At 42.4% G+C, this 144179-nt stretch overlaps 5 protein-coding genes across 5 annotated transcripts; 4 read left to right on the top strand and 1 right to left on the bottom strand.

Annotated features, from left to right (window-relative positions):
* Positions 1-15661: 15661 nt before the first annotated feature.
* On the bottom strand, positions 15662-19106 carry ela2l (elastase 2 like). The gene is made up of 8 exons (XM_071371656.1): positions 19029-19106; positions 18615-18703; positions 18167-18264; positions 17582-17701; positions 16781-16917; positions 16450-16595; positions 16064-16216; positions 15662-15757 (listed from the first exon to the last, which is right to left on the bottom strand). Exons 1-8 carry the CDS (start codon positions 19066-19068, stop codon positions 15740-15742), a joined length of 801 nt encoding a protein of 266 aa, XP_071227757.1. The 5' UTR covers positions 19069-19106; the 3' UTR covers positions 15662-15739.
* A 5965-nt stretch (positions 19107-25071) lies between these two features.
* ela2 (elastase 2) lies at positions 25072-28475 on the top strand. The gene is made up of 8 exons (XM_071371655.1): positions 25072-25139; positions 25471-25559; positions 25822-25919; positions 26099-26224; positions 26582-26718; positions 27053-27198; positions 27893-28045; positions 28395-28475. Exons 1-8 carry the CDS (start codon positions 25103-25105, stop codon positions 28410-28412), a joined length of 804 nt encoding a protein of 267 aa, XP_071227756.1. The 5' UTR covers positions 25072-25102; the 3' UTR covers positions 28413-28475.
* A 3624-nt stretch (positions 28476-32099) lies between these two features.
* LOC139557988 (forkhead-associated domain-containing protein 1-like) lies at positions 32100-80637 on the top strand. Its single transcript, XM_071373359.1, has 26 exons — positions 32100-32195; positions 32563-32769; positions 33733-33991; positions 34203-34300; positions 38489-38716; positions 45019-45142; positions 45235-45365; positions 45771-45842; positions 45969-46073; positions 46485-46574; positions 46740-46826; positions 47142-47294; positions 47615-47798; positions 48116-48186; positions 48682-48780; positions 48947-49033; positions 49330-49600; positions 54832-54946; positions 56186-56292; positions 56950-57109; positions 57469-57595; positions 68880-68975; positions 69345-69571; positions 70038-70206; positions 73769-73849; positions 74956-80637. The coding sequence occupies exons 1-26, from the start codon at positions 32100-32102 to the stop codon at positions 75127-75129; spliced, it is 3618 nt and encodes a 1205-aa protein (XP_071229460.1). The 3' UTR covers positions 75130-80637.
* A 2479-nt stretch (positions 80638-83116) lies between these two features.
* On the top strand, positions 83117-111234 carry efhd2 (EF-hand domain family, member D2). Its single transcript, XM_071371654.1, has 4 exons — positions 83117-83702; positions 107347-107494; positions 107745-107879; positions 108163-111234. Exons 1-4 carry the CDS (start codon positions 83407-83409, stop codon positions 108292-108294), a joined length of 711 nt encoding a protein of 236 aa, XP_071227755.1. The 5' UTR covers positions 83117-83406; the 3' UTR covers positions 108295-111234.
* Positions 111235-116688: 5454 nt separating this feature from the next.
* LOC139558033 (protein FAM107B) lies at positions 116689-122807 on the top strand. The gene is made up of 3 exons (XM_071373448.1): positions 116689-116849; positions 120623-120764; positions 121777-122807. The coding sequence occupies exons 1-3, from the start codon at positions 116689-116691 to the stop codon at positions 121888-121890; spliced, it is 417 nt and encodes a 138-aa protein (XP_071229549.1). The 3' UTR covers positions 121891-122807.
* The last annotated feature ends 21372 nt before the right edge of the window (positions 122808-144179 follow it).

Genomic DNA, 144179 nt, shown 5'->3' with positions numbered 1-144179 from the left:
TTTCAAAGTGCTGGCTTTTAAAAAGTTCCATAAAACTCTGTGTTAGTCATTATTGTACTTAAACGCTGTTAACATAATTACTTTTGTGTTTGGGAGCCTTTTAACTCAATATAAGGATTTCTGTTTGGCTTTTACGTGTACAGATTTGACCTTGCTTCCCTCTAGTGGTAGAGTGCTGTAACCTTTTCAATACACATTTGATAATTAGGGACCATAGTATTTCTTGATCAGGCAGTGGCTTCCCTTTTAATATGTCGTCACATTCATTGAGAAAATGTCAAACAAAAGACCGTAAGTGACACAGTACTTCCCTATAGCTTTTGAATAACATTGTAAATGATTACTACTATGTACATTCGAAATGTGGTATCAATATAGTAAAATGCCTTGCGAGCTGACACGGCTGACACTGAGTATCTGCAGTTACAATAGATTATAGTTTTGTTCAGAATTCTTGTACAATGATAATGAATCTGCATGTTGTGAATTTGTTAGTTGTTAGTTTTGTTGATTGTTAAATGTGTATATAGAGTGGCAAGAAAAAGTATGTGAACCCTTTGGAAGTACCTGGATTTCTGCAAAAATTGGTCATAACATTTGATCTGATCTTCATCTAGGTCACAACAATAGACAAACACAGTCTGCCTAAATTAATAACACACAGACAATTCTAAGTTTTCATGTCTTTATTGAACACACCGTGTACACATTCACAGTGCAGGGTGGGAAAAGTATGTGAACCCTTGGATTTAATAACTGGTTGACCCTTCTTTGGCAGCAATAACCTCACCCAAACTTTTTCTGTAGTTGCGGATCAGACCTGCGCAACGGTCAGGAGGAATTTTGGACCATTCCTCTTTACAAAACTGTTTCAGTTCAGCAATATTCTTGGGATGTCTGGTGTGCACTTCTCTCTTGAGGTCTTGCCTCTTTATCTCAATCGGGTTGATTGACAATCGGGCCACTCCAGAAGGCGTATTTTCTTCTGTTGAAGCCATTCTGTTGTTGATTTACTTCTGTGTTTTGGGTCATTGTCCTGTTGCATCACCCAACTTCTGTTGAGCTTCAATTGGCGAACAGATAGCCTTACATTCTACTGCAAAATGTTTTGATAAACTTTGGAATAAATTTTTCTGTCGATGATAGCAAGCTGTCCAGGCCCTGAGACAGCAAAGCAGCCCCAAACCACGATGCTCCCTCCACCATACTTTACATTTGGGATGAGGTTTTGATGTTGGTGTGCTATGCCTTTTTTTCTCCACACATAGTGTTGTGTGTTCCTTCCAAACAACTCAACTGTAGTTTCATCTGTCCACAGAATATTTTGCCAGTAGCGCTGTGGAACATCCATGTGCACTTTTGCAAACTTCAGATGTGCAGCAATGTTTTTTCCGTGGTGTCCTCCCATGAACACCATTCTTGTTTAGTGTTTTACGTATCATAGACTCGTCAACAGAGATGTTAGCATGTTCCAGAATTTCTGTAAGTCTTTAGCTGACACTCAAGGATTCTTCTTAACCTCATTGAGTATTCTGCACTGTGCTCTTGCAGTCATCTTTACACGACAGCCACTCCTAGGGAGAGTAGCAACAGTGCTGAACTTTCTCCATTTCTAGACAATTGGTCTTACCGTGGACTGATGAACATCAAGGTTTTTAAAGATACTTTTATAACCCTTTCAGCTTTATGCAAGTCAACAATTCTTAATCCTAGATCTTCTGAGATCTCTTTTGTTCGAGGCATGGTTCACATCAGGCAATGCCTCTTGTGAATAGCAAACGTACATTTTGTGAGTGTTTTGTATAGGGCAAGGCAGCTCTAACCAACATCTCCAATCTTGTCTCATTGGGTTAGGGTTAGCTGACTCCTGACTCCAATTAGCTTTTGGCGAAGCCATTAGCCTAGGGGTTCACATACTTTTTCCAACCTATACTGTGAATGTTTAAATGATGTATTCAATGTAGACAAGAAAATACAATAATTTGTGTGCTATTAGTTTAAGCACACTATGTTTGTCTATTGTTGTGACTTAGATGAAGATCAGATCAAATTCGATGACCAATTTATGCAGAAATCTAGGTCATTCTAAAGGGTTCACATACATTTTCTTGCCACTGTATAATTATTCTCAAACTTTTTTAACATAAACATTTTTCAAGGTGAATACGGGTTTGTTATGACTCATGTTGCACCCGGCCACGACGCCATCTCCTCCAGTGCAGACCAGCATGTCAGTGGTCAGGACGCTGCACCATTTAGGCTGTGTACAGCTTGCATGGTCAACGACAGGCACGAGGGCCTGCTGCAGGATGTCAGTGATGGGGCCTCCAGCTGAGGATTACAACAGAATCACAGAAGCCCAGGTAAGAGCCAGGACTCGGGTTGGTTCCATTTCAATTCAGGAAGTAAACTGAAATGCACATTTTCTTCAATGCGTTTCAATGAGGAAAATGTGGAATTGAAATTTCAGTTTACTTCCTGAATTGACTGAATTGAAATGGAATTGACCCTTACCCTGGTAAGAGTTTTTGGACCATAGTGCCCACAGGGTTGGACCGGGAAACATATAACTAGGTTTCCACACAGACAAAATGAGGAGGAGGTGCAGACACTGTAGAGACGTCCCCAGCCGTTGACGTAGCAGGGCTCGTTGTGGGGAAGGATGAAGCCAACCTCAGGAAGACAGGCAGCCATGATGGAGTCAGTGACATGGTCTCCAACTTGATCAGGGCAATGTCATTACTGCAGAAGACACACGGTTATAACCCCCAATGAGCTCCCAATACAGATACTATATACGTATAGTCTGAAGGCGATCTTCCAAAATGAACGGTAGGTTTAGTAAGTCTGGTAATTTAGTGTGCTAGCAGTGATTGTATTGTTACTGTTGGTGTTTACTGGCGCAGTGAGCTAACTACTGCTGCTGGTATTTGGTTGGAATTACTGTTGTTGCTTCATAGCGAAATAGTCATATGGTCATAGATAGACCTGATGTGTACTGTAGCTCGATGGTTGTGTGCATTGAGTCACACACCGAATTCCCAAGGGGAAGCAGTTACTTTACCGGCTGAGGATGGGGGTCCAGCTCTGGTGGATGATGATCTTGGAGGTGCCCATCGGCACAGAGGCCTCCTCAGTCTCTTTCAGGTTGTGCTTGCCCAACTCTACTCTCTAGATCCTGCTACTGCTGCATGTGTAACCAACCACAGCTAAGCTACTGAATAGTCAAACATCTACTGACACCAAATGTTATTGAGGGCTATTACACGTGCAAACAATGTTGTGTTTTTTTAAGGTAAGGTCACCAAAGTGTTGTATGGCTTGTGTTGATGTGTTTAGTACATAATGCAGTGGGCAGCCGTGACAACCCAGTCAGTGTTGATCAGAGTGCCACTAAACACCTGTTTCCACGCACCAATGTCATTGTACTGGAGAGAGATCTGGAATCCAGAGGACGGGACGGATAGTTAGCATCTCTGCTGTCAGGTTGAAGTTAGTCTCTTGTGACAGTTAGTTCTGGGTACCACGGTTAAGTTGAAGTGTAAAGTGCAGGGGCTTGAAAAAAAAAAAAAATGCTCCCTTACATTTCTTGATAACATAAGGTTACTTGCGTAACCCCGATATTATGAGTGCGTGAGCTATCTCACTGCAGGGCTGCATCCCCTTTAAGGACTGAGCGCCCTTGGGCATACGCAGTGATGCGCCACGTTATTCTTGTATTGCTAACTAGCTACTTCAATAAATACAAAGCTCATGTTCACATCCTTGTATTCGGAGTCTTCCTTATTATATCCATAAAGTAATAAGAGATAAAACACTACAGGAATAGAGATTAAACACCTACCAAGCAAGGAGAATATTTTTCCCCCCCAAGGGTGTTAATACATATGCAGCAGAGTTGAAGAAACTGTATGAGCATTGCCAGTTTGGAGACATTAAGGGACAGATTTGTTTGTGGACTGAAACATGAACACATTCAGAAACGATTGCTCACAGAGACAGATCTCACTAGCTTTGGAAATCCTTACCAAAGATGCAATTGAGTTGCAAAATAAATACTGACCTCCTTTCAAAACGTTCCTGCACAAGTTTTCACGCAGCCGACAGCGTCCCCTGTGGCTGAAAAATGCAACAGGGGTGCCAGAGATGGCCACAAGGCAGAGGACTTCCTTTTCAGAAATGAAATCTGTCCAAAATGCAATAGAAGAGGCACATTAAAAGAGCATGTAGAGCAAAATATAGTCACAACAGGGAAACTGAGAAATGGTCTGTGCACTAGCAGAGCAGAGTGGCAGGGATTCAGATGAACAATTCATGGTACAATGGAGTTAAACACAGTGACTTCTCCCAGCAGTAGCATAATATGGGTGACACCAGACATTGAAGGCATACCATTCAAAATGCAGTGTCTATAATTTCCATGACTGTCTACAATGAGCACATCAAGGCTATCAAGCTGAAGAAAACAAATGTGTTGCTGAAGACATACTCAGGAGAAAGATTGAGACCAAGGGGGCGTTGCAGGTCAGAGTGAGTTATGGGGAGCGAACACAGCAGTTGCAGCTGTATGTGGTGCCTGAAACTGGTCCCACTTTATTTGGCAGTGAATGGCTGTTAGAAATAAAGCTGAACTGGTGTGACTTGAAAATGCTTTAAACGTCCCAGCTTGAAGAGAAAGGCACAGACCAAACACTGGAACATTTGCTGAAGAATTACAACACCGCTTTTGGTGATCAGATGGGAATACTAAAAGGCTTAACTTCTTATGGCTGCAGGGCCAGTATTGAGTAGCTTGGATGAAAGGTGCCCAGAGTAAATTGCCTGCTCCTCAGTCCCAGTTGCTAATATATGCATATTATTATTAGTATTGGATAGAAAACACTCTGACGTTTCTAAAACTGAATGATGTCTGTGAGTATAATAGAACTCATATGGCAGGCAAAAACCTGAGAAGAAATCCAAACAGGAAGTAGGAAATCTGAGGTTGGTCGCTTCCACTAGATGTCAACCATCTTTAGAAACTTGTTTGAGGATTCTACTGTGAAGTGGGACCGAATGAGAGAGGAATGAGTCAGTGGTCTGCCAGCAGTCACACGCTGGTCATGCGCATTTCACATGAGAGGTAGCTCGCGCTCCTTTGCTTTTCTGAAGACAAAGGAAATCTCCGGTTGGAATATTATTTAAGTTTTATGTTAAAAACATCCTAAAGATTGATTCCATACATCGTTTGACATGTTTCTACGGACAGTAACGGAACTTTTTGACATTTCGTCTGCAGCTAGGGAACACGCTTCATGACTTTGGATTTGTTTACCAAACGTGCTAACAAAAGTAGCTCTTTGGACAAAAATGATGGACATTATCGAACAAATCAAACATCTAATGTGGAACTGGGATTCCTGGGAGTGCATTCTGATGAAGATCATCAAAGGTAAGTGAATATTTATAATGCTATTTATGACTAATGTTGACTACCCAATATGGTGGATATCTTTTTGGCTGCTTTGTTGTCTGAAAGCTGTACTCAGATTATTGCATGGTTTGCTTTTTCCGTAAAGCTTTTTTGAAATCTGACACAGCGGTTGCATTAAGGAGAAGTGTATCTATATTTCCATGTCTAACAATTCTATTTTCATCGACAGTTATAATGAGTATTTCTGTAAAATGATGTGGCTCTGCAATATCACTGGATGTTTTTGGAACTAGTGAACATAACGCGCCAATGTATACTATGTATACAATGTAACATAACGCGCCAATGAGTTTTTTTAATATAAATATGCACTTTATCGAACAGAACATACATGTATTGTGTAACATGAAGTTCTATGAGTGTCATCTGATGAAGATCATCAAAGGTTAGTGATTCATTTGATCTCTATTTGTGCTTTTTGTGACTCCTCTCTTTGGCTGGAAAAATGGCTGTGTATTTCTGTGGCTTGGCTCTGACCTAACATAATCGTTTGTGGTGCTTTCGCTGTAAAGCCTATTTGAAATTGGACACTTTGGTGGGATTAACAACAAGATTACCTTTGAAATGGTATAAGATACATGTATGTTTGATGAATTTTAATTATGAGATTTCTGTTGTTTGAATTTGGCGCTCTGCACTTTCACTGGCTGTTGTCATATCAATCCCGTCAACGGGATTGCAGCCCTAAGAAGTTTTAACAGCCAAACTCGTACTGAGAGATGATGCAACCCCAAAATTCTGCAAAGCCACATCTGTTCCATAGTCCTTGAGACCAAAGGTGGAAGCAGAAATCTATTGCTTGCAGGATACAGGGATCCTGACGAAAGTGGACAGAAGTGAATGTGCCACACCCTTTGCTCCCATTGTAAAGAAAGACGGTCTGTTTGAAAGTGTGGGGACTTCAAGGTCCCTGTGAATTCAATGTTGGATGTGGACCAATACCCCCTGCCCCATCTGGATGACATCTTTGCTGCACTAGCTGGTGGGAAACACGTCAGTAAAATCGACTGAAACAGGCTTACCTGCAGCTACTGGTTGAAGCTCCCGAGTGGCGTAGCGGTCTAAGGCACTGCATCTCAGTGCTAGAGGTGTCACTACAGACACCCTGGTTAGAATCCAGGCTGTATCACAACCGGCCGTGATTGGGAGTCCCATAGGGCGGCGCACAATTGGCCCAGCGTCGTCCTGGTTTGGCCGGTGTAGGCCATGATTGTAAATAAGAATTTGTTCTTAACTGACTTGCCTAGTTAAATAAACGTTACATTTTTTTATCATTTAAAAAGAGAGCTCCAAACCGTACCTGACATTAAACACACACAAAGGTTTATACAGGTATAACCCCCAGCCTTTTGGCAACAAACCATTGACCAAATCTGGCAAGGAGTCCCAGGAACCCAGTGTATCCTGGATGACATGATCATAACAGGGCACACAGACAAAGAGCACCTGGCTAACGTGAAAGAGGTCCTGAGAAGACTGAAAGAGTACGGACTACACGCAAACTTACAGAAGTGTGAGTTCTTCAAAGACAAGATGATCTTCTATGGACACGAAATCGATGCAGTTGTTCAGGCACCACGACCGTAAACGATGTGACAAGTGAGATCTTTCACTGGACTGATCAATTACTACAAAAGATTCCTCCCAAACCTTTCAGCAGTACAACCTCTCAACTAGCTCCCGGAAAATAAAAGGAAATGGCAGTGGACAGCATAGTGTGAAAATGTGTTTCTTGAGGCAAAGCAGCTCCTCACATCAGAACAGGTCCTGGTGCATTACGACCCCGTACTGCCATTGAAGTGTTCTTTCACACACACTGAAAGATGTGTCAGAGAGGCCAGTGGCCTTTGCGTCACAAACTTTGAATGATGCAGAGAAGAACTACTCACAAATCGACAAAGAAGCACTGGTGCTTGTGTGGTGCATCAAGAAATTCTTCACATACCTGTATGTTGAGCGTTTCTTGCTGGTTATGAATCACCAGCTGTTGCTTTCCATTTTCAGTTCAAAGAAATGTGTTTCCGGCCATAACAGCAGCCGGGTTACAGCTTTTTACGCCTTGATCCTTGCCATGTATGTATGACATAGAGTTTAAGCCGACGTCCCTCCACACAAATGCAGATGGATTGTCCAGACTGCCCTGTACAAGATAAAAACAAAGGGGAATAGATGCCGTGGACATTTTCCATACCTTTTCAGCTCAAGGCACTACCTGTCAAGAACAGTTATCAAATGGGAGGCAAGGATAGATGTGACATTGCCAAAAGCATACACCTACACCATGTCAGGATGGTCAGCTAAGGGCAGCAAGGAGCTGCACCGTATTTCCAGCGGAGAAACTAAATTACAACACACCAAGGATGTTTGATGTGGGGAATGAGAGTCATGATACCCCAGAAATGCCAACATCAGGTTTTGCAGCAACTACATGAAGGGCATGTTAGAATTGTAAAATAGAAGCTGCTCGTGAGGAGCCACTTCTGGTGGCCCGGTCTGGATCAACAGAAAATATTGGCAAAGAACTGTAGCGGATGTTTGGGAACCCTTCACATGCCTGCTCCTGCCCCAGTCCACCCATGGAAATGGCCCACAGAGCCATGGCAGAGAATTCATGTGGACTCCGCCGCCCCCTTTGAAAAGCACATGTTCATAGTTAATGCCCATTCCAAGTTGCCAGAGGTGTTTTGCATTGATTCCTCCACCTCAGCTCAGACTATAGAGTGCCTCAGAACAAAGTTTGCACACTTCGGATTGCCTCTGCAGCTGTAAGCTACAACGAGCAAGCTTTTGTAAGTGACGAGTTTACATGATTCATGTCAGTAAACGTAATCAAACGTTCAACCTCTACTCTGTTTCACCCTTCCACCAATGGGCTGGCAGAATGGTTTATGCAAACCCTAAAGCAAGGACTACGCACAGCAAAACGAGACAAAGGGACTTTGTAAACAAAACTGACCAAGTTCCTGGCCTTGTACTGAAATACCCCACATGCCACAACAAATGAAAGCCCAGCAGAACTGATGTTCGGACGGCCTCTCCACACAGGGCTGGACATCGTGAAGCCAAACAGGTGCAATGAAGTGCTGAACAAAGATGCTCTCTGGCGGCTGGGAGCCCAATCTCCAAACAGGATAGGGAGTGATGGTGCGAGACTACAGAATAATATGGGGGGTGCATATATTTGTCCTTTTACACACAAGTGTGTAATGGAAATGTGTTTATTGCATATCCCAACTCCCCCTGAGACACACACAGAGAGTTGGGTCACAGCCAGGGTCACCATTGTACAGCAACTCTGGAGTAATTCAAGGGCACAGCAACAGATTTTTTACCTTGTCGGCTCCGGTATTCAAACCAGCGACCTTTTGGTTACTGGCCCAACGCTCTAACCTCGAGGCTATCTGTCGCTCCTGAATAGGAGGGAAATGAACAAGCGGGACCGTACACACACAAATGGAATAAAGAACTTACCAGGTTCAAGTGAGCCCAAACATGATGTTGCGGCATCACATTAACCAACTGCATTCCAAAGGAAACAGGACAACAACTGAGAGAGAACAGGCACAGAGAACTCCTGGAAGTGGCACAGCTGGAGAGGGCAGTGGGGTGGTACAGGGACCCCAGTGATGTACTGGGCCGTTCGCACTACCATCTATAGTGCCTTGTGGCCAAGCAGTTGCCATACCAGGCAGTGATGCAACAGGCAGGATGGCAGGCAGGATGCTCTTGATGGTGCAGCTGTAGAACCTTTTGAGGATCTGAGGACCAATGCCAAATCTTTTCAGTCTCCTGAGGGGGAATAGGTTTTATGGTGCCCTCTTCACGACTGTCTTGGTGTGCTTGGACCATGTTAGTTTGTTGGTGATATGGACACCAAGGAACTTGAAGATCTCAACCAGCTCCACTGCAGCCCCGTCGATGAGAATGGGGGCGTGCTTGGTCCTCCTTTTCCTGTAGTCCACAATCATCTCCTTTGTCTTGATCACGTTGAAGGAGAGGTTGTTGTCCTGGCAGCACATGGCCAGGTCTCTGACCTCCTCCCTATAGGCTGTCTCGTCGTTGTCGGTGATCAGGCCTACCATTGTTGTGTCATTGGTAAACTTAATGATGGTGTTGGAGTCGTGCCTGGCCGTGCAGTCATGAGTGAACAGGGAGTACAGGAGGGGACTGAGCACGAACCCCTGAGGGACCCCTGTGTTGAGGATCAGTATGGCGGATGTGTTGTTACCTACCCTTACCACCTGGGGGGCAGCTCGTCAGGAAGTCCAGGACCCAGTTGCAGATGGAGGTGCTTAGTCCCAGGGTCCATAGCTTATCGATGCGCTTCGAGGGCACTATGGTGTTGAACGCTGAGCTGTAGTCAATGAATAGAATTCTCACGTAGGTGTTCCTTTTGTCCAGGTGGGAAAGGGCAGTGTGGAGTGCAATAGAGATTGTATCATCTGTGGATATGTTGGGGCAGTATGCAAATCGGAGTGGGTCTAGGGTTTCTGGGATAATGGTGTTGATGTGAGCCATGACCAGCCTTTCGAAGCACTTCATGGCTACAGATGTGAGTGCTACAGGCCGGTAGTCATTTAGGCAGGTTACCTTAGTGTTCTTGGGCACAGGCACTATGGTGGTCTGCTTAAAACATATTGGTATTACAGACTCAGACAAGGAGAGGTTGAAAATGTCAGTGAAGACACTTGCCAGTTGGTCAGCGCATGCTCACAGTACACGTCCTGGTAATCCGTCTGACACTGCGGCCTTGTGAATGTTGACCTGTTTAAAGGTCTTACTCACATCGGCTGCGGAGAGCGTGATCACAGTCTTCCAGTACAGCTGGTGTTCTCATGCATGTTTCAGTGTTATATGCCTCGAAGTGAGCATAGAAGGAGTTTAGCTCGTCTGGTAGGCTCGTGTCACTGGGCATTTCTCGGTTGTGCTTCCCTTTGAAGTCTGTAATGGTTTGCAAGCCCTTCCACATCCGTTCAAGTTCAAATCAAAGAAGAATACAAGTTTTGTGAAATGTGTTGGGTTATGGTTTGGTAAAAGTGAACTGTGATTGTACAAGGGAGAAAATGTTTTGTTAATTACTGATGTCCCTTTTAAGTAGCGAGCGCCCTTGGTCATGCGTAGTGTTGCACCACGTTATTATTGTATTGCTTACTAGCTACTTCAGTAAATGTATAACTCAAGTTCACATCCTTGTATTTGGAGTCTTCCTTATTATATCCATAAAGTAATAAGAGATTAAACACTACAGGAATAGAGATTAAACACCTACCAAGCAAGGGGAAGAGTTTTTTGTATGAGGAAAGGATGTTAGCTTTCTGAATCAAATCTAGCCTTGGTTTCACCTGCTAGGGCCAGCTGTTGTGTCTGGTGTACTTTCCCGCCACAACTCGTGTTACCACCAGAGGAAAGGTGGTAAGGCCGTACCTGTAGGCTGTGGAACAGTAAATACAAAGAGAGTGGAGATAATGTTCTTATAAACAGAAGGTACAGTTATTTTGAATGCATGGGGTGGTCTGATAAGGCAGCCAAATAAACTTACTAGCAGCCAAATTACAAAATACAGATACTTTCACATTATAAGAAAGTAAAGCATTAATGGCTATAATACAGCAGTGGATTCAGTGTGGTGTTTCAGTCCACCTCAAGGACAGGGTGTAGTAAACCACTGTTGTCTAAAGTTCGAGAATTACAACTACTATTGTGGATTTAAGGATACATGATGTATTATCCAGTAAAATGTATTTGCTAAATGCCACACATGAAATTGGGAATTGGTCTCACTATTACTTCTGACATATTCTGACATTTTAGTTCACTTTAAGGCATGCATCTGTATTGGGTAGGATTTGTTCAAAACTACTGTAACATTTGGTAAATTTGTCGGAAGTTTACATATACTTAGGTTGGAGTCATTAAAACTCGTTTTTCAACCACTCCACAAATTTCTTGTTAACAAACTATAGTTTTGGCAAGTCGGTTAGGACATCTACTTTGTGCATGACACAATTCATTTTTCCAACAATTGTTTACAGACAGATTGTTTCACTTATAATTCACTGTATCACAATTCCAGTGGGTCAGAAGTTTACATACACTAAGTTGACTGTGCCTTTAAACAGCTTGGAAAATTCCAGAAAATGATGTCATGGCTTTAGAAGCTTCTGATAGGCTAATTGACATAATTTGACCCAATTGGAGGTGTACCTGTGGATGTATTTCAAGGCCTACCTTCAAACTCAGTGCCTCTTTGCTTGACATCATGGGAAAATCAAAAGAAATCAGCCAAGACCTCAGAAATAAAATTGTAGACCTCCACAAGTCTGATTCATCCTTGGGAGCAATTTCCAAACGCCTGAAGGTACCACGTTCATCTGTACAAACAATAGTATGCAAGTAAAAACACCATGGGACCATGGAGCCATCATACCGCTCAGGAAGGAGAAGCGGTCGGTCTCCTAGAGATGAACGTACTTTGGTGGGAAAAGGGCAAATCAATCCCAGAACAACAGCAAAGGACCTTGTGAAGATGTTGGAGGAAACAGGTACAAAAGTATCTACAGTGGGGAGAACAAGTATTTGATACACTGACGATTTTGCAGGTTTTCCTACTTACAAAGCATGTAGAGGTCTGTAATTGTTATCATAGGTACACTTCAACTGTGAGAGACGGAATCTAAAACAAAAATCCAGAAAATCACATTGTATGATTTTTAAGTAATTAATTTGCATTTTATTGCATGACATAAGTATTTGATCACCTACCAACCAGTAAGAATTCCGGCTCTCACAGACCTGTTAGTTTTTCTTTAAGAAGCCCTCCTGTTCTCCACTCATTACCTGTATTAACTGCACCTGTTTGAACTCATTACCTGTATAAAAGACACCTGTCCACACACTCAATCAAACAGACTCCAACCTCTCCATAATGGCCAAGCCCAGAAAGCTGTGTAAGGACATCAGGGATAAAATTGTAGACCTGCACAAGGCTGGGATGGGCTACAGGACAATAGGCAAGCAGCTTGGTGAGAAGGCAACAACTGTTGGCGCAATTATTAGAAAATGGAAGAAGTTCAAGATGACGGTCAATCACCCTCGGTCTGGGGCTCCATGCAAGATCACACCTCGTGGGGCATCAATGATCATGAGGAAGGTGAGGGATCAGCCCAGAACTACACGGCAGGACCTGGTCAATGACCTGAAGAGAGCTGGGACCACAGTCTCAAAGAAAACCATTAGTAACACACTACGTCGTCATGGATTAAAATCCTGCAGCGCACACAAGGTCCCCCTGCTCAAGCCAGCGCATGTCCAGGCCCGTCTGAAGTTTGCCAATGACCATCTGGATGATCCAGAGGAGGAATGGGAGAAGGTCATGTGGTCTGATGAGACAAAAATAGAGCTTTTTTGGTCTAAACTCCACTCGCCGTGTTTGGAGGAAGAAGAAGGATGAGTACAACCCCAAGAATACCATCCCAACCGTGAAGCATGGAGGTGGAAACATCATTCTTTGGGGATGCTTTTCTGCAAAGGGGACAGGACGACTGCACCGTATTGAGGGGAGGATGGATGGGGCCATGTATCGCGAGATCTTGGCCAGCAATCTCCTTCCCTCAGTAAGAGCATTGAAGATGGGTTGTGGCTGGGTCTTCCAGCATGACAACGACCCGAAACACACAGCCAGGGCAACTAAGGAGTGGCTCCGTAAGAAGCATCTCAAGGTCCTGGAGTGGCCTAGCCAGTCTCCAGACCTGAACCCAATAGAGAATCTTTGGAGGGAGCTGAAAGTCTGTATTACCCAGCGACAGCCCCGAAACCTGAAGGATCTGGAGAAGGTCTGTATGGAGGAGTGGGCCAAAATCCCTGCTGCAGTGTGTGCAAACCTCGTCAAGAACTACAGGAAACATATGATCTCTGTAATTGCAAACAAAGGTTTCTGTACCAAAAATTAAGTTCTGCTTTTCTGATGTATCAAATACTTATGTCATACAATGTGATTTTCTGGATTTATGTTTTAGATTCCGTCTCTCACAGTTGAAGTGTACCTATGATAACAATTACAGACCTCTATATGCTTTGTAAGTAGGAAAACCTGCAAAATCGGTAGTGTATCAAATACTTGTTCTCCCCACTGTATATCCACAGTAAAACAAGTCCTATATCGACATAACCTGAAAGGCCACTCAGTAAGGAAGGAGCCACTGCTCCAAAACCGCCATAAAAAAGGCAGACTACGGTTTGCAACTGCATATGGGGACAAAGATCGTACTTTTTGGAGAAATGTCCTCTGGTCTGATGAAACAAAATAGAACTGTTTGGCCATAATGACAATCGTTATGTTTGGAGGAAAAAGGGGGAGGCTTGCAAGCTGAAAAACACCATCCAAACCGTGAAGCACGGAGGTGGCAGCATCATATTGTGGGGGTGCTTTGCTCCAGGAGGAACTGGTGCACTTCACAAAATAGATGGAATCATGAGGGAGGAAATGTATGAGGATATATTGAAGCAACATCTGATGAACAATGACCCCAAGCATACTTCCAAAGTTGTTGCAAAATGGCTTAAGGACAACAAAGTCAAGGTATTGGAGTGGCCATCACAAACATCCCTCACGACGCCAGGTCAGCGGAGTCAATCACCACCTTCCGGAGACACCTGAAACCCCACCTCTTTAAGGAATACCTAGGATAGGATAAAGTAATCCTTCTAGCCCCCCCCCCCCCTTAAAAGAGTTAGATGCACTATTGTAAAGTGGTTGTTCCACTGGATATCATAAGGTGAATGCACCAATTTGTAAGTCGCTCTGGATAAGAGCGTCTGCTAAATGACTTAAATGTAAATGTAAATGTAAAGCCCTGACCTACATCCCATAGAAAATTTGTGGGCAGAACTGAAAAAGCATGTGCGTGCAAGGAGGCCTACAAACCTGACTCAGTTACACCAGCTCTGTCAGGAGGAATGGGCCAAAATTCACCCAACTTATTGTGGGAAGCTTGTGGAAGGCTACCCGAAACAATTTAAAGGCAATGCTACCAAATAGTAGTTGAGTGTATGTAAACTTCTGACCCACTGGGAATGTGATGAAAAATAAAAGCGGAAATAAATAATTCTCTCACTATTATTCTGACATTTCACATCCTTTAAATAAAGTGGTGATCCAGCTGACCTAAGACAGGGATTTTTACTTAGATTAAATGTCAGGAATTGTGAAAATCTGAGGTAAAATGTATTTGGCTATGGTGTCTGTAAACTTCTGACTTCAACTGTATTATTGCTTCTGTTGAATGTAGTTGATCCATATTCCACTTGTTTTGTATTGCATGTAAAACAATCATTAGCACTAGCAACTAGGTCTGCAAGAATGACAAACTTCATCATGCCTGTGTCTTCCCCCCTTGTATTCACATCAAGGTTGTACAGTATTTAAACTGTACTGTATGTTCGGTGCATCACCCAGAGTTAACAAGTTGGGAAACTCAACCAGCCAATTTGGGAAACCACATTCAACCTTAATTTAACTAGGCAAGTCAGTTAAGAACTAATTCTTATTTACAATGACGGCCTACCAGGGAATAGTCTACGGGTATGGCCTTGCCACCTTTCCTATGGTGGGGACACAAGTTGTGGCGGGAAAGGACACCAGACACAACAGCTGGCCACATATGTAAGGGGCAAGGAACACAACATATTTTCAGTGACGGAACTTTCCCATTGCTACTCAAAGCAGAATCTTTCACAATTCTTTACATGTATTTAAAAAACAGCACACAATGCAACCTAAAGATGACTATGAATAAAAACTATAGCTCCTTATAAACTACGGATAACAGGATTTGATGACTTTTCTTCTTGAATACACAGTCTTATACTAACTTGTTGCTCAGTTATTCATATAGGCAGATATGGCTCCTCCCCCTGTTATGGTCTTTTGTTATAGGCTACAGGGCGATAACAGTCATTCCTTTCAAAGAAAATAGTTTAGCTTCTATTGTATCAAGATGTTTCTTAGCCATTATTGCTCATTGGTAAAAATCTGCATCAGCTAATCAAAAATGTATTTGTTTGAGTGTGTGATTCAGGTTACTTCTTTAAAAGTTGTGGCTCAGTATCAAGTGTGGTAGTACTTATTATTTTGTAACTTCCCAATGTATGACATTTGAGCATTGTTCACTAAATCAAGCAACAGCACAGTTCTTATTTTCAATGTTTTATTTACGAGCAGACCCTCCACATGGTGACAGTGGATTCCCAAAAAGTAGCTCTGTTGCCTTAGTTGCTCATCATGGCCTGTGGAAAATATGAGAAGGAAAAACATTAGATGTGCCCTCATCATGATTCATGTGTACTGTACAACATCTGTAGTTATACTGTAAAACAAAGATTAAAAGTCTCTTAATTGTTATATCATGCAGCTTGACTTGAAATATCAACAAAACTGTGAAACTCTCTCCAAATATTTTACAGCAACATTTTTACCATGGCAACTTTTACATCTAAATCATTGTGGACACAAATGTGGTTGTCGACTGAAAGTTTGGTTATGTAATAACAGTTCTAGTCAAAGTGTTCCAATGTGTAGCTGAATGCACTTACAGTGTTGATCCAGTCCATGTAGGAGCTGACTTGGGTGAAGACAGTAGGCTTCTTGCGGAAGTTGCAGCTCAGCCCAGAGCCAAAGCTCACAATACCGTGGACCTCCCAGGCTCCATCAGCATTTTGGCAGTTCAGGGGGCCACCGGAGTCACCCTGTGTCAAAGGACAAAACCAGAAATTCAAAAAGTTCAGTACAGCTCTATCTTCCGCTATACTAAGGGTCTGAAAAATGTGGCCCTAGGGCCATTTGTGGCCCTCTCTTCATGTTGGATGGCCCAGTGTCACTTTTAAACACTCATTATTGTGATTTCTGCAATTATGTGCTAGTGCCTTGCATAATCACATAGTTATGGGGTACTGTTGCAAAGGTCCGCTATGGAACTTACGTTGCATCCGGACACAATGCCATCTCCTCCAGCACACACCATGGTGTCCTTCACCTGGAAGCCCCACCAGTCATTCTGGGAGCAGGTGGCATGGTCAACGACAGGCAAGAGGGCCTGCTGCAGAATGTCAGGGAGGGCACCTCCGGCTGTTAAGGAGAGGGAAACACGACACAACATGTTACCTCAGGTAAAGATATTCCCTTTAAAGTCCGACTCTTTAAATAGAGAGAATTAGAGCACTCGTCCCCCAGATTTAGGAAATTATGTTTCCTTGAAGTTTGCATATTAATTAGCATGATGAGAGGATGGTGCAAGAGGTGCAGTCACTCACTGACGGTGCGTCCCCAGCCTGTGACATAGCAGGACTCGTTGTGGGGCAGGATGAAGCCAGCCTCAGGAAGACAGGCAGCCATGATGGAGTCAGTGAAGGTGACGGGAGTCTCCAGTTTGATAAGGGCAATGTCATTACTGCAGAAGACACACAGACACCAGTCAACATGACGTACAGTGCATTCGGAAAGTATTCAGACCCCTTGACTTTTTACACATTTTGTTACGTTACATCCTTATTCTAATCCTTATTCTTATTTACATATGTATTCAGACCCTTTGCTATGCGACTTGAAATTGAGCCATACCCAAGAAGACTCAAGGCTGTAATCGCTGCCAAAGGTGCTTCAACAAAGTACGGAGTAAAGGGTCTGAATACATATGTAAATGTGATATTTCAGTTTTTGCTTTGTCATTATGGGGTTTTGTGTGTCTATTGATGAGGGATAATTTTAAAAAAATCAATTTTAGAATAAGGCTGTAATGTAACAAAATCTGGAGCAAGTCAAGGGGTCTGAATACTTTCTGAATGCACTGCATGTAGACTTCTAATTAGCAGTTAGCATAAGTATGCTAACTGAAAAGTTCAATCAGTTATTAAGGTTGTAGTGTACGTTTTTGCACTGTATTACAAATCAAAATTGTGAAATGTAATCCCGACCGTCCTACATAAGAGAGTTCATTCTTTTGGACTGCTATATATTCAGTCATAGACTACCATTTTTGCTGTGTTACTCTTGTTCACCATCCTTGTGTCTAATTAAGCTGTACCACTGTAAAGCAAAGTTAGCATTGGTTCTACCGGATGAAGAGGGAGTTCCATTTCTCGTGGACGATGATCTTGGCAACACCAACAGCCAGAGAACCCTCCTCAGTCTCAGCCAGGTTGTGCTTTCCCAGGTTCACTCTGTAGGTCCTGCTACTGCTCAAGAATAACAGAGGAGAACAGATACAGAACACAGTATGAGGGAGTGACACTGAATATCCAATTCACCAAATTCAAATAATCTGTCAAACTTTGATTCTCTAGCATGCTCTTGTTATCTGTTGAAAAGACAAAAAATATATATTTTCAATTGAAGCACTACTGCCCCTGAGCAAGGCAGTTAACCCACTGTTCGTCGGGCACCGATGACGTGGATGTCGATTAAGGCAGCCCCCCGCACCTTACTGAATCAGAGGGGTTGTGTTCAATGCGGAAGACACATTTCAGTTGATTGCATGCAGTTGTACAACTGACTAGGTATCCCCCTTTCCCTTTTTCTTCCTTTTACATTATCATTGTAGGTTGAATTTCAGAACTGTGGCCCATTTTATGTTTCCTGCTCATCATGACTGCCCGTAAGTCCCCCCTCTCTTAAACATTATTATTCTACTGTCCTCTCACCTGATGCAGTGAGCAGCGGTGAGGACCCACTCGCTTGAAATCAGAGTTCCACCACAGGTGTGTCTCCACTCGCCATCCCTGTCGTACTGGAGAGAGATCTGAAAGACACAAGAAATTAGAGAATAATTAGTATTTCTCAATTTTGAAGCCCCCTACACTTTAAGGTTTAATTGTGGTAAAATCTCGATCTCACTGATATAAGAATAACAATTCAGAATAAATGATTGCAGAAGATATAACATGGTTGTGATACATGTTTGATAACAACTGTTGATGACTGACAAGCAATGATTAGTATTGATGCATTGCTGTTAAGATTGTTTAAATCTGCCCAATAACAAATCAATGCCTAGCCTCTTCCCCCTATGTACTTTATGCAGATCTGAGAGGACTGGATAGCTTTGTCACAGTCACTATGTATGTTCTGCATTGACTTAACGTAAAGTACCTGCCAGGGCCAGCTGTTGGGCCTGACGTCCTCCCCTCCCACCACTCGTGTCACCACAGGAGGGAAGGTGGGCATGCCACACCCGTAGACTGTTGGACACAAACACACTCAAAACTCTCATATATTATCTCCGTCTACTGGTGTTAGCTAGCATACATTACTATAGTATCAATACACTGTTGAGTCACATTTTGAGCTTAAATCATTTTGATTATGTTAGAAATTATTTTTTAATGAATACATGAATACACTATCCACATTTATGTATTTCATTTACAATGCCACTTTATAAAAGCCTTTCAATAGGTTTAGCAATGTAGCATTCTATCAATATTCTAACTGAAGATGGAAGAGAAATAGGCTACTGTATAGTGTTCTGTTCTTATTGGTAAAACAAATAAGTAGAATCCTTACCAGCAGCAACCAGACAAGCAAGGACTACAAACTTCATCATGTTTGTATCTTCAAAATGTGTCTTCACACCAGGGATGCCTTTATACTGTAGGCTACTGTATATGACGTTTGACAGGTAAGACAACATTTCAACAGATTCTGGGAAATGTTTCATCAGTCAGCCCACTCTGAAAACCAAGCTGGGGGTGAAGCTAAGGACAGCTAGCCCAGCCACACTGATAAAATTGCCCACCCCCCTTTTTTCCACTCCCCTTGAAGTATAATATTAACACAAAAAGATTTGGATTGAACATATGTGTAGTGGCAAGCTTTTCTCACAGCTTCTCAAAGCAGCATGTTTCATGCATTGTAGATTACCAATGCATGATTACCTAGATAAAATAATGTAAGTACGGTACCGCACAATCTAAAAAAATATATGGACTCAGGTGTGATGGTAATATGCCATTGAATCATATTGTATGCTAATGTGAAGATGTTGCTTGAAAATAAGAATTTGTTCTTAACTGACTTGCCTAGTTAAATAAAGGTAAAATAAAAAAGAATCCCGGACTACGCCTTTAAAGAGTTGATACTTGATTGAAAGGCTACGTTACGGTCCAAAACGTCTGAAAGCCCTTTTCAATGACCAATAGCCTTTTATAAACATTTCACTTGACATTTTAGTTTCGGATGCAGATTCCGAGGTACTGGTTCTGACTTAGTTCATATGTTTTACCTCTCTTTGTCCACTCTTTTAATGGTCAAGACACAAATACAGGGGAGCAAAAAAGTATTTAGTCAGCCACCAATTGTGCAAGTTCTCCCACTTAAAAAGATGAGAGAGGCCTGTAATTTTCATCATAGGTACACTTCACCTATGACAGACAAAATGAGGGGAAAAAATCCAGAAAATCACATTGTAGGATTTTTAATGAATTTATTTGCAAATTATGGTGGAAAATAAGTATTTGGTCAATAACAAAAGTTTATCTCAATACTTTGTTATATACCCTTTGTTGGCAATGACAGAGGTCAAACGTTTTCTGTAAGTCTTCACAAGGTTTTCACACACTGTTGCTGGTATTTTGGCCCATTCCTCCATGCAGATCTCCTCTAGAGCAGTGATGTTTTGGGGCTGTTGCTGGGCAACACGGACTTTCAACTCCCTCCAAAGATTTTCTATGGGGTTGAGATCTGGAGACTGGCTAGGCCACTCCAGGACCTTGAAATGCTTCTTACGAAGCCACTCCTTCGTTGCCCGGGCGGTGTGTTTGGGATCATTGTCATGCTGAAAGACCCAGCCACGTTTCATCTTCAATGCCCTTGCTGATGGAAGGAGGTTTTCACTCAAAATCTCATGATACATGGCCCCATTCATTCTTTTCTTTACACGGATCAGTCGTCCTGGTCCCTTTGCAGAAAAACAGCCCCAAAGCATGATGTTTCCACCCCCATGCTTCACAGTAGGTATGGTGTTCTTTGGATGCAACTCAGCATTCTTTGTCCTCCAAACACGATGAGTTGAGTTTTTACCAAAAAGTTATATTTTGGTTTCATCTGCCATATGACATTCTCCCAATCTTCTTCTGGATCATCCAAATGCTGTCTAGCAAACTTCAGACGGGCCTGGACATGTACTGGCTTAAGCAGGGGGACACGTCTGGCACTGCAGGATTTGAGTCCCTGGCGGCGTAGTGTGTTACTGATGGTAGGCTTTGTTACTTTGGTCCCAGCTCTCTGCAGGTCATTCACTAGGTCCCCCCGTGTGGTTCTGGGATTTTTGCTCACCGTTCTTGTGATCATTTTGACCCCACGGGGTGAGATCTTGCGTGGAGCCCCAGATCGAGGGAGATTATCAATGGTCTTGTATGTCTTCCATTTCCTAATAATTGCTCCCACAGTTGATTTCTTCAAACCAAGCTGCTTACCTATTGCAGATTCAGTCTTCCCAGCCTGGTGCAGGTCTACAATTTTGTTTCTGGGGTCCTTTGACAGCTCTTTGGTCTTGGCCATAGTGGAGTTTGGAGTGTGACTGTTTGAGGTTGTGGACAGGTGTCTTTTATACTGATAACAAGTTCAAACAGGTGCCATTAATACAGGTAACGAGTGGAGGACAGAGGAGCCTCTTAAAGAAGAAGTTACAGGTCTGTGAGAGCCAGAAATCTTGCTTGTTTGTAGGTGACCAAATACTTATTTTCCACCATAATTTGCAAATCAATTCATAAAAAATCCTACAATGTGATTTTCTGGATTTTGTTTCTCATTTTGTCTGTCATAGTTGAAGTGTACCTATGATGAAAATTACAGGCCTCTCTCGTCTTTTTAAGTGGGAGAACTTGCACAATTGGTGGCTGACTAAACACTTTTTTGCCCCACTGTATATAGTTCATGATAGTAATTAATAATGTTGGTTAATATTTGTTTCAACAAATCTGTTTTAGTAGACAACTGTTCCTTAGGAGTCAACTTAGGCAACCGGAGTTATTCCATGACACCTGTGGATTTCACAGAACCTGGGAAACACAGTTGAGAAGAAGGTTATCTGCAAGGTTGATTTAAAAAAAAAAAAGTTTTCCTAACTGCTTCCAGGCTGGTTGTTATGCAACATGTCCAAAGGGGTTTTCTATGTCACTCTCCAGCTATACACTGAGTGAGTCCAGGTTAAATCTATGATCCCTTATTGATATCACTTTAAAATCCACAAAGGCCAAATAGTTCTCTGTGGAGTAATAGAATGTGTGTTGAACCAATTTTTAGCAAAGCCTTTTGCTTTAAAACTACATTCATGGGCATGGAAGAATTGGAAGGTTGTTGGATACTTGACTAAAATAGTGTCCTTTGTCTTACAGTAAAGACTAGTAGAAAAGGGTTCAAACGAGAATGTCATGTGAAATGGTTCAACACATTCTAATGAAAAATACTTGAAGACTAGATTTTGCCCATCACTACTTAATTCACCAAAACATGTCCACATGTCCACATATCTAATAATAATAAAATGTCTGTACATTATATGTTGAGTATACAAAATATTAGGAACACCTGCTCTTTCCATGACATAGACTGACCAGGTGAATCCAGGTGAAAGCTATGATCCCTTATTGATGTCACTTGTTATATCCATTTCAATTAGTCTCGATGAAGAGGAGGAGACAGGTTAAAGAAGGATTTTTACGCCTTGAGACAATTGAGACATGGGTTGTGCATGTATGCCATTCAGAGGGTGAATGGGCGAGACAAAATATTTAAGTGCCTTTGAACAGGGTATGGCACAGTAGTATATTTTCCACACTCAACAGTTTCCCGTGTGTATCAAGAGCAGTCCATCACCCAAAGGACATCCAGACAACTTAACTGTGGAAAGGTTCTTCTCATTAATCAGAGACATGCTTATGGTATGAGTGTAGGCCTATGCTATGGGTATGCTGGTTCATTTAAAAATGTTTCAAGACATAAAGGAAAGAGCGGCAGCATTCTTATCTTAGAATTGTATTTATGAGCAAACGTCCATATAGAAACCTTGGTGTCCCAATAGGTAGCTGTGTTTCATTAGTTGTTGGCCAAGATCTGTGGGAAATGAATGACTCTTCCCTTCAGCGTGGTAGATGTGATTTTCATCTCTAAATCATGGTGAACTTGAGGTAGCGTTCGGCCATAGTTCTAGTAACAGACTCCATCACCTCCCTGATTACCTTCCCTATGTATGTCACTCCCTTTGGTTCCTTCCCCAGGCGTTATTGTTCCTGTTCCAGTGTTCTGTGTGTTTGTGGTTTGTTGCGTTTATTTATTAAATCACTCCCTGAACTTGCTTCCCGACTCTCAGCACATCGTTACTGAAAAACTCCTCACCTAAGGGAAACATCAGGTAGTGTTTTTTTTTGTGTCAGGTAGAATGACTTCGGGTCCTGGAGCCGCTACAGGCTTTCATGCCTCAGCCAGATCGCCAGGCTTCCCTTCCTCCGCCGGCTCGTCGGGCTTTCATGCCTTGGCCGGATTGGCAGGCTCCCCTGCTTCCCCCGGCTCGCCAGGCTCCCCTGCCTCAGCCGGTCTGTCAGGTTCCCGGGTCTCAGCCAGCGACAGGTTCCCGCGCATCAGCAGGGGTGACCGGTCCACTCCTGATCCCCGGGATCATCCCTTGGGTTGGCGTCCTGCGGCTGGAGCCGAATTTTAGGTCGCCATGCTCCTGCGTCTCAGCAAGATTGACAGGTTTCCCGCACCTCAGCAGAGGTGACCGGTCGGCTCCTGATCCTCGGGATCATCTTTTTGGTCGGCGTCCTGCGGCTGGAGCCACGCATCAGGGAGGAGCTACTGTCACGTGTGCTCCCTCTCCGGCCTCTAGGTCATCAGGCTGCTCGTTATGGCGCACACCTGTCACCATCATTACGCGCACCTGCGCGTCATCAGACTCACCTGGACTCCATCACCTCCCTGATTACCTTCCCTATATATGTCACTCCCTTTGGTTCCTTCCCCAGGCGTTATTGTTTCTGTTCCAGTGTTCTGTGTGTTCGTGTTTTGTTTTATGTTGCGCTTATTTATTAAAACCCTCACTCCCTGAACTTGCTTCCCGACTCTCAGCGCACATCATTACACACTGACAGTGTTGATCCAGTCAATGTAGGCACTGACTTGGGTTAAGACTGAGGGCCTCTTGCGGTTGTAGGTGCAGTGACCACCTAAATCGAAAAAGCTCAGCACAGTGTGGATCTCCCAGTTCCATCAGCAGTCTGATGGTTCAGGGGGGCACCATGGTCACCCTAGGTCATAACAAAACCAGATCAACAAACAAGTTCAATACCACTTTATCTCATGGTGCAAGCAATGCCAAGGTCATGGGTTTGATTCCTGCTGGGGCCACCAATACGGATATGTATGCACTCACTGTTGCTTTGGATAAATGTGTCTGCTAAATGGCATATTATTGCATTAAATCTCTAGACCAGTATCACTTTTTTTGGCGTTGCCTTAGTTTTTTCGAACAAAGGCATATGATAATGAGTTTATAATGCTAGACACTCTGATAAATAGTTGAATGGGGCCCACCGTAATGAAATGTTCATGCTATTAATAATTAAAACAATGTTGGTTAATAGCCAATGCAATTTGTGCCATTTTCCATGATCATATACAGTAAGAGGACCTCAGAGGTACTAACATGTCAGGAATGGAGGTCGTTCGGAATACTGAAATGCCCGTAACTTTGAAATTCATTGAAAAATCACAAACCATTATAGAAAATATTGATTGCATATGTACATGTGTTTTCTAATAATTTAAGAACATACTGTAAATATCTGTTTCTTCAAATTGCACCTTTAAAGTACAAGTATGTTTCATACATTTTAGTATGCCATTGCATAGTGACCTGACTAAATGAATAAGGTCTATAGTCTATATTAGTTCGTTTTTTTTTGCATTGTTCATTGTTATAGTGTTATATTAGTACTATGTTTTATTTCATGGTCGATGACTGAACTACACACTACTTTCTTTGCAAAAAGAAAATAGAATATGGGTGAAGTACGCAAGAATTTCCTTTCTTTTTCATCAGACCTGCCTAAATCTCACTTCAAACACAAAGACTTTTTGTCTACCTAATTCTCACTTTTTATGTTTAATAGGCGTTAACAGACAGTCACACTGTCTGTTAACGTCTGACTCCAGAGTGATCTGTTCTTGCTGTTAACGTCTGACCCCAGAATGATCTGTAGTCTATGACATTTCAGATTTAGATATATGTTTTCATGAAGTAGTTTGGAAGTAGAGAACTTTTTTTTCTCTAAGTAGCTTTATTTTTCTTAAGGGTAGATTTAGTGTATAGCTTAACTTCTTCCAGTATGAAGTAATTGGTAGCTTGGTAAACTATATTTTCAGAGTAGCTTTTCCAACACTGTGAATTTCACAGAACCTGGGTAACCCAGTTGAGAAGATAAACATCCAAAATCACATTATCTGCAAGGTAGATTTTTTTCCAGGTTTTACTGGCTGGTTTTAGACACCATGTTGTGCAACATGTCCCTGACAGTTTTTTTCCACTACTCCTCAGCTATATAAGGGAGCAGGTTCAGCTGACATTCACTGAAACTGTCATCATGAAGTTTGTGATCTTGGCTTTGTTTGTTGCTGGTGGTAAGCTATCCTGACCAGATTTGAGATTTTGCTGAACATTTGACAATATGTTGGTCCCTCGCCTTATCTTACTGTCAGGGAACACATAATTCCACTTTGTATGCAATTTTAAATTACCACCTATTTGTTTTCATTTAGAAATTCTCTCAGATTTAAGTTGAAATATATTGGGTATAGGTATCATGTACATGAAATACAGAAGTTACACATTTTGGTAGAAATGTGCAATTTCAAAATTAACCTTAGACATACAATATGATGTTCTGGGAAGAGTAAGTCAGTGATGCAAAAGTGTAATTGTATAGTGTGTGTGTTTCTCGTTATTTTTCAGCCTACGGATGTGGGCTGCCCACCTTCCCCCCTATCGTCACCAGGGTGGTTGGAGGAGAGGATGTCCGTGAGAACAGCTGGCCCTGGCAGGTAGGTTCCACTTTACATGTTTACATGTATTATCACCCCTTCTCTAATAACAAGCCCTTCTCTATTAACAAGCCCTTCTCTATTAACAAGCCCTTTTCTAATAACAAGCCATTCTCTATTAACAAGCCCTTCTCTATTAACAAGCCCTGGGTGTCCTAAAGTTGTAGTAAAGTAGTATTTTTCTTCAAATTGACTTTACCAAATCTTATTTGAATTGTGTTGAATTTAAATACATTGAAGTTTGTTTCTTTGTTCTCTCCAGGTGTCTCTTCAGTACCAGTCTGGTAGCAGTTTCCACCACACCTGTGGCGCCACTCTGATCTCCAGCCAGTGGGTCATGACCGCTGCTCACTGCATCAGGTATAACAAATGGGTCCAAGATTGTCATCCCATTAACTTTTTATTTTATTTAATTTCCTTCATTATCTAAAAGGCACCAGCCGCCACTGCTTCACTTACTGTATCATCTATGGACTTTTAACATTTTGTTAGTGTTATGACCTGACCCTTTGTGTGTGGGTTCTCTTGTGGCCTTACAGCAGCCGCAACACCTACAGGGTGTACCTGGGCAAGCACAACCTGAAGAACAACAACGAGGAGGGTTCCATGGCTCTTACTCCCGCCAAGATCATCGTCCATGAGCTCTGGGATTCCTACAGAATCCGGTGGGGTTTTCACTTTTTTCTACCTCAAATTATATCTATCCCTGTAGGCCACATGTCTGTTTACATTCACATGCTTATATGTTTGAACTATTTTCCGTTAGATAATTTATGGATGAATGATCAATTCTCATAGCTATGCGTTGGCCAAAGTTTTTCGTACAGACGGGATGCATGATGTGATCTAACTGGGAATTGGAGATAGAAAAGTAGTGCTGCCTTTTCCTCAGTGAATGAGATTAGTAATATTTCCTAAACTTTGTGACATCTGCTGATGTTAAAAGGGCTTTATTAATGCATTTGGTTGATTCATGACTGTGTACTAATCTCTAATACAGTCGCTCATCATGTCTTCTGCAGTAACGACATTGCCCTGATCAAGCTTCAGAGCCCTGTCACCTTCTCTGACTCTATCATGGCTGCCTGTCTGCCTGACTCCGGCATCGTCCTGCCCCACAATGCTCCCTGCTACGTCACTGGCTGGGGACGCCTCTGGAGTAGGTCATGTTGACCATGAATCAGTTTCCCTTGCACTTTTCTCTCATATCAATGTGTATTATTTCATCTTTTCATCCTCATTTGCTGGTGATATGAATGTCCACAAACTCTGACGTACTACTAATAACTTTACATAAACAAATGTAATGATGATGAACCAATTGCTAATTAGTATGGTAGTTATTTTGAGTATAGTTAAAATATAGTTATTTTGAATATATAGTGTTTGTAAATGAGCGTTGAGCATTCAACATATCCTTCAAGATACTATTGACATTTCATGAGATTCAATAGAGGCACTAATCGGATTGTTGAATTTGTTAATCTCTTCAGCCGGAGGCCCCATCGCTGACGCACTGCAGCAGGCCCTCCTGCCTGTGGTCAGCCATACCAACTGCACCAAGCCCGACTGGTGGGGCAGCCTTGTTACCAGCAGCATGGTCTGTGCTGGTGGTAATGGAGACCTTGCTAGCTGCAACGTGAGTCATGCTACTACAGCTTGTTGATGTTTTGTCATTCCACTATCATGGAGTGATGAACAGACCTAGAGCTAAGAAATGCCACTTGAGGAAAAATAATGATACTTTATTTTGTGAAAGGAATTGTTTCAGAATATCTGATGTACAGTACCAGTCAAAAGTTTGGACACACCTACTCATTCAAGGGTTTTTCTTTATTTTTACTATTTTCTACATTGTAGAATAATAGTGAAGACATCAAAACTATGAAATAACACATATGGAATCATGTAGTAACCAAAAAAGTGTTCAAAAAATTCTTCAACAAATTCAAAGTAGCCACCCTTTGCCTTGATTACAGCTTTGCGCACTCTTGGCATTCCTTAAACCAGCTTCATGAGGTAGTCACCTGGAATGCATTTCAATTAACAGGTGTACCTTCTTAAAAGTGAATTTGTGGAATTTATTTCGTTCTTAATGCTGTGTGACAAGGTAGAAGTATACAGAATATAGCCCTATTTTTAAAAAACCAAGTCCATATTATGGCAAGAACAGCTCAAATAAGCAAAGAGAAATGACAGTCCATCATTACTAAGAAATTAAGAAATTCCACAAATTAAAGTTTAACAAGGTTATAGTCAACTATATATTTGACACAGTCATACACTGTGGTCCTGAGCTTACCACTGCTATGTGTTCCTCTGTTTCCCTGCAGGGAGACTCCGGTGGCCCCCTGAACTGCCAGAACTCTGATGGCTCCTGGGACGTTCACGGTGTGGTGAGCTTCGGCTCCAGCATGGGCTGCAATTACCCCAAGAAGCCCTCCGTCTTCACCCGCGTCAGTGCCTACATTTCCTGGATCAACAACGTGAGTACACACCCAACACTTCAACACTATATCCCTTCCCACCATACTTCCACACTTATTCCCTTCCCGCCACACAAGGGCTAAAATATCTATACTGCATACTGCTCAGATTGAAGCAATGTATTGTGCGTTTTAAGTGGTATCCAAACCAAGCTAGATATACATTTATAATGAAGTAATATTTTGGGTATGCATTTTAAGTGGTATGCTGGTGTGAATATTGGAACAGCCTATCCATGGAAAAAAAACACTTGTAATGTTTAATTATCACCTTGGAGTATATGCAAGTATACTCCCTATTGGCATATGAAGTCATTTTTTGTCTCTTTTTTATTTTTCTCTTTTGCAGGTGATGACCAGCAACTAAATGATGGATCTGGTTGTATCGTGGTGGGCAGCTGTCAGTAAATAAATACATGTATTGCAAATATCTCATTCTTTGGTTTCCTTTTTTCAAAACCCAATGGTTTTACAAATTAATCTAAGTTTATGTGAAACGTTAGTAGAATAGTTTCTGGTACCATAAAGAAATGCATGTATGGACTTTCAGATTTTATAAACACAAATATTTTCAAAAACATTGAAAAGTGTTCATAATGTTTTCCATCAAATTGCATTCATTTTCATCAAAATGATGATCAGTTGGAAATTTGCAGGGAATTTACTCACTTGCATTAATGGCTCCATATACAGTGCCTTCAGAAAATATTTATATACCTTGACTTATTACACATTTTGTTGTGTTACAGCCTGAATTCAAAATTTATGCAATTAATATGTTATCTCACCCATCTACACGCAATAGCCCATAATGACAAAGTGAAAACATGTTTTCAGATATTTTTGCAAGTTTTATTGAAAATGAAATACAGAAATATCTCATTTACATAAGTATTCACATCCCTAAGTCAATACTTTTTTTGCAGCGATATTTTGCAGTGATTACAGCTGTGGGTCTTTCTGGGTAAGCCTCAAAGAGCTTTCCACACCTGGATTGTGCAACATTTGCACATTATTCTTTTCAATATTCTTCAAGCTCTGTCACGTTGGTTGTTGATCATTGCTAGACAACCATTTTCAGGTCTTGCCATAGATTTGCAAGTAGTATTGAGTCAAAACTATAACTCGGCCAGTCAGGAGCATTCACCGTCTTCTTGGTAAGCAACTCCAATGTAGATTTGACCTTGTGTTTTAGGTTGTTGTCCTGCTGAATTAATCTCCCAGTATCTGGTGGAAAGCAGACTGAACCAGGTTTTCCTCTAGGATTGTGCCTGTGCTTAGATCCATTCCATTTATTTTTTATCCTGAAAACCTCTCCAGTCCTTAACGATTACAAGCATAGCCCATAACATGATGCAGCCACCACACTCAGCGGTGTAAAAAGTAACCAATTGTCATACTTGAGTACAAGTAAAAATACGTTAATAGAAAATGACTCAAGTAAAAGTGAAAAGTCACCCAGTAAAATACTACTTGAGTAAAAGTCTAAAATTATTTGGTTTTAAACATACATAAGTATCAAAAGTAAATGTAATTGCTCAAATATACTTAAGTATCAAAAGTAAAAGTATAAATAATTTCAAATTCCTTTTATTAAAGTATTTTTACACCACTGACCACACTGCTTGAAAATAATGGAGTATCCAGTAATGTGTTGTAATGGATTTGCCCCAAACGTAACACTTTGTATTCAGGACAAAAAGTTAATTGCTTTGCCACATTTTTTACATTATTACTTTAGTGCCTTGTTGCAAACAGGATGCTTGTTTTGGAATATTTGTATTCTGTACAGGCTTCCTTCTTTTCACTCTGTCAATTAGGTTAGTATTGTGGAGTAACTACAATGTTGTTGATCCATCCTCAGGTTTCTCCTATCACAGCCATTAAACCCACCATTGGCCTCATAGTGAAATGCCGGGAACTGAGTTTACGAAGGAAGCCTGCAACTTTGTAGTGACTGGGTGTATTGATACACCATCCAAAGTGTAATTAATAACTTCACCATGCTCAAAGGAGCATTCATTTTTACCCATCTACCAATAGGTGCCCTTCTTTGTGAGGCATTGGAAAACCTCCCTTGTCTTTGTGGTTGAATCTGTGTTTGAAATTCACTGCTCAGTGAAGGATCTTACGATTATCTGTACGTATGAGGTAGTCATTCAAAATCATGTTAAACACTATTATTGCACACAGAGTGAGTCCATGCATCTTATTATGTGACTTGTTAAGCACATTTTTACTCCTGAACTTATTTAGGCTTTCCATAACAAAGGGTTTGAATACCTATTGACTCAAGACATTTCAGATTTAAATTGTTTATTCATTTGTATACATTTTGAAAAACATAATTCCACGTTGACATTATGGGGTATTGTGTGTAGGCCAGTGACCAAACAATCTAAATTCAACCCATTTTAAATTCAGGCTTTAAACAACAAAATGTGGAAAAGTCAAGAGGTGGGAATACTTTTTGAAGGCACTGTACATGACTGTGATTTTTCTTTGCTATATATTTTGCCCAGCTCTTTTTGAATTCATTTGAACGTATCAAATTATTTCACTTTATTTTTTGGCTTTTGAGAGGTTTTGGATTACCTAGGCAGTCATGAGATAAGTGCTTATGCACAGACAGGTGATGATAAAATACACAACAGGGTAACTCTATATCATATTATTTGAAGAAAATAATTGGGCAATTATGTATACTTTTGTTACACTATTACAGGGATCATCAATGAAATTCAGCCCGGGCAGATTTTTTTATTGGGCGGATGGTAAATGGGCCGGAACATAATTACAAATCATTTGTGGACAGCAAATTCACCACAAGAAGCCCAAACAAATATAATATTTTATTTTAACATAATAATTTCAAATCTGGCTTACATTTTTATAAGATCACATATATCTCTCTATTTTGCGTGGGATTACTTTGGAACAGATTTCGAAATCAAAATCACTTGGAGCGGATTTGCTGGTCTCCTTAGTCTTTTATGTCCAACAACTGTTTTTTTGTTGTTGCTCAAATTATATATAATAAAATAAAATTGTATTAGTCACATGCGCCGAATACAACCTTACAGTGAAATGCTTTCTTACGAGCCCCTAAACAACAATGCAGTTTAAAAAAAATACGGATAAGAATAAGAAATTAAAGTAACAAGTAATTAAAGAGCAGCAGTAAAATAGCAATAGCGAGACTATATACATGGGGTATCCGTACGGAGTCAATGTGCGGGGACACAGGTTAGTTGAGGTAATATGTACATGTAGGCAGCATTATTAAAGTGACTATGCATAGATGATAACAACAGAGTATTCACTTTTATATATGTATTATAAATCATAATGAGAAAATATTTATATTCTTGATTCATGTTACAGTATTTGGATAAAATATGTATTACTTTATTTATCAAATATTGATTTTGTCAACCATTTTACTATACATTTCTCCAGAAATTATAGACGTATGAACCACATGTTTTCCAGCAAATCGTTTTTTCCCATGGACTAAGATTCCCCGAAGTCACCCATGAGATGCAACAAATGGTTAAATACACCAAGGGCGGAGTCTAGTATAGTTTCCATGGCGCTGATATACAATCCGAAGTCAAGCTGATTTCCATATACAAACCTGTAGGCTACAATGTTTTTTCTCTCTGCTGTTGAATGAATTGGATACATTTCGGACTGTCTGCCTCGTTTTAAGGAAAGTAAAAATGTTGTCCCAAAAATCATATATTTTCTGAAGTTGAATAGAACTGTTTTGGGTGGACTCCATTTAAACCTTTACACTTTATTGTAAAAACGCCTCAAAAACGTGTTTGTCTCTTTAATGTATGAGAGAATAATGTATATTGTAACATGTTAATGTAGCATTAATTCGAATGATATCTTAAAACGAAGTCAACTTAAGCAGTCGTCGTACTTATCAAGCATAGTGTGCCACTGCCAAGTTGAAGTTGCTGACACGTCTCATGTCAATCTTTTAGGGAGCAATTACGTGCATATGTGGTAAGATTATTCATTTGGTAATGCTTTACAGGTGGATATGAGGGGTTACCTGAAAACTACGGGGTGGGTATTTAAACTCCAGGCCGAAACCACTACAGTAGGAACACATAGGGATTGCGATTTATGTTTACAGGTAAGGTCATGATGCTGCATCCACAAACTGCAAATGTATGTCTGTACAAAAAGATAAAATGCAAACAATGCTATTATTTTCTTTTAATATAACGATAATATAATTTAATATAACGATAGGCTACCGGTACACACACCTATCAGCCAAAACTAGATTGATTGTGGTAAAGTCGTCTGTATTGATGATGGTAATAATAATAATAATAATAATAATAGTAATCTGTATTGAAGAATATAGAACTGAGCAATACAGTAAATATGTCCTTATCTTGGTATTGGAATATGTGTGCTGGCTTTATCAATATTTAAATGTGATCTTCTATACGGAGTTACTATTATATTGACTGCTTTATGCTCATAATTGACAGAACGGAGGAGTTGAGGAGCATCACGCCCTGATCGAATGGAGCAAATCAGAGGCATGCTTTGTGCTGAGTGACCTGAACTCTGCCCATGGTACATATGTCAACGACTGTCGTATCCACAATGCAGCCGTGCATCTAACCCCAGGCGATGAACTGCACTTTGGCTATGGAGGCTCCACCTACCAGCTAGCTGTGGAAAGCCCATCTATGGTATGATTTATGTAGTCTGTAGTGCATATTTTAGATTTTTTTATTTCACCTTTATTTAACCAAGTAGGCCAGTTGAGAACAAGTTCAAATGTACAACTGCGACCTGGGATATAGGCCATACTGTCTTATCTACCAGATATCTCCCAATGCAGCAGTAAGAAGTTATCCACTCTTTGCTTGCTTTAATCCTCCTGCTGTGTTCTGGTCGAATTGGACCAATTTACAAGTTTTCTCTCTGAAAAATGTAGTTAATTTAATCTGATTGTCATAAGGTTCCATGACTTTGTCCACACAAAATACATTTGGATGATTTTCATTAAATTTTGCGTGTTTCATTTAACTTTGGTACACCTGTGGTGTTCCCGGTCAAACATGACCGGTCATTAGAAATGAATGAGACTACAATTAGTGTATACAATGGAGTTCAGGCACATGCCCGTTCATCAGATGGACACACTTCCTCTCCCAGACCCCCACATGCATCTGTGTTTGAACACACACACACACACACACACACACACACACACACACACACACACACACACACACACACACACACACACACACACACACCTCACTCCCCTTCTTGGCTTCCATCGCAACCCCCACGGGAACCTTTCCCCAATAGAATCTTTCCCCCACGGGAACCACACAGGTCAATGAAGCCTACAGCCCATAAATAGCAAATAATAATGTTCACAAGAACTTAAGTTGATAAAAAGATCTAACACAACATTAGGTGATAATATATGTATTATTATTGAGTTATAATCAGCAATAATGGGGCGGTCATTTTGGACCGGGAACACATAATTAATTTACATGAAACGAACACAACAGGAGGGAACCTATCACTATTCCCTATATATTTGGTCAGTGGTGTTAATCTGTATTTAAGCTGCATGGCCTCATTGGTGTTGAGGTGTTGTATGTGCCTCTATGTATCTCTCTATTTCTCTCCAGCTCCCCTGCCCTCCCAAAAGCATCTGGACAGCCAGTCAGAACTCCCTGCAGCTGATAGAGGAGCCCCCCATTGCCCAGTCTCCCTCCTCCCCCTCCTCCCAGCTCCCTCTCCTACCTGGCAATACTTCTGCCCCTGTTGCGTGGGTATGCGGGCGATCATCTGTCACCCCTCATCCCCCTAGCCGGGCTCGACCAGCCAGTGCTGGGACCAAACGGACTGGGCAGAGCATCCCCTCTGAACAACAAGGGACAACCTCACGCAGACCAGGTGGCTGAATTATACTGTGTCTCACTGTGCACACAACGTACATGGTCTAATCATTTGGTGCCATGTTAGCTACTGTGTACTAGCTAATGTTTGCGAACAGTATGCCTTATTGAACGAGCCTCAGTTTACATTCGAGTTGGTTTCAATAGGTGAAGGTGTGTGTAAATGCATCACTTGTACACGAGACTCTTGGTTTTTGCAGGAAGTTGGACTGGACACACAGGAAGCGGGCCCCCTCAGAGAACCGGAGCAGTGGCATCTGAAAGTTCTCAGACCATGCAGCACCTCTTACAGGAGAAGGTGGGCATCTGTCTTGTTAGTGGTCTTGTTGGTGGTATTGTGGTGGTCTTGTGATTGTGTAGCCGCTATATAAAATACCAATGTGGAAGTGCACCCAAGCCTTTGTTCCCCCAGTGAAAATAGAAATGTGTCTCTGCTTTACATTTATCCAGTCCTTTCCCTGTTTGCCTTGTACAGCCAAAAATGTTGAATAACTCTCCAAACAGAATACTAACAAAATAACATGTTATTTGTCACATGCTTTGTAAACAACAGGTGTAGACTATCAGTAAAATGCAGAGAGGAAAATGGAAATAGGATAGAAAGATAACAAGGAATAAATACACAATGAGTATCGACAACTTGGCCATATACACAGGTCGATGTGCTGGGGTCGAGTCGATGTGTTGTGGTACGAGGTAATTGAAGTAGATATGTACATATAGATAGGGGTAAAGTGACTAGGCAACAGGATAGATAATAAGCAGTTGCAGCAGCGTATGTGATGAGTAAAAATAGTTAGTGCAAGGGGGGGGGGGGGGGGGTCAATGCAGATAATCCAGGTAGCGATTTGGTTAACTATTTAGCAGATTTGGGGGTAGAAGCTGTTCAGGGTCCTGTTGGTTCCAGACTTGGTGCATCTTTATCACTTGCCGTACTGTAGCAGAGAGAACAGTCTATGACTTTGGTGGCTGGAGTCTTTGAACATTTTTAGGGCCTTCCTCTGACACCGCCTGGTATAGAGGTCCAGGATGGCAGGGAGCTCAGCCCCAGTGATGTACTGGGGTGGATGCACTACCATCTGTAACGCAGTTGCTATGCCAAGCGGTGATGTAGCCAGTCAAGATGCTCGCAAGGGTGCAGCTGTAGAACTTTTTGAGGATCTGAGGGCCCATGACAAATCTTTGCAGCCTCCTGAGGGGGAGGCGTTGTCATGCCTTCTTCACGACTGTGTTGGTGTGTGTGGACCATGTTAATTCCTTAGCGATGTGGACACTGAGGAACTTGAAGCGCTTGACCTACTCTACTACAGCCATGTCGATGTGGATGGGGGCATGCTCAGCCCTCCATTTCCTGTAGTCCACAATCAGCTACTTTGTCTTGCTGACGTTGAGGGAAAGGTTGTTGTCCTAACACCACACAGCCAGGTCACTGGCCTCATCCCTATAGGCTGATGTGCTGTTACCTACCCTCACCACCAGTGCAGGATCTAGTTGCAGAGGGAGGTGTTCAATCCCAGGGTCCTGAGCTTAGTGATAAGCTTTGAAGGCACTATGGTGTAGTCATTCTCACATAGGTGTTCCTCTTATCCAGGTGGGAGAGGGCAGTGTGGAGTGCAGTAGAGATTGCGTCATCTGTGGATCTGTTGGGGCGGTATGCAAATTGGAGTGGGCCCAGGGTGTCTGGGATGATGGTGTTGATGTGAGCCATGACCAGCCTTTCAAAACATTTCGTGGCTACAGATGTGTCCTACGAGACGATAGTCATTTAGACAGGTTGCCTTGGCGTTTTTGGGAACAGGGACTATGGTGGTCAGTTTGAAACATGTAGCTATAACAGACAAGGTCAGGGAGAGGTTAAAAATGTCAGTGAAGACACTTGCCAGCTGATCAGCGCATGCCCTGAGTACACGTCCTGGTAATCCATCTGACCCGCTAACCTGTTTTATAAATATGTATATACTTTTTTTTAGGGGGTAGATCAGCTTTAATATTGCCGATAGATTGTGGCTTCTATCAATGTAATTATCTGTATCATTTCCAAAACCCAATATATATTCTTTATAAATATATATTTTATTTTAAATATATATATTTGTAACATATTTTCCTTTTTTATTATTATCCCGTAACCATACCACCCCTGCCCTAATTGGAGTAAACGAATGAACAACAATACTTAGGCTTCTACTTCCAGCTAACATGTTTAAATGTCTTACTCACATTGGCTACGGAGAGCGAGATCACACAGTCTTCCTGAACAGCTGGTGCCCTCATGCATGGTTCAGTGTTGCTTGCTTTCGAACTGAGCATAGAAGGCATTTAGCTCGTCTGGTAGGCTAGCGTTACTGGGCAGCTCACGGCTGGGTCTCCCTTTGTAATCTGTGATAGTTTGCACGCCCTGCCACATCTGACCGGCGTAGTAGGATTCAATCTTAGTCCTGTATTGGCGCTTTGCCTGTTTGATGGCTCGTCGGAGGTTGTAGAGTGATTTCTTGTAAATATCCAGATTAGTGTTCCACTCCTTGAAAGCGGTAACTCTAGCCTTTAGCTTATTAGATTTTTTGTTTTGTTTATGGATCCCCATTAGCTTTTGCAGAAGCAGCAGCTACTCTTCCTGGGGTCCACAAAAAATGACAAGTACCAAAACACTGATACACTGATAGACAAGGAACGTCACACATATTTAAAAATACAACGATATACAAACAATGCAACTAAAAAAGAATACAAACAATTCATCTAAAAGATTATGTGTGTATGCATTCACAGACCCCACCGTTCCATGAGTTGTTTTTTAATCCGTTTTTTAAAAGGTAATTTTGCTGTTGGCTTGAGTAATTGGAGATGGAAGGGAGTTCCATAAGATTATGGCTCTGTATAAAACTGTGTTGCCGTGAATTCATTTTGGACTTGGGGACTGTGAAGAGACCCCTGATGGCATTTCTTGTGGGGTGTCTGAGCTAAATGTTATTTGATTGATGAGAGAGATCGACTGAGAATGGCAAGAATCGTGCAATAAGCAGGCCACAAACAGACAAATAACGGCACAGTACAGCAGTGGTGTGCCGAACGGCCTCTCGGAACGCACAACTCATCGATTCTTATCACGGATGGGCTAATGCAGCAGACGACCACATTGGGTTCCACTCATATCAGCTAAAAACAAATGGCTCCAGTGGGCATGCAATCACCAACATTGGACAATTGAGGAATGGAAAAGCATTGCCTGGTCTGAAGAATCCCGGTCGCTGTTGCAACATGCTGATGGCAGAGTCAGAATTTGGCATAAGCAGCATGAGTCCATGGACCCATCCTGCCTGGTTGCGGTCAGTGGTGGAAAAAGTAGCCAATGGTCATACTTGAGTAAAAGTAAAGATAACTTAAAAGAAAATGACTCAAGTAAAAGTGAAAGTCACCCAGCAAAATACTACATGAGTAAAAGTCTAAAAGTATTTTGTTTTAAATATACTTAAGTATCAAAAGTAAATGTAATCACTAAAATATACTTAAGTATCAAAAGTAAAAGTAAAATATTTCAAATTCCTTATATTAAGCAACCCAGACTGCATGATTTTTTTTATTTTTTATTTTTTATTTATGGATAGCCAGGGGCACAGTTCAACAGTCAGACATAATTTACAAACTAAGCATTTGTGTTTAGTGAGTCTGCCAGATCCGAGGCAGTAGGGATGACCAGGGATGTTCTCTTGATAAGTGTGTGAATTAGACAATTTTCCTGTCCTGCTAAGCATTCAAAATGTAACGAGTACTTTTGGTGTCAGGAGTAAAAAGTACATTATTTTATTTTGGAATGTAGTGGAGTAAAAGTAAAAGTTGTCAAAAATATAAATAGTAAAGTAAAGTAAAGATACTTAAGTAGTACTTTAAAGTATTTTTACTTAAGTACTTTACACCACTGGTGGCAGTTGTGTACCATTGCCCAATCTGCAGCAACTGCATGAGGCCATTGCATCAGCATAGACCAAAATCCCTATGGAATGTTTCCGACGTCCATGCCGTGAAGAATTCAAGTTGTTCTGGAGGCAAAGGGGGGTCCAACCCAGTACTAGATGGGTGTACCTAATATTATCAATGTCCTTGTTCAGCCAAGACTCAGAGAAACATAGAATATTACAGTTCTTCATGTCCCGTTGATAGGATAGTCTCGAATGGAGTTCATCCAGTTGGTTCTCGCCAAAAGAACAGGGGAAATTGTGGTATATTTGTTGGTCGACGTAATCACGTTAGGAGGCTACCATACCTGCCTCTTTTTCGCCGCTGCTTCCTCTTTCGAGTCACGGGGATTAGGGCCTGATCTGGAGTAAGCAGAATGTCCAGAGCTACTGACTTGTTAAAGTAGAAGTCTTCATCCAAATCGGTCATAGGAAATTATGGTGGAGACATTATGTAAAATAAAAAGTTAAGAACATACACCCAGAGCAGGTTACCCACTGGCAAATCTTTTTCTTCCCTGTGCTCTGGCTAGGAGGAGAGGCTGCTGCGGCTAGGAGACGAGATCAGCAGGCTGGCTGTGTTTGAGAGTGAGTCCCAGAGGAAGGACAGGGTGATTGCAGGGCTGAGGGACGAGATGTCACCTCTGAGACACCAGCTGACCCAGAGCCAGCAGACCGACCAGGAGATCAAACACAGGCTGCTCAGTCTGGAGAGGGACATCAATGACAAGAGGGAGCAGATCGAAAGGATGAAGGAGCAGGTACAGTGCCTTCAGAAAGTATTCATACCCCTTGGCTTATTCCACATTTTGCTGTGTTACAGCTTGAATTCAAAATGGATTAAAAAAATAATTTCTCACCCATCTACACACAATACCCCATAATGAAAAAGTGAAAGCATGTTTTTAGACATATTTGCAAATGCATTAAAAATGAAATACAGAAATATCTTATTTACATTCAGTATTCACACCCCTGAGTCAATGCTTTGTAGAAGCACCGATGGCAGCAATTACAGCTTTCTGGCTAAGTCTCGAAGAGCATTCCACACCTGTTTTGTGCAATGTTTTATCATTATTCTTTTCAATATTCTTCAAGCTCTGTGAAATTGGTTGTTGATTATTGCTAGACAACCATTTTCAGGTCTTGACATATTTTCAAGTAGATTTAAGTAAAAACTGTAACTCGGCCAGTGAGGAACATTCACTGTCTTCTTGGTAAGCAACTCCAATGTAGATTTGGCCTTGTGTTTTAGGCTATTGTCCTGCTGAAGTGTGAATTAATCTCTGGTGTCTGGTGGAAAGCAGACTGAACCAGGTTTTCCTTTAGGATTTTGCCTGTGTTTAGCTCCATTCCGGTTTTTTTTAATCCTGAAAAAATCCCCAGTCCTTAACGATTAGCATACCCATAACTGTCACGCCCTGGCCATAGAGAGGCTTTTATTCTCTATTTTGGTTAGGCCAGGATGTGACTAGGGTGGGCATTCTAGTTTCTTTATTCCTATGTTTTCTGTTTCTATGTTTTGGCCAGGTATGGTTCTCAATCAGGAACAGCTGTTTATTGTTGTCGCTGATTGGGAATCACACTTAGGCAGCCTGTTATTCCACCTTAGTTGTCGGTAGTTGTCTGTGTTAGTGGCCTGTACAGCTCTAGTCAGCTTCACGTTCGTTTTTTGTTGTTTCTTGTTTTTGTTGGCGACATTCATAATAAAAAGAAATGTACGCTGACCACGCTGCACCTTGGTCCGGTCATTTCCACACTGACGACGATCGTGACAGCACTACCCACCACAAACGGACCAAGCAGCGTGGTAAGGAGGAATGGACATGGGAGGACCTCCTGAATGGGAAAGGATCCTGGACGTGGGAGGAGATCCTGGCGGGAAAGGATCGCCTGCCCTGGGAGCAGGTGGAAGCAGCGAGGAAAGCGGAGGCAGCGAGAAAAAGGGCCCAGGATTACACAGGGTCACGGCTGGCACGAAAGACCGGGAGGCCACCCCCCCCCCCCCCCCCAAAATGTGGATTCAGACCTGAGCCAACTCCTCATGCTTATCGTAAGGAGCGTGGTACTGGTCAGGCACCGTGTTATGCGGTGGAGTGCACGGTGTCTCCAGTGCGCGTTCACAGCCCGGTGCGCTACATTCCAGCTCCCCGCATCGGCCGGGCTAGAGTGGGCATCCAGCCAGGACGGATGGTGCCGGCTCAGCGCATCTGGCCGCCAGTGCGTCTCTACGGCCCAGGATATCCTGCGCCGGCTCTGCGCACTGTGTCTCTGGTGCGTCTGCACAGCCCAGTGCGTCCTGTGCCAGCGCCCCGCCTTTGCCGGGGCGAAGGTAACCATCCAGCCAGGACGGGTTGTGCAGGCTCTACACTCGAGACCTCCAGTGCGCCTCCACGGCCCAGTGTATCCGGTGCCTGCTCCCAGAACCAGGCCTCCTGTATGTCTCCCCAGCCTGGTGAGTCCTGTGCCTGCTCCCAGAACCAGGCCTCCTGTATGTCTCCCCAGCCTGGTAAGCCCTGTGGCAGCTCCACGCACCAGGCTGTCCATACGTCTCCTCACTCCAGTGATGATCCATGGCACAAAGCCTCCAGTGATGATCCATGGCACGAAGCCGCCAGTGATGATCCATGGCACGAAGCCTCCAGTGATGATCCATGGCACGAAGCCTCCAGTGATGATCCATGGCACGAAGCCTCCAGTGATGATCCATGGCACGAAGCCTCCAGTGATGATCCATGGCAGCGAAGCCTCCAGTGATGATTCATGGCACGAAGCCTGCAATAAGGATCCATGGTACGAAGCCTCCAGTATTGATCCGCGGTCCGGAGCCTGCAGCGACAGTCTCCAGTCCAGAGCCTCCAGCGACGGTTTCCAGTCCGGAGCCTCCAACGAAGGCCTCCAGTCCGGTGCCTCCATCGACGGCCTCCAGTCCGGTGCCTCCAACGACGGCCTCCAGTCCGGAGCCGCCAGTGAGGGTCCCCAGTCCGGGGCCGCCAGCGAGGGTCCCCAGTCCGGGGCCTGCAGCGAGGGTCCCCAGTCCGGGGCCTGCAGCGAGGGTCCCCAGTCCGGGGCTTGCAGCGAGGGTCCCCAGTCCGGGGGCTGCAGCGAGGGTCCCCAGTCCGGGGCCTGCAGCGAGGGTCCCCAGTCCAGAGGCGCCACCAAAGTGGGGGGGAGCCAGAGGTGGAGCGGGGTCTGCGTCCCGCACCGGAGCCGCCACCGAAGTAGATGCCCACCCGGACCCTCCGCTAAAGAGTCAGGTTTTGCGGCCGGAGTCCGCACCTTTGGGAGGGGTACTGTCACGCCCTGGCCATAGAGAGGCTTTTATTCTCTATTTTGGTTAGGCCAGGGTGTGACTAGGGTGGGCATTCTAGTTTCTTTATTTCTATGTTTTCTTTTTCTATATTTTGGCCGGGTATGGTTCTCAATCAGGGACAGCTGTCTATCGTTGTCTCTGATTGGGAATCATACTTAGGCAGCCTGTTTTTCCACCTTAGTTGTGGGTAGTTGTCTGTGTTAGTGGCCTGTATAGCCCTAGTCAGCTTCACGTTCGTTTTTGTTGGCGACATTCATAATAAAAAGAAATGTACACCCACCACGCTGCACCTTGGTCCAGTCATTTCCACCCTGACGACGATCGTGACAATAACATTATGCAGCCACCACTATGCTTGAAAATTAGTTATATGTTGTATTGGATTTGCCCCAAACATAACACTTTGTATTCAGGACAAAAGTCAATTGCTTTGCCAAATATTTTGCAGTATTACTTTAGTGCCTCGTTGCAAACAGGATGCATATTTTTTAAATATTTTTATTGTGAACAGGCTTCCTTCTTTTCACTTTGTCAATTAGGCTAGTATTGTGGAGTAACTACAATGTTGTGGATCCATCCTCAGTTTTCTCCTATCACATTAAACTCTTTCTTTCCTCTCTGGCAACTGAGTTAGGAAGGACACCTGTATCTTTGTAATTTCAACCAAACAATTCAATGTAATGATGTTGAATCAATGTGGAAAACTGATTGGATTTGAAAAAAGTAATCAACGTAAAATAGTTTCATATTGATTTACCCAACTTTTAACATAAATCCAATGACATGGTGAAACGTTTTGTTGATTTGACATTGAATTCACGTTAATTGACAACTCAACCAAATGTAAATCAAAACTAGACTAAAAATAAATGTTGTCTGTGCCCAGTGGGTCAAAGCAATGAGACTTTCACGTTTCATGTCTCAGTTGAATTTCTTTGAATTGAGATGTCTCTGAGTTGGGATGAATTTAATTAAATTAGGAAATTCCTAACTGACCCCAACCCTGCTGTTGACCTGCATTCTCTCTCTTCAGCTCTTCCACTCCCCTCTCACTGGCACTCAGTCTGGCCTCAAAGGCTAAAACAGAATGAAAAGACACACTGATACATTTTTAAGTTTTACCGTTTAAAACAGGCAAACTATTCTATGCCCAAAAAAGTTGCGTTATTCCAGATCAATGTCCTATTTCCCACTCTCACTGGCTGCCACTTTAGACTTGAAAGTTGAAAATGTAAATACACAAAGAAAAGAAACAATGTAGTGTCTGTGTTGCCTACTTTTTGTCTAATGTAACAAAGTTAGAGGGCACACCTCCTGTCTTTGCCATTGGTGGCTGGGTCGTTACACGAATAGAGTACATTTTGCGTCCCTTTGATATTTTAAGTAGAAATTGTGCACCAATATTGAATATCAAAAGCCTGTTATATTAAATGTAGTGCCCTTTAATATAAACCGTATACAAAATTCAATAAATCCGATTTTTAATATGAATGAATACTTATTAAAGTTCCCCATATCTGGATAAATATGAGTTTTTCCTAATTCTAGGGAGATTTTAACCCACTTAAACCCAAGATTTCTTTGTAAAGCCCTAGTTATGTTCTTGCTTTGACAAAGTCATTTCTGAAGATTATTATTTATTGATGATTAGTTATTCATTTCTGTCTGTCCCTCATTTTAAAGTCAACCCTGTTACGTGAACCGAACTATCATTTTAATTTGGTGAAACTATTCCTTTGAAAATATTTTTTCAAACGAAACATTGAACATCAATGTTTTCATAGTGTAAACGCAGTTGAGCTGGTTCTACTCTTTTTGGCAATTTTCTGGTGTTTTGTGGTGGAAAACTGAACGTGTCGAGCATCACACGTCAACCATGTTACCATAGATAGTAAGGCTAGAAATGTTTTAACAATAAATGTAAAGAAGTGACAAGCTTGCATTCAATTGCCCCTGTTCAACACATCAAGTGTCACGCCCTGACCGTAGAGATCTTTTTATGTCTCTATTTTGGTTTGGTCAGGGTGTCATTTGGGTGGGCATTCTATGTTCATTTTCTATGTTTTGTATTTCTTTGGTTTTGGCCGGGTGTGGTTCTCAATCAAAGGCAGCTGTCTATCGTTGTCTCTGATTGAGGACCATACTTAGGTAGCCTTTTCCCACCTGTGTTTTGTGGGTAGTTGTTTTCTGTTTTGTGTTTCTGCACCTGACAGAACTGTTTCGATTTCGTTCGTTCTCTTTGTTATTTAGTGTTCAGTTTTATTAATAAATCATGAACACTTATCACACTGCGCTTTGGTCCACTCCTTCTTCAGACGGCCGTTACAACAAGCTTCCATTCCCCCTGTCACAAGGGGATTCATGGCTGATTTAGGATGAATACCTCAACCCTGTTACTTTCTACCCTGTTACTTTAATGGCATTACTATAGCCATTTTTATACACCTTGAGATGGGAGAACATGTTCTTTATGAAGTTGAACATGTGCTCTTTGTGACAGAATGTTTAAAGGAGGTGAAATGAATAGTTTATTTTGACCAAGTTACACTACCCAAAATGTACTCTATTCGTGGAACGATCCAGTAACAGGAAGGACAATGCCGTGGAAGGCTATCTCCATTTTAACGAGAGCACCACCCAACAGTATATTCATGTCTGGATATTGTATCAGCATCACTCATTCATCAAGTGGCTAATTTGAACTAAAAATAAAAGGGAATTCAATATTAGTTCAACAAAATTGTGCATTGTACTGAATATCAACCTATTGAGTAGGCCTAAACTAACATTGTGCTTTTGGCTGCTGCGTGTCATTTTTTCATTACCTACATTCTCTCTCTTCAGCTCTTCCACCTCCTTCTCACTGACACTCAGTCTGGCTTCCAAAGCTGTGGTAACAGAAACTTTAATTGAGTTAAATCGCTCATGTTGTGATGACTTTGACTGGGACCTGAAGGCTTGTGTCAGCTCAAAAATAAATAGGATTATTGTATCAATGTCCTCTTTTTATTACCTGTGTTCTCAATATCACTTCATTCAACAGTCTAAACTATCAATATACATATTACTATTGGTATCTCTTAATAAACTTAGAAGTGCAATTTACATAAATATTTTCTTTCACATTGATCAAAATGGGATGTTTTCTGACATTACCTCCATTTTCTCTCTCTAGGTTGTCTACTTTGTGTTTTTTGGCATTGCAATTCAGTCTTCTGTTCCACCACGAGGGCTCCCATGTTGTGCACCATGTCTCTCAGATCCTTCAGCTCAGTCTAGATATCAGGGGTGGTGGTGGTGGTGGTCTGGCCACTCGTCTGTTTGTAGGTGGTATCTGTAGCTTCAGTCTTTCGGGCTCGCAATCTCGATCTCAATGGCCCTGCTCTCGCGCCCATCGCTGTGACCATGTTGAGTGATGTCCCTCTCTCTGACCCTTCCACTCTCTCCCTGAGCCCATGTCCCAGACAGACGGACAGTATCCTGGTATCTGAATTAGAGAGATTTGTGGCATTTTCTGTCGAAGTCTCACTTTAAAAATCTCTCTCTGTCTCATGGAAATAACATTCCTTTTGCAGTTTATTTTCAAACTCTGTACCCGCCGCAACACCAGACAATGTCACATGATTTTTTTTGTTTCTGGGAGTGTCTTAAAGTCCCATTCTAAAATATCTTTCCCACAATGTTATCATTGAGGTATGAAGAGTTTGTAATAGTGACTGTCTGTTTGATTATAACCTATACTTTGTTAAGATGGTAGAGCTGCAGAGGGGCTCCAGTGAGGTGTTTAGGCATTCTGTCACAGAGCGAGACCTAAAGATCTACAACCTAAGAGGTCAGATGGAGAGACTGAAGAGGGAAAGCAGCACTGCCTCAGGTTTGTGTGTGTGTGTGTTTGTGCTTGTGGCATGTGCATGCCTGTGTGCCCATGGATTTCAGTGTCAGTCTGACTAAGTGGTGTCCATTTAGGTCTGGTAAGGAGCTTACAGAGAGACCTCAATGCGAGGGAGAAGCAGGCTCTGAAACTGGCATCTGAGGTGGACAGACTCCGGCAGGACATCCGACACAAGGACATCCAACTGGGGGCTACTGCCACCAAGGTCTCCATTGTTTTTGAGTATATTTCGCAGAATCTAGTCATATAATCAGTTCTTTCTGTCCAGATTCTTAATTTTCCTTTGACTTTAAAGTAATTAAATGTAATAACTTTTATAGACTAAAATTATTTTAAGACTTTACTATGGCTGAATGATATCCATGTCCTTTGAGAATGATTGCAGAGATGATTTAGTGTCGAAACCAGAATCTTTTGTGAGGCTCAATAACTTGAACTGAGAAATACTGTGCTGTAGCTATGCAGGTGTTGCTGTTCTATCTGCCATATTTAAGCCACAGACATTCATCTGCCTCAAGGTTTCCTGTCAACCACTTTTCCAATCAACCACTTGCCCTTTGTAGCTCATTTCAGCTTTTCTCTCTCCTCTCTCTGTCTTTCTGTCCGCCAGTTCTCCAAAATGAGCAAGAAGCACCAGGAGGAGTTACTCAACCATGAAAATGAGGTGATGACACTGAAGAAGGTAGATATCCATTTCTCTGACCATGTTTGACTCTTCAAAGTCAATAGCTAAAGAATGCATACCTCCCCGTTTCACTCCGTCTCCTCCCTACTGAACATGATCCAGATTCTCTCTTGTTATCTGCAGAGCGTTGAGAGGCTGGAGGTTACTTTGAGGGATAAGCAGAGGCTCCTGGAGCACCAAACAACAGAGAGCGACTTGCTAAAAAACAGACTGGAGAAGAAGATTGGGGTTAGAACTTCATGTCATGGTTTTATGTTTAGGGAAATTACGGCATCGTGGGGTGGAATAGGATTTTTGAGGGTTCTATCTTCTAGAAGAAGCCTCTATTGTTCTATTTAGAACTCTTTTTATTAGAGTGTATAGAAATGTGATGCTTTTACAGAGGCAAATCCTAACGTGAGATTAGCGTTTCAGAGTTTCACATTCAGTATATCATGTTGATGCGTCAGTGTGAAATTTGAGTTATACATACATATCTCACGTGAGGATTTGTCCCTTTTCGAGTAACCTTGATTGTACACATACAACATATTATTGGGAGGATATGATGTCGTTAGATCTAGTGGGATAGTTTTTGTGGAATTTGAATACAGTGTAGTTCCAAAGCTCTAGGTTGACTCCTATGATGGTGTGCTCCAGGAGCAAGCTTCTGTGTTCGCGGAGTCTGAGGCAGAGAGGCACACACAACAAAAGAAGCGCAAAGCTGAGCTGGATCTGGTGCAGGCACAGGTAAGTTCAAAGAATTCTAGTGCCTCTCTAATTATAGTCCCTGATAATTACGCAAATCAATTTAAGTATCTTTCCTCATAGAAATTAAAGTGTGACTTCATGAGTATGATTGACTTAAACTGAAATGGCGCAAAGTGAGGGAGTGAAATACTGTTTTTGTCTCAGATTGAGCACCTTCGTAACCAGCTGCTGATGATGTTACCCACTGAACCCTCTGACTCCACTTCCCATGATGCCTTGTCAGACCAGCAGGTTACTGGGACCTCTTCGTTGACAGTATAGAAAAGAGATAAATAACATAAAAGTATATCAATGTCCCAGAGAGCTCCGTATTGTGAAGGTTTGCAGGGTTAGAGTACATTTCAATTCAGTCAAGGAAGTAAACTGGAATTCCAATTCTATTTTTTTCTCATTGAAAAGCATTGGGTTGGGCCATGATGGTTTGTGATGACCAAAAACATGGGGAAACAGATCCGCAATTTACTTGGTGTGTTAAACAGCTATGCTAGCCAAAGGAATGTGGTCATCCATAATTTAACCACTGCCTGTGATCTTTGCTCCTTGTAGGTATTAGAGCAGGTGGCAGAGCTGCTAGGAGAGAGAGAGAGCCTGATGAGTAAAATAGAGGAGCTGGAAGGACAACTGAAGGAGCTCATGACTGAACAGGAGGGGGCAGCAGAGGACACAGAGAGGCTGAAGAGTAGGCTGGAGACCTGTCAGGTATTCACTCCCTCACATTTGAATAGTCCTACACTTGGATATACTGTCATACAGTGTGTATCTGTCAATTATAAGATGCTCAAATCCAAAGTGGCTTACAAATTAGGGTAAATGCAATACATAACCTACAATGTGACACAAATCAACTCTCAACCAGACAATCAAGAAACTTGTCTGTCTCAAGTGTTCCCCGAGCAAATTGAAATGCTGCTTTGATACTGTCACCCAAACATCCTAAATAGCACACACACACACACACACTTGACCAAACAAGATACAGCTGGTATGTCTATTGTCCACTCACTCAGAGTAAATTACAGGAGGCATGCTCGGCAAATGCACTGGAGAAGGCCATGACCTCACTACAGGAGGAGAGTGTGTCTCCAGCTCTGGCCTGGGTCAAGGCTTCAGTCCTCTCCATAATGGCTACCCAGCTCCCACTGCTTCAGAGTGGCACCCAGGCACTACTGGAAGCTGGGATAGATGCTTCACATCCCACTGAAGGTGATTTAAATCTGGCTGTTTACATTTTGTTTAGCTGTTGTATTTGTACTTCTTTACATAGTCAATTATGTATTTATGTGGTAAAGCAGTGTTCCAGTGTTCCTGGAAAGTCGCAGGACAAGGCATGAAAAACACTGTAGTAATGGAATAATGCAAAGTCGTTTCCCTATCTTCAATTAAGAGATATTTAATAAAGGGTGCACTAACTAACACACACACACATGGGTACTAGGGGATTGGAGTACTACTATGGTCCATATATGGGTTAAAATCACAAAGGGGTCCATATGATCTAATATCCTTTTGTATCCCCATAGGAGTCCTGAGTGGCATCAGAACCCTGGTCAATGAGCATCAGGGATACAAAGTGGAGCTTCAGCGTTTGAAGGTAGGTAGAATTGGTGCCCTATCACTTTGCTCTGCACTGACTCAAAAATGTTGGTGAATGGCCTGCTCTGTAAGCCACATACACAGAACTGGAGTAGATGTTCAAATAAGAAAATGTAGTAAGAATATACATCAGGCCCTGTATACACAAAGCATCTCAGAGCTCTGGGATCAGGATATCCCTGTATGTATAATCTTACATGTCTTCTTAAAAGGCACAACTGATCTTATATCAGCACTCCTACTCTGAGACTGTTTGAAAATAGGCCCAGAACCCTTATACAAATGGGATAATCATTGATGTATTTGTAACCCAATGGAAGATCACTGTCATTATCAATAAACTTCCAGTGAGTTTGAGTGGTAGGTTTTCCTATCTAAGGCCTCATTTTCTCATCAGTGGTTTTAATGTGATGTATAGCGAGATTGCACATATGATGTGGCTGATAGGGTTGTTTAGTTGTCATAGGGTCACTGTGTCTTTTCTGGGGTGCAGATAGACCTGGAGGAGCTCCAGGAGAGAGAAGCAAAGTCCAGAGAGCTGCAGGAGCTTCTGAGCATTACCAGAGAGGAGCTGGTGCAGCAGAGACAGCAGGTTGGCTCCCACACACACATGCATGCTTGCGGGCACTCACGCACACTTGCACACATATACACACACACTGTGCATGTGCATGACTGGGAAAATGGATTCAATAGCAATGCTTTGTTGACATCCACGAAAAGACGCACATCTTTATGTTCCCTTACTTCCATTGTAGATGACTGTGGCACAGCATGAAGAAGAGGCCAGGAAGAAGGAGTTGGAGGAGCTAAAGGGGGAGTTGGAGGCACTCAGACAAGCCCAGGTGAGGGGGCTAGGTGCTGGGATGGTTTTGACCAATTTCTCCTAGTCCAGGTCCTTCGAGAACACTGTGGATGCTGGTTCCATCAGTCTGTTTGTTTTGTAATTCAGTGTGTTATTAAACTGTCAAAGGATTCACCCTTAAAGCAGTCAAGTAACACAACAACTAGCCGGTGATAAAGCTACATAAAGATGCATCTACAAGGAGAACACCTGAAACTGATAACTAGCATACACAGTGGTCCACCAGGAAACAGACGTTACAATCCATCGACTCTACGTGTTTCTCTCGCTTCCCAGACTAAACTGCAGCAGGAGGCACAGACCCAGGAGGCCGAGTGGTGCACCAGGCTGGAGGAGGCAGGCAGGAGGGAGGAGGAGTGGCAGGATAAGATGAAGGAGATCTTGGAGGAGGAGAAGGAGCGCTACAGGGTCTGGGAGGCCGAGTACAGGGAGCAGGTGCGGCAGCACGCACACACCATCGTGGCCCTGGAGCAGCGCTGGGTCCAGAGCAGACAGAGAGCCCAGGAGGTGGAGGAGGAGAGGGAAGCGCTGATTGGACAGCTGAGAGGTGAGGGGGGTGGGGGGGGGGGTCAAAGGAGTGGACTGTCTGGCTGTCTGGCCGTCTGGTTGGTCTTGTTCTTCTAGGAGAACCCTAGAAGGGTTTGGCATCTGGATACAGGGCATCTCTGTGCTTTAACAACAAATAATTGGGCAACTTTTGCACCAAAAAATGTCTGAGTGAGGGAAATGCTGTAAATTAAGAGGACTGTATTTTGAAAGATGAGACGTTGAGGATTATAATAAATACCTTTTTATGTCCTACAAGCAAGCCAAACACCCGTGTCCAAATGTGCACTTCACATTTCCATATCATAAAACTCATGTCAGATACAGTGTCAACGTTTATGATTACTATGTTTTGATGTACAGTTACAAGATGACATGGAGTCATACCCTGGGTTGTTCTGAACAGAATGAGCCTATTGTTGTGTATTGTAAAGAAAATGTGCCACTGAACACACACGAATGCACGCATGAATCCTTTCTATGCGCACCAAAATTAAGATCTGTTTCTCTGAATTGCCCTGTGAAAGTCTAGCACTGTAAGATCGTATTGTATAACTTAGCTAGGGATGTTGACAATAAAACAAGCTTGATGCCCACCTGACGCAGACTGAGATTTATAATGGTCTGTTTTAGGATTGTGTAAACAACAACAGTAATTGTGTGATGGCAGGGTTGTGTTCCAAATGAAACAACTACCAGTGTACTGATATTTCAGGCTCTTCTATGAGTCATAAAAGTGCATTGAAATTGCTTAGGAACTGTGCACACTTTGGAGAGGTGTGTGGCCACTTGGAGACGCCAGTTAGTCCTCTCACTCAAACCCATAGTAGTTTTTTTGTCTTACGTTGCACCGACCCCACATTTTCCAGAAATACTCGTATCATGTTACTGAATGTATCCAGAGTATTTTCAGATTTCGTTATCAACAAATGCGGCGTAAAGTGCAGTAAGTGTAAAATGCACATAAAATCACCAGTGTAATGTTTGTATTCAGTCATGTGTTAGGTGAATTGTTGTGTCCTCACCTTTTGGTCTAATAATTTCCCCATAATCTCCTAACTGTTCCCTTTCAATTGCTACCATGGTTATGCATATGCTTTTCATATTTCTTCTGAAAGAAACATTTCAATTTAACCCAATCCATATATAGTGCCTTCAGAAAGTATTCACACCCCTTGACATTTCCCAATTTTTTTGTGTTACAGCTAAGATTTTGTGTCACTGACCTACACAATACCCCATAGTGTCAAAGTGGAATTATGTTTTTAGAAATGTTTACAAATGAATAAAAATGTTAAGCTAATAAGTATTCAACAACTTTTTTTTGGCAAGCCTAAATAAGTTCAGGAGTAAAGGCGTGCTTAACAAGTCACGTTATAAGTTACATGGACTCACTCTGTGCAATAATAGTGTTTAACATGATTTTTTTTATTATACAAAAATGATGCAGATATTGAATGTTCCTTTGAGCATGGTGAAGTTATTAATTACACTTTGGATGGTGTATCCATACACCCAGTCACTACAAAGATGCAGGCGTCCTTCCTAACTAAGTTGCCATAGAGGAAGGAAACCACTCAGCGATTTCACCATGAGGCCAATGGTGACTTTAAAACAGTTACAGTTTAATGGCTGTGATAGGAGAAAACTGTTACTCCACAATTGTTAGCTAAATCACAGAGTGTACAGAATTTTTTTAAATCCAAAACATGCATCCTGTTTGCACGAAAGCACTGAAGTAAAACTGCAAAAAATGTGGCAAAGAAATTAACTTCATGTCCTGAATACAAAGTGTTATGTTTGGGGCAAATCCAACACAACACATCACTGAGTACCACTCTTCATATTTTCAAGCATTTTGGTGGCTGCATAAAGCTAAGCAACAGGCAAAATCCTATAGGAAACCTGGTTCAGTCTGCTTTCCCTCAGACACTGGGATAGAAATTCATCTTTCAATAGGACAATAACCTTAAACACAAGACCAAATATACACTGAATATACAAAGAATAAGGTGCAAATATTTTACAATCCAGGTGTGCAAAGCTCTTAGAGACTTACCCAGAAAGACTCACAGCTGTAATCGCTATCAAACATGCTTCTACAAAGTATTGTAGGGAGGTGAATACTTATGTACATTTCTGTATTTAATTTTCAATAAATTTGCTACAATTTCTAAAAACATTTGTTCACTCTGTCGTTATGGTTTATTGTGAGTAGATGGGTGAGAAAATAATACATTGAATCAAATTTGAATTCAGGCTGTAACATAACAAAATGTGGAATAAGTCAAGTGGTATGAATACTTTCTGAAGGTACTGTTGGTCAGTTCCCACAAGTCTAAATTAAACAGCACTGGACACAGTAGTGTGCTTAATGCAAGGTAGTGCCATTTTATGTCACTAGATGACAGTCACGTGTAATGCAACACTAAAGAGCAATGCTAGAAGCACATATTTTCCTCAATTACATTACACTTTGTAGTCAAATGCCAGAGAGTGTATTATCAATGCATAGTTAAACTTGGTGTTACTGGGTGTGAAATAAACTCAGTAACACTTTACTTATTCAAAATTCAATGCAAATGACTTTTAATTCCTGGGAGGGAGCTTCATGTGTGGTGACGAATTGGTACATACAAGACACAAACAGTGGTGTGTATTCATGGGTGCCAAGGGAAGCCAGGCTTCCCCAAATATTTGACCAATAATCTTTTTAAATAATAATTTATCTTTTGTCTCTGTGTTTAATAATTTTCCTTCAATTAATGTATCTCACTGGAAAGCATCCAAGCGAGCGAAACAGTGCCCCTCTGTCTCTGTATGTGTAGACCATCTATCTGATTCTGTCTGGTAAAAAAAGCATTAGATTGTTGCTGCCCGTAGCATTGAATGCAGGGGAAGTCAGCGAGCATTTGGCCAATCAGCATTGAGCTAAACTGAGTGAGCTCAAGTGTGAAGGGTCCTGGCACACCAAAAAAAAGTGTCAATGGAAGCCAGTTTGGATTTGTCTTCACTCCTATCAAATCACATTGAGAGCATGTGTCACTGACAGAAACAACTTGAATTGTTGCATCTCGTTGTGTTGTTGTCCTCCGTTGGCTAGCTAGCTAGCAAAAATTGGCCCTTTCCTAAATTAAATGGATGGAGATAGGGATTTGGACTTAATTCTCTGTACTGGCCAATGATTATAACAGTGATTCTGATCCAACCATTAATTCATACATTGTGCCCCTGGCCTGAGAGGATGGACATTCAATATGTAACTAGATGTACAGTAGAAGGCTAATGTTGCCCATGAAAAGAAGGATCGGATCCTTCTTTTCAATTTTCGCCTATAATGACATACCCAAATCTAACTGCCTGTAGCTCAGGACCTGAAGCAAGGATATGCATATTCTTGATACCATTTGAAAGGAAACACTTTGAAGTTTGTGAAAATGTGAAATTAATGTAGGAGAATTTAACACATTAGATCTGGTAAAAGATAATACAAAGAAAAAACGTGTTTTTTCTCTTTAAAAAAAATCATCTTTGAAATGCAAGAGAAAGGCCAAAATGTTATATCCCAGGTTAGGCACAATTTAGATTTTGGCCACTAGATAGCAGCAGTGTATGTGCACAGTTTTAGACTGATTCAATGAACCACTGAATTTCTGTTCAAAATGTTGTATCAAGACTGCCCAAATGTGCCTAATTGGTTTATTAATACATTTTCAAGTTCATAACTGTGCACTCTCCTCAGACAATAGCATGGTATTATTTCACTGTAACAGCTACTGTAAATTGGACAATGCAGTTAGATTAACAAGAATTTAAGCTTTCTGCCCATATCAGATATGTCTATGTCCTGGGAAATGTTCTTGTTACTTGCAACCTCATGCTAATCACATTAGCCAACGTTAGCTCAACCGTCCCGCGGGGGGAACCGATCCCGTAGAGGTTTAAGCTATTTTTAGCCAGGTAGCCTAGGACAACAAAAAAGAGAAATAGACCGTTTCGTCAACATTAAAGAGAGGAGGAAGACATTGGTGCGTCAACACAGACACACAGAAATCAGAACCATCGACAGCCACATTCTATTTAGTTTAAGTTGATTGGACTAAATTGTTTTGGTATCTTTTAGTTGCCACTGTACTAGAATAAGCATAGGTGATTTGATAATGTTGAAATATTGAAGTTGAAATGGTGCTGGAATAGTGAAGGCAGCTCCTGTTTTCTTTGCTACTCGCGGTAACTCTCCGTGGTTCTAAATCAATAGTTGATTAGTGGTCCGAAGATGTCGTAGACATGAACTTGCTTGACTATGTTGTAGGTCATGTAACTGTTTGTTACATGCAATATGCTTTGTGGACTTCACCAGACAGAAGTTGCTCTCCGGTTTTTGGCACAAAACTAGAAGTTGATCTCTTCAGTTTGTATGGGTGTCAAAAGCTATTTGTTATCCCTTCTTCCTCACTCTTTTTTTGTAAATGTCACTGAGGGGTCCTGGCTTGCTCCAATGACCTTCTCACTGATTCGTATTACCCTGTTCAGTGGGTTCAGGCTTGTGTTCCCTAGAGCACCAAACCACCCTACAACATTAAAAGCTATGATGGATTCTATAAAGCAGTTATAAAATTATTGGAGGATTGATTGGTGTACATTAAACTTCCTCAATTTCTGTAGAAAGAACAGGGGTTGTTGAAATTTTGAGTGAATTTGTTCAGTGCTTCTTTTGAAGAAGAGCTTGTTGTTGATGATGATTCCTAGGTGTTTGTAGTCTTCTCCTTGTTTAATGATGTGTCCGTTAACCTCCAGCGCTGGGATGGTAGGTTGGTCTCTTCTAAAGTCAATGACCAGGTCTTTGGTTTTGGTTGCATTGAGGTGCAGGTAGTTCTGGTTACACTACAGTGGAAACCTGTCGATTTCAGCCTGGAGGCGCCCCTCTGGATTGCCTGTCTATTATTACTGTGTCATCAAAGTACTTAATGAACGTAATCTCTGGGTCCGAGCTCCTACAGTCGTCTGTGTACAGGGTGAATAGCACCGGCAAGATGATAGAGCCTTGTGGGGATCCTGTACAGGTGGTTCTGGAAGGGCTGAAGTGAACATTGAATCTGACCAGCTGGTGTCTATTTTTCAGGAAAGACCCAGAGAATCGGATACTTAAATACTTACAGGGTGCAGATATAATGCTTTATAACTTGTTTTAACCATGTATGAGCCTTTATAATGTCTTCTAACTCTCCACAGCGTTGGAGGGGAATCTGGAGAGTAGTAGGCCTGTGATGAGTACCAGTCCCCTGGAGACACATACTAAACAGGCCTCAGAGGTAGCAGCCCTGGAGGGTAATATCACTTCGCTCAGGTAAAGAGGGGGTTTTCAACTTATTAGATGGCCTCAATATTGATGAGACTAAGTAGTGGAAACATTCCCCAATAGGCACAGACTATTACTGACATTTAACTAGAGGGACCTTACCACATTTTATAGTAAATCTGATGCAATACATCAACAGTTTTGATTGTAAATCATAATGTATGCAACCTCCAAATGTTTTAATGTAAGGTTATTCACCTTAGATGCTGTCTCTGTGTATTCACACCATGGTACTTCTTGCCATCTTCCACAAAGGAGTGACGTCATCACTCAGCAAACATCCCCATGCTCACACTGTGCTTTCCTCATGAATAATTCATGAGGCCAGAAATATATGCGTGAGTCACGACTCATGCTTTTCTTATATAATGACTCTGATATATATGATCCATATAGGGATCAGTCTGTGAAACGACCCTCTTGTCTCAAACCAATCGGAGGATTACTTCTGAAGGCCCAGGCACTGATTCCTAAATGTAATCTGAGGTCTTCTTATCCCATCCCATGTGTGCCACTGCATTCCAGTTAAAGATAAGCCTATGAGAGTCCCTGGTGTCCATTTCTGAAAACACAGTATAGTAGAGCTACAGTGCAGCATGTGTCTTTTAAATCTTAGATTAATGATCATGCAGACTTATTTTTTACAGCTAATTTATATTACCACAGTTATCTCTTTCAAATATGGTGATATAAGGCCTTGTTTCAGTCTGTGTGTGTCTGTGTGTGTCTGTGTGCGTGTGTGTGTGTGTGTGTGGATGTGTTTAACTATACTTGTGGGGACCAGAAGTCCCCACAAGAATAGTAAACATTTTTTTTTGGACCAACTGGGGACTTTTTGTTAGTCCCCACAAGGTCAAATGCTATTTCTACGGGTTTAGGGATAAGGTTAGAATTAGTGTTAGGTTAAGGGTTAGGAACTAGGGTTAGTTTTAGGGTCAGGATTAAGGTTAGGTTTTCAGGTTAGGGTTAGGCTACGGGTTAGGGTACGGGTTAGGGGTTAGGGACTGCGTGTGTGTGCGTGCGGGTGCATGTGCATGTGTCCGTAGTGAAGCTGTGGAATTATGAGTAAGTGGATTAATCAGGCTAAACATGGTCGAACATTCTACTGAGGAAGCCCCAGTTTGGGGTCGAAACGTGTACAGATTTACTTTTTGTTCAACCATTCCATATTTCTAGTTTGTTAACTAAAATACCCTCCTCTTGTTTTCCTTGTTCTCATCTCTCCAGGGCAGACTTGGCCCAGTCTCAGCTGGAAACATGTAGCCAAGGTGACCTCATCGTGGCTTTGAGTCGTGACCTGGCTGCAGCCAATGCCAGGATAACAGACATGACAGGTGCAATCTCACAATCTCTGTTGATCCATCCCTTCAGTATATTATGGTTTTCAAATTTATAAAAAAATTGTGGCAGTATGTAAATGAAACAATGATACAAAGAATATTGAAAGCAAGTGCTTCCACACAGGTGTGGTTCCTTAGTTAATTAAGCAATGAAGATCCCATCATGCTTAGGGTCATGTATAAAAATGCTGGGCCGGCCATTACATTGGCTACCATGGCTATGCCCCCATAGAATGACAATGCCCCCATCCACTGGGCACAAGTGGTCACAGAATGACTTGATGAGCATAAAAACAATGTAAACCAAATGTCATGGCTGCCTCAGTCACCAGATCTCAACCCAATTGAACACTTATGGGAGATTCTGGAGTGGCGCCTGAGACATTGTTTTTCACCATCAACAAAACACCAAATGATGTTCTGTCTCGTGGTGGCCCAATGCTCTATTAAGACACTTTATGTTGGTGTTTCCTTTATTTTGGCAGTTACCTGGATATGTCAGATCACATTCAGCAGAAGCACATTTTTGTCTGATAACATAGCAGTCTCACATTGTGTGCGCTTGTGTGCGCTTGTGTGTGTGTGTGTGTGTGTGTGTGTGCGTGTGTGTGTGTGTGTGTGTGTGAATGCTTAACTGTGTGTATTCTGCAGGGGAGCTCAGTGAGCAGCAGAAACTACAGTTGGAGCAGCTTAAGGCTCTGGTTGTGGATCAGAGGGTCCAACTGAGCATTCTCACTCAGAAGCTAATGCTGATGTCACAACTCGTGGAGCAGAAAGGGGAGGAGCTTGAGAAAGTGAGGGATGAATTGAGGTAGGTCTGAGGTAGGTGCGGGGGGAGACATTTAAAGCTGAGGAGTGAGGTTACCAATCCCCATCGGTTACATTGGATTTGTAATGTGGAATCCTCAAATGTAATATCATATGTGTACAAATGTGAAGAACCAATACATTTAAACTCTCTCGTGGTTTCTCGCCACGATATAATACAATTTGAGCAAAAAATATATATTTACCTTGAAATGGCATAAGTACAAAGTAATGTAGTAGCTATATTAGGGTCATTAAGATAGCAAGCAGCCAGCCAGCATGTAGTGAAGGGCTGATGCGTTGTGTCCTATCGTATATTTTATGATATGATTTGATTTTATCTAATGTGTTGTGTCCTACCAGGCTTTGTCAGGTGGACCTGGAGAAGAGTCTCAGGGCAGAGAGAGAGATGAAGGAACAGAGGACAAACCCAGAGCAGACCCAGCCTGTCCACTACTCTGTTGTCACCTGCATACCACCACACACAAAGGCGAGTGGAATTTCATAAAGGCCCATATTCACAAAGAATCTCAGAGTAGGAGTGCTGATTTAGGATCAGTTTTGACTTTTAGATTATAATGAGTGAACCCAAGGGGGAACCTGATCCTTGTACTCCCTACTCTGAGACGCTTTAGGAATACAGGGCCAGTGGTGTACACCTCTGGTCCTCGAGGGCCGCCGTGTCTCCTGGCTTTTGGTGAACTGGTTGATTTAGATTTAGACCAGGGACACCAGGTGTTTGTAGTCTGGTCCCAGATGTGTATGTGCTGTCTCATCGACTCATACGGTGGTTATCATGCCAGACAACAACCATAGGAGTTGACTATGCTATAAAGGACAAACATATCTGGGACCAGGCTAAGAGGATTGCACTCTCCAACCGCATTGATCAACTGAAGGCAAGAGAGGAATCAAATGAAGCACGAGGCACACAACAATATGGAAAAAATCTGCAGCATCATAGGTTCACCACACATACACTTGAATACGTTACTGAAAAAAGAGGTCTGATATTTAGCTGTCTGGTTCAGTAAACGCTGGAGGGTGTCTCTGTTTCCTCAAAGAAAAGCCAGTTTGAACAGGTTCTGCTGATAATGATCTTGTGCTGTGGTGACACGCCTCTTACTCAGTACAATCAACACTCAGAGGAAGAGACCATCTCCTATTCCCCCTCCTATCAGGACACTGGAGAAGCAGGAGATACATTATATGACATTGTGCATCACTATGTTTAATGGCATGTGCCTCGCATCCTGACAACACACTCGCATGTAAAGCAGCACCTTGTCGTAAACCATAACAACAGTACAGTACAACATGATACGACTCCTTTGTATTCCCCAGGACACTCATTTATCTGCTGTTTGTCTCTCTAAATGGAAAATAGAGGGCCTCAACAGCTTCGTACTGCCCAGACATGATTTAGGCTTGTGTTTGTTACACAAACTGTATTTGTGTGTGTGTGTGTGTGTGTGTGTGTCTGTCTGTCTGTCCGTCCGTCCGTCCGTCCGTCCGTCCGTCCGTGTGTGCGCGTGTGTGTCACTCAATCACTCACTTCTACAAAATAGCCATTCAGACTCTTGTTTTAGTACCCGTGTTATAGTCAATAGGCTCGGGAACATTGCATTGTGTCAGTAGGTGATGCATTCGAACTTGCTGACTCACACAACAGACCACAATGACAAGCGTTGTGTCCCTGAGTGTGTTTCATACGATCAGCCACAGATCTGCAGTCAAGGACACTTGGCTGGAAAGGAGCTCAAGTCAACGTCCACCGAGTCATTGAACTCAATGGAGGTGCATTTCTATGCATTTTTGACAAGTCAATATAATTTCCTTCGATTTCACTCATAGCAACACAAAGAAATCACACGTCATAGTCTAGTAACAGCTTGGATCTTTTCATAAAGCACAGCCAAAAAGAATCTCAACCTGCAAGATGCCAGCAGTCAAATGATTTGCGCATTAACAGAAGCGCCATTGCTTGATATGAGTCCAAAACACAAATCTGAAACCTTAATTGTATAAAGGAATATTAGTGGATGTATAGCCATGACACCAGAGAATGGAGAATGAAATATAATAGATTAAAATATAAATGTGCATTTTTCTAAATGAATAATTTGTTAGTGAGATGTGTTCGCGACCCGTGTATGAATCGCTTTATCTAAAAGCTAGTGATCAATTGTAACAGGGTGTAGATGTGGGTCATATCTTTGGGGTAATAGAAGGACACCTCCCTACTGTCGTAGTCAATTCAAATAACATTTTATTGGTCACATACACATGTGTAACGGATGTGAAATGGCTAGCTAGTTAGTTAGGGGTGGTGCGCACCCGGGTCGGGGTGAGGGGACGCCATAAAGTTAAACTGTTACATTGATGCTGTTGACCCGGATCACTGGTTGCTGCGGAAAAAGGAGGAGGTTGAAAGGGGGGTGAGTGTAACGGATGTGAAATGGCTAGCTAGTTAGCGGGTACGCGCTAATAGTGTTTCAATCAGTTACGTCACTTGCTCTGAAACCTAGAAGTAGTGGTTCCCCTTTCTCTGCAAGGGCCGCGGCCTTTGTGGAGCGATGGGTAACGACGCTTCGTGGGTGACTGTTGTTGATGTGTGCAGAGGGTCCCTGGTTCGCGAGGGGACGGTCTAAAGTTATACTGTTACACATGGTTAGCAGATGTTATTGCACGTGTAGCGAAATGCTTGTTCTCCTACAATGGCAAGAAAAAGTATGTGAACCCTTTGGAATTTCCTGGACTTCTGCATAAATTGGTCATAACATTTGATCTGATCATCTAATTCACAACAATAGACAAACAGTCTGCTTAAACTAATAACACACAAACAATTATACGTTTTCCTGTCTTTATTGAACACTCCGTGTAAACATTCACAGTGCAGGGTGGGAAAAGTATGTGAACCCTTGGATTTAATAACTGGTTGACCCTTCTTTGGCAGCAATAACCTCATCCAAACGTTTTCTGTAGTTACGGATCAGACCTGCACGACGGTCAGGAGGAATTTTGGACCATTCCTCTTTACAAAACTGTTTCAGTTCAGCAATATTCTTGGGGTGTCTGGTGTGCACTGCTCTCTTGAGGTCTTGCCACAGCATCTCAATCGGGTTGAGGTCAGGTCTCTGACTGGGCCACTCCAGAAGGCGTATTTTCTTCTGTTGAAGCTGTTCTGTTGTTAATTTAATTATGTGTTTTGGGTCATTGTCCCGTTGCATCACCCAACTTCTGTTGAGCTTCAATTGGCGGACAGATAGCCTTACATTCTCCTGCAAAATGTCTTGTAAACTTGGGAATTCGTTTTTCTGTCGATGATCGCTAGCTGTCCAGGCCCTGAGGCAGCAAAGCAGCTCCAAATCATGATGCTCCCTTCACCATACTTTACAGTTGGGATGAGGTTTTGATGTTGGTGTGCTGTGCCTTTTTTTCTACACACATAGTTTTGTGTGTTCCTTCCAAACAACTTAACTTTAGTTTCATCTGTCCACAGAATATTTTGCCAGTAGCACTGTGGAACATCCAGGTGCTCTTTTGCGAACTTCAGACGTGCAGCAATGTTTTTTTTGGACAGCAGTGGATTCTTCCGTGGTGTCCTCCCATGAACACCATTCTTGTTTAGTGTTTTACGTATCATAGACTCGTCAACAGAGATGTTAGCATGTTCCAGAGATTTCTATAAGTCTTTAGCTGACACTCTAGGATTCTTCTTAACCTCATTGAGAATTCTCCGCTGTGCTCTTGCAGTCATCTTTACAGGACAGCCACTCCTAGGGAGAGTAGCAACAGTGCTGAACTTTCTCCATTTATAGACAATTTGTCTTACCGTGGACTGATGAATATCAAGGTTTTTAGAGATACTTTTATAACCCTTTCAGCTTTATGCAAGTCAACAATTCTTAATCTAGGGTCTTATGAGATCTCTTTTGTTCGAGGCATGGTTCACATCAGGCAATGCTTCTTGTGAATAGCAAACTCAAATTTTGCAAGTGGTTTTTATTGGGCAAGGCAGCTCTAACCAACATCTCCAATCTCATCTCAATGATTGTACTCCAGGTTAGCTGACTCCTGACTCCAATTAGCTTTTGCAGAACTCATTAGCCTTGGGGTTCACATACTTTTTCCAACCTACACTGTGAATGTTTAAATTATATATTCAATATAGACAAGAAAAATACAATAATTAGTGTTATTAGTTTGTCTGTGGTTGTGACTTAGATGAAGATCAGATCTAATTTTATGACCAATTTATGCAGACATCCAGATATTTCCTAAAGGTTCACATACTTTTTCTTGCCACTTTAGTTCCGACAGTGCAGCAATATCTAACAAGTAATATCTAGCAATTCCACAACAGATACCTCATACACACAAATCTAAGTATAGGAATGGAATAAGAATATATAAATATAATATATGGATGAGCAATGACAGAGCGGCATCGGCTAAGATGCAATATATAGTATAGAATACAGTATATACATGGGTAATGCAAGATATGTAAACATTATTAAAGTGGCATTATTAACGTGACTAGTGTTTATTAAATGTATTATTATTATTATTATTTATTAAAATGGCCAGTGATTTCAAGTCTGTATGTGGACAGCATCCTCTCTGTGCTAGTGATGGCTGTTGAACAGTCTGATGGCCTTGAGATAGAAGTTGTTTGTCTGTCTCTCTGTCCCAGCTTTGATGCACCTGTACTGACCTCGCCTTCTGGATGCTAGCGGGGTGAACAGGCAGTGGCTTGGGTGGTTGTTGTCCTTGATGATCTTTTTGGTCTTCCTGTGACATCGGGTGCTGTAGGTATCCTGGAGGGCAGGTAGTTTGCCCCCGGTGATGCGTTGTGCAAACCGCACCGTCCTCTGGAGAGCCCTGCGGTTGTGGGCGGTGCAGTTGCCGTACCAGGCGGTGATACAGCCCGACGGGATGCTCTCAATTGTGCATCTGTAAAAGTTTGTGAGGGTTTCTTCAGCCTCCTGAGGTTGAAGAGGCGCTGTTGCCTTCTTCACCACACCTCTCCCTCACACGGATTCCACACGGATTCCTGACGCAAGCTCTGGACAATTACACCGTATTATCACAGCTAGCTAGCTGCAACCGAGTGGCTACTACTGGCTAACACCTCTGTCCCGAAGCAAGCACCAGTTAGCCTTGAGCTAGCCTCGAGCTAGGCCCATCTGCCGGCTAGCTGCAGCGCGATATCAACCCAGAGCATATAGGAATGCTTTTTCTCTACCACATCACCGGATTCCTGACGCAAGCTCTGGACAATTACACCGTATCATCACAGCTAGCTAGCTGCAACCGAGTGGCTACTACTGGCTAACACCTCTGTCCCGAAGCAAGCACCAGTTAGCCTTGAGCTAGCCTCGAGCTAGGCCCATCTGCCGGCTAGCTGCAAGCGCGATATCAACCCAGAGCATATAGGACTGCTTTTTCTCTACCACATCACCGGATTCCTGACGCAAGCTCTGGACAATTACACCGTATCATCACAGCTAGCTAGCTGCAACCGAGTGGCTACTACTGGCTAACACCTCTGTCCCGAAGCAAGCACCAGTTAGCCTTGAGCTAGCCTCGAGCTAGGCCCATCTGCCGGCTAGCTGAAGAGCTAGTGCCACTGCCACTGCCACGAAGCTAGCACCAGTTAGCAAACACTATTCTACAATTCACAACCTCTCTTTCGCCATCGCCATCTGGCTTGGATTCTCTGTCGACACAACCACGTCTGAGCAGACCCCCTCCGTCTGAGCAGACCACCCCCCGGGCTACTAACTTTACACGCCGCGTGCTAGCTTAGTGGAGGCCTCCTCTGCTCCATCTACGGCTGCCCCCTGGACACTATGATCACTTGGCTACATAGCTGATGCATGCTTGACTGTCCATTAATTCACGGTACTCCATTCTGTTTATTTGTGTCTTATCTGTCGGCTCTGTGCTTTAACTCAGGATCTGTGTGTAGTTAATCCGACCCTCTCTGCCTAGTCATCGCCATTTTTACCTGTTGTTGCTGTGTCAGACTAGCACCCTGTTATTGCTGCTGTTATCTTACCTGTTGTTTTAGCTAGCTCTCCCAATCAAGACCTGCAATCACTTTATGCCTTATTGTATGTCTCTCTCAAATATCAAAATGCCTTGCATACTGTTGTTCAGGATAGTTTTCATTGTCATTGTTTTGGTTTGCAATGGACCCTGTAGTTCCACTCTCCGTACCTCTGATACCCCCTTTGTCCCACCCCCCACACATGCGGTGACCTCACCCATTGAGACCAGCATGTCCAGAGATACAACCTCTCTTATCATCACCCAGTGCCTGGGCTTGCCTCCGCTGTACCCGCGCCCCTCCATACCCCTGTCTGCACATTATGCCCAGAATCTATTCTACCACGCCCATAAATCTGCTCCTTTTATTCTTTGTCCCCAACGCTCTAGGCGACCAGTTTTGATAGCCTTTAGCCGCACCCTCATCCTACTACTCCTCTGTTCCTCGGGTGATGTGGAGGTAAACCCAGGCCCTGCATGTCCCCAGTCACCCTCATTTGTTGACTTCTGCGATCGAAAAAGCCTTGGCCTCATGCATGTCAACATCAGAAGCCTCCTCCCTAAGTTTGCCTTACTCACCGCTTTAGCACACTCTGCCAATCCTGATGTCCTTGCCGTGTCCGAATCCTGGCTTAGGAAGGCCACCAAAAATTCTGAGATTTCCATACCCAACTATAACACTTTCCGTCAAGATAGAACTGCCAAAGGGGGAGGAGTTGCAATCTACTGCAGAGATAGCCTGCAAAGTTCTGTCATACTTTCCAGGTCTATGCCCAAACAGTTCGAACTTCTAATTTTAAAAATTAATCTCTCCAGAAATAAGTCTCTCACTGTTGCCGCCTGCTACCGACCCCCCTCAGCTCCCAGCTGTGCCCTGGACACCATCTGTGAATTGATCGCTCCCCATCTAGCTTCAGAGTTTGTTCTGTTAGGTGACCTAAACTGGGATATGCTTAACACCCCGGCAGTCCTACAATCCAAGCTTGATGCCCTCAATCTCACACAAATCATCAAGGAACCCACCAGGTACAACCCTAAATCCGTAAACATGGGCACCCTAATAGACATTATCCTGACCAACCTGCCCTCCAAATACACCTCTGCTGTCTTCAATCAAGATCTCAGCGATCACTGCCTCATTGCCTGTATCCGCCACGGGTCTGCGGTTAAACGACCACCCCTCATCACTGTCAAACGCTCCCTAAAACACTTCTGCGAGCAGGCCTTTCTAATCGACCTGGCCCGGGTACCCTGGAAGGATATTGACCTCATCCCGTCAGTTGAGGATGCCTGGTCATTCTTTAAATGTTACTTCCTCACCATATTAGACAAGCATGCTCCGTTCAAAAAATGCAGAACCAAGAACAGATATAGCCCTTGGTTCACTCCAGACCTGACTGCCCTCGACCAGCACAAAAACATCCTGTGGCGAACTGCAATAGCATCGAAGAGCCCCCGCGATATGCAACTGTTCAGGGAAGTCAGGAACCAATACACGCAGTCAGTCAGGAAAGCAAAGGCCAGCTTTTTCAAGCAGAAATTCGCATCCTGTAGCTCTAACTCCAAAAAGTTCTGGGATACTGTAAAGTCCATGGAGAACAAGAGCACCTCCTCCCAGCTGCCCACTGCACTGAGGCTAGGTAACACGGTCACCACCGATAAATCCGTGATAATCGAAGACTTCAACAAGCATTTCTCAATGGCTGGCCATGCCTTCTTCCTGGCGACTCCAACCTTGGCCAACAGCCCCGCCCCCCCCGCTGCTACTCGCCCAAGCCTCCCCAGCTTCTCCTTTACCCAAATCCAGATAGCAGATGTTCTGAAAGAGCTGGAAAACCTGGACCCATACAAATCAGCTGGGCTTGACAATCTGGACCCCCTATTTCTGAAACTGTCCGCCGCCATTGTCGCACCCCCTATTACCAGCCTGTTCAACCTCTCCTTCGTATCATCTGAGATCCCCAAGGATTGGAAAGCTGCCGCGGTCATCCCCCTCTTCAAAGGGGGAGACACCCTGGACCCAAACTGTTACAGACCTATATCCATCCTGCCCTGCCTATCTAAGGTCTTCGAAAGCCAAGTCAACAAACAGATCACTGACCATCTCGAATCCCACCGTACCTTCTCCGCTGTGCAATCCGGTTTCCGAGCCGGTCACGGGTGCACCTCAGCCACGCTCAAGGTACTAAACGACATCATAACCGCCATCGATAAAAGACATTACTGTGCAGCCGTCTTCATCGACCTGGCCAAGGCTTTCGACTCTGTCAATCACCATATTCTTATCGGCAGACTCAGTAGCCTCGGTTTTTCTAATGACTGCCTTGCCTGGTTCACCAACTACTTTGCAGACAGAGTTCAGTGTGTCAAATCGGAGGGCATGTTGTCCGGTCCTCTGGCAGTCTCTATGGGGGTACCACAGGGTTCAATTCTCGGGCCGACTCTTTTCTCTGTATACATCAATGATGTTGCTCTTGCTGCGGGCGATTCCCTGATCCACCTCTACGCAGACGACACCATTCTATATACTTCCGGCCCTTCCCTGGACACTGTGCTATCTAACCTCCAAACGAGCTTCAATGCCATACAACACTCCTTCCGTGGCCTCCAACTGCTCTTAAACGCTAGTAAAACCAAATGCATGCTTTTCAACCGTTCGCTGCCTGCACCCGCACGCCCGACTAGCATCACCACCCTGGACGGTTCCGACCTAGAATATGTGGACATCTATAAGTACCTAGGTGTCTGGCTAGACTGCAAACTCTCCTTCCAGACTCATATCAAACATCTCCAATCCAAAATCAAATCAAGAATCGGCTTTCTATTCCGCAACAAAGCCTCCTTCACTCACGCCGCCAAACTTACCCTAGTAAAACTGACTATCCTGCCGATCCTCGACTTCGGCGATGTCATCTACAAAATAGCTTCCAACACTCTACTCAGCAAACTGGATGCAGTTTATCACAGTGCCATTCGTTTTGTTACTAAAGCACCTTATACGACCCACCACTGCGACCTGTATGCCCTAGTCGGCTGGCCCTCGCTACATGTTCGTCGTCAGACCCACTGGCTCCAGGTCATCTACAAGGCTATGCTAGGTAAAGTGCCGCCTTATCTCAGTTCACTGGTCACGATGGCTACACCCACCCGCAGCACGCGCTCCAGCAGGTGTATCTCACTGATCATCCCTAAAGCTAAAACCTCATTTGGACGCCTTTCCTTCCAGTTCTCTGCTGCCTGCGACTGGAACGAATTGCAAAAATCTCTGAAGTTGGAGACTTTTATCTCCCTCAACAACTTTAAAAATCTGCTATCCGAGCAGCTAACCGATCGCTGCAGCTGTACATAGTCCATCTGTAAACTACCCACCCAATTTACCTACCTCACCCCCCATACTGCTTTTATTTATTTACTTTTCTGCTCTTTTGCACACCAGTACCAGTATCTCTTCTTGCACATGATCATCTGATGATTTATCACTCCAGTGTTAATCTGCTAAATTGTAATTATTCGATTTATTGCCTACCTCATGCCTTTTGCACACATTGTATATAGATTCTCTTTTTTTCTACCATGTTATTGACTTGTTTATTGTTTACTCCATGTGTAACTCTGTGTTGTCTGTTCACACTGCTATGCTTTATCTTGGCCAGGTCGCAGTTGCAAATGAGAACTTGTTCTCAACTAGCCTACCTGGTTAAATAAAGGTGAAATAAAAATAAAAAAACACTCTCTGTGTGGGTGGACCATTTCAGTTTGTCCATGATGTGTACGCCAAGGAACTTAACTTTCTACCTTCTCCACTGCTGTCCCATCGATGTGGATAGGGGGGTGCTCCCTCTGCTGTTTCCTGAAGTCCATGATCATCTCCTTTGTTTTGTTGACGTTGAGGGAGAGGTTATTTTCCTGACACCGCACTCCGAGAGCCCTCACCTCCTCCCTGGAGGCTGACTCGTCATTGTTGGTAATCAAGCCTACTACTGTTGTATTGTCTGCAAACTTGATGATTGAGTTGGAGGCGTGCATAGCCACACAGTCATGGGTGAACAGGGAGTACAGGAGGGGGCTGAGCACGCACCCTTGTGGGGCCCCAGTGTTGAGGATCAGCGAAGTGGAGATGTTGTTTCCTACCTTCACCACCTGGGGCGGACCGTCAGGAAGTCCAGGACGCAATTGCACAGGGTTGAGGGCCTCAAGCTTAATGATGAGCTTGAAGGGCACTATGGTGTTGAATGCTGAGCTGTAGTCAATGAACAGCATTCTTACATAGGTATTTATCTTGTCCAGATGAGATAGGGCAGTGTAGTGTGATGGCGATTGCATCCTCTGTGGACCTATTGGGGCGGTAAGCAAATTGAATTGGGTCTAGGGTGACAGGTAAGCTGGAGGTGATATGATCCTTGACTTGTCTCTCAAAGCACTTCATGATAACAGAAGTGAGTGCTACGGGGCAATGGTAATTTAGTTCAGTTACCTTTGTATTCTTGGGTACAGGAACAATGGTGGCCATCTTGAAGCATGTGGGGACAACAGACTGGGACAGGGAGAGATTGAATATGTGTCCAGCTGCATTCTAAACCTTTGGGGTCTTCTTTTCAGTGTGAGAGGCTCAACTCATCCTCCTACTTTGTACTTACCACTCTTCAGCATTATACACATACTCAATCATTTGGTGATGCATCCAGCTCTTCCTTCATGTCAATTGACTTTTTGGCTACAACCATAGTCCACTTAGTGTTGTCCCCCACCTCTACCTCTGAGTTGTGAAATCCTGAGCTGAACCTCTCAGAGGAAAACTCTAGACCCTATCATGAGTTAAGAATATGATTCAAATGTCATTTTATTCTCCCTTTGTGTCCAGGAAATGGCCACTGTCACCGCTCCTGGGGAGTATGCCAAGCAGGGGTCAAAGTCCAGAGGTTATCGACACAAGGAGGTGATTCAGCATCAGAGGGAGGCTCTGTCAGAGATGAGGGCCAGGATCGGAGCTTTGGAGCAAACATGGCCCCTGAGTAAGCAAGGTCAAAACTCTATGAATATAGAAAGAAGGTTTTGCTCCCATGTGATATAATTGAACACGGCGAAGGCTATTGCAGGATTAATTAGGGCAGGGACCAGGGGCCCTAAGACCCCATATCAGATTATCTCAGATAACATTTTTTTTTGTTAAGTAGGGAAAATATATATTTTTTTAATATGCTGTTTTTGTGCTGCTCCCTATCTCTATGCCTTGGTCAATGTCATTGTACATTGTCTACATATGTATTTAAATGACTTAGGAGACTATAAAACTTTGTGTCCTCCAAAGTGTTCCTCTTCTCTGATATTTGGGTAACTGTTTGTTCCGTCAGAGCGCTTCACCCAGCAGGGGGCACCTAAGAAACAAGCAGGGAGTGAGGCGAGCAAACTCAGCACACCGAGGTCTGCAGTGGTAAGCACCTGACCCAGCCTGGTCTCATAGACTAACCGTAACATAGTAAACGTAAATCCGGGAACTCAAATTAGTATGATATGTTACGTTTGGTATGGTTACATAAGACAGATGGTTACTTATTTTCTTTTTCCATTGCAAAATGTATTAAAAGTTTTTCATTAAATGCACCCAATGAACACGTCCCAATACTCACTCTGCTGAGAAATTCATCTTAATGCCAATGACTATGATTATCAACGTATTGTGTAATGTCATATGTTACATGATCATTTCAATCTAGAGTGGCTGGCCACTCCCTGGAGCATTCGGGGAGGAGACCCTGGAGCGCACAGCCAGACTGGACCTATCAGACGCCCTGGACCTCAGCGAGAGGACAGTGAGTGGAAGGATGCTCTCAGGGGGAGAGTGTGGGTGGCTATGACAGCTATATGACATTTAGCAGAATGTATCCCCATTGCCATCTACGGGTGACTGGGCTGCAGTGTTCTTCAATTCTAACCCAAGAGAGCCACAGGGTGTGCAGGTTTTTGTCCTAGCCCAGCACCTACTTGATTCAAATAATCATCAATTACTCCTCTCATTCTGTCTTTGTCTCTCTCTCTATTTTTCTTTCTCTTTCTCTCTCTCTCTCTCTCTCTCTCTCTCTCTCTCTCTCTCTCTCTCTCTCTCTCTCTCTCTCTCTCTCTCTCTCTCTCTTTCTCTCTCTTTTTCTCTCTCGCTCTCTCTCTCCCTCTCTCTCTCTCAGTACCTGGATCTGGCACGGGCGCTGTGCGATGCTCTGGAGTTGAGCGAGGGCCAGCTGCAGGGGTGTGTGTCCCTGCAGCACCTGCCCCAGGAGGAGAGGGCCAGTCTGGCTTCTTTGCGTCATGCAGACCTGGAGCTGCTCCGGAGCTGCATGGCCCGACAGCACAGCCATGCCCAGCGAAGTGAAACCCTACTGCAGCAGCAGCATAGAGAAATGACTACTCTCAGGTAGGGAAATAAAAGAAGGGAATACAGGGCCATGAAATAGATCCCTTTCCTCAATAGTGTACTACAAATATGCCACTTTGCAGACACTTTTATACAAAGCAATATACAGTACAGTGAGTGCATACATTTTTATAATGTGTATGTAATCCCTGCAGAAATTGTACCAAATAACTTGGCATTGCTAGCACCACACTCTTACCAACCAATCACCCGCTAGCTGCTTCAATAGTAATTCAGTTATAAGAGAGATGCTACTGTTGGAGCAACACAAAGAGTCAACTATTTATTTTGCCTACTTTTATTGGTTGGTGTTTACGTAATGTGTTGACTCATTTGATTGATGATTAGAAAACCCACCTGCCTCAAGTGACTTGAAACAGGATTGTAGTTAGGGTGATTTGATCATTGATAAGTGTCTGTATTACATCTGTCCTCCCCCTCTGCTTCCCTCCCCTCCCCTGCCCAGGGAGAGCCAGGCGGCGGGCCAGCAACTCCAGTCCAGGCTGGATATGCTGAGGACCGAGCTGGAGACGGAGAGCCAAGAGAGCTCCCTGCTTCGCGAGGCCTTGCTCCACACCCAGAGTCGTCTGGAACATGAGATAGACGTAAACACCAGGGCCGTAAAGAGCCGTAAGGTATAGAAGTAGTAGAGGGGAGTGAAACACTCAACAAACCCAGGGGCCTATTTGTTTTGTAACACATATTCACCTTGATGTACAATAGGCTGGACCAGGAGATCGGCCTTAACACCAGGGCCGTAAAGAGCCGTAAAGGTATAGAAAGTAGCCTAGTAGAACGGAGTTCAACAGTCCAACCCACGGGGTGATTTGCTTTGTAACACCTAAAATCTATCTAGTCCAGCTAGTTAAACTTTGCTGGGTACCTGACTGTTTCTGCTTCATCAATGTTACTACTTCCAGGTATGCATGCGTAGGTAGTATTTGGAAAATAACAGCTGTGGTAAAATTCTTACGGACGTTGCCGTTGAATCCCAGTCATGGAATAGTGTAATTTACCTGGGGCCATTATTAACAGAACAGATACAAGAACCTCATACTTTTGTTCCAGGTAATTTGCCCACCCTCAGACAAGCTATGCTGAGTCCATTGAAAATGGACATGACTAGTCGATTTCCCACTAAGCAAGTCCACACACACACGACAGACAGACAGACAGACAGACAGACAGACAGACAGACAGACAGACAGACAGACAGACAGACAGACAGACAGACAGACAGACAGACAGACAGACAGACAGACAGACAGACAGACAGACAGACAGACAGACAGACATAGCATTTATTGGGCCCTTCCTCAGGCTTTGTTGTGCTGTTCAAGCATGTATGGATTGATCAAAATTCAAGTAAGTGCTTAAGTAAGGTAAATTTCCTCCATTACTGTATAATCAAGTAGATAGAAAGCTAACTTGGAACAATCTTAGGAGATGCTGATGGTGTCTCATTGGGACGCAGAATGGCAATTGACCGTAGGGCTGAACCTATAACCTAAGGCTCATTATTACATACAGTATGAGTCAATAGCATCTACAGTACCAGTGTTCATACAAGCATATATAGTGCATTCGGAAAATATTCAGACCCCTTGACCTTTTCCACATTTTCTTACATTACAGTCTTATTCTAAAATTGATTAAATCGTTTTCCCCCCCGTTATCAATCTAGACACAATACCCCATAATGACTTGGTGGTTCCAAACGTCTTCCATGTAAGAATGATGGAGGCCACTGTGTTCTTGGGAACCTTCAATGCTGCATAAAAATTGTGCCTCGACACAATCGTGTCTCTGAGCTCTACGGACAATTTATTCGACCTCATGGCTTGGTGTTTACTCTGACATGCACTGTCAGCTGTGGGACCATATATAGACAGGTGTGTGCCTTTCCAAATAATGTCCAATCAATTGAATTTACCACAGGTGGACTCAATCAAGTTGTAGAAACATCTCAAGTATGATCAATGGAAACAGGATGCATCTGAGCTCAATTTCGAGTCTCATAGCAAAGGGTCTGAATACTTATGTAAATAAGGTATTTCTGTTTTTTAGGTTGAATAAATTTGATAAAAATTCTTAAAACCTGTTTTTGCTTTGTCATTATGGGGTATTGTGTGTAGATTGCTGAGAGAAAAATAAATATTGAATCCATTTTAGAATAAGGCTGTAACGTAACAAAATGTGGAAAAAGTCAAGGCGTCTAAATACTTTCCGAAGGCTCTTACAGAATATGTAACACAGCCACCCTCTTAAGGATTGGACCCTTTTTTTCCATTTTCGCCTAAAATTACATTCCCAAATCTAACTGCCTGTAGCTCAGGACCTGAAGCAAGAATATGCATATTCTTGATACCATTTGAAAGGAAACACTTTGAAGTTTGTGGAAATGTGAAATTAATGTTGGAGAATATAACACACTATATCTGGTAAAAGATAATACAAAGAAAAAAACATGTGTTTTTTACATCTTTGAAATGCAAGAGGAAGGCAAAATGTAATATTCCAGATTAGGCGCAATTTAGATTTTGGCCACTAGCAGTGTATGCGCAAAGTTTTAGACTGATTAAATGAACCATTGCATTTCTGTTCAAAATGTTGTATCAACTGAACCATTGCAACCATTGCATCTCCCGGGTGGCGCAGTGGTCTAGGGCACTGCATCGCAGTGCTAGCTGCGCCACCAGAGTCTCTGGGTTCGCGCCCAGGCTGGGCTGGGTTCGCGCCCAGGCTCTGTCGCAGCCGGCCGCAACCGGGAGATCCGTGGGGCGACGCACAATTGGCATAGCGTCGTCCGGGTTAGGGAGGGTTTGGCCGGTAGGGAGGGTTTGGCCGGTAGGGATATCCTTGTCTCAGTATGTAAAAAAATATATAATAATAATAATTTAAAAAAAAAATGTAATAAAATGTATGCACTCTACTGTAAGTCGCTCTGGATAAGAGCGTCTGCTCTTGGCCGGTAGGGATATCCTTGTCTCAGTATGTAAAAATGTAATAAAAATGTATGCACTCTACTGTAAGTCGCTCTGGATAAGAGCGTCTGCTAAATGACTAAAATGTAAAATGTAAATGTAACTGCCCAAATGTGCCTAATTAGATTATTAATACATTTTCAAGTTCATAACTGTGCACTCTCCTCAAACAATAGCATTGTATTTTTTCATTGTAATAGCTACTGTAAATTGGTCGAGTGCAGTTAGATTAACAAGAATTTAAGCTTTCTGCCCATATCAGATGTCCTGGGAAATGTTCTTGTTACTTACAACCTCGTGCTAATCACATTAACCTACGTTAGCTCAACCATCCCGCAGGGGGGACACAGATCCTGTAGAGGATATAGTAGTCCAAAATGGTATTCTATGCAACAGCAATTATGTGTCAAATGACAGTTTGTGCCATGTCTTACAGTGGACAGTAGAATGTCATAACATGACACTTTAAAAAGGCTTTATACTCTGTGTATGAGTAGTATGGGACATGGCCTAATCTTGTGTGATTGTGAACTAATGTTTAAAACAGCCATTTTATTCAACAGCAGATACTGTGTGTGCCAAAAAGCAATATGCTTTTACAGTGAATTTTAGAGTGGCCAAACTTTTATTTTCCATAGTCATGTTAATAAAACAACCTTGATTCCAGTCATCATAGTGGCCATTCTCTGGTTGTTTGTTAGCAGAGTGCTGTTCATGTAAATATACTGTAAGTGAACAGATCAGTAATTGAAAAGTACACTGTGGCACCCCGGGCCCGTCTGTCTCACTGTGTGTTTAAGCTTAATATCTCATATCCATGATTAAGATGGACTCAGCTTAATGTGTCATTATGAATCAGGGTGAGGATTGGTATCAGCAGCATGTTTTCAGCATAATATAGCAAGTATTCAGCATAACCTTAATTAAGCATAAAAAGCTTCATATTAATAGCACTATCTTCATGGCAAGATCTGATGTGAAAAGATCTGATCTGATTGATCAAAAGACCAATTAGTGGGAAAAAGAACAGAGTTGCGCTGCCTGTCTAAACGCAGCCTTTGTTTGCTCTCCTCCCTTTGCACCCTCCCCTCTCTTCTCCTCTATTCCCTAATTCCTTCTTAACCTCCCTCCCTCCTTTCTCCCTCTCAAACCCCTCTCATCTCTCCTCCCCTCTGTCTCATACCTCCCGTTCCTCTCTCTCTTCCCTCCACAGGCAGTGAGTGTGGAGAAAGTCCAGAGGAGGAGTGGGAAGACAGCCTCTCACAGCTGTGTCCGTACTGAGGCCGGCGACAAGGTGAGCCACAGCTGGATAGACAAACAGACACACTATTCCTCTGCTACTCATATCAACTGTTTTTTTAATTCCATTTTTTATTTGACAGTATGAACACAATACAGAAGGACACGTTTGCATTGTGGAACTTTGTGAAACCCCATTAGATGTGTTATAAAACAGCTGTATCCTGGCCTCCTATCCTTCTCCTGACAGATACTGGTCCACCCAGCATACTTTCCCTCACTATACACGCAGTGATGTCCCTGTTTTAGTCCACAAACCGTTAACATCCTAGATTTACAATTGAATAGCATATGTTGCTTGTCTGCTTGGTTCTGTTCCAAGGAAGTGGCTTTCAGATTAACTTTGTGATATTTAATGAATGATTATTTAACATAGTATAGTCATCCTATATGGTCTCTCCTCTCCAGTCCTACCAAAAAAAGAATTGGTGGTTCTGACTTGCTGCTACTCCACACAAAAATCCCAGTTTGTTGTTTGAAGTTAACATACCCATCTAACTGTACCTCCAGTAGGCTATCTCTTTTCATGATCCTCATTACCTCAACCACTGGCTGCGTGAGTCCGTCTACCACACTAGCATAATCTGTAGATCAATAGAAATCTCACGGTCACCTATTAATAATTCACATGCACACAGAGGTGTAACACACACCCCAGCAGCCCCCGTTATTATCTTTAAAACTGCGACATTTTCTCTCAGCCTCATGGCAAAATGTATAGAATAGCATGAGATTAGCTATAAAACTGCAAATTTTTCTCTCTGCTTGCAAAACTGTGTTACTGCACGCACGCACACACATAACACACGCACACACAAACACACACTACCATTGCAGCCCCCAGAAGTGTCAATTATAGCGGCTAATGCTAATAAGGAGGGAGGCTAGTTCAGAGTATCTGATATGGTTGGATTGGAGAAATCAGTAGGGTGGAAAACATACCTTCACTTATCCAATCAAATGAATGGTTACCTCAAGGAAGAGGGGAACGAAGGCTACATTTTGAAACTATTCCAACAGGGCCCCTGTCTTCCTCTGTCAAAAACACATTTCCATGGACTGTATAGAAAATGGATAATTAAGTACTCTTCTTCTGAACAGGCGACAGCGAAGACATCCAGCCTGCTGGAGAGGCTGAAGAAGAGGGAGTACGAGGTGGAGACCCTGAAGAGGCAGCTGGGGAAGAAGGAGTTTGGCAACATGGCCTCCAAGCTGGAGCTGGCCATTGTACAGCAGCATCCTCAAAAGGCCCCACCACTGACAGAGCCCTCCTAATGTACTGTAATCCTGCCCCGCTACACTGGAGTGACTGGACACCAGGGGCAAGGAGACTGGCTCAAGGGTCCTTTTGACTTGAACAGCGGAGGACACTCATTACGACGAGACTAGCGAACACTGCTAGTGTGCGTCACACCATAGAATTAGAAATACAGCACAGCAGGTCTACTAGAACTCACCTTCCCATTCAAGTCAGCGTCAGTCTATTTCATTGCATCACGCGTACTGTACCGCTGCTTCTGGCCATGAAGAAGTTTCTGCTGGGGGCTGTATATTACCACACATCAGAGCCATCTGTTCTATATACTGTATAGCTCTGCACCACATCGTAATGAGTGAATGCCCCTATAGAGATGATGGAATAGTCAATGCATGAGCATGTGGGTGCTAATGATGTGTGTTTCAAAGGCAGCTTTTCTCAGCTTCCCTCTGAGCTTTGAATGTAAAAAGTCTGTCGGGCTATATCTGCCACAGCTATATTATTTTAGCCGGAACACTTCACCGCTCTTGTTCATCCATTCACCACGGAAAATGAGGCAGTCTTTATGCATGACAATACAAATGCGTTCTTCCGCAGACTTTTCTGCCGATACAGTATAATATTTTGGTTGACACGTCATTGCGATATCTCAGCAGTAAAGAAAATGGCCAAGGCGCCCATTTGAGCGGCTATTTCTGGAGTGTGAGTGCTACACTAACAACAGGAATATGCCCCTGAACCGCAGATATAATGAAAAAAGGAGTCTGTTATTCCTCCTATCTGCAGTAGACCTCCTCCCCCACTCCCGCCCTCCTTGCTATGCCTCGAGGTTGTTGTGGTCCGTTATCGCAGTGGGCAGAGAGAAAAGCTGATTCATTTATTCATCATCAGAGCCTTTTCTTCCTCACAGCAGCACACACCGTCACAAACACAGTCACGTGAGCATAGGATGAGAGAGAGTGGTTTGTGTGTATAGGTGTGTATGTGTATGTGGGAAGGTGTGAAAGGGTCAAGCGTGAGCGAGCATGCGCATCGGTGTGTTGTTTTGAGTGCGTGTTTGTGACGTGTGGCAGTGTTCATGACGTGTCTGAGTGAGTAGGCCTATGTGTGAGTCTGTCTCTGTTTGTGCATGTGCAAAATCTATTATTCAGGATATTAATCCTCCATTGTTCTACATAAAGCAGATGCCACAGATAATAGAGCCAGTACATGGTTTGGTTTCTCTCTCTATTTGTTTGACTCAATTCCCATAAGGCAAGGTTCCCAAACTGGCAGCCTACCAAGTGATTTTATTTGGCCCCCCAAGTTTTCTCTTATAATTTTTTTTATTGTTAGACATTAAAGACTGTAAAAACACCAGCAACTCAGCTCGAAGTGATTTTAATTTTGGAAATCTGTTCCAAAGTAATCTCACGCATAATGGAAAGATATATGTTATCGTATACAAATATAGGTTTGAAATGATTATGCTTTTGTGAAATAGGATATCTGTTTGGGTTTCTTGCGATCAATTTGCAGTGTACAAATGATTTCTAATTATGTTCTGGGTCCCTGACCGTCTGCTCAAGAAAAAATTGTCCCACGGCTGAATCTAGTTGATGATCCCTGTCGTAAGAGATAATGAGGGCTACTCCTAAAAAAGCTTCTTGTCTTCCTCACTCACTGACCCAGATTTGGTATTTTAGTGCATACAAGCAGATGGTACAATTTTGTGATGGTACAATGTTTCTTTGTTGCCTCCAGGCAAAAGGCTGCATTAGTCCGTCATCATTGCTCCTCTCTGATGTTTGCCATGGTCTACCTACCTCTATGGCCATGTGCATCAGTATAACTTCACCCCAATACTACTTGTTTCGGTGTCTTTCAGACATGTTTGTCACTCTATGCACTTTTGTTTTTATTGTCTGGACCATCACAGAAAAACCACTGATTTATCTCCAGACGCCATTATAGTTTGTCTGCTTTCATTAACCAGGATCAATTATGTCTGTTTTTAACATGAGTATGTCACTCACTGGCATTGGTATGCCTTTGATTTCAGCTGGCAGTCCACAGTGCTGTGTTGAGTTGTTGCTAATTATATGTGTTGACCTCAACAATTACTGCTCCTCCTCAGTCTGAGTGGACACAACCAGCTAATTGGCACTGTGCAGATTCCAGTGTGTTCCTTAAAGGCACAATCTGGGATATTTCCTGCTGTTCAGTGGTAACGTCAATTCATGATCTTGTTCTTGAGGAATATAACTTAAACATTTTATGGCCCGTTAGTCCTTACATTCGTAGCTGCGCCTATGAAGTTGGCAGTGGTTCCATTCATCCAGCTCCCATTCCTCAGCTTAAGTCACAATGCTACTGTTTGGGCTGAAACTAAACACCAGATTTTGGCTTTCATCTTTTTATAATCAGCAGAGTGCCCCTGGTTCGCACCATTGCCTTCGCGAACAGCTAGCTCAGCCACAGTCTCAGTGGCTTCCATTAGCATTGCTGAGTCAAGCTTGACCTCTCCTCACTGCTCATTTACTTAAAGACTATTCTGTTTTGTTTTATTATAATGTAGGCTATCTGTGTTCAGATTCATTCACACAGAGTTTGTAAAAGCATTGAGGTTCAGTTGAACTACATCTGACAGTATAAATAAGTATAAAGTATACATATGACAGTATACCTGTCTGGGGCGATGGCTAGAAATATTACTGTGTTTGTGACTGGTCAAGAGACATCCTAAATGCTTTACTGTATATGTATCACAATACAAAAACACTTGGGAACCACCTACTGTATCTTTCCAGACTGCTGCGTACTATAGGTACATACCCTTATTCCTATTTTCAAGGGCAGTCTGCATTGCTGAGTGTGTTAGAAGTGAGGTGGTATGTTAGGAGAAGCGGTACACAAATATTTTATAGAAAATATCATTTTTAAAACGCTTTGAACAGTATAGTGTCCACATTGTCTTATTTAATGTTGGTATAAGGGTTTCATTACATGATATTTGATCCGATTCACCAAATCACCCAAAAGTGTCTGTACTTTCTCCTAATATGAATGAATTAGGATATGATTAGCAATATATTTTTTCTTTTTCATTGAATTAGGATATTATTATCTATTCAATTATGACATACACTCTTAGAATTAGTGGTGACTCAAGGAACCCCTGGAGTTCCTCAAGAAACCATTGCTTGTCAAAGGTTCATATTGGCACCTTTGGTTTGTTGAGGGGTTCTTGGAGGAACCTTTCACGTTTAAATGTAGCAGAGAGTTCCTGGATGAACCCTGGACTGGAACCGTGGCTAAGTAGAGGTGTGGCTTTCAGATAGATCTTTTTAGGCCACCGGTGGGAGTAAGGCCACCCGTGTCACTTCTGTTCATGTGTCCTGTTGTATTGTCATCAAATGTTAAGGTTGAACACTGACAGATTTGTAGCTTCAATTGGGTTTACAGAGGTGTATGAGTTCCTCAAGATCCTATGCAAATCCCAAAGTTGGAATAGTTACCACTTTATAAATATTCAAGGGAAATACAAATTTGCAGTGTACAAACTTAACATGATGAACAGGAATGACATTTCCATACATTTTGGTGGCCAAAAATAACTACTTGAAAGCTTCAAATAAGCCATGCCTTCAATCTTCTGATAAGCAGCCACTTCAACAATATATTATTACACTGAACAAAAATATACATGCAACATGTAAAGTGTTGGTCCCATGTTTCATGAGCTGAAATAAAATGTATTTGTTTACATCCCTGTTAGTGAGCATTTCTCCTTTGCCAAGATAATCCATCCACCTGACAGGTGTGGCATATTAAGAAGCTGCCACAGATGTCGCAAGTTTTGAGGTAGCGTGCAATTGTCATGTTGACTGCAGGAATGTACATCAGAGGTGTTGCAAGAGAATTGAATGTTAATTTCTCTACCAGAAGCCGCCTCCAACATAATTTTAGAGAATTTGGCAGTACGTCCCGCCAGCCTCGCAACCACAGACAACGTGTGACCACTCCAGCCCAGGACCTCCACATCTGGCTTCTTCACTTTTGGGATTGTCTGAGACCAGCCACCCGGACAGCTGATGAAACTGTGGATTTGCACAACCAAAGAATTTCTGCACAAACTGTCAGAAACCGTCTCAGGGAAGCTCATCTGCGTGCTCGTTGTCCTCACCAGGGACAGCAGTTTGGCGTCGTAACTGACTTCAGTGGGCAAATGCTCACCTTCGATGACCACTGGCACACTAGAAACGTGTGCTCTTCACGGATGAATCCCAGTTTCAACTGTACTGGGCAGATGGCAGACAGCGTGTCATGTGGGCGAGCGATTTGCTGATGTCAACGATGTGAACAGAGAGCCCCATGGTGGCGGTGGGGTTTGGTATTGGCAGGCATACGCTACGGGCAACGAACACAATTGCATTTTATCGGTGGCAATATGAATGCACAGAGATACCGTGACGAGATCCTGAGGCCCATTGTCGTGCCATTCATCCGACGCCATCACCACATGTTTTAGCATGATAATGCATGGCCCCATGTCGCAAGAATCGGTATCAGAATTCCTGGAACCTGAAAATGTCCCAGTTCTTCCATGACTTGCATACTCACCAGACATGTCAACCATTGAGAGTGTATGAAGGCGTGTTCCAGTTCACGCCAATATCCAGCAACTTCGCACAGCATTGAAGACGAGTGGGAAAACATTCCACAGGCCACAATCAACAGCCAGATCAACTCTATGCTAAGGAGACGTCTGCTGCATGAGGCAAATGGTGGTCACCCCAGATACTAACTAGTTTTCTGATCCACGCCCCTATCTTTTTTTTAAAGTATCTATGACCAACAGATGCATATCTGTATTCCCAGTCATGTGAAATCCATAGATTAGGGCCTAATTTATTTATTTTAATTGACTGATTTCCTTATATGAACTGTAGCTCAGTAAAATCTTTGAAATTATTTAATGTTGCATGTATATTTTTGTTCATTGTAAAAAGGTACAACATTTAACCCCTCCCATCACAAAAAGGTTACGGTTTGAACCTTTACACAGGGATTCCTCAAATAACCTTTTTGAATCGGAAAGGTGGCCTCTGTGTGGCAATTTTTAGAATTCCAAAATGTTCTTCCAGGCTTCTTTACTTCTAAGAGTGTAATGTACTCTGCAGAAATGAATCTCCTACATTCATTTGTTTGAACATGTTGCTCCTCTGTGCCTTGATATTGTTGATTTTGGGGAGTTTGGCTTTGTTAGACAAAAGATATAGGAACATGCACAGCCTGTTGTGTTCATTAATCACTGTGTCTAGTTTTTATTTTACTGTTTGAAATTAAATACGGTTTGTTATTGCACTGGGTCATGGAGAATACAGTATGCATACTAGATTTGCTTGTGGTACTTGGATCCATTTTTTCATTCAGTTGATTTATGATTATCGTTTTTCCATTTAGTATCACTATTATTATTGCAATTTATTGATAGTATTCATCCCTGTTTGCTTAATCAGTACTTATACTTGTTTGTTCATCTCTTTGTGGTGCACTTAGAGATTGTTTAAATGACAATCACTGTCATTTGATTAAATATGTTATAAGCTGTTACTAAGCTGTTACATTTCAAGACTTCCTTGCTTTTTTGTCATAATGGCTAAATTCCTTTTTCATCCGACAGTGATTTTGATACCATGCTATGAAGAGCTTTGATCTTTCCTCCCATCTCCCTTTCCTCTGCCGGAAATCCTCTCTATTTCTTGCTGCATTGCATTAGTTGAAACAAAGATTGTTCTCAGGGCAGGCCTGGTTGTAGCTAGATACTTTATGTTTGAGTCGGGTCAGTGAAAAAATTAGCATTTTATCTAGCCTTAATCTTTTTCCTAACCTTAACCTAATTCTCCTAACATGCCAAGTTAATTCTCCTAATCTGCCACATTAATTCTCCTAACCTGCTGTGTAAGTTCTCCTAACCTGCTACAAAAAGTCACTTGTGCTACTCAAAAACCGGCAGACCTGCCCTGAGAACAGTCTTGGTTTCCACTAATGCGATACAGCTCTATTCTCTCCCGTCTCGCTCCATATATGGTGTGACTCAGGTAGAGTGGGTGTTGCTGGCTGAGGCAGCCCCTCCTTCACAGAAAACAGAGGAGATTCAGAGAAGCCAAGCCTCCCATGCGTGAGTCATATCACATGACTCAGGGTGCGTTCCTCTGCTCAGTCGTGGCTGACGCCTGACAGATCTTAAAATACCTATCCAGACATTGTATCAGCTAACCACATCAAATGTTATAGCAAGCTGTCAGTTGACGACACAGTTGATGAAGTGGCATGCAACCATTGGTTGATGGATGCAACGTCTGAGCAGGGGAACACGACCTCAGTCTGCTTATGGGTTTCAATTATTTACCTGCACAAAACACCACTGCTGATCTATTAAAATGTGTAATTCCACTTGTGAGCACAAATGTAGACCAGATTTTCTGTGTACAGAGCTACTGAATGGCAGATCTAAGCTATTATTTGAAAGGAGCGAGGGGAAGTAATTGAGTCATTTAAATATGCTTGGCAGACAGAGATTGGACTATAAACCTCGAAGACAGATTTACAATACCTCCCATATGTTGTCAGTGCAGCTAACTCTTTAATCTGTTACTATATTGTGGTGAATTCAGAGGGTAGCTCTGACTGGGACTCAAACCCAGGTCCATCAATTGTCAAGCCAACACCTTAACCATTACGCCATCAGGTAGGAACTGCTTAATGAGGTCGCTAGATGTTGTGTTAAGGTCGCTGCAATATTATAATACAGTTTAATACACAGTACAATTATGCCAGTTTAGATCTATTTAAAATCTACAAATGTTGTGCACAAATTTGTTTACATCCCTGTTAGTGAGCATTTCTCCTTTGCCTAGAAAATCCATCCACCTGACTGGTGTGGCATATCAAGAAGCTAATTAAACAGCATGATAATTACACAGGTGCACCTTGTGCTGTGGACAATAAAAGGCATTTCTAAAATGTGCAGTTTTGTCACACAACACAATGCCACAGATGTCTCAAGTTTTGAGGGAGAGTGCAATTGGCATGTTGACTGCAGGAATGTCCACGAGATCTTTTGCCAGAGAATTGAATGTTAATTTCTCTACCGTAAGCTGCCTCCAACGTTGTTTTAGAGAATTTGGCAGTACATCCAACTGGCCTCACAACCGCAGACCACGTGTAACCACAATCATTCTGATTGGCTGTGCCTGGCTCCTCAGTGGGTGGGCCTATGCCCTCCCAGGCCCATCTGTGGCTGCGTCCCTGCCCAGTCAAGTGAATTCCATAGATTAGGACCTATTTAATTTATTTCAATAGACTGATTTCCTTATATGAACTGCAACTCAGTCAAATAGTTGAATTTATTGCATGTTGCATTTCTATTTTTGTTTAGGTATTTCAAGCGTGTAGCTTTGAACGTTTATGGGCAGTGAGATTTGTATACTACTAAAAGTGAGTGTATTCAAACTAAGTGATCATTTTGGCTGGCCATTTATGAATAGAGTAGGCAGAGTAGAGTAATCTGGTGTTGTGATTCCATTACACAATTCAAAGGTATAACCTATATAACCTGCATGTAAAGCGTCAGACAAAGTTCCCATATTAAACACCTGTGTGGGGCAGGTATAACTTAATTTAGGACACACTTTGTGAGTAAAGTAGGCGGTCCGAAGTGAACCATTCTGTATCTGCCTGACACAACATTTTATTATTGTAAAGGATGGGGATATGGTCTTAATCCAATGCGTGGACTATATTTATATTTTTTGGGTCATGGAATTGTATTTGTAGGCGCACGGTCATCATAGCACACTGTGGCAAAAAGGTGAAAACCCCTGTGAACGGTAAAGAGCTTTTGACACATATGTCAGGAATATGCAATAAATGTGCTATAATCTACGTTTGGTGACGTTGGAAATTCTTGTCATGCGTCCCTTTAAAAGGCGTGGTGACGGGATTGAAAGCCAATCTACGTAGTTAGCTGTCAGCGTACTTCAGTGGAGATATTCACCCGATTGCGATATTCGTGCGCCTCGCTGACGCTGTACAATCGTACACTGTCCTTGCTTGCTGGAAGAGGATTCTGATATTTTCCAGGGTAATTAGCATTCCAGAATCATTCTGACTGTCTACACAGGAGTAAACACGCACGAGACAGACGCATGCCTATGGACCGCAGATATTGCCGTGGTGTATGCGCTCTCGGTGTCTCATTTGTTTTGTAGTTAACGTTAGATACAGCAGCGTTTGAAACACACATTAAAATGGCCACAGACGAGCTGTCGTCAAAGCTCAGCCGTCGGCTGCAGATAGAAGACGGTGCCGAGGAACCGGTGGCCGTTGATGAGGGTGGTCAGGGACATGAAAATGGAGCGGGTGAGGAGAAGGCAGCCACAGCGAACGCAGACTCTGAGTTGGGCGCTAAACTCATGCGGCGGGGGGAGTTGAACGACGGAGTGGGTGAACACCATCAGCCGAGCATGAAGGTCTTCAACCCCTACACTGAGTTCAAGGAATTCTCCAGGAAACAAATCAAAGATATGGAGAAAATGTTCAAACAGTGAGTTCATGTTGTCAAAATATCAGCATTACTTTTATTTTTCTTCATTTTACAACCTGCCCTAGAATTACAAACGGCTAGCTCAGGGATGGGCTTCTCCAGTCCTTGGGTGGCAGAGTGGTGTCACACTCAGGCTCCCGAGGACTGAAGTTGCCCACCCCTGGACTAACTAGTTGGCTTTGGTTTAGTAGAATGTCAGAAGTGCAGTGTCTCAAACTCAGTTATTTTCCCAATCAGGTATGAGGTGTTGATTGACACTTGTTGAGCAATGCACTGTACAATTGGTAATTCCCCTTGAATGTCTATTTAATGTAATCAAATTTGATTGGGTCACAAGATAACCTCTATCTAATAACAAACTCTAGAACAGCTCAAGCTATGATTCTCTGAACAAGTGTATGTGATCAAGTTTTTCATGAATTCATAGAGCTGTGTCAGTGCTGCCCCACCCAGTCTCTCTCTGTCTCTGTCTCTCTGTCTCTCTTCTCCTCTCCAATTTGTGAGTGTTGTAGCATGACAGCCTAAACCCATAGTATAGGATGTCATTGTGATAGTATCATTATTTTTCATGCTAACTAATTTAGTCTCAACTATCGGCATAATTTGGTTCATGCATGTACTTTAGTGTGAAAAACCTGTATAAATATGCCATCTGAAACCTTTTTCAGGCCAATGTACACCACAACTTTACATGATCATATACATGCCTTTTATGATACTGATGCACTTATACTATACCTCTTATGTCACAAGGGTAAGTAAGGGATTGTCACAAAGCACTATGGAGCTGACAAACATACAGTCCTTCCCCTCGGCACTGTTGCACTGGGTACTGTTGTGGCCGCGCCAATTATGTCTGACTAATTCCAATAGAAAACCACACAAATGTCCTACCGGGAGTTGAAAGCTGAAATGGGAGAGGGCGGGCTAGGGGGATTTTGGTTAAAGCCATTCTGGGGTTGGTGCCCGAAGTCCCTTGTTCAGGCGTCGGTTCCCACTTCCCAGTGCCAACCCGATGACAGATTGTCCTTTACAAAGACTAGGGAGTCTGGGAGAGGGATTGCTGGTGCACTGGTCAGGGGGAACTTTGGGAGAGGAACTGTCCCACACTACTTAGTTCTGCTTCCCCATGGCCACAGCAACAACAGCCCCTTTGTTAAATGAGCAGCGATGAATGAAGAACTCGTTCCAAGAATAGAACATGGTCAAGAGATATGCGAGTGTCAGATCGGACCTGAAAAATCAGTCTCATCACTGAATGCTGCCACTCCTGCCTTTTGACATGATTACAAATTGATTATCCCAGGAATCTGTAGTAGGCCTATTGTGGAAAATACAGTGGACCGGACCATTGGCAATTCCACAGGAATGGAATTACACTAAGACTTTGTTTCACAATTCAATTTATGCCAAACATGGTTTGTTCAAAGTTTTTAACAAACCATACACCGATATGCAGAAGTCTACTTTGAACAAATACCACTGAAATTTTACTAAAATACATTTACTTGAGGAACAGTGCAGAATCAAAGTTTGGTAACAGAATGACAGTTGTGTCCCTCAGTTTGTGGCCTCTTTTTTCCCCCCAAAACTCTTAAATATCTACTCAGAATGAAGATTTAAAAAGATGTGTGCAGACAGAATGGGGTGTCAGCTATTATGACACCTTGACTTAATGACGGCAACATAATAACATGGGTCCTTGATCTGTACTATACAGAAATGCATTCTCTTCATGGTGATATCTTGAATAGGTACACAAAGGTAGAAAAATGTAATATCCTCCTTTGCATGTTTAGGTATTATTCTAATGAGCTCTGCCCCCAAACAAGACAACATTTTGGTTGGTCCGAAATGGACCAAATCTGTACCAATCATAGACATCTGTTTCACAAGTTTGGGCGTCACAGTACAGCCCAGTAGAGCGCAGTAAAGAAACGTAGCGTGGGGTATATTACTTTATACTGTACTCTACTCATCTGAACTATACTCTACTTTTCTTTACTGTACAGTACTCTACTGTGGTTTGTGACTACTATGAATTCCTAAACAAAATGATCAGTGAAAACACGAACTAAATGGTAGGTCTTCCTTTTACTTTTATAACCCTCCCTCATGAGGGAGAGAAATTGTTGATTTTTGGTAACAGAATGACAAGACACTAGGCAATATTTCTTAAACTTACAGAAGGCAAATCATTTCCCCCGAATTAAATGTTTATTAGTTGGCAAGGGTCTAAATTCTAATGCCTTAAGACTTTTTCTTGTAGGTGTTATCAAGACCCTTTTTCCATGTTTTACCAGAAGTCAAAGTTTTCCTTATTCCAAATATTTAGGATAAGAAATGGTTGAAACATGTTTATATGCCTTAATAAAACATAAAGTAGTGTTAGCTTTCATTTGACACCAGATTTGACATGAGCCTATAAACTTCACATTGGTGCTCATAGGTCCTTTAATATGGAAATGCCCTCATTGCCATTGTGCTTACTGCAGAATCAGCTAAACAAATTCACAGGCCTGTCAGTGGCATTAAGTTTTTATTATTCAAAAAATTAAAGTAACTGTGTGGGTGGTTAAGCAGTGCTTGACAAGATCTGTCAGGACTTAACAGTTACAATGGCGCTGGGCCAGCACCTATTTGTTTACATTTCAGACACCATTGAATTGGTCGGTAAATCAAAACTAAAGTCTAAGAGACTCTGCTTACTTACAGCTATTTGCAAATAATTGAGCCCATAGCATTGCTACTGTACCTTATGGCTTGTCTGTATTTTAGAGAGCAGAAGGAAATTGTATTACAGGGGACACAGTATGGGAATCCATAGGATAGCATGGGGTACACACACTCTCACTCAGTCCTGGCATACTGCCCTGACCACTTATTTTTATTTTTTAATAAAAAGAGGTCACACTTACACCTTTGATACTCAGTGTAGGCTACTCATTACGTACTCCATATTTTCAGTCCAATCAATGCAATGTCTACCTGATTCTTCTTATGTGCTCAATATGCGGTCACTGTCATTGGTTGCTGTATACAGTACAGTAGGTTATATTCACCCTCATCTACGTTTTAAGCTTTGGCAACCCTATTTGGCTGCATTCCATTGTCCTTGACTTAAGACTGATAAAACACTTGGACGAGGTACACTCGCACCTTTTTGATTATAACTTAATAGGACCGTTTTGAAATATAAAGCTTTTAACACATCAACTCTGACTTCATTACACATGGTTACTTTTTGATAGTGCAGGAATTTACATTGTTGCCTCAAGCATGGTGATACCTGAACCAGAATGACATGAATGTCTTTGTTGCTTGGTACTTACAATACCACATAGGCCTAACTATATTGCAAGACCCTATTGAGAGCCATTTTGTTGATTTGTCGTCAGTCACTATTTCCAAGCCTTCTCTTGTGGTCGCCAAACAGCTGACATTTCAGATAGAAATAAACAGTCTGTTTTTCACTCCTTATTATGATCTGATTGACAATACACCTTTGGGATAATGATAGTGTTAGGAACATATACAGTACCAGTCAAAAGTTTGAAAACCTACTCCTTCCAGGGTTTTTCTTTTACTATTTTCTACATTGTAGAATAATAGTGAAGACATCAACTATGAAATAACACATGTAATAACCAAAAGCGTGTTAAACAATATTTTAGATTCTTCAAAGTAGCCACCCTTTGTCTTGACAGCTTTGCACACTCTTGCATTCTCTCAACCAGCTTCATGAGGTAGTCACCTGGAATGCATTTCAATTAACAGGTTTGTTAAGGTAGGGGTGGTATACAGAAGAGAGTCCATATTATGGTAAGAACAGCTCAAATAAGCAAAGAGAAATGACAGTACATTACTTTAAAACATGAAGGTCAGCCAATCCGGAAACATTTCAAGACCTTTGAAAATTTCTTCACGTGCAGTCGCAAAAAGCATCAAGCGATATGATGAAACTGGCTCTCATGAGGACCGCCACAGGAAAGAAAGACCCAGAGTTACCTCTGCTGCAGAGGATAAGTTAATTAGTTACCAGCCCAAATAAATGTTTCACAGAGTTCCAAGTAACAGATACATCAACTGTTCAGAGGAGGCTGCGTGAATCAGGCCTTCATGATTGAATTGCTGCAAAGAAACCACTACTAAAGGACACTAATAAGAAGACACTTGCTTGGGCCAAGAAACACGAGCAATGGACATTAGACCGGTGGAAACTAGTATACAAGTTTCCTAGTCTTCACTAGTATACAATGTAGAAAATAGTCAAATTTAAGAAACCGTTGAATGAGTAGGTGTGTCAACTTCTGACTGGTACTTTATATGCAACTCACGGCTACAATTGAGTTCCTGTTTCTCTATATGGCCTACAGCTCTGTGTGGCAGGTGATTTTAAAAAGAAAAAAGAAAAAAACGTTTTTTATAGCAGTTCTCCTTTCATGTCTGTGGTAACAGAATGATGCTGAGACTCGGATGCAAAGTTTGGTAACAGAATGACTGCACCAACAGCACAAACCGTCATTCTGTTACCAAACTTTGCATCTGCACTGTTCTTCAAGTAAATGTGTTTTTGTAAATGTATCTGTGGAAATTGTTAAAAGTAGTCATTGTGCATAGAGGAGCATGGTTTAACTTTGCAGTCCATCTCAGCATCACTCTGTTAACGTGGAATTGCTCCTCTGCTATTCTGATGTCCCCCATTTCTTCCCGGTAAGGTGAAGTTGACACCTGCAATTATATTTCCTGTGCTTTTAAGTGTGACAACATAATTGGTATCATCCCGAAACACAATTAATATCCTTCGTTTTGAAACATATTCATTATTGATTCTCACTTGATGAATTTTTGATCACCAGTGACTTTTTAAAAATGTGATTACATTTAATGTTTTATCAATGAGCCTCCAGGCTTTTACCTTAATTGTATTGTCAAGTAGGCAGTTATTCACTGGCCTACAGTACCAGTTCATTGTACAGGCACACATTGCATCGACCACAATGTTGCAAGGTATAGGTTTACATTTCCTTTTAGCCTACTACTGTTGGGCTAGCCTATGTTGCACCAATTCAATCTTATTTCGCAGTGATAATTACTTTGCTACCGCCCAGCAACCAATCCAGGTAATCGGCTACCAGTGATCAAAGTACAGCCAAACAGCACTGGACCTGCCTCAGAGACCTGGGGTCTGTTCAGATGGACATAACGTTAGCATACAGAATGTTCAGGTGGCAATGTATTGTGTAGAACATAAATTGTCAGAATAGTGAATCGTTTCAGCTCTGACGGTATTTTTATATGAAACATTCAGAGTATTACACTTCCCTAAATACACCCCTGATCTGCTGTTCTATCCACATATCTGGTAGGGATTATGGAGGTGCCGCTGGGCTGGTCGCTAGATTGATAGATGGTATTAAACCCCCTTCCCTGTCTAGCAGAGAGTAAGCAGATAACGATGGACAGACAGGAAAAATACTGGCTGGCAGACTGTCTGTTATACCAGTAGAGAAGCAAATGTACTGAAACAGTGGGTGGTATGGGTAGATCTGTCAGAATGCTGTAGCAATATATATACATACATACATACATAGAAGGCACTGCTGAAAAGGGCACTGTACGATGAGTCATGCCTTTGTGGCCTCAGCAATGAGTAACAGAAGTTTCTGTAGGCTGTAGCTCAATGTATTGTGCAAACCAAAAGATGAGGGTGTAGTTAGCTATCAAACCTCTGTAACTTGATCTCAACTGGCTCACTGCTAGACCCTTCAAGATTTGGCCAAACCGAAGAGATTTCTACTTTTTCACCTACAGGCCTTTTCCAGTGGGGAGCAATAGAACCCAAAGGCAACCTCCCAAGCCTGTCTACTTTTTTAAAAGAAAATCAATTGACACATGACAGGCTGCTGTCAAAACAAATGCCTGAGGACGAAAGCTGCTAGCTTAATGATCCATTGCATTGGCATGGGATCACCATTTCATTTTGTGCCTCAGGACTCCATCACAAGAGTCAAGCTGGCGTTACCTTCTTGCTCGTCTAATAGGGTCTCGTCCTGTACCACCTGCTGTGGCCACATATGAGACAAGGGGAGCTTATTGTCTTTTCGGGGAGAGCCTGCTGGTTCTATTCCCCGTAATGAAGTGGGGGGGTCCCTCCCAACTCTCCAGAGATTAGCTCAATACTGTTTTCAATGCTGTTTCATTATATTACCCCTTCACCAAATTCCCTCCCTACTCCATGTAGCTCATCTTCACTCCCAGCCTACCTGAGGGGTATACTATGATCAGATCTACTTAAGGTTTTCTAAGGCTAGCCAGCTTCAGTTCTCTTCACATTCCTGCTCAGGCTTCATCTGTTTCTACTATGGTGGCTATTGCTTGTCCGTACTACCGCTAACTCTAGCAGGCCTGTAACTGCTCGTACATGTCGCACGTGTCTAGTCGAATGCTGAACGCTGAGACAATTCTGAAAGTCAGTGCCACATTTTTATTTGTGCCAAAATCAAAATGATAAACATAATCTTACAAATTCCCCAGGCTGTGGTGTGAAATAGGCTTGTTGAAGTGCCGTCTTTGGTGTGCAATATGCACAAGCACCTTTTTTCCCCCAGTCCTATCGATTTTCTAAAATGCGTGAAGTTTCAAATGACTAAATGTGTAATGTAATAGGTTTTGTAACATGACTGACATACATTTAATAAAATATTTAATCCGTCTTCCTCAAGTTAAGGGGCTGATGATGCAGTCTTTGCGATAGGGAGGGAATCTGAGTTTCATTGGTCCTCAACTCTCAGTTTAAACATTTCATTCAGGATAGATGGAGTTAGCCTGCCGCCGGAGCAGGTTAGTTCTAACTCAGGGCTAAAAGATTCGTTGCCATATAAGTTTACCTGGCTAAAAAGTGAGCCGCTTTCATGGTACTGGTTATCCCGAGTTGAACTCTGAGTTGACCAAAGTTACCTTGCTAACTCCTCAAACCACGTATGTAGTATAGAGGGATGTGTTCATTGGGCACCAAACCCCCTAACTGGGTCGTGTTCATTGGGCACCAAACTGAAAACTGACTGGAACGGGGAGGGACTACCAAGGACTTTGTCGGTTCCATGCCATAATGAACACAACCCAGTTAGGGGGTTTGCTGGAAGGTTATTGGAATTAGGGTTCGGGTTAGGCTGCCATGGTTATCTGCCCTGAAGTGCCACAGCCAGACTTCCACTGATGTTAAGGAGTGCAGCGTTTGCCTGGCTAATGGGAGTTGAACTACACTGCTCAAAAAAATAAAGGGAACACTAAAATAACACATCCTAGATCTGAATGAATGAAATATTCTTATTAAATACTTTTTCCTTTACATAGTTGAATGTGCTGACAACAATCACACAAAAATTATCAATGGAAATCAAATTTATCAACCCATGGAGGTCTGGATTTGGAGTCACACTCAAAATTAAAGTGGAAAACCACACTATAGGCTGATCCAACTTTGATGTAATGTCCTTAAAACAAGTCAAAATGAGGCTCAGTAGTGTGTGTGGCCTCCACGTGCCTGTATGACCTCCCTACAACGCCTGGGCATGCTCCTGATGAGCTGGCGGATGGTCTCCTGAGGGATCTCCTCCCAGACCTGGACTAAAGCATCCGCCAACTCCTGGACAGTCTGTGGTCCAACGTGGCGTTGGTGGATGGGAGCGAGACATGATGTCCCAGATGTGCTCAATTGTATTCAGGTCTGGGGAACGGGCGGGCCACTCCAGCCACATGAGGTCTAGCATTGTCTTGCATTAGGAGGAACCCAGGGCCAACCGCACCAGCATATGGTCTCACAAGGGGTCTGAGGATCTCATCTCGGTACCTAATGGCAGTCAGGCTACCGCTGGCGAGCACATTGAGGGCTGTGCGGCCCCCCAAAGAAATGCCACCCCACACCATGACTGACCCACCGCCAAATCGGTCATGCTGGAGGATGTTGCAGGCAGCAGAACGTTCTCCACAGCGTCTCCCGACTCTGTCACATGTGCTCAGTGTGAACCTGCTTTCATCTGTGAAGAGCACAGGGCGCCAGTGGCGAATTTGCCAATCTTGGTGTTCTCTGGCAAATGCCAAACGTCCTGCACGGTGTTGGGCTGTAAGCACAACCCCCACCTGTGGACATCGGGCCCTCATACCACCCTCATGGAGTCTGTTTCTGACCGTTTGAGCAGACACATGCACATTTGTGGCCTGCTGGAGGTCATTTTGCAGGGCTCTGGCAGTGCTCCTCCTGCTCCTCCTTGCACAAAGGCGGAGGTAGCGGTCCTGCTGCTGGGTTGCTGCCCTCCTACGGCCTCCTCCACGTCTCCTGATGTACTGGCCTGTCTCCTGGTAGCGCCTCCATGCTCTGGACACTACGCTGACAGACACAGCAAACCTTCTTGCCACAGCTCGCATTGATGTGCCATCCTGGATGAGCTGCACTACCTGAGCCACTTGTGTGGGTTGTAGACTCCGTCTCATGCTACCACTAGAGTGAAAGCACCGCCAGCATTCAAAAGTGACCAAAACATCAGCCAGGAAGCATAGGAACTGAGAAGTGGTCTGTGGTCACCACCTGCAGAACCACTCCTTTATTGGGGGTGTCTTGCTAATTGCCTATAATTTCCACCTGTTGTCTATTCCGTTTGCACAACAGCATGTGAAATGTATTGTCAATCAGTGTTGCTTCCTAAGTGGACAGTTTGATTTCACAGAAGTGTGATTGACTTGGAGTTACATTGTGTTGTTTAAGTGTTCCCTTTATTTTTTTGAGCAGTGTATATACCCTTTTTCAACCCGGCGGAGCAAAAAGTCTTATTTTTGAGTCTAGGGATATAGGCCCATTTATTTTCAGTACTTCTCCATGACCGCTGTTTATTTTTATCCCTGACCCTTGCTTTAGTTTTTAACATGGTAGTTAGTTCATGGCAGCATTGCATATTTTCTTTTAGAAGCTGACCTCCCACTGATACACTATCACATAGACTAATGGTGTAACCTGTCAACAGCAATATAAACACAATGGAGAGGGAATGGCTAACCACCAAACCTATACCCCCTCCGAGTGCCCTGCGAGATAGGATGCAACTAAGTGCAATGCCCACAGCTCTTAACTGTCCTGCCCTGAACATCACAATACCATCCCACATGCCAACATTATTTACGCTTTCATAGCCCAGCACCATGCTAAAAATAACCACTCAGATAATGTCAATCTGTAACCACGTTGGGCTGATCCAATCGGTGTGCTTAACAGCATCACAATTAGTCACCTGGTCATTAATCCCCTGACATCCAGGGGAGAGCCGGTACCAGAGAGGAGTGTGCCATTCCCAGGGTATTACCCAAACACATTCTCTCTTGCCCTAAATGGATTGTCCCGTATCCGATTTCCAGCTGTGACATGGAACATCTGTCACCAAGGGAACCGGAGCCAGAAACCTCTTTCTCGTACTGCCTTTTGACATTCATGGTGGCGATTCTGTATGAAACTCTAGGCAGAGGTTGACTATAAGAACAGGTGATGTCAGGTTTCCAACTCTAATCCCATCATTAACCTTTTATGAAGTGGATGCCAAACTCACCCGGGACCAGGGCAGTGCTTACACCACGCACACTGGATTAAACCCACCGTAGTGATGCTCTTGAGTCCGTGTTATTATCGGTGTAGGAATGCCTCAATATTTTGAGTTGGCTAATGATCAACCTCCCTCCACATTTGTTTTTATCTTGGCTACTAAATCCAGACGTGAAGTACATCCATCTCACAGAGCCTTTAAGTAACCGTGTCCAAGGCCTAAACCATCTATTACCTGAGAGAACTGCCCCTGGTCTTTTGAGAAATGATCCTATTTGGAGAGCTTGAGAGCTTTCATTCTGTGTGCATACTCTGGATCGATTTGGATCTCAAACCTATTATGCATTGACAGGAAATGGATGAAAAGGCCTAGTCAAAGACAAAAGGATAATGTAGCTAAATCAATATTGTATCGCCAGAGATACTTAAGAGTAAAAGTTCATCTTGAGCGTGACTCTTCCTCTTGGGTTGAACTGTCATAAATCTACAATTAGCCACTTCATGGATGTTTAAAAAAAAAAAAAAAAATCTTCAATCTTAGAATTATTTGCTACTACAGTAGTGTTTCATTTTGACTGCACAAATGTGGTCCATAGAGAACCCCATCTAAACAATATGAGAGGTTCTGGAGTACCACAAGTCACTTGTCTCTACTCCAACCAAAAAAAGCCACTTGCTCTACTTCTCAGTTTGTTATCCAACTCAATTTCATCCGTCATGTCACACTAGAGGCTGACTAAGCACTCTCTCATTTAACTCGATGCAGATGCTCCCGAAGAGTGGAGGCCAAAGCTAAACCGGGCTCTCCAGTTTCCCATGACCCTGACCAAGCATACTATGACCGTCCCAGCTTGCATCTGGCCGGAAGTCCACAAAGTCACATGACACTCGAAAGCGGGTCTCTGCGATTTATAGCAAACACTGAAATTAAATCCCAGAACTTGATCTATTCCCTTGTTGAGTTCCCCTCTTCGTGGATCTTCTTAAAGAGCTGGCTAAGTGAAAGCAGTATGGCGAAAACCCCACTTAGACTTGTCTTAGCTCGTCTTGTGCCGCAGCGACAGTAAATATTTTGTGGACATACAACGTCTTAATGCGCTTCATAATGTCATTGTGGAGGATGTGATGCCATGTGGAGCACTCAAGGCCTCACTGTTTGCATTTTGATCTCCTGGCCCAGTTGCCTCAGCCTGAGGGCTCTGGATACTCTATGAGACTTTCTTGGCATCTGTGGACACTGCACAATGATGTAAATATACCCTGTGTTTTGTTTTCATAAATTAAATACTCAATGAGAACTACTAGCATGCATTGTAATCTGGGCTGCCTGTCAGACGAACCAGTCAAGTGATGTCATTGACATGTTATCAAGATGGCGGCACACTAGTCAGATTTTGTTATCAAAATCACCTTTTTTTTAAAAATCTGTTCATCTTTAAATCTGGTAGAAGCAATTTGGCCTGGGTAGGGCCTGAATGTTGCGGGCATGGGTAGGGCTTGGACTTAAAATTAATTCCCGTACAGGGCTCGAGCACGCATACACGCTTAGTCAATCAGACATGCCGTGTGTCTGTGTGCCGTCATAACTGGGCTTGTAGTGTGGCGCGAGAGAGGCTTTTCCCCAAGCCTGCTCCGGTTAGCTGTTGTCTAGCAACATAACTGGGACTAAGCCCCAAGGACTCAAGAAGATTGGCAGAGAGAAGACAGAGGGAGGGAGTGGCCTGGAATGAAGTAGATCTCTGTAAACTGCTGGTTTAGGAGTAGTGAAGCCGTTACGTAACAGTTATGTTTGACTTGCACAGTATGTTTCAGTTGAATGATTTTGTGTTCTAGCAACTCAATGTTGTAGTCCTTTACGGTCTAGCTAAGCTCCTCACTTGAAAGTGTAATCAACCCTTTAAACTAGGCCTGCGATGTATTTTGGTTCAGGTGTTTCATGCATTCCAAGGTTTTGCATGAGCTTATAGTTGGTTTGCAACCATAGGTATATAACCCCAGAGAAATGGGATATATATCGTCACTATATTGAAGTTCGTATCATTGGAAGCGTATTTCATTCCTTTTATGGCATTCTGTTTTGCTACGTGTGCATCTAATTGAGACTATATTTAGAGTATGTGGGTGAACTGGTTATTTCCAGAATAGCACTGAGGTAGGTTAGCCACAGGAAACATGGGTTTACTGTGACAGCAGTATTGATATCGTAAGCCAGTTTCAGATGGAAAATGCAAGGCTGCTTTGGCTTCGTTATGATTTATTTGCAGGCAAGTACATAGACTACTCGCTTCAAGCTTTATTTATACAGCACATTTGACATGGAGTGCAACGCAATGTGCTTCACAGGGAAAAAAGCAAATAAACGATGAAAATAAAAGCTGAAATATTTACTACACAACAAACGTAAGATTAAAACGATGAAAGAATGACAAACTGAACGACTAAAAAGCACTCTAAGCAAAGGCAAAGCACTCGAAGGACCTAAAAGCATATCTGACATGTATTGGGGTGCACAATCGTGGATTGATTTAAAAACTAATAGAATAATCATAAAAATAATTCTAAAACAGGCAACTAGTGCACATTAAAACAGGTGTAATGTGTGCTCTCCATCTGATCTTGGTCAGTACACATGCTGCAGCATTCTGTATGTTTTGCAGTTGACCAATGGCTTTCTTGGGTAGACCAGACAGGAGAGCCTTACAGTAGTCAAGCCTGCTGGTAATAAAAGCATGGACGAGTCTCTCTGTATCAGCCTGAGAGAAATGGCCGCACGCACCTTGGCAATGTTCCTCAGGTGGCTAAAAAGCTATTTTGGTCACATTCCTAACGTGTGACACAGTACATCCATATCTTCACCTAATCAGACTGAATTTATAGGAAGGCTGACTAAAGTTTTTGAAGGTAAACTTGTGACTGGATTGTTATGTAGCCCGGTAGTTGTTGTAAGCGGCTTGTATTATTTTGTCCATGGTTTTGCAGAAGAATGGAGACGATTATGTTTTCTTCATTGGCATTCGTCTTTGTGGCTGACCAGTTGATTTGCTGTGTTATGAAGGTTTTAATTAGAAAGCCCCTTATCTCACAACCTTACAAGAAACTGATCCTTCTTTATTTCGTTTTTTGTCTGCAAAATTCTCCAGATTTTGTTTTGTGCCAAGTTGCAAGCATAAGTGCTACTGTACTTTTAAAAGCAGGTTGTAGAACCAGTAGTACTTCTACTCCAGAATGTCCAACTTTATTTAGAATTTGAACAAGGCCCAGATCCAGACGTTCACCCATTTTTATATGGTCTTGTTTCTTCTTTAAAATCTTTTTTTTGGCCTCTGCTCATTCAAACTTATGGTTGTTGTTCATTGTGATTGACTGGTGTCTCTGTTCTGTCACTCTCCTAAGAGAGTGTGCTGTGTTGATTACCGTGGGCTCTCTGTCCTACATAGCTCGCCCAGGGTTTAACACTCCACTCCAGCCCTGCCGCCGAGCAGAACCCCTATACCAGGTGAACACGGCTCATTAGAGCCCCAGACAGACACACACACACCTCACAATATCAGACATGCCACTACCTTACACCATGCAAACACACACACCACTCCATCTACACTTAGATCTCTGACGTGCCTTATCCAGGGGCGGCATGTAACCTAGCGGTTAGAGCGTTGGGACAGTAACCGAAAGGTTGCTTTTTCGAATCCCCGAGCCTGCCATTCTGCCCTTGAGCACGGCAGTTAACCCCCACAACAACTGCTGCCCGGAAAGCAACGCCTTTGTCAATTTGTCACAACTCTTCTTTTTTTTTCTTTTTTTTAAGGAATCCCCACTCACCTCTCTGATTCAGAGGGGTTGGGTTAAATGCGGAAGACAAATTTCGGTTGAATGCATTGTTGTGCAACTTGCCCTAATTCATACTCACCTTCACTGTGACTCATTTGGCCACTACTTCTCTACTTTCAGGAACAGGCATATTTCATGGATAGATGGCGGTTTTTGTAATCTCTATCAGAGGGGAATGTCATAGGTGGCAGCAGCTGGAGTGTAGTCTCGAAACGTGATACTTGGCCTTCTTACTTATTGTTACTGTACATGGCTTTATCATTTCCAGGAATAGGTTGTCATATGGCATCCATGCGCTATTGTCTGGTGCAAGAAACATTATTGTAATTTGCCTGTTTTATCTAAACCAACACGTGCAGTAAGAGTTGAAACAACACATTGTTAACATTCACCAGGGTCTGTGGATTTTCCTGGATTTACCCAAGAGATTACTGCTTCCCTGTTTGTCACAACTCCTTGGAGTAGGGGTGTTAAGTATGTCAAGCTCACGCCAAAGCGTTTCGCTTTCACCGAGACTTACAGGCCTCTCACGGGTCAATGTGTAACACACGTACTGTAAATGACAGTTCAGTTCACCCTTATTTACTTCTCATTCTTCTCACATACCATAATCATATGAACTCCTCAGTGTTCACAGCCTCACATTTTTGGGGCAAACTTTCAGCTCCAAGTCATTGGCGTGTAACTTTCTTTGGTTAAGTTGGAGACCGACGTTCATGTTTTTATCTCATGTAAGCTGCACTGCAATTCAGGTTTCTGTATTGTAAACTGTATTTTAAAAGCTAACTATAAGAAGAGTGTAGGCTGAGATTTAGACTGGAGGCATCTACAGTATAGTACCTACTGTAGTAAACTTCTGTTAGTCATTTTTTTAGCTCTGAAAGGTAATGGTGGATGTGGACATTTTGTGAAGCCCTGGCGTTGACTAAACCTTTGAAATTTGTAAGTGCAGATGAGGGACTCGGGCGTGCCCAAATATGGATATTCTTACCTCCTGCTTCCACATTTGCCAGAAACACCACTGCGATTAAGGAAGTTAGGTCTATTTGCACGTCCTCTTTTGCTGAGGACAAGTCATTTCCAAAGTAGCTCATTCCTTCCCGGAACGCTCAGACACGTCTTAAAGGCCATGGTCTGAGAGTCAACTGAAAGTTGATGCTCATTGCTTAAATCATCAGCATATGATTCTTCAACCACCTCGTCATCATCATACCTTTTTTCATGGTGTTTCCTCAGCTTGCATTGACAAAAGTTCTAGTTTGAGCAATAAGTTCTCATTCAATGAATTTTGACTGATTCACTTGTCATGGAAGATAAATAACTTGGGCTACAGTTCAGAGGATAACTCCTGCTGACAAAAGGAAGTCCATTTCCCGTGGGGAGTTGGGGAAAGTCCTCTAGTTTCACTGGGATTTTTTTTTTACCTCGAGCAACCTTTTCTCTCTCCTCGTCCGTTGTTCAGCAAAGAAACTCTTAGAGCAAACCTACACCCAATTTAAAAATGGCTTTACTTTTTACTGTAGGAGTAATCAAAACCCATATCTGTACTATACTTTCATAGAGTTAGCTAGATGCAGGTTTTACACAGGCTGGACAAGCATGGACATGTATGGAACGCAAAGAATCTGAACATGTCTGTTCAGTTGAGGGAAAGCAATAGGCCTGGACGTTCCGTTAAAAACCTGTAATGTTAGCCTATACAGTAATTTCTCGTGAGTACAGGCAATGGGTCTCTAGAGATGAGCGTAATAAGCGAGTGTTTAGCTTTCACTGGGGCCACCCCTTAGGGCAGTAACAGAATATGCTGAAAGTTTCCTGTGCCATGAAGATAGGCCCAATTTTGCCTTGCGTGGACGAAAGGGGGGAAATGGAGGGAGTATGATGTAACCGAGCATAAAGGGCAACAATAAGGGATAGGAGAACGAGACAACAGTACCTTGAAGGATGCAAAAAGTGAACAAACGGGTATATCTTTTAGGTTTCCCCAATTATTTAGCCTACCCTGCGGTTTGTGATCCAATTATGTCCTAAAATGACCAGTGACATGCATGTTCGCTCATAGCAGTATTATTTATAGGTGAACTGCGGACATCTTTGTTTACATTCCTAACTACAAGGCACAACCAAGGCTAGTGTCCGGTGAGCTCAAAGTAATCCTTATCAACTTTCAAAGCCCTACAATCAGGCCCAAAAACAGTACTAGCAACTCTAAAGTCCTTGCCATTAGCTAAAACTTCTAATCCAAATGGACCTTCCCTTATGTATAGAAGTCATTACATCATACTGTACGGACAGAGCAATGATGATGCCCTTGGTCTTCACATCGGCTCAAATTAAATTTGACAGACTGCTTCCCAGGGCTCTAGAAGTCAACCCGTAGCTCAGACTGTGGCTGCCTACTCAATAAAGCACATAGCAATAAGGTAGTTATTCCACAGTTATTGAGTGGCCTTTGAATAACCCCCCCCCCCCCCCCCCCATTATAAGACAAGGGGAATCTACTGTATAGTGCTGTTAAAATACTCCCTTCATTCATTGCTTTCCTCCTTGACCGGTGCAAGGCCTATTGTATAACTCCCACAACCCAGTCGTTTTGAGCTGGATGCCAATTACAGTACTGTGCAATGCTGCTACACACATCCTGACCTAGTAATAGATCGTGTTCATAATACACCATCTCTCTCTCGTAGGCAGGATTTTAAGTGCTTTTCTCAGAAGGAAAGGCACAAACGTAAAAATGTTATGGTCTTATTCTGAGCGAAAAATATCAAAGTCAAGCTGTTAGGGGTGGGTTGTCACAGGAAATAACAGGCCGATATCATCTCTTTTATCTTTGTATCGATCTGCATAGTCCCCAACTTCTCTCATCTCTGCCTGCAGTCACGACAGACTAGTTCCTCTTCTCCCTCCATCTGTCGCCCGGAGCAAAACTATTACGACAGAATGACACATTTCAACTTCCTCATCAATGTAAACTATAGCAGTAAACACCCCATTAACCAGCCTCACAGCTATTTAATGGAACTTGTCATGGTACACACCCTGTTAATGAGAAGAGGAATGGAATCTAGGCCGGGGTAAGAGTTTGCATGCTGTGCACGTCCTGCCACTGACGTTGGTTGCTGAAATCACTTCCGTAGTGTTCAAGACGTTTGCCATGAATGTTCAGAGCTGCAATGGAATGCGGGGTTAAAATGTTGGTTGGACCTTAACTTCAGGGCCCATTCACAAAGTGTCTAAGGTAGGAGTGCTGGTCAAGGATCAGGCCCCAGCTAGAGCTGTTGTGGTGACCGTATTACCGCCACACTGGCGGTCATGAGTCATTAAAGGCAGTCAAATTCCACGTGACCGTTTAGTCACAGTAATTAGGCTTCTCCAAGCTCTGATGCTGCTAATGGTCATTAGTAGCCTACCGTACTTGCTAACTGCCTGGTACTCAGCACTCTATTGTCCCTCTAATCACTCTGACATTGATGCAAATGTTCGCAAATCTAATCAAACACTTCACGAGCTCATGTTGTGCAATATTTCAAGAGGCTATGCAATTGCGTGAGAACAGAGTGATGGCCTCTATTAGAAAGAGGAGGATCCCATCAGCTTTCTGTAGGCTCGGCCTACTATATTTATTTTTCAACTTTCCTAATATTAAGTACATTGCTTGTCTTTACAACAGGAGTATAGCCTACCTGGCTGACAGGAAAACCGTCCTCCTTTTGCTATTTAAGTGCAGAGATTACAATTTTTTTCCCCTGCTCCTGTTTTGAGACAGGTGCTTGATAATGGTCCATTCTAAATCAAAACGATTTTCTCACACTTATTTAATTTATGTGAAAACAAGATTCAATTAAGAATAGTCTGATGGGTGACAATATTATCCTATCACCTGTGAATTATATATTATCACTTGTGAATGATGCCCAGCTTAAGGCAAGAAACAATGCCTTTATTTTTAACTTTTTTGAATCAGTGGCACATCTCATGTAGCCTAGCCCATAGGCCTATATGTTTTGTAAAGGTTTGGCTCTTTAACTAATGTGGCCAAATAACTTCTTAAAATGAAGCACATTAATCCGCTTTACAATGGGTGTAGAGCCTAACTGGCAGTACGCGAGTCAAGTTTGGGGAAGATCATTTTCACCATAAAAATATACTTTATAATAAAATAATTGCATAATCGCATTTGTGGTCACTTTTGAGAATAGTGTTTTCCTGATAAAGCCTATTGCCATGTGTGCATTGCTGGGCATTAAATTGTGAAGAAGTAAACTATTAGGTGATCAAGATTTTAAGCTAATCGTTCTGATCTGGTGCATCAGCCTCATTTGTGTAAAAAAAAAATGTTGATGCTAGTGGTTGTACTAATTTGGGATCTATGCATCCCACAACTGTCCCAGACTGTTGGGAATATTTATTTTCTCGAATAGAATAGGTCAACTTTTGTACTATGGGGATAGTAGATTGACATAGGCTAGTGCATTTGCTGTTCGTTAGGCCTACTAATCTTGTTGGCTGACGAGAAGTAAATGTAGACGTTTCTTCAAAGATCTTCAATATTTTATTTTTATTTTTATTTTTTATTTATTTTTTAATTTATTTTTTTTACCGTTATTTTACCAGGTAAGTTGACTGAGAACACGTTCTCATTTGCAGCAACGACCTGGGGAATAGTTACAGGGGAGAGGAGGGGGATGAATGAGCCAATTGTAAACTCAATTGAATAAGGATGCACGCGCGAGGTTGCGTCCCCAACATGTCGGTCTTCACTTGTAGCCACGGAGAAAGACCCGATCACGTGATGGAGAGCCGTGTGAGTTCGATGAGGTGCTTTGGAGCGGGCAGCATTTACGGAGAAGGGCTGCAAAAGACATGGATTTTTTTTGCGTACATTATGGCCACACAAAGGGGATGCCGCCGGGAAATTCCAGAAATTATCAAGTGCTTCTCAAATGATGAATTAGAGACTGACAAAGTGTGTACAGCCTGCGCAAAATAACAAAGCAGAGCTTTTCAAGGGATTTTTTTTCAAGTCAACATTAGTTGCATCATGCAGCTTTAAATATATTTTATTTTTAATAGATTCTATTGAACTAGGCAAGTCAGTTAAGAACAAATTCTCATTTACAATGACGCCAAACCCAGACGACGCTGGGCCAATTGTGCTCCGCCCTATGGGACTCCCAATCACGGCCGGATGTGATGCAGCCTGGATATCGCCCAACGTTTGTAGAACTACAGTTGCATTTATAACTCTAAATGAAGCATAAGTACCTATTTCTTTAACCGCTCAACACAATGTGAACACTCCTCATCGTTTGGAGAAACTATCCTTTCTATTTTATTCAATTGTATTCTTCATACTATAATATCAAATGCCATGGAATTCTAAGCAAATCTTGTCTGCTAAATGAACTAGTGTAGCCCACAGCCAAATGGCATAGCCAGATCAGGAGCTAAAGTAAGAACAACTCAGAGTATGCTATTCTGTTCTTCTGAAATAGACTATTTTCTTCTTATCATGTTTCTTTAGACCGGTCGGGGAAAAAAATAATGGATTTATTAGACTTTTTCAAATGTAGTTGTTCGAAAGCCTACAAGCCACTGATGCAGACCTATGTGGAAGCCAGGAGACGCTAAATGTGTTTGTTAATTATCGCTCAATTATTGTGAAACCGACAGTTATTTGCGTGACAATCACCGGCTGACAATTTCGTGACAGCCCTAGCCCCGCCCACCTTATTCATTATGAATTAGAAGGCTAAATTGATCCTAGCTCAGCACTCCACTCAGACACATTGTGAATACGGGCCCAGGACTTCATTCCTGGCTGTGAATACTAGCAGAGATGGGGGGGGGGTCTTTGCTGTAAAGCCACTCGTTCCTCCATTTCACCGGATGTATGCCTCTGGAGGGACTCTAATTGGCTATCAATATTTGCTGACACGACTCGCATTGTAGTCTATACTACAGCCCAAGAATGATGGAAAAGAAGGACTCTGTTAGCCAGAGACATATGCTGTTCTGTCAATGACTGTCATGTGCAGTTAGCTAGTTGGTGCTAATGCTACAGAAAGAGCAAGGAGGAAGGAGAAAAGAAAGCGTGACTTGCTTGCAGGTGCCTCACCCCAGACTGCTGCGATCTTTAGTGAAAGGTGCCTGTTGCCATGGCGACGCCATCTCAGAGCGAGAGCATAGAGAAGGTGGTTTCAGACAATGACTGAGGAAAAGAGAGGCCAATCCTTTAGCCAAAGTGCTTCCTCCTTCACTCTGCTTTCTTGCGCGCATATGACAGACTGTTGGTGGTCGGCGCACGTCTCTGGAGCCACTGAGCCAGAGGTGTGTGTATTAGAGTGCTTTCAAGACAACTGGTTACTCTGGGGGGGGGGGTCAAATCATGACGTCAATAATCTTTAGGTCGGAGCTCTACAAAGAGGCCCGAGTTCGAGTTGGATGACCGTTCATCGATTTTTGCTAGTCGGAGATTGTTTTCTTGAACGTACTTAAGTCGGAAGTTGCCGATTTTCCCAGTTGTTTTGACCGAGGCGTTAATCCTGCTCATTATAGCCAGCTCTAGCAGGTCAAACGAACGAGTCACTCAGAAAAACAAATCATGACTCCCGAGTCAGTAAAGAGTCGTTCAAAAAGAACAAATCGTTTGTGATCTGCACAACACTACAGGACACCGGGGTTACAACCCCTACTCTTACGATAAGTGCCATGGGATGGTTTTTATTAAAAACAGATTCAGGACACCCATTTTAAAGTCTCATCCGAAAGAAGGTAGGTGCCCTACGCAGGGCAATGTCCCCTTCACTGCCCTGGGGCATTGATGTCTGGAGGGAAGAGTGCCCACACACACACACACACACACACACACACACACACACACACACACACACACACACACACACAGAGCCAAACCCCACCCTGTCTTGGCTTGGACCCAGAGTTTCCCCAGCAGTGTACACTGGCCCCCCTCTCTTGGGCTGGTGGGTCAGAGGGGCTGCCAGTGCCAGCCTCTATGTACTGATAAGCACACAGCTAGCTCCTGTCCAACTCCCCTTTTTTTGTTTAGTCCGCGCTCTTTTGTCTCTTTCTGTGTGTGTGTCATCTAACAGTTGAAATCTAGTTAGAATGCACTTTTAGTAGGCAGCATGTCTCAAATGTTAATTTCCTCATTGTGCAATTGCACTTGTCTAGAACAACACAGCAGAGGCCAGCAGGGTATGATAAGAAAAGATTGCATAACCTACATAGACAAGGTAAAGGTCAGTGAAGTTGTAAAATGTAGCAGGTGCTCTTTCTGTTGCACAGAGGTTGATATGCTGTATAGACTGGCTTATTTGTGGGGAAACTTTCGTATGACTTAAATATGTAAGATTACCACCCCCTCCTTAGTCAAACCGCTTCCTGTAAAAGTGTGACTCAACATGGTTTAACTCACTGGACGTCAGACTGAAAGTGTGTATGGTGACTACAGCTTACCGTATGCTTCCCTGTCCCAGTTTGGACACCTACTCATTCAAGGGTTTTTCTTTTATTTGTATTATTTTCTACATTGTAGAAAAGTAGTGAAGACATTAAACTATGAAATAACACACATGGAATCATGTAGTAACCAAAAAAGTGTTAAACAAATCAAATTATATTTTACATTTTTCCAAGTAGCCACCCATTTGTTAGTTCCCTCTTTCAGTTGAGCGACGATTTTTGGTTTCTTATTGGGAAACGTAAGTGACTTAGACTGTTGAGTGGACAAGATGGCTGGGGGTCTGATTTTCTCTCTTTATCCATCTCTCCCATTCATTATATTTCCCCCTCTCCTTTAAAGGCCTCTCCTCAGGTAGCCAGCAGATCCGACTCGCTTGCTTACAGCTGTACTAGGGTCGGAACGTATTCCTGTGTATATTAACACCAGTGTTGGGAGTAGTGAACTAGAAAGTATACACCCATTGACTTTTTCCACATTTTGTTGTTACAAAGTGAGATTCAAATTGATTTGTCATTTTTTGACAATGATCTACACGAAATACACTCAGTTTTTTTTTTTTTTGTAACTCATGGAAAATAGTGTTATTTTGTTTAGATAAGTATTCAACAAATGTTAGTCACCTTTGGCAGCGATTTACAGCTGTGTCTTTTTGGGTCTCCTAAGTCTCCTAAGAGCTTTGCACACCTGGATTGCACAATATTTGTCCGTTCTTTAAAATAATTCTTCAAGCTCTGTAAAATTAGTTGTTGATCATTGCTAGACAGCCATTTTCAGGTCTTGCTATAGATTTTAAAGCAGATTTAAGTCAACTGTAACTAGGCCACTCAGGAACGTTCAATGGCTTGGTTAAGCAACTCCAGTGTATATTTGGCCTTGTGTTTTAGGTAATTGACCTGCTGAAAGTGTCTGTTAGAAAGCAGACTGACAATTTTTCTCCACGATTTTGTATGTGCTTAGCTCCATTTTTTTATTATTTTTATCCCCCCCAAAACTCCCTAGCCCTTGCCAATGACAAGCATACCTATAACATGATGCAGCCACCACCATGCTTGAAAATGAAGAGTGGCACTCAGTGATGTGTTATTGGATTTGACCCATAAGTAACTCTTTGTATTCAGGACAAAACTTAATTTCTTTGCCAAATTGTTTCCGTATTACTTTAGTGCCTTATTGCAAACAGGATACATGTTTTGGAATATTTTTATTCTGCACAGGCTTCCTTTCTTTCACTTTGCCATTTAGGTTAGTATTGCGAGTACCCACAATGTTGATCCATCCTCAGTTTTGTCATATCACAACCATTAAACTCTTAACTGTTTTAAAATCACTATTGGCCTCATGGTGAAATCCCTGAGTGGTTTCGTTCCTCTCCTGTAATTTAGTTTGGAAGGACGCCTGAATATTTGTAGTGACTGGGTGTATTGATCACCATCCAAAGTGTAATTAAGAACTGCACCATGGTCCAAAGGATATTCAATGTCCTTTTTATTTTTTTGAGAAGATTGAACGACTGCTAGAAATGGCAGTCATTAAATCTTCTCGTGTAGCAGTTAGGATAATGGGACAATTCGGTGTACAACGCATTTCTCATCCCTGGATTGAGGTATGTTTTCCGAGCCATATCTTGCCCCAGCTCCGGTGTCTTACTATACAAAGGAATGCTGTCCGACCCTAGTGCAGCTGGAAGCAAGCAGGTCTGATCTGCTGGCTACTCCTCTGACACAGCTGACCACTGGCCTTTAACACAAAGTTGAAATAAGATTTTAACAATGTGGCCAAGGTCTGCATATATGAGCCACTAGCCAGTAGATCATTTTTTGTTGTTGTTATGGATTAAGGATATTCAGTTAGAGCTTCCCCCCCCCAAAGATTTCCAAGTCAAATGCATTCTTTAAAGGACCATTCTGCATTTGCTACATCAATTTTTGGACTTCAAAATTAAATTAATTCATGAATTTTATAAATACGTCATGAGTTTTTCAACTCTAGCTCTAGTGTTTGTTTACAAACACTGTATAGCTTCAAAACATGGTTCAAACTATCATGTTGATATCATGGATGGTCAGTCCTTGCATCCATAGCCATGTCTGAATTTGAAACGGGTTACATTTCTCCAGGCCCATCCCTAAGCTGTTTACCCCAAAAGGTGGCGGGACTGACTGCTTTGTTTGAACTGCAGAGGACCCTTTTTAAGACAGTCTGCCTCCCAACAGATGCAACTCACCCGAGGATGATTGTTATCATGTAGCTTGGCTAACACTTTGACAAATAGACAACTTCAGAGGAACAGTGAAGAGGCTAGCACTGCTCAGGAGAAGGAAGCAGTCAGATTGACATGAAAGGTGCTCTATTTTTTTATTACGCTCTACCCCCCTCAAGTGGTCATCGGTAGCATGACGCGCAAACCATGAATAAAAAAATGTTGAGTCCATTGACAGCAATTTGGAATCAACCACTCTTATTCCAGTGCATAATACTCAACATGTTAACGTGCTTCAATTAAGTGAAGTACTTAGAAATTCGTAACATATCATATGGATTGCAAAAATGAAAAGAATAAAGGCTGTAACACATGAAATTAATGATGTTGTGCACAATTTTGGGGGACCCGTTTTATCTTGAGCGCTACTTTCAAAACTACTAGCTGAAATCATACAAATCCTTGAACACGTTTAACCTACGCCGGGCTAACTGCTTTAAGGCTAACCCGTCTTTGTCTTTGTGCATGTGTTCAGGTATGACGCGGGGAAGGACGGCTTCATAGACCTGATGGAGCTGAAGCTAATGATGGAGAAGCTGGGGGCACCACAGACCCACCTGGGCCTGAAGAACATGATTAAGGAGGTGGACGAGGACCTGGACAACAAGCTGAGCTTCAGAGAGGTGAGACGAGAATGAAACTTCCTACTAAATCTTATAACTTGTAACACTTGTATTTGTGTGGAAGATGACTGAGTGGTGCAAGCTGTCAGGTTTAGTGATATTGTTTTGTGATCATTTTGCTGCATGTATGTATGCATGTTTTTTTTTATACATACAATCAAATATAATATTGATCAGTGATCACAAAAAGAGAACCTGTATGGATTCTGTTCTGACTCCAGTGACAGTCCTTTCTTCTTCTTCTCTCCAGTTCCTCCTGATCTTCAGGAAGTCGGCAGCAGGGGAACTAGCAGAGGACAGCGGTCTCAGTGTTCTGGCTCGGCTATCAGAGATTGACGTGTCCACTGAGGGAGTGAAGGGAGCCAAGACCTTCTTTGAAGCCAAAGTGAGTTCAAGTTCTGATCCTCCGTGTCCGAGGTTGGTTGTGCACCGCCCTCAGCACAAGCATGAGAGAGAATCCCATTCTCATGGCTCTTCTACACTGTTTCTCCCTCTATCTGCCTTTTCATTCACATTGATCCTTTTCAATAAATAATCAAGAAAAATAGAGCCACTTTATTGAACTGACTTGAGACGTTGGTTGATTAGTGATGTTTGTAGGCCTATGAGATGAAATGAAGGGTAGGATAACAATGGAGCAGTGGTAATACATTTGTTCCCTTCGACAGGTGGCGGCCGTCAACGCGGGCAGCCAATTCGAGGCGGAGATCCGTCAGGAGCAGGAGGAGAAGAAGAAGCAGGCGGAGGAGAAGAAGCAGAGGCAAGCCGCCTTCAAGAACCTCCAGTCGGCCTTCAAATGACCACCTCTTCCTCAGCCCCTACTGTCCCACCTACACTGTCCGTCTCTCTGTCTGTCCCTTTATCAGTGTCCCGGTGATTTTTCTGCCTCCATTTTGAAATGTGGTCATCATATGCAAGGCGCTGGTAGTCTGTCCAGGGTTAGTCCCTGTCCCTGAGAGAGGAGCTGTTCTATTCTGCTGATTCCCCGTTTGATTTGACCTGACAAGTAACTAAAGAACTACACATTCAGGGTTGTGCAGAGACCGTTTTACTGTTCTTGTCATGTTGGGTAGACAAATATTCCTTTGCTCCTCTCTAAGTCCGGCACTGATTTTAGGCCATAGCCATGCCCGATATGAAGATGCAATGGATTGGATACATGATGAGAATAGATCTGTGATGCAATGTCTCTCCTGTAGATTATGCGGTTATGTGCCACTAGCTTAGGTCTGGATTTTAGCTCTGTTTTCTGTAGTGACTGAGGGAACGTGAATAAAAATAGGAATGCATTTTTAGTGATGTGAACAATTAGGATTGCATTTTAACCAAACATTATTTACTTACATTGATTCCAGTGAATCGGAATTGTGAGCGTGTGTTCTGAAGAGGTCTTATCCAATCCATTGTGTTACTTGGTACCAGTGACGATTTCGAGCTACACATGTCATTTCCTGTAGGAAGTCTTCTCAAAGACACAAGGGTTTGACCTACGGTGTGAGAGAATCTGTGCACACTTAATTCCAGACCTTCAATCACATTCTAGAAGAGTAGATCGGGAAGGCAAATGGTGGCGGAGAACCTTTCTTCCATTTACCTGGTCCTGGGGTACCCCTGTGTATGTTTGTTCATTCTTCTGTTTAGCCTGGTTTTTGAGGACAATTGACAGTTAGATTTCTTGCAAAACCAACACATACAGGGCTCCTAGAGGACTTGGGGTTCTGTAACAATGGTCGACCACTCGCCCCTGCTTGGTTTTACTGCATGAGCCTTGCTTGTGACTAGTCAGTATCCAACAATCCCATATTGTCAAAGCTTTGCTTATGGCTTGAAACTAAGTACATTTATGCACTTGATATCAAATAAATGTTTGCTCAAAGCAACAAGCTGTCAACTAGACACCAACCCTTTGAGCACATGGCAATACTCTGAGGTGAAAATATGCTGTCTGTAGTGATCTATAGGTCACCTTTGACCTATAGACTGAGGTTGCATTATAAAGTGTGTGGCATTCTAATGCTCTGTACCATAGTAAATGGCTACCTATTATCGTTTTGGAACATAGTTTGAGATATGCAATCAATTTGGCCTTTTCAAAGGGTTGACTTACAGAGCTTTGATATGCTTAAATTAAACCTTGTTTAATGCAAACGCAGCTGTAGCTTTATTAAACAGACTAAATTCTAATCATTTATTAATCGATTTATTGGACAGGGGTAGAAAGTAGTCTGTTTGGTCATATCATTCATGTACCCTTCCAGGAAATGTAATGCATTTAACTCAACCTAGCTACTTTAAAAAGGACCAGAATGGGAGTTTAACATAAAATGAGGGAAATGGTTGTAAGTTTTCAGCATAAGTTTGCGAGCTTCCAACGTAGTGTTATTAAAGGGTATCAACGGGTGATATCTGGCAGCACACCACAGTACAACTGAGAGGTTGTATGTAAAGAATACAATATTTTTTCATGACAATATACATTTAAAAAAAAAAAAAATGCTTTTAGTTTTGTATGGTGAGGGGTTCTGTGAAATGTTCTGCATTATGGGTGTTGTACACAAGCGGGTCTCCTAGTTAAAATAAATAAATACATGTGTTCACTGGTTACTACACTTCCTGGTGATGGGAGATTGGCCAGTTGTAATTCTGTGAGTGATTTTAAGAAGAGGTTTATTTTCCGATGTGGAGACTAGTTTGTGAACAGTGATTCTGTGTCAAATGTCAATAGTGAAAACCTGTAGGTTTCTTCCACAGTCCATTTGGACATGCAGGTTTGTCCATGCTCTGTGTCCTATTTTGTCCTGTGAAAACTAGACTACAGATGTGATTCCATGATGCATTCTCACACTACGTCACTCCTCTCATATTCGGATGTACCTTCACCCTGTTCTGACGACGTGAGAGTGGGGTGCAATAAGCCTGGTCCCAGATCAGCATAGATTTGTTAACCTTCACAATAGGAGTTGGCTAATACACTTTAAACAGTTCTGGGACCAGGCCAGGGTGCAGTGGCAGCGAGCAGAGATTGGGTGTGTGCGAACGAACACAGTGAAGTCCACACTTGTTTCTGTAATTTTCTCTTGTCATTCCTCTTGATTTCTTCTGTCTTCATCATTACCAGGGGAAATTGTGCCAAATGTTTTTTGTTGTCAACCTACCATTTCACTGTTGTCTTTAACACTTGAGAAATCATTCTATTGACCATGTCATTTTAGATTTAGCATGATGAACTGGTGATGGGTACACTATGGTAAATTAATGCTACAATGTACCATACGTTAGCTCCTCTCTTTTGGGCTGTAATGATAATACAGCAGGAGTGATGTAACCGTAGGACTGGGAAACATCCACTTGCTTCTGTGTCTCTGACTTTAAATGTCAGTCTTCAATGGCTTCATGTTAAGACCCAGCCTCTGTTTGAAAAGTTACCATTATTGGTTTAAGCAGACAAAAGTTGGAGTAGTTTGGCTATTTGAATATTTTTCAGCAGGTTTTTGTCTGTCGCTTTGATCTGTTCTACTTTTTTCAAGGTTCCATTTTTCCTGATCCTTTGTTTGTAATTTTACTTGCAGGCATCATCAAAATTCGTCTGTTTTACGTTGTGATGAAAGTTATTGAATTGTCTTGTAGGCTGATAAAATGTGGCTATTCTATAATACACCTTTTTATTTTAGATTTTCTTACTAAAATGTATGATTATTCTTGTGGCAATAAAAAAATTAAAATAAACAATTTGAAACTTGGTTACTTGTGTTATTTCACTTTGTTTCTCATCAGTGTATGGTTAGTGTATGACTTGCTTCTCTCTAGTCCAGTGAGATTGAACTAACCTTTGAATTTGACATTTTATTCAACGTCATGTGATCTGCCATCTATCTTCACTGTGGATTTTAGAGTGGACAAACTTAATTTCCACAGTAAAAATGCTTAACACTGGTATACTTAAACACCTGTCATGTCACAGCCTTTACCCTTTCAAATGTTTAATTGTCTGTCATTGTTTTATTACACGTTCTAACCATAGTTTGAGTGAAACTGTGCCCTCGTGTGTCGATAATGAGGATGTGCAGTTTTGAGGACAGCTTGGGAAATGAGAGTAGCATGTTCACTGCTCTCAGGTGACTGCACACAACAGTATCGTTGTCAATCAGGTAGAGGTGATGGTTACTGTTTTCAGACGAGAGCTTCTTCATGAAGCAGTGGCAGAGTTCAGGTAGGTGGGAATTAACAATTCAGCCTCTTTCTAGAGTAATTCGTTCTAGGAACTCGTGCACAAGTTTTGGTCCGTTTTTGTTAAATCATTGGTGTGTAATCAAGGTTGTCAATTCAAGCAAATGCTAAAAATGGCCAAGGATACAACAAATTGTTAAAACTAGAAAGTGTTGGAAAAGCAATCGTGCAATGGGTTGAAAGTCACGTTTGTGTATAGTATTTTGTCATAACCCATTACTTTACCTTTTGTATACAAAATAAATAATTTACTTACTGAGTGATTACTCTGTTGCTATGTTCAGAATGTTTACCAAAATAGCTACAATTGTTAGATCTATACAACAAAATTCTTTCAGGTCTGAGGTATGTGTACGTTTGTGTATGCGTTGTACTATAGTCAACTGTCCTTGTTTGAATTGAGATGTGATGTTGGCAGCCAGTTGTGATCAGGCTTAGAATATATCTATTTTTTAATGTATTTTCACAATTGATTTAAAATAGTTGTGTAAATGGATCTAAATCCTCACTCACTGACTCAATAGATTTGATTTCTCCCACTTGGCACAGATGTCATTTCAACATCTAGTTTAGATTCACAAAAGTGAAATCAGCAGAAAATGCATATCTGCTGGAAGTAAGGCACCCCCTAAAAAATCAAAGTAGTGCCCTGGGCCTTTACTAGTATTAGTGGCTGATATAGACATCTGTAGGGCGGGCAACAACAACAACTATTCTGCATCTGCTTTGGCAAAAAAGGTAGTTGTATAATTAAGAACAGTATCTTGCAGGATTCAATATTTGGAATTGTATGAGCTTTTGCCCTGTCCCTTTCTCTGTTATTGTCATTAACGGAATCCAGAAAGAACAAAACCCTGTCCTCAAACACAGGGCTGCAACTTTCACTGGGGACCACATTCTGAAATTGCTTTTTATCCCCCCCAATTGTATAATTGGAATGTGATACAAAACTAGGCAACGGTGTGCTTTAGGACCATGTGGACGCCTCCGAGCGGTCGGGTAGGCTGTTTGGAGTGTTTATCTGACTGGATAAAAAAATATATTATGTCCCCCCTACTTCTAAAACCAAAGTTGCGCCCCTGCTCAAACATTTACATCAAAAGGTGCAGTTATGGGCAAATACACAACATCCACATCAAATTAAATATTTTTCTTGATCAAATAACATGGAAAACAACCACTTTATGTGCGATATTAATTTACCCTCCTTACAAACCAATGTAAATGTACATTACTGTACTGGACATAGACTGGTCATCTAGGTTTGTACCTGTAGACTTTCCATCACCATGAAGAAGAAAATATGCACAATACAGTAATTGAGTACATCCAGTGGTTTGTGATGATCTGATGTGATGATGTGGCTCAGTTGGTAGAGCATGGCACTTGCAATGCTAGGGTTGTGAGTTTGATTCCCATGGGGGACCAGTATGTAAAAGTATGAAAATGTATGCACTCACTACTGTTAGTTGCTCTGGATAAGAGTATCTACTAAAATGGAAAAGGAATGAAAAGACCATTTCAGTTTTCACATAGAAATAAGTTCCATTTGCAAAATATTAAAATAAACTGGAAAACATATTTCAAGTATTTTTATATTCCACAAGTATTATCAGATTAACTGTTTTGTACAGATAATTATCCGACTGAAGTTACAAATTCTGGTAAACACTCAAATACATTTAGTAACAAAAACAACACAAAAGGAGTTCACTGTGCCTTTACTAGTCCTGTATTAGCAGACCCGATATAAATGTCTTCAGCGAGGCAACAAAAAAAAGTCCGCCTCCCTCCCTCAAACTACTTCCTGCGGCTATGAGAAAATGTCACCATGTCACTGGATTTAGGTCAAAAGTTGGGTGAAAAAAATACGAAATTCCATTATTTCATGACTTTTTGCGAATCCAATCAGTTTTACACGTTGATTCAACGTCATCACATAGATTATTATTGTATTTTTTATGACGTGGAAACAACGTTGATTCAACAAGTTGATGCCAATATTGTCATATCTCATTTATCACAGTCATCTCAGTGTCAATGTTGTCCTTCTTTCCTAACCATCCATTTGAATGCGTAATGCATTTGCCCACTAGATTGAATGAATTATTGATTTCCGCTTTAGGGTTACCCTATCTCCTCTCCCCCTCTATCATTTCAATCTGTCTCTCCTCTCTGCACCCACCTATCATCATCCCTCCCCCAAACGGACCTCCCGCAGGGTCCCAGCATGCAGCAGGAGCTGTGGCTGCGAGCAAAATCTCAGGTGCTGTCCTCCCTCAAGCCTGTGTGCGCCCTGAGAGCCGTGTCCAGAGACCCACCCCACCCTGCAAGCTCCGACCCCCACTGCTACGCCAGAGCCGCTGACCTGACCCACAGCCCCCTGGCCAAGATGTCCAACAGCACCCCGTCTCCCCGCAATAGCCCCAACGTGCCCCCCCACCCCCCGGCCCTCCCGAGAACGCCCAACCTTGGCCTCAGGACCAGAACGCTTAACCACAACGCCCATTCACACACCCACTACCACAACAACAGAGGTCAGTTTTTCCCGATACTATTTCTACATCTTTTTTTTTTTTTTTTTTTTTTTATTTCCCCTTTATTTAACCAGGTAGGCCAGTTGAGAACAAGTTCTCATTTACAACTGTGACCTGACCAAGATAAAGCAAAGCAGTGCGACAAAAACAACAACACAGAGTTACACATAAACAAACATAGTCAATAACACAATAGAAAAAATCTATGTACAGTGTGTGCAAATGTAGAAGAGTAGGGAGGTAAGGAAATAAACAGGCAAAATAATTACAATTTAGCATTAACACTTGAGTGATAGATGTGCAGATGATGATGTGCAAGTAGAGATACTGGGGTGCAAAAGAGCAATAAGATAAATAACAATATGGGGATGAGGTAGTTGGGTGTGCTATTTACAGATTGGCTGTATACAGGAGATGTATGTCTCCAGCTGGGAGATATAAGTCTCCAGCTTCAGTGATTTTTGGAATTCGTTCCAGTCATTGGCAGCAGAGAACTGTAAGGAAAGGCGGCCAAAGGAAGTGTTGGCTTTGGGGATGGCCAGTGAAATATACCTGCTGGAGCGTGTGCTACGGGTGGGTGTTGCTATGGTGACCAGTGAGCTGAGACAAGGCGGGGCTTTACCAAGCAAAGACTTATAGATGACCTGGAGCCAGTGGGTTTGGCGACGAATATGAAGTGAGGGCCAGCCAACGAGAGCATACAGGTGATAGACTACATCCAATTTACTGAGTAGAGTGTTGGAGGCTATTTTGTAAATGACATCGCCGAAGTCAAGGATCGGCAGGATAGTCAGTTATACAAGGGTATATTTGGCAGCATGAATGAAGGAGGCTTTGTTGCGAAATAGGAAGCCGATTCTAGATTTAATTTTGGATTGAAGATGCTTAATGTAAGTCTGGAAGGAGAGCTTACAGTCTAACCAGACACCTAGGTATTTGTAGTTGTCCACATATTCTAAGTCAGAACCGTCCAGAGTAGTGATGCTAGACGGGCTGGCGGGTGCGAGCAGCAATCGGTTGTAGAGCATGCATTTAGTTTTATTAGCATTTAAAAGCAGTTGGAGGCCACGGAAGGAGTGTTGTATGGTATTGAAGCTCGTTTAGAGGTTTGTTAACACAGTGTCCAAAGAAGGGCCAGATGTATACAGAATGGTGTCGTCTGCGTAGAGGTGGATCAGAGAATCACCAGCAGCAAGAGCGACATCATTGATATATACAGAGAAAAGAGTCAGCCCGAGAATTGAACCCTGTGGCACCCCCATAGAGACTGCCAGAGGTCCGGACAACAGGCCCTCCGATTTGACACACTGAACTCTATCTGAGAAGTAGTTGGTGAACCAGGCGAGGCAGTTATTTGAGAAACCAAGGCTAATGAGTCTGCCGATAAAAATGCGGTGATTGACAGAGTCAAAAGCCTTGGCCAGGGCGATGAAGACGACTGCACAGTACTGTCTTTTATCGATGGCGGTTATGATATCGCTTACGGCCTTGAGCGTAGCTGAGGTGCACCCATGACCAGCTCGGAAACCAGATTGCATAGTGGAGAAGGCACGGTGAGATTCGAAATGGTCGGTGATCTGTTTGTTAACTTGGCTTTCGAATATTTTAGAAGAGCACGGCAGGATGTATATAGGTCTATAACAGTTTGGGTCTAGAGTGTCTCCCCCTTTGAAGAGGGGGGTGACCGCGACAGCTTTCCAATCTTTGGGGATCTCAGACAATACGAAAGAGGTTGAAAAGGCTAGTAATAGGGGTTGCAACAATTTTGGCGGACAATTTTAGAAAGAGACGGTCCAGATTGTCTAGTCCAGCTGATTTGTAGGGATCCACATTTTGCAGCTCTTTCAGAACATCAGCTGTCTGGATTTGGGTGAAGGAGAAGTGGTGGGGGCTTGGGCAAGTTGCTGCAGTGGGTGCAGAGCTGTTGGCCGGGGTAGGGGTAGCCAGGTGGAAAGCATGGCCAGCCGTAGAAAAATGCTTATTGAAATGATCGATTATCGTAGATTTATCGGTGATGACAGTGTTTCCTAGCCTCAGTGCAGTGGGCAGCTGGGAGGAGGTGCTCTTATTCTCCATGGACTTTACACTGTCCCATTTGGATTCTATAAACTCATAGCTGTATCGGGTAAACTCAGGTTGTACATCACACATCAGTGAAATGTTTCTGCTTCACACAATACATTTGCATGTATTTCTATTGAACATTTACATTTCATCAGGTATACTATAACAGGGCACCAGTGGAGGCTGGTGGGAGGAGCTATAGGAAGACGGGCTCATTGTAATGGCTGGAATGGCTGGAATGGATTCAATGGAACGGTATCAAACACATCAAACATATGGAAACCACGTGTTTGATTCCATTCCATTAATTCCATTCCATCAGCCTCTTCAGCAGGCACATGATGGTCATAGTTTAGTCAGAAATGGATGTTGACACTGTCTGTACTGTATTTTCCAGATAATGGCATCAAAGCAGAGTTCAACCGCAACTGCTCGGCCGAGGGCACCTCGGGGCCACAGGCCAACCCTATCAAAGCCTCCAGGACCCATCATGAGCTGCATAAGGAACTGCTGTTAGCCCACAAAAAGTAGGGACCACCATAGAGATGAGGGGAGTGCATAAGCTCCTTCCTTTTACATACAAACTCTCATTAGGGCACACTGTAGCAAAACGCAACAAAAAGCTTTGGAACAGAAAATGAAAACAAGTGTTTCTTATTGGACAAGTTCAGGTAATAGTCCCTCCCTATTTTCTTCCATTTGGTGCCTTATTTGGTAACCTCTGGAAAGCAGAGCTAAACTACCTTTCACCTGAGTATCCCTTCTCCCATGGTTGATTCATCAAATATGAATGACGGAATCTCACAGACTGCAATAGTATACCCTTTATCTATGGTGCTCTGTTTCTTTCTAGGCCACGGGGAGCCCAAACCAGAGTAAAGTGATATTGTCTTAAACAATGGCTGACCTGACCCCACCCACCGCGAACATCTTGATATCAAATACTGTAAAGCTTGAATCAGTCACTGTGCCATTGGTGCGAATGATTTGTGAAAGTGAAACCTTAAATCGCCATGAGAAACAATTGTTTGCTACATACATTTGAAGAATTAAAAGTTTAGGTTATTTGGTCATGAAAACTCTCGTTCCTATTTCTGAGTGTACCTCAAACCTCTTCACTGTCTTTCCATCATCAATAGGCAGTGGTGTAAAGTAACTTAGTAAAAATACTTTGAAGTATCACTATGTTTTTTGGGGATATCGGTACTTTACTTTATTTATATTTTTTACAACCATGACTTTCAATCCACTACATTCCTAAAGAAATTATGTACTTTTTACTCCCATACATTTTTCCTGACACCCAAAAGTACTAGTTACATTTCGTGTGCTTAGCAGAACAGCAAAATGGTCCAATTCATTCACTTATCCCTACTGCTTCCGATCTGGCGGACCCACTAAACACAAATGCTTCGTTTGTAAATTATGTTGGAGTGTGCCTTTGGCTATCCGTAAATTAAAAAAGAAAACTACAAAATCGTGCCGTCTGGTTCGCTTAATATAAGGAATTTGAAATTATTTATAGCACTTACTTTAAGTTTTGATACTTAAAGCTGCAATATGTTTTTGGGTGACTCAAACACATTCACATATATATGTATGTTATAGATCTGTCATTCTCATTGACAGCAAGTCTAAGAAGAGGTATATCTGTTCTATGTGCACTATTTCTATGCTTTCCGTTCTTAAGTTTCATTTAGTGTCTTTTACTTTCAGTTTTGTACTCTAGCTTCAAACAGCTGGAAATACAATATTTTTGGTTATGGAAAATATATTTTCACTCACTATGCTTGCTTGTTTTGTCACATAAAATGAAATTAGGTGAACTATTCGAATTTTAGCAACCTGGATATGGCGGAGCGATTTCTGCATAGTGCATCTTTAAGTATATTTAAAACAAAATACTTTTAGACTTTTACTCAAGTAGTATTTTACTGGGTGACTTTCACTTTTACATGTTCTATTAAGGTATCTTTACTTTTACTCAAGTGCAGTGATGTAAAAAGTATTTGCCCCCTTTCTGATTGTCTCTATTTTTGCATATTTTTTACACTGAATGTTTTTAAATATTCAACCAATACCTAATATTTGATAAAGGGAACCTGAGTGAACAAATAACACATTTTGATCATTTATTTATTTATTTTATAAACAAAGTTATGCAAAACCAATGCTCCTGTGTGAAAAAAGTAATTGCCCCCTTACACTCAACTGGTTGTGCCACCTTTAGCTGCAATGACTGCAACCAAACACTTCCTGTAGTTGTTGATCAGTCTCTCACATCGCTGTGGAGGAATTATTATTCCATGCAGAACTACTTTAATTCAGCGACATTTGAGGGTTTTCAAGCATGAACTGCTCATTTCAGGTCCTGCCACAAGATCTCAATCGGGTTTAGGTCTGGACTTTGACTAGGCCATTCCAAAATTTAAAATGGGTTGCTTTTCAGCCATTCTGATATAGACTTGCTTGTGTGTTTTGGATGATCTTCTTGCTGCATGTCCCAGCTGCACTTCAGCTTCAGCTCACACATGGATGGCCTGACATTCTCCTGATACAGAGCAGAATTCATAGTTCTTCAATGATTGCAAGTCATCCAGGTCCCGAGGCAGCAAATCATCCCTAAACCATCACACTATCACCACCATGCTTGACCATTGGTATTAGATTTTTACTGCGGAATTCAGTGTTTGGTTTTCGTCAGACATAACGGGACCCATGTCCTGCCTGATCAACAACTACAGGAAGCGTTTGGCTGCAGTCTTTGCAGCTAAAGGTGACACAATCAGTTATTGAGTGTAAGGGGGCAATTACAAAGGGCATTCGGTGTTGCATAACTTTATTCAATAAATGGAATAAGTATGCAAATGTTTTGATATGTGTTCACTCTGGTTCCCTTGATCTAATATTAAGTTGAAGATCTGATAACATTCAGTGTAAGAAATATCCAAAAATAGAGAAAATCAGAACGGGGACAAATACTTGTTCACCGCACTGTATGACCATTGGATACTTTTTCCACCATTGCCAACAGACCTAGCGAATCCTCAAGTCAAGCACTTGATGATGTATCTAGCCACATACTTCTGTATTTAACATCCCAAAATGAACCCATAAGGTGCACACAGAGCCACTAATATACATTATGTGTATTAAGGACTCTGGGTACACCCACTTTTATATACATTATGTTTATTAAGGACTCTGGGTACACCCACTTTTATATACATTATGTGTATTAAGGACTCTGGGTACACCCACTTTTATATACATTATGTGTATTAAGAAGTCTGGGTACACCCACATAGTTCTTCCTAGGTTACCTGTTTTGACTGAAAAGGACCAATAGTGCCTGACAGTGGCGGTGTCATAATACCCATAAAACCTAGCGTTCAAACAGGGAAATGGTTCCAATTATTTTTCCACCATTCATTTTTTTCCATAGGGAATTTTAGAAACACTTAAAATAAGGGCTTTGTTTCATGTAAGCTTACCCTGGCATGATGTTTTGATAACCATGTAAATCTCTTTTGGACAAGTTGACTTTATCAATATGTTTGACTCTATATACTCTTAGATTCGAAAATGCTAATTAGCATCAAAGTAGATATCATGCAAGACTACAAATCCCTGCAAGCTCCTGCACGTCAACTCTAGCTGACACCTTTGCTAAGAGGTATTGTGCCAATTAAAACTTGCACAAGACAGTTCACAGAATTGTCAATTTAAAGAAATCTTGCCAATTTGTAAATTTAGCTAACATTAGGTAGTTAATCCAGAGTTGTTTTTTTTTACCTCGATTCAGCAATCTCGTCCAGATCATCATGGCATTTTCAGTTATTTACAGTATGATAGCCACATTAGCATCTAATTAGCATTTCGGTTTTGGGGGGTAAATACAGGTGAATATTTTGCTAAAAAAGTCACCTTGTCCTAGAGAGATTTACACGGTTATTAAAAAGTCACTCAGGGTAAGCCTACAGAAAACACAACCCTTATTTTAAGTGTTTCTAATATCCCCTATGGGAAACATGAATGGTGGAAAATAAGGTGAATGCACCAATTTGTAAGTCGCTCTGGATAAGAGCGTCTGCTAAATGACTTAAATGTAAATGTAAATGGAAAAACGATTGGCACCATTTCCTAGGTTTTATGGGTATTATGACTCTTCCTGTGGTACTCTATGTCCTACTGTAGCTACAGCATGTCCTTCATGCTCTCCTTTTCCCTCTCCCCACCTCCTTCACTCCCTCTCCCCCTCCTGCTCTCTCCCTCCCCCTCTCTCCGTCTATGGGCCCAGGGGTAAGGCCCTGTGCAGTAAGCCTGAGCTGCAGCAGGTGCTTGAGAGGCGTAAGAAGGAGCAGACTCAGAAAGAGGAGGGAGACCAGGCCAGGACTCCCCTGGAGGAGGTGCTTCTGAAACGCCAGCAGAAAAACACTGAGGTGAGTGGGGAACACTACGGTAGCCTATCCCATCTCACACAGCCCACACTTGGGTCATGTTCATTGAGCAACAAACGGAAGAAAGCAGACTGAAACAAGGAGGGACTATGTGTACTTGTCCAATAAGAAACCCAAATGTTCCATTTGTTATCGTATGGGCGGGGGGTCGTTTAGTGTTAGCACACAGGCAGGCAATACACTACCAGGATACACTGCCACACTCCATCCCAGCACCAACCAGGTCAAGGGCTGTGCTCTGCCAGGAAGCCTTCATAAACACAACAGGTTGTGCCAATCAAGGTGATTGTGACTCAGTGTAAGAGAGGTGGCAGGATGCCTCTCAGCCTTTCTCTATTTGTTTTGCATTACCTTTCATTTTCGGCATGCCTCTAGTATTTTTTACTTTTTGTACATATTTATGTTTTGTCACCATCTGAACACATAATACTCTGCTTGGACTGGCCGACCATGGGAGTCATGACTGAGCTGGCCCTAGACCTAAGGTAAGGTTGCTGTCAACCGGGTACATGCATTCAGCCACAGGAGATTGGTGGCACCTTAATTGGGGAGGACAGGCTCATGGTAATGGCTGGAGCTAAATAAGTTTCCATGTTGTTTGATACCATTCCATTTGCTCTGTTCCAGCCATTCTTATGAGCCGTCCTTCCCTCAGCAGCCTCCACTGCATTCAACACCTGGTAGCATATGCTTGCTTCTCACCTTTATGCACACATCAAATCAGGTTACAGACCATGCAGACCATGCCTAAGACCCCTAGACATAACTAGTGCAGCTAAATCAGTAGGCTAGTTATTGGTTATTGGTTTGTAAAATGTTTTCCGTTGTGTGCCCTGATGAACACGACCCTGACACAGCTCCCAACTCATGTCTAACAGATTTCATTCAACAAAACTGACACAAAATGCATATTGTCTCTATCGTTCGGTAAAATGCTTTAAAGTTTGAATTGATATGCTATAGCGGTGTTGTTTCCATTTCTCCTGTCTGACAGAGGGAGAAGCACGATGGGGAGAAAGTGCAGGAGGAGGCCCAGCTGTTGGAGTTTGTCCGAGTCCGACAGAACCTGAAAAAGATCCAGGCTTTCCACAAGGCCACAAACTCTTGAGTTGGTTGCGTGGATGGGCTTGGAATAGACTGACTGAGACAGAGTAGACTGTTGTACTGTATGTTGCCTGGGAAAGGACATAAATCAGCATTGACTCTCTCCCAACTTCTCCAAAATGGCTTCCTTACACTGTCCCACACATTGACAATAATGCGTTTGTGTGCAGAGTCAGAAACTCAAACAATATCACTGGTACGATTTGAAGGCATAAGGATACCTTGAACATGGAAATATTTTAAACCAAGGAGAAACATCGACAAATGTTCTCATTTGAACTAGTTGTGGGGGAATAAAAAAACAATATTGCTGTTCAATGGATCAGTCAAAAGGGTGTGGATCTATGGTTGTGATGTTAGGACTCAAGACAGTATTCAGTCAATTGCGGATATAAAACGGTACTTTAGAATGGAGGAAAATGCAGTATAAAAAAGACACTTGTAGATGTTGTCCTTTGAGTTTGATCATGTATACAGTACCTTTTTCTTGTCTTTTTGCTGTGGAGCTCAAATTAGCCAATGTCAGTATTGTGAGTTTAGGCATGTGTTTCCATCAGTTTCTTTCAGTCAGATGGGGGGAAAACTTGGGTTGTTACTTTTTCCCATGTCAGACAAATGAAAATATTGGGTTTGAAAAACTTGACAAATTAAATATTCATTTTTAACATATTGTTGTAGAGAATGGCAGGTGCTATATCATGCATGTCAATTAATGAAGTAACTTATGTTCCTAAAATGTTTAATCTAACTCTAAATAATGGTATATTTTGTGTTTCTTTATTCCCATGAATAATTTACTGTGTTCACTTATTCTACAGTACCTAACGGTATTTTTAATGCTTTTGAACGGCCCTGTAGTTATGCATCTGATGTTTCTGAAGCATTGCACTTACAGTATACAGTGTGTTGGCATTTGACACTGTAGACAATAGACATACCTTGTAAGCTAAATAAATAAAGATACAAGTTTGTATTAGTTATAAGTCATTGAAATGTAGCCTATAGGAACTAAGCTCCTTGATGCATTGAGTAGCCTATCTATGTCAATTTTGTTGGGTCGCCCAAAACGTTAAATATTGCAGTTTTAAGTGGCCAATGATGGTCACCTTGACAAAAGTGATCCGTTTGAACGCACCCAAGGAGAGAGGTGAAAAATTCTTCCTTAAAGATGCACTATGCAGAAATTGCTTTTCCTGGTTGCAAAAATTCTAGTAGTTCGACTAATTTTAATTTATGTGACAAAACAAGCAAGTATAGCTTAAATAATCATTGTACCAACTAACCCTTTGTGATATATCTCTTCCATAACAAAAAATATAGTATTTTCAGCTGAAGCTGGTGTACCAAACCGAAAGTAAAAAACGCACAAATCAAACTTAAGAATGGGAAGCAGTGAAAAAACACATATAGAACATATCTACCGCTTCTTAGATTTGCTTTCAAGGCGAATGACAGATCTACAACTCACATTTCTATGAGAATATGTTACATATTGCAGCTTTCATTTTCTCGAAAGCTAAAGGCACAACCTAGGTTCGAGCCAATGTCTATAGTAACTGAACATGTTATTACAGGGCAGACAACCCTGAGGCTACGGCTGAGGACAGGAACAAGTACAAGAAGTCCCGCTACGGCCTCAGCAGAGTCATCAAACAAACAACTGGACAATAGGAATAAAGTGCAATCCTATTAAACAGGCTCCAATGCCCGTTGCATGTGGCAGGGGCTACAGTCCATTACGGATTACAAAGGAAGACACAGCCGTGATCTGCCTAACGATGCCTCTGTCAGACGAACTCAACGTATTTTATGCACGTTTCGACAATAACAACACCATACCATGCGTGAGGGCCCCCACTGAACTAGAGGACTGGGTGATCAATCTCCCTCTCCAAGGCCAACGTAAGTAAGGTATTTAATCAGGTCAACACTCGCAAGGCCACGGGGCCGGACGGTATTCCAGGGCGCAGGCACGTCCACATCGACGGGGCTGCAGTGGAGGGGGTCGAAAGCTTCCTCGGGGTCAATATCACTAAGGACTTAAAATAGTTGAAAAAGTTTGGCATGGGCCCTCAAATCCTCAAAAAGTTCTACAGCTGCGCTATTGAGAGCATCTTGACTGACTGCATCACTGCTTGGTATGGCAACAGCACTGCCCTCTATCGCATGGCGCTACATAGGGTGGTGCGGACATTTCAGTACATTACTGGGGCCGAGCGCCCTGAAATCCAGTATCTCTATATCAGGCAGTGTTGTAACCCCGGGAAATCATTAAAGACTCCAGCCACCTACGCCATAGACTGCTCCCTCTGCCTCTGCACGGCAAGCTGTACCGGTGCATAAAGTCTGACATCAGCAGCCTCCTGAATTGTTTCCACCCTGAAGCCATAAGACTGCTAAATAGCTAACAAAACGGATACATGGACTGAGTTGACCCTTTTTTTATGCACACACACAGGACTCTACACACTCACTGACACTCCAACACACACATAACATGAACACACATTTATAGTGAGTCTATATACACTCACACACATACAATCTTAATTTACGGTGCTGCTACTCTGTTTATCATACATGCTGATACCTTGTGACCTTACACCTATACATACTGTCGATGTCCGCAGGGATGGAAATTAAGCTAGCCCGAGGCTAGTACTTTTCAGACTGGGCTAGTAGACAATATGCCAAACTAGCCTGACACACTAGTGAAATTTTGCCTTTACAAACATTGTATGCCGCTGATTTAGGACCTGAATGTTACCCGGGCTAGTAGAAATCCTGGTCTGCTGGCCAGTGCCCCAAATCCTTATGTTACATCCCTGCATGTCAGTCCCTTTCAGACGATTCTCCTACCACTGTTGGTCCTCCTCAGTGACCTCACGGCTGAGTATTTTAACTTTCCTCTTGAGAATTAGAATCAGAAGTACAGTCGTATAGCTCATAGCAATACTTCACCTCTTTGGGCAAATAGTACCATAGACTGTCTTGATCATCTAGTTGAGCATTCCAGAAAACTATATCATAACCGCCATCGATAAAAGACATTACTGTGCAGCCGTCTTCATCGACCTGGCCAAGGCTTTCGACTCTGTCAATCACCATATTCTTATCGGCAGACTCAGTAGCCTCGGTTTTTCTAATGACTGCCTTGCCTGGTTCACCAACTACTTTGCAGACAGAGTTCAGTGTGTCAAATCGGAGGGCATGTTGTCCGGTCCTCTGGCAGTCTCTATGGGGGTACCACAGGGTTCAATTCTCGGGCCGACTCTTTTCTCTGTATACATCAATGATGTTGCTCTTGCTGCGGGCGATTCCCTGATCCACCTCTACGCAGACGACACCATTCTATATACTTCCGGCCCTTCCTTGGACACTGTACTATCTAACCTCCAAACGAGCTTCAATGCCATACAACACTCCTTCCGTGGCCTCCAACTGCTCTTAAACGCTAGTAAAACCAAATGCATGCTTTTCAACCGTTCGCTGCCTGCACCCGCACGCCCGACTAGCATCACCACCCTGGACGGTTCCGACCTAGAATATGTGGACATCTATAAGTACCTAGGTGTCTGGCTAGACTGCAAACTCTCCTTCCAGACTCATATCAAACATCTCCAATCCAAAATCAAAGCAAGAATCGGCTTTCTATTCCGCAACAAAGCCTCCTTCACTCACGCCGCCAAACTTACCCTAGTAAAACTGACTATCCTACCGATCCTCGACTTCGGCGATGTCATCTACAAAATAGCTTCCAATACTCTACTCAGCAAACTGGATGCAGTTTATCACAGTGCCATTCGTTTTGTTACTAAAGCACCTTATACGACCCACCACTGCGACCTGTATGCCCTAGTCGGCTGGCCCTCGCTACATGTTCGTCGTCAGACCCACTGGCTCCAGGTCATCTACAAGGCTATGCTAGGTAAAGTGCCGCCTTATCTCAGTTCACTGGTCACGATGGCTACACCCACCCGCAACACGCGCTCCAGCAGGTGTATCTCACTGATCATCCCTAAAGCCAAAACCTCATTTGGACGCCTTTCCTTCCAGTTCTCTGCTGCCTGCGACTGGAACGAATTGCAAAAATCTCTGAAGTTGGAGACTTTTATCTCCCTCAACAACTTTAAAAATCTGCTATCCGAGCAGCTAACCGATCGCTGCAGCTGTACATAGTCCATCTGTAAACTACCCACCCAATTTACCTACCTCACCCCCCATACTGCTTTTATTTATTTACTTTTCTGCTCTTTTGCACACCAGTATCTCTTCTTGCACATGATCATCTGATGATTTATCACTCCAGTGTTAATCTGCTAAATTGTAATTATTCGATTTATTGCCTACCTCATGCCTTTTGCACACATTGTATATAGATTCTCTTTTTTTTTTTTCTACCATGTTATTGACTTGTTTATTGTTTACTCCATGTGTAACTGTGTTGTCTGTTCACACTGCTATGCTTTATCTTGGCCAGGTCGCAGTTGCAAATGAGAACTTGTTCTCAACTAGCCTACCTGGTTAAATAAAGGTGAAATAAATAAAAAAATAAAAAAAATAGTAGGATTTTAGATGTGCAGATCTAAAATCAAAGCCCAGTCTATTTTACCGTTACTACAGTCAAGTCTATGACTAAAGGGTATTTGAATATAAATGTTACCATTTTAGTAATCAACTTAGCTAGCTAGTTAAAGTAACTTTTTTTTTTACTTTCAGATGGGCAGACCAGAAACCCAGTGACAACACTCGGCTCTGCAGCTGCCATTTTCCGGTGGGAAAGAGAAATGGCCCTGTATTTACCAGAAAAGGTCCACCATGGCAAAAGAGGAAGATCCAGATTGGGAAACAAGAACAAACAATGAGGCGTGAGGATTGGGTGTTGAGGGACCACTTGTCACATTGTCCAAGGTGTTTTCTGTCCAGATAAAGATGGTGATACAGCATTGAAAAATACCTACCACTGACCAAATGTCTCATTGTTTTCCAGTCCAACAGGAGGGCATCCCTCAGGCCATCAGGTGCATGGACAACCTGTACCAGTGTGATATGAGCATCCAGTTGTGAAGACTACAGTCTGTGGACTGACAGGTTAGTAACTCATCAAATATGATACAATACAGTGTAAAACATTGAATTTGTAGCTGCATTGACACTTTTTCTTTATGTCCCCTTTTCCCGATGTTTTCGACACCCCACGAGACGCAGTGCATTATCGCCACCCTCAGCAAGGAGATCTTCTGGAAGTGTTGTACTCTCTCTCACTCAGTGCAGTCTCCTCAGAGGAGATAGGGGAGGACCATCCTCCTCAATGAATTTCATACAAATTTTAATTGTAAAACATTTTTTTATATAAAACTATACTAAATAAAATCACGTCACCAAATAATTGATTAAAACATACTATTTTGCAAAGAAGGTCTACAGTAGCCTCAACAACACTCTGTAGGGTAGCACCATGGTGTAGCTGGAGGAAAGCTAGCTTCCGTCCTCCTCTGGGCACATTGACTTCTATACAAAACCTAGAAGGCTCATGGTTCTCATCCCCTTCCATAGACTTACACAGAAATTATGACAACTTCCGGAGGACGTACTCCAACCTATCAGAGCTCTTGCAGCCTAAACTGACATTTTGTCCACTCAATCTAAGGATCAGAAAATGTATGTAGCACTGGACGAATAAGCTACAGCTAGCTAGCACTGCAGTGCATAAAATGTGGTGAATAGTTGACTCAAAGAGAGAGAAAGACAATAGTTGAACAGTTTAACAAATTAATTTCTTCCAAAATGAAGGAGAAGCAAGAGAGAAGAAGAGAGAGATTGTCATTTTTTTCTCCCTTTCAGTTTCACTTACTTATTAACTTTCAAATGCAGCTAGTTAGTTTAGCCTACTGAAACACCCTGCTCAAACAGAGGGATGTTATGTTAGCTAGCTGACTATGACTTTCCAACACAACACTGGAACTCTTCCAAGTTAAGGTAAGCTTTTGGTTTTAATAACGGTCCCGTGTGGCTCAGTTGATAGAGCATGGCGCTTGCAACGCCAGGGTTGTGGGTTCATTCCCCACGGGGGGACCAGGATGAATATGTATGAACTTTCCAATTTGTAAGTCGCTCTGGATAAGAGCGTCTGCTAAATGACTTAAATGTAAATGTAAATAATTTGTTGCCACCGGGGCCCACCAGTGTAACTGCTTACTGACTGTACACTGTAACGTTACTCCATGATTGTAGCGGGTTTACTAACACATTAGTTATATTAGCTATGCTGATTATGACGTTACTTTAGCTAATATGGTGACAACTATGTAGGCTGTGTGTAGCGGTTTGGCTTGGAACGTTTTTTTCGACTGGTCATAAATCGTCCTTCCTCATCTTCAACGGCACTGACCGCCACTGGTCTACGCATCTCAACTGTGACCAAGATGTTATGTACATGTCACCACCATGTCAAAAACATGTTATATACAGTAAATGTTACCACCGTCACCAACTTGTTATATACACTAAAGCAATACAAAGTTGATTTACTAACTGAAAATTGAGGCAAGCGAGCAGGGAAAATAATTGACCCCATGGAGATTTTAGCCTCTTAATAATGTTGGCTTAACTCTTGGTATAATGGCTAAGGTTTTGGAATGGCAGACACAGGGACCAGGGTTTGAGTCCCGGTCGGCATTGCACCCTAATTAACTACAACGGTATCAGAAGTGGGATAGCACCATTGAAAATGTATAGCAGTTTACTAAAGCAATCAGACCTAAACACAGGAGGTCTCCCGACCCCTCCTGTCTCAGCCTCCAATATTTATGCTGCAGTAGTTTGTGTCGGGGGGCTAGGGTCAGTCTGTTATATCTGGAGTATTTCTCCTGTCTTATCCGGTGTCCTGTGTGAATTTATGTATGCTCTCTATAATTCTCTCTTTCTTTCTTTCTCTCTCTCGGAGGACCTGAGCCCTTGGACCATGCCTCAGGACTACCTGGCCTGATGACTCCTTGCTGTCCCCAGTCCACCTGGCCGTGCTGCTGCTCCAGTTTCAACTGTTCTGCCTGCGGCTATGGAACCCTGACCTGTTCACCGGACGTGCTACCTATCCCAGACCTGCTGTTTTCAACCCTCTAGAGACAGCAGGAGCGGTAGAGATACTCTGAATGATCGGCCATGAAAAGCCAACTGACATTTACTCCCGAGGTGCTGACCTGTTGCACCCTTGACATCCACTGTGATTATTATTATTTGACCCCGCTGGTCATCTATGAACATTTGAACATCTTGGCCATGTTCTGTTATAATCTCCACCCGGCACAGCCAGAAGAGGACACAGGGACCAGGGTTTGAGCTAGGTGTCTTCCTAGGTGCTGGCCTTTCTAGGGAGTTTTTCCTAGCCACCGTGCTTCTACACCTGCATTGTTTGGGGTTTTAGGCTGGGTTTCTGTACAGCACTTTGAGATATCAGCTGATGTAAGAAGGGCTTTATAAATACATTTGCTTTGATTTGATAAAACATAAAGATAATATACAGCAACCACTAAACAAATAGTGTGTGTGGGGGTTAACTGGGGGAAAAAGGGTCTGAAAAATGGAATGTTGCAGGATAGGATTGGAACATCTCACCTCAGTAATACCTCTCCTATTTCAGTTTGTGTGTGTGTGTGTGTGTGTGTGTGTGTGTGTGTGTGTGTGTGTGTGTGTGTGTGTGTGTGTGTGTGTGTGTGTGTGTGTGTGTGTGTGTGTGTGTGTGTGTGTGTGTGTGTGTGTGTGTGTGTGTGTGTGAGAGAGAGAGAGCACACACACTCAGATGTTTTTGTTTAACCAGTCCTACACCATAGTTTTTTTTTTTTTTTTTCAGATTTTTTCTTGAGCGGATGGTCGGGGGGCCGGAACAGAATTGCAAATAATTTGTAGACTGCAAAATAACCGCAAGAAGCCCAAACAGATAAAATATTTGACTAAAACATAATCATTTCAAACCTTGCTTACATTTATAAATGGTCAGATGTGTCTATTATGCGTGAGAATACTTGGGAACAGATTTCCTGAATGAAAATCACTTGGAGCTGATTTCTTGGTGTTTTAACAGTCTTTTATGTCCAACAATAAAATAAAATAAATGTAAGTGTGTTTTTTTTTGCTCAGAAAACTTGGGGTGGCCAAATAAAACCACACACGCGCCTCCAGTTGGGGAACCCTGCTCTATGACGACACTTTTGTCTTGCAGGCTTAGCATTGATGTTATCTTTGTCAGGATTTGGCCAGGATTGTTCCGGTTTTGGTCACTAGATGCCCCCATTGGGCTTTTTTTACCATTTTGTTTTCCCTTATTTCCAGTTATTATTTTCACCTGTGCCTCGTTTCCCTTGTATGTATTTAAACCCTTAGTTTTCCTCAGTTCTTTGCTCTGTGTTTGAATGTTAGCACCCAGCCCCAGCCATGCTGTGAACTTTTGTTACGCCAGTTGGATTCTCTTGAGGTTCTCTGTTTTTGTTCTCATTAATTTTTTTTAATTTTTCTTATTTTTCTTTTGAGGTTTTTTCCCTGCTGTACTTACCACTTTGTGGATTTACCTTGTGACTTGGAGGATATACCTTTTTTCTCTTGGAATTACTTTTGACGTTGTGGATTTATATTTTTGCCTGAAGTACTTTCTGTTATGTTCTGTTAAATTACTGATGTCCCCTTTAAGAATGGAGCACCCTTGGTCATGCGCAGTGTTGTTCTATGTTATTCTGGTACTAACTAATTTCAGTAAATGTGGAGCTCCAGTTCCATTTCTTGTATTCAGAGTCTTTCTTATTATATAAATAAGTAATAAGAGCTAAGACACTACACTTTCCTTTTTACTTTATTAAAACACCGTCTCAAGTACTGCTGTGTCTGCCTCATCTTCTGGGTTCTGCCGACTATTAGGGGCTCAGTTTGATAAGTGACTGTTTCTCACACCGGAGACCCGAGTTCGTAACCGGGTCCTGACAGGTAACACCAGCTCCGTCAGGAGGAATGGGCCAAAATTCACCCAACTTATTGTGGGAAGCTTGTGGAAGGCTACCCGAAACGTTTGACCAAAGATAAACATTTTAAAGGCAATGCTACCAAATACTAATTGAGTGTATGTAAACTTCTGATCCAATAGGAATGTGATGAAAGAAATAAAAGCTGAAATAAATCATTCTCTCTACTATTATTCTGACATTTCACATTCTTAAAATAAAGTGGTGATCCTAACTGACCTAGACAGGTAATTTTTACTTGGATTAAATGTCATGAATTGTGAAAAACTGAGTTTAAATGTATTTGGCAACAGTTTATGTAAACTTCCGACTTCAACTGTATTTCAGACACGTGAGTGTCGCACTTGCTCTGTTCGGCCTCATACTTATCTGTCATGGTTTGCAGGTAGAGGTATTGAGTACGGAGTGAGAGATTCAGTGATGAGATTTCCTCAGTTTACTTAGAAATCAAAATGTACATCTTTATCACCTGAGTTCTCTCATCATTAATTTGGTCAGCAACTTTAATGAGTTCCACTGATCTGTCATCCAACTTGGTCATTGTGTTCTTTATCTGATCTTCTTTGGTCTGCAGCATTTGGACTAGAACATTATTGCTTTGAGTAACGTTCATCATTAAGATGTGCAAAAGAACACAGACAGAGGAACTCTGCCTAGAAGGCCAGCATCCCAGAGTTGCCTCTTCACTGTTAACGTTGAGCCTGGTGTTTTGTGGGTACTATTTAATGCCCATTTTTGCAGTTACTTTTAATTGTTACATTTTCAACTGCTGTTCCTTGGCTAGAAGAATGTTTTCCATTTCTGTTTGTTTAATTCGTTTCCCGGTTCCCTCAACCTGTCCCTTCATATCAGCCATTTCTTGCTCGTGCTTCAGCTGTGCACTGCGGTACTGGACCAATGCCAATCTCTGATGGCGATACATCAGGGCTAAACTGGAGAGAACCTTAACAAGGCCTGTGCCCGATGGCAATTTCTGCTGTTTTTACGCTAATGGCATAGTTAGGGATCTATCGCTGCCGAGGTCAGCGATCAATCCTTTTAATGGGTGAGGGTTCACTAATTAGAGGGGTCTGGGGAGTGGGGACCACCCCCTCTCATAGCTTGCACATTATTTAAAAACTATATAATTTTTTTTATATACAGTTGCACCATCGAGAGCATCCTGACTAGTTGCATCACTGCCTGGTATGGCAACTGCTCAGCCTCCGACCACAAGGCACTACGGAAGGTAGTGTCATGTATACTCCCTCTCCGGCCTCTAGGTTATCAGGCTGCTGATTATCCTGCACACCTGTCACCATCGTCTCGCGCATCTGCACCTCATGACACTCACATGGACTCGCCTTCTTGATTATCTTCCCTATATACAGTATGTCACTCCCTTTGGTTCCTTCCCCAGGCGTCATGGTTTCGGTTTCGGTTTCCTGTCGGTGCGTTGTTTGTATTTTGTGTTCATTGTTTCTTTTATTTATTAAAACACTCACTGCCTGAACTTGCATCCCAACTCTCAGCGCACTCGTTACAGAATAAAACCTCACCTAAGGGAAGCATCAGGGAGTTTATTTTATTCGTGTCAGAGTAATGACGTCGGGTCCGGCAACTGCTACAGGCTCTCATGCCTCAACCAGATCGCCAGGCTTCCCTGCCTCAGCCGGCTCGTCAGGCTCTCACGCTTCAGCCGGATCGCCAGGCTCCCCTGCCTCAGCCGGCTAGTCAGGCTTTCATGCCTCCGCCGGATCGCCAGGCTCCCCTGCTTCCACCAGCCGTCAGGTTCTCATGCCTCAGGCTGATTGCCAGGCTCCCATGTCTCCGCCGGATTGCCAGGCTCCCCTGCCTCAACCGATCTGTCAGGTTCCCGCGGCCCCAGCTGACTCGACAGAATCCCGTGCCTCAGCTGGCGTGACAGGTTCTCGCGCATCAGCAGGAGTGACCGGTCCGCTCCTGATCCCCGGGTTCGTCCCCTTTGACGGCATCCTGCGGCAGGGGCCGCGCGTCGGGGAGGGGGTACTGTCACGTATACTCCCTCTCCGGCCTCTAGGTCAACAGGCTGCTGATTATCCCACACACCTGTCTCCATCGTCTCGTACATCTGCGCCTCATGACCCTCGCCTGAACTCCATCACCTCCTTGATTATCTTCCCTATATCTGTCACTCCCCTTGGTTCTTTCCTCAGGTGTTATTGACTCTGTTTTCATGTCGATGCGTTGTTTGTGTTTGTGTTCATTGTTTCTTTTATTTATTAAAACACTCACTCCCTGAACTTGCTTCCCGACTCTCAGCGCACTCGTTACAGGTAGTGTGTATGGCCCAGTACATTACTGGGGCCAAGCTTCCTGCCATCCAGGACCTCTATACCAGGCAGTGTCAGAGGAAGGCCCAAAAAATTGTCAAGGACTCCAGCCACCCTAGTCATAGACTGTTCTCTCTGCTACCGCACGGGCAAGCTGTACCGGAGCGCCATGTCTAGGTCCAAAAGGCTTCTTAACAGCTTCTACCCCCAAGCCATAAGACTCCTGAACAGCTAATCAAATGGGTACCCAGACTATTGGCATTGTCCCCCCCTCTCTCTGTTACCCTGTTGCTACTCTGTTTATTTTCTATGCATAGTCACTTTAACTCTACCTACATGTACGTATTACCTCAAATACCTCGACTAACCTGTGCCCCCGCACATTGACTCTGTACCGGTACCCCCTGTATATAGCCATGCTACTGTTATTTTACTGCTGCTCTTTAATTATTTATTTTTTACTTTTCTATTTTTTACTTAACACTTATTTTTCTTAAAACTGCATTGTTGGTTTAAGGGATTGTAAGTAAGCATTTCACTGTAATGTCTACACCTGTTGTAATTCGTGCATGTGACAAATAAAATGTGATTTGATCTGCGGTTATGAGGCCGGTTGGATGTACTGCCAAATTCCCATACCATAACCCCACCGCCACCATGGGGCACTCTGTTCACAACGTTGACATCAGCAAACCGCTCGCCCACACAATGCCATACATGTGGTCTGTGGATGTGAGGCTGGTTGGACGTACTGCCAAATACTCTAAATTTACTTTGGAGGCCAGCTTATGGTACAGCAATTATCATTAAATTATCTGGCAACAGCTCTGGTGGACATTCCTGCAGTCAGCATGCCAACTGCATGCTCCCTCAAAACTTGAGACCTCTGTGGCATTGTGTTATGTGACAAAACTGCACATTTTAGAGGGGCCTTTTATTGTCCTCAGCACAAGGTGCACCTGTGTAATGATCATGCTGTTTAACTTCTTATGGCTGCAGGGGAAGTATTGAGTAGCTTGGATGAAAGGTGCACAGAGGTGCCCAGAGTAAACGGCCAACTCCTCAGTCATAGTTGCTAATATATGCATATTATTATTAGTATTGAATAGAAAACACTCTGAAGTTTCTAAAACTGTTTGAATTATGTCTGTGAGTATAACAGAACTCATATGGCAGGCAAAAACCTGAGAACAAATCAAAACAGGAAGTGGAAATTCTGAGGCTGGTGGATTTTCAACCAAGATCCCATTGAAATCACAGTGAGATATGAATGAGTTTGCACTTCCTACGGCTTCCACTAGATGTCAACAGTCTGTAGAACTTTGTCTGATGACTCTACTGTGATGGGGGGCCGAATGAGAGGAGAATTAGTCACGTCTGCCATGAGGTGACCATTATTTGACCATGCACGTTCACATGAGAGGGAGCTCCGTTCCATCGCTCATCTGAAGTCAATGTAATTCTCCGGTTGGAACGTTATTCAAGATTTATGTTAACAACATTCTAAAGATTGATTCAATACATCGTTTGACATGTTTCTACTGACTGTTACGGAACTTTTGGATATTTCGTCAGGTTTTAGTGAACGCGCTTCTGGACTTTGGAATTGTTTACCAAACGCGCTAACAAAAGTAGCTAATTGGACATAAATAACGGACATTATCGAACAAATTAAGCATTTATTGTGGACCTGGGATTCCTGGGAGTGCATTCTGATGAAGATCATCAAAGGTAAGGGAATATGTATCATGTAATTTCTGGTTTCTGTTGACTCCAACATGGCGGTTAATTTGACTATTGTTCTGAGCGCCGTCTCAGATTATTGCATGGTTTGCTTTTTCCGTAAAGTTTTTTTGAAATCTCACACAGCGGTTGCATTAAGGAGAGGTATATCTATAATTCCATGTGTATAACTTGTATTATCATCTACATTTATGATGAGTTTTTCTGTTGAATCGATGTGGCTATGCAAAATCACCGGATGTTTTTGGAACTAGTGAACGTAACACGCCAATGTAAACTCAGATTTTTTTACATAAATATGAACTTGTTCAAGCAAAACATACATGTATTGTGTAACTTGAAGTCCTATGAGTGTCATCTGATGAAGATCATCAAAGGTTAGTGATTATTTTTTATCTCTATTTGTGCTTTTTGTGACTCCTATCTTTGGCTGGAAAAATGACTGTGTTTGTCTGCGATTTGGCGGTGACCTAACATAATCGTTTGTGGTGCTTTTGCTGAAAATCCTATTTGAAATCGGACACTTTGGTGGGATTAACAACAAGATTACCTTTAAAATGATATAAAACACATGTATGTTTGAGGGATTTTAATTGTGAGATTTCTGTTGTTTGAATTTGGCGCCCTGCACTTTCACTGGCTGTGGTCATATCGATCCAGTTAGCAGGATTGCAGCCATAAGAAGTTTTTAATCAGCTTCTTGATATGCCACACCAGTCAGGTGGATGGATTATCTTGGCAAAGGAGAAAGGCTCACTAACAGGGATGTAAACAAATGTGTGCACAAAATTTGAGAGAAATAAGCTTTTTGTGCATATCGAACATTTCTGGGACCTTTTACTTCAGCTCATGAAACATGGGAACAGCACTTTACATGTTGCGTTTATATTTTTGTTCAGTATAGATGCAGGTAGCCTATAGACCCTGATAGGCCAACATCTAATTTCAGGGAAAAGTACACAATGAAACTGACATTAAATGCGGAGAATGATACATTTCCGATAGAGCGGTGACCTTGATCACAATTGATAACTTACAATTGAATTAACTGAACATGGCCATTAATAATGGCATAATAACACAAGGCTACAACAAACTGAAGTTATAGGCTATTTATTAAATCCGTTTGCCAGCTCCAGGTAGGCTACACAAGTGGCACAAATTGATTTGCAATGACTCCAGTGGTATAATTTTTACATATTTATTGTATCAAATGGTAGCCTATACAGTAGCCTACAATGGCATAGAATGTAATAGCCTACTTGATGGCCAGCCGATGCAAATGTATCATTCTCCACATTTAATGTCAGTTTTGTTGTAGACTTTTTCCCATAAGACAAGCACACGAGGGAGTTCCTTAACTTCCATTTCAAATTTCCACTCGCACAGCAGCCGCACTGGAGACCCAAAAACTGAGCATGCTTAAAACCCTTCCCTTGATATGGTTTTCCATAAGAAAAGTCGACATTAGAATGCAGTTTACTTTAAACCACATTTATCTAAAGCCTCTAGTGTACCTGAAGTCCGTTTCCTCTGCTTTGTCGCCGTTATATCAGTTCTAGTGCGTTAATATGTTTTATGGAAAAGGGGTTGGAAATAGGCCCTTATGGAGACACCTACCCTTTCTAAATAGCCTACCTACAACTGGTAAAAAGTTTTCAAGACGTGCTCGCATGCTGCTCTGTCTCCATGAGTCAGCTGCCTGCTGCAGCACTCTCAACCAGTGCCCTTAACACACCAACACCTCTCTCCACCACTCACTCACTCACTGTCAGTGGTGGGTGTAGCTGGTGCATGGAAGTCAGGCGCAGGTGAGCAGAGATGAGTGGATAAAGCACTTTACTTAGGCAATGATATGAACATAACGCAACCGCATCACAAAACAAATGCTCAAAGAACAAGTAAGGCAGCACAAAATACAAAACCCAAGAACAAAGTACCGGCTGCCACAAAGCACGGGTATAACACAAAACCTGGCGCAAACCAGCCAGAAGCGTGCCAACCTCGACAATAAACAATACCCCACACAGACATAGAGGGAACAGAGGGTTAAATGCACATAGTAATGATGATGAAATGAAAACCACGTGTGCAGGAAAACAAGACAAAACAAATGGAAAATGAAAGGTGGAGCGGCGATGGCTAGAAGACCGGTGATGTCGACCGCCAAACGCCGCCCGAACAAGGAGAGGGACCGACTTCGGCAGAAGTCGTGACACTCACTCACTCACTCAGTAGTCAGCAGCAGGTCACAGTGAAATATATGTTTTGTTATTGAGAAATGTCATGGCGGCCACAGTGTAATTTAGAAGTTGCCCAAAAAACAGCAACATGCTACTAATACATCTTCACCCGCGACATCGTTTATAAAGTTGCTCATTTTGGCCAGAAAATAACAGACATGGCAACCCTGGTTAGTGGAAAAGCCAAACAAATGATTCACATCCGGTGAAATATCTGGCTCATTGGTTACGGGCCAAACACTTAAAAGACACACCCTCGTCCACTTACCCTCGCCTTATGCCCTTAGGGGAATCCCTGTCACCATCTTGGAGGGCGGTCCAAATGATTAGCCAAGCAAGGGAAGTTTACAACGTAAGCCCCTCAGCCCTCGTTTTTAGTCGAGTTTGCGAGTGTACAATTTTGGCTGCAGTCCAAACTCTTAAAAGACACACCCTATTCCTCAGCCCTCAAATTAACGTATCATGACATCTGACGAGTATACACTTGCAGGGCAAGGGGCGAGGGAGGAAGGAATGATTATTAAATGGACCTTGCCAGAAATTTGTCACAAGTTCATCCCACGATGATTGTGTTTTCAGCCACCGGTAGCTTGTGGGTGCTTCATATGCGCTACAGTCAATTATGAGTGTCTACTCATATTAAATATATCATTATTAATATATGCCTACTGTAATAGCTAGCAAATTAATTAGCTTACTAACGTTAGCCTGCCTAGCTGGAACTTCTGAAGAAGGTTAATGTTTTATTTCTACAATTTCCAAAAGCTAACCAAACAAAAACATATTTACTTTTTACGAGACATGTTTGTGCTGTCATGTGCATTAGTAGCACATTTTCTAACTTAATTGCATTCGTTTTTCCTTACACTTCTATGTTGACTCCTCCATTGATGTTGTTTTTAAGTTTTCGCAGACTTTTCTTTGCGGATGTACAATCGTCGCAAATTGAATTATGGGGAGTTTCAGGCCCCGGAGTGAACATATTTGTACACTCGCAAACTCGACTAAGAACGAGGGCTGAGGGGCTTACGTTGCAAAATTCCCTTGCTTGGCTAATCATTTGGACCGCCCTCCAAGATGGCGACGGGGATTCCCCCAAGGGCATAAGGCGAGGGTAAGTGGACGAGGGTGTGTCTTTTATGAGTTTGAACCGCAGCCCCAGTTCACTCTGGGGCCTAAAAGTCCCCATAATTCAATTCGTGACTAAGAAAAGTCAGCCAAAAATTAAAACCCCAACATCAATATATGGAGTGAACATACAAGTGTAAGTAAAAACAAATGTAAATAAGTTAGAATCTGTGCTACTAATGCACATGACGGCGCAAACACGTATCATAAAAGTCATGGTGTTTTTGTTTGGTTAGCTTTTGGAAATTTTAGAAATAAAACATTTTCCTTCTTCAGAAGTTCCAGCTAGGTAGGCTAACGTTATTTAGCTAATTCATTTGCTAGCTATCATACAGTAGGTGTATATTAATAATTCTATATTTAATATAAGTAGACATGCAATCATAATTGACTGTAGCGCATATAAAGCACCCACAAGCTACCGGTGGCTGAAAACACAATCATCGAGGGATGAGCGAGTGACGAATTTCCGGGCAAGGGTGGTCCATTTAAAATCATTCCTTCCTCCCTCGCCCCTTTTTATTAATTTTTTTTTTTTTTTTTAACAACAAATCAATACAGGAAGTACATGTGGGAACACAAGTATATATGAATAATATACAATGGACAATTGGACTAGGGGTACAATATCACATTACATAAGGACCTTAAGGGACATACATACACTTATAATTCTAACAGCTTTTTTGTTAGTAGAGTATTTAATTGTCTTAAAATACAGTTCAATTTCTTTTTGTAAGGTAAGAAAATGTGTTTTTTTGTTTGTAAATTTACATTTGTGAATATGAAATTTGGCCAAAAGAATAATGAAATTAATTACATAAAAAATGTTCAGTGTCACAAACGCCAGGAGTGGTGGGTGTGTCACGTTCTGACCATTGTTCTTTTGTGTTTTCGTTGTTTTAGTGTTGGTCAGGACGTGAGCTGAGTGGGCATTCTATGTTGTCTGTTTCTATGTGGGGCTTCTTGTTTGGCCTGATATGGTTCTCAATCAGAGACAGGTGTTTTGCGTTGTCTCTGATTGGGAACCATATTTAGGTAGCCTGTTTTGTGTTGGGGTTTGTGGGTGGTTGTCTTCTGTCTTTGTGTCTATGCACCAGATAGGACTGTTTCAGTTTTGCCACATTTGTTATTTTGTATTTTGTAGTGTTCACGGTTTTGTCGTTATTAAACATGATGAACACTAACTACGCTGCGTCTTGGTCCGATCCCTGCTACACCTCCTCTTCAGACGAAGAGGAGGAAATCTGCCGTTACAGAACCACCCACCAACCAAGGACCAAACAGCGTGGTAAAGGACAGCAGCAGCAGCGGCAAAAGACACAGGATTCATGGACTTGGGAAGAGATTCTGGACGGCAAAGGACCCTGAACTCAGCCAGGGGAATATCGCCGTCCCAGGGCAGAGTTGGAGGCAGCAAACAGGCGAAAATCGACAGAAAATAGTCCAACCCAACACAGGGCACAAACGGACAGGAACACAAACACACACAACCTGACGAACAGAAAAACAATCCCGCACAAAAATAGACATGAAATAGACATGAAAAATAGACATGAATCAAGAAACAAAATAAGAGACAGGTGCAACCAATAAGACCAAACAAACAGAAAAGGAAAAGGGGATCGGTGGCGGCTAGTAGACCGGCGACGACGACCGCCGAGCGCCGCCCGAACAGGCAGGGGAGCCACCTTCGGTGGGAGTCGTGACATTCAACTTATTTCTATCGTAGGTAAAGAATCCAAGCAGTACATCTCTCCACAATATTGTAAGATCTTCATAAATGTGTTCAGTTATAAATCTACTGATGTCTTGCCACAGTTTTCTTACATGAATACAATGCCAAAAAAGATGCAACACTGTTTCCGGGTGGTCATTACAAAAGGAGCAATTTGAGTTGGTGTTTTCCTTAAACTTCTTCATATAGTGGTTGGCAGGATAATATTTATGAATAATTTTAATGGAAACTTCCTTAATTTTGTTAACAAATAGGTATGTGTGTGGCAACATCCAAACTTTTTCCCAACAAATATTATCAATAAATCCATTCCAATAAGGCATGCCATAAGGTAAAGATACAACATCCTGCTGAAACAAGGTTTGTAATCGCTCTGTTGTTGAATGGACCAAAAGAGAAACAAATCTTTCCTACTGATGAGTCAACAGGGTCAACGGAAGGTAGGCTCTGAGGGTGAAGTCTTGACACGTTCCTGAATAATAAAGCAACACATGAGGGAATGGCATCTGGAACAATTGCAAAATCTTTCAGTGTTACAGGGATCTTGTCCTCCCTCCTCCCTCCCTCGCCTCTTGCCCTACAAGTGTTTACTCGTCAGACGTAATGATACGTCATCAGAAGTGTCCACTTAATTTGAGGGCTGAGGGGATAGGGTGTGTCTTTTAAGTGTTTGGACTGCAGTCATTGTTCTCTGTGGTTTCTTGGTAGCTGTCATCTGCTTTAGAGAGCTGATAACGCCCAACTAGGAGAGGTAGGCTACTGTAGTTGAAGCAGCGAATTCTGTGTGTGAATAATGCAAAAAATATGTGCTTTTAATACAATAGGTAGGCTAACGCATACAAAGCAGAAAGAGGACCGTTTCAAAATAGTCTGTGGGACAACAAAAATATTTTCAACCCAAAGTCATCTGTCTGACCACCCGCTCCCGCATCATGAAAAATGATCTCTGTCGGGACCTGCAGGTCCCGCAGGCATCCCACGGGAATGCAGCCCTCTAGTGCAGTCAGTACACAACACTATACTATACTATCATCGTGTTTTAGAAGGATCAGATGGTGACAGGGGTCCCAGCAGGGTCAGACAGCCAGGGAAGACCAGTCTATGGAGCTCAGGTGAATTTTGCAGTATATTAGCAATATCAGTGAATGATGCAATGTTCCATCTTGAATAGATGGATACACCTACAGTAGCTACAGGACAGCACCTTAAAGCTACAGTCTGGGATCTGGGAATAAGGGTCATTTCAATTATTGAACCATTAATTCTATCCTTGGATAATATAATGTATATCTGTACACCAAGGTAATTATTTGTCATGCCTCATTTTAGGAGGATCAGATGGTGACAGGGGTCTCAGCAGGGTCAGGCAGTCAGGGAAGACCAGTCTATGATGGAGGTGAAGTGAATTTTTGCAGATACAACAATTTATTATCTCTGCACGGAAAATACTGGACAAGCCAGATGCTATTTTAAGGCAGTCTGACAAACCTCCAAAGTTAACTTCCAAACTGTATCAAGGGTTGAAAGAGGCTTTCCCCGAAGACACAAAACATGTCAAACAAAAATGTGAGGAAGACTTGGTAGAAGCTCTTGATGATGATGAGTGGAAACAGATCAAATCAAATCACATTTATTTATATAGCCCTTCTTACATCAGCTGATATCTCAAAGTGCTGTACAGAAACCCAGCCTAAAACCCCAAACAGCAAGCGATGCAGGTATAGAAGCACGGTGGCTAGGAAAAACTCCCTAGAAAGGCCAAAACCTAGGAAGAAACCGAGAGAGGAACCAGGCTATGAGGGGTGGCCAGTCCTCTTCTGGCTGTGCCGGGTGGAGATTATAACAGAACATGGCCAAGATGTTCAAATGTTCATAAATGACCAGCATGGTCAAATAATAATAATCACAGTAGTTGTCGAGGGTGCAACAGGTCAGCACCTCAGGAGTAAATGTCAGTTGGCTTTTCATAGCCGATCATTAAGAGTATCTCTACCGCTTCTGCTGTCTCTAGAGAGTTGAAAACAGCAGGTCTGGGAAAGGTAGCACGTCCGGTGAACAGGTCAGGGTTCCATAGCCACAGGCAGAACAGTTGAAACTGGAGCAGCAGCACGGCCAGGTGGACTGGGGACAGCAAGGAGTCATCATGCCAGGTAGTCCTGAGACATGGTCCTAGGGCTCAGGTCCTCCGAGAGAGAGAAAGAGATAAAGAGAGAATTAGAGAGAGCATACTTAAATTCACACAGGACACCGGATAAGACAGGAGAAGTACTCCAGATATAACAGACTGACCCTAGCCCCCCGACACATAAACTACTGCAGCATAAATACTGGAGGCTGAGACAGGAGGGGTCAGGAGACACTGTGGCCCCATCCGATGATACCCCCGCACAGGGCCAAACAGGAAGGATATAACCCCACCCACTTTGCCAAAGCACAGCCCCCACACCACTATGATATGTTTGAATGCCCAGTTATGTTCATATCAATATCAGACAGAAATTACTGGAGTTATAAACAATCTATAGAATGTACTATATGCCAGTGAAACTGGTCTGCCGTCCTGTGGGTTATCACTCTAGCCTTGGCCTAATACACCCGAAACCAATAATGAATTTTCACTAAGATCCTAAAGCTGAGTGGGGTGTGTTGGGTTGGGGCACTGCAGGGTGGTGAACTCCTAGGGACAGGATGGTGCGACCCAGCTATATTGTGTGCAAGTAAAAAGAGCTCTACAATACTATTAGTCCTATGAGATTAATTATATGGAGGATTTGCTGTTTCTGTGTGTTAATGTATATTTGAGGTGTATGTTTAGTAAAAAAAAAATTCTAGCCTTTAATAATTTCGCCTAAAATGACATAGCCACATCTAACTGCCTGTAGCTCAGGCCCTGAAGCAAGGATATGCATATTCTTGGTACCATTTGAAAGGAAACACTTTGAAGTTTGTGGAAATGTGAATTCAATGTAGGACAATATAACACAATAGAACTGGTAGAAGAAAATACAAAGAAAAAAACAACCGTTTTTTTCTACCACCATCTTTGAAATGCAACAGAAAGGTTCCAAATCTAGCCATCACTCTTGCTGTAATTCCGATGGTGTCCACAAGAGGGCAGCAGTGTATGTGCAAAGTTTCAGACTGATAACTTGAAGTATGAGCAAGCTACATGACATTTAGTGTGAAGTCACCCAGGTACATTTGGGAAAATCGTGAAGGAGAAGAATATCGTCAAATCTGTATACTTGGACTTTGATTTAGCTTTTCCAGTATTAGTAGCCATATTGTAAGTTCAACATTTGCAAAACACCCAGTTTTCATAACTTCAAAACTCTCCACGTTCTTGCAATTTTTGTTCAGAAGGAAAAGGCGTGCTGTTGCACAAGGTTAGCAGCAAAATTGTGCGACAGATACGGGGTTCCGCATACATCCGTTAAGCCCAGATCATTGGCTATCTAGTTAGCTTTGTTTGACCCTGATTGGTGCTTATTTTACAAAGTTACAGTCAATCAAGTGAAGAATGCCCGTGTCATCGGCACGCCATGAAGGCATCGCTCTCTGCCTACATTTGGTGTCCTTTAGGATATACTACACTCCTAATGATATAGTGAAGTCTGGTTACGTTCTAGGATCTCTGAGGAATAAATACACATGTAATTTGACTGGTTGAAACAACGTTTAGAGTTAGATCTTCACAGATTTATTTCTTTGCAAATTGAACGAGTGGAAATACAAAATCGATCGTGCATGCTATATGGACCTTTTTAGGATATGAAAAATGATTTTATCTTAACAAAACGACACTTCATGTTATCTCTGGGACCCTTGGGATAATAAATCAGAGCAAGATTTCAGAATGTAAGTACACATTTCACCTTCAGAGGGGAATTTATCAAACCTATCGCGGTGAAAAAGGTGTTTTGTTGTTAGGAGCTCTCCTCAAATAATAGCATGGCATTTTTTCTCAGTAATAGCTACTGTAAATTGGACAGTGCAGTTATATTAACAATAATTTAGGCTTTCAGCCGATATAAGACACTTATATGTCCCAACATTTGTTGTTTCTCTAAAATCTGCGATCGTGACACACGACGCTGCAACTGCCCCATTGACGGGACACCTATCCCTAAGTTAGCATATTT

This window comes from Salvelinus alpinus, chromosome 28 (assembly GCF_045679555.1).
Source record: "Salvelinus alpinus chromosome 28, SLU_Salpinus.1, whole genome shotgun sequence".
NCBI classification, from domain to species: Eukaryota; Metazoa; Chordata; class Actinopteri; order Salmoniformes; family Salmonidae; genus Salvelinus; species Salvelinus alpinus.
The sequence above is the reverse complement of the archived record's forward strand: the minus strand, read 5'-3'. Positions and strand labels throughout refer to the sequence as shown.

Coding starts and splice junctions, on each gene's coding strand:
- efhd2 (XM_071371654.1), top strand. CDS start 83,407: ATGGCCACAGACGAGCTGTCGTCAAAGCTCAGCCGTCGGCTGCAGATA. Junction 83,703..107,346: donor ATGGAGAAAATGTTCAAACA/GTGAGTTCATGT, acceptor GCATGTGTTCAG/GTATGACGCGGGGAAGGACG. Junction 107,880..108,162: donor AGACCTTCTTTGAAGCCAAA/GTGAGTTCAAGT, acceptor TCCCTTCGACAG/GTGGCGGCCGTCAACGCGGG.
- ela2l (XM_071371656.1), bottom strand. CDS start 19,068: ATGATGAAGTTTGTAGTCCTTGCTTGTCTGGTTGCTGCTG. Junction 18,704..19,028: donor TGCTTGTCTGGTTGCTGCTG/GTAAGGATTCTA, acceptor TGTGTCCAACAG/TCTACGGGTGTGGCATGCCC. Junction 18,265..18,614: donor CCAACAGCTGGCCCTGGCAG/GTACTTTACGTT, acceptor TGTGTCTTTCAG/ATCTCTCTCCAGTACGACAG.
- LOC139557988 (XM_071373359.1), top strand. CDS start 32,100: ATGAGGGGTTACCTGAAAACTACGGGGTGGGTATTTAAACTCCAGGCC. Junction 32,196..32,562: donor ATTGCGATTTATGTTTACAG/GTAAGGTCATGA, acceptor CATAATTGACAG/AACGGAGGAGTTGAGGAGCA. Junction 32,770..33,732: donor CTGTGGAAAGCCCATCTATG/GTATGATTTATG, acceptor ATTTCTCTCCAG/CTCCCCTGCCCTCCCAAAAG.
- LOC139558033 (XM_071373448.1), top strand. CDS start 116,689: ATGTTGACACTGTCTGTACTGTATTTTCCAGATAATGGCATCAAAGCA. Junction 116,850..120,622: donor CTGCTGTTAGCCCACAAAAA/GTAGGGACCACC, acceptor CTATGGGCCCAG/GGGTAAGGCCCTGTGCAGTA. Junction 120,765..121,776: donor GCCAGCAGAAAAACACTGAG/GTGAGTGGGGAA, acceptor CCTGTCTGACAG/AGGGAGAAGCACGATGGGGA.
- ela2 (XM_071371655.1), top strand. CDS start 25,103: ATGAAGTTTGTGATCTTGGCTTTGTTTGTTGCTGGTG. Junction 25,920..26,098: donor ACCGCTGCTCACTGCATCAG/GTATAACAAATG, acceptor GTGGCCTTACAG/CAGCCGCAACACCTACAGGG. Junction 26,225..26,581: donor TGGGATTCCTACAGAATCCG/GTGGGGTTTTCA, acceptor TGTCTTCTGCAG/TAACGACATTGCCCTGATCA.